Genomic DNA, 140,743 nt, shown 5'->3' on the forward strand with positions numbered 1-140,743 from the left:
TCTCCAACAGACAAGGTAGGGGATATCCTGTAGCTGAGCCTTTATCTATGCCACTAGCTATGACTTTACAAAAGGTTCTAAGAGACAGAACTTGTGTCCAGGGTATAGGAGGGCTTTGCATGGGTTTGATTTCAATTTTTGTTGTTCTTAGTAAATAGATGTAGAGTTGACACAGAAGACTGTGCATTTCTTTGGTTTTCTTTATAGATCTATTAGGCCAGGAATTGGGGGAAGAAACACTTTGGGGGGCTCGCCAAGGAGACACTGGGAGTGGATTCTCCTACCGTGGGACCCTGCAGGACCCCTGACCCTACGCGCCACCCCGCGGGACCGAGCCGCAACCCGGCGGAAGCACCGCCCCACCACTCCGTCAGTGACCCGGGACGAACCTTCCAGTCTGGCTCCACGCAGCTCTGGGAACCTGCACTCAGGCCACCAAAGCATGAGTTTCAGGGACAGGCCCGCCCTTTCCTGTTTCTCAGGCTTGTGGTTGCAACGAGCTGGCTGCTCCCCCAGCTGTGACCCTGCTCGGGCAGCCCCCCGTGGGTGGCAGCTTCCCACAGGGCTCTGGGGTGCGGGAAACGTTGAAAGAATCACACTTTACCAAGTAGTCTTCTTCATTTATCGACATTGAACAAAAACTGAAACCACATTTACGTCTAACTTCTGCAGGCTGGGGGACCTCGGGGAAAAGGGACCCTCTGACCTGACTCTCAGAAGGCAGACGGGGGCATGGAGAGATGGAGTCTGCCCCATGTGCTGAAATCTTGTGACCGAGAGAAGAGGAGCTGGTGTTCACAGAGGACCCCACTCAGCACCAACTGGGCTCCTCAACCTGGCATGTTCAGTGAGATCCCAGAGCCAGGAGCATATTTGAAGTCATACTCCAAATTCAGACACCTTGGTCACGGTTAACTAGACATTCTCCCCGGTGTATTTGAAGAATATTACAATCTGGTCAAACTGTTCTTGTTAAGAGGATTCTCTAACTAGACACCTTTAGGAATGTACTTTCAAACTGTTTTCTCAGTGGGCAGCATTAGTCACAAATAGTCTTTCTACTGAATCACAGGATCATGCCTTCATAGAGCTAAGAGACCAGAAATGCCTTTTTCTTCCAGCACTTTCCTAGAACTCCCAGCAACAGCCAGCACGGTTGAGAGCATGCTTTCCCTGACATGTGGTGCCCCAGGGCCTGTGTCTGGGTCCTCTAGTCCTGCGGCTTCGCCAGGAAGCCCTGCTCTCCTGCCGTCCAGGGTCTGCAGGCCTGGGGTTGGCCCCTTCCCCCACCTCCAGGGGTGTCATCTGATTTATTTCCCCAGCTGCAGACTCACACAGCCACGCTCCCTCTGCGTCTGCAGGGACCCTGCTGTCCTTCTAGCAAACAGCAGATCAAAGGGCAGCTTTGCGTCCTCGAGGACACGGGCTGAGAGAAACGAGGCCTTGCTCTGTGCTGCACACAGAAAGCTCGATGTTAAACACATGGCGGGCAGTCAGCTGGGAGGTGGAGTCCTGCCATCGTCAGATCCCTGTGCGGGTAACCTACTGCACTGACTTTGAACTGACTGTACCCAAACCGCGTTTGTGAACATTTAATTGTCTTTTAACTTCATGAAATCATAAAGCTAGCCAGAGTATTGGGAAGTGTGGTACGCGTGTGCCCCTTTAAGGCGGGGAGGCAGTTTAGAATCCACCGCTGTTCTCTGAGAAGCGGTGGAGGGGTCAGGGGGGCTCCAGGACCCCGCCCCATGACCGCCCTGGACTAGGTGAGGCGGAAGCTCTTGCTGGGTTGGCCGAGGGCGGGGGTGTCCCCAAGACTGCCTTTGGAGTTGATATTCATCCTGTCAGAGAAATAGGAAAGAAGTATCTTTTTAGAGTCACAAAAACTCAAGCCAACTTCTGAGTGAAACTTTAGTAAAACCTGACTGGGGATGGGATGATGGAATTATTAGTCTGTTCATTAGTCTTTGCTGTTGGCACTTTTGATTATTTTTCTTCACAAAACAAACGCTTTTAACTTCTTACTTATCTGTCACTGTGGTTAAATTGTTCATTCCATGTTGAATATAGTTTGAAGTTTATGAATAAATGCGTTCGTTTGCACACAGCCGTAGGTGTCATCGTTTCAGCTGTCCTTGTAAGCCTGCCCCCTCCCCCAAGTCCTTGGCCCGGGGACAATCGCTGATGTGCTCTGTTGCTGTCGTTCAGTCGCTAAGTCATGTACACTCTTGTGACCTCATGGACTGCAGCACACTAGGCTTCCCTCCTTTGGTATCTCCTGGAGCTTGGTCAAACTCATGTCCATTGAGTCAGTGATGCCATCCAATCATCTCATCCTCTGATGCCCCCCTTTCCTCCTGCCCTCAATCTTTCCCAGCATCAGGGTCTTTTCCCATAAGTTGGCTCTTCGAATCAGGTGGCCAAAATATTTGGGTTTCAGCTTCATCATCAGTCCGTCCAATGCATATTCAGGACTGATTTCCTTTACAATTGACTGGTTTGATTTCCTTGCAGCCCAAGGGACTCTCAAGAATCTTCTCCAACACCACAGTTCAAAAGCATCATTTCTTCGCTGCTCAGCTTTCTTTATGGTCTAATTCTCACATCCATACATGACTACTGGAAAAACCATAGCTTTGCTGGCAAAGTAATATCTCTGCTTTTTAATATACTGTCTAGGTTGGTCATAGCTTTTCTTTCAAGGAGCAAGCATCTTTTAATTTCATGGCTTCAGTCACCATCAGCAGTGATTTTGGAATCCAAGAAAATAAAGTCTGTCACTGTTTCCATTGTTTCCCCATCTATTTGCCATGAGGTGATGGGATTAGATGCCATGATCTTATTTTTTAAATGTTGAGTTTTGAGCTAGCTTTTCATTCTCCTCTTTCATCTTCATCAAGAGGCTGTTTGGTTCCTCTTCACTTTCTGCCATAAGGGTGTTATCATCTACATATCTGAGGTTATTGATATTTTTCCTGGAAATCTTGATTCCAGCTTGTGCTTCATCTAGCCCGGCATTTCACATGATATACTCTGCATAGAAGTTAAATAAGCAGGGTGACAATATACAGCCTTGACGTACTTTGTTCCCAATTTTGAATCATGTAAGTTGTTCCATGTCTGGTTCTAACTGTTGCTTCTTGACCTGCACACAGATTTCTTAGGAGACAGGTAACGTAGTCTGGTATTTTTATCCCTTTAAGAATTTTCCAGTTTGTTGATATCCACACAGTCAAAGGCTTTAGAATGGTTAATGAAGCAGAAATAGATGTTTTTCTGGAACTCTCTTGCTTTCTTCATGACCCAACGAATGTTGGCAATTTGATCTCCGGTTCCTCCGCCTTTTCTAAAACCAGCTTGAACATCTGGAAGTTCTCAGTTCATGTACTGTTGAAGCCTTGCTTGAAGGATTTTGAACATTTCCCTGCTAGCATGTTAAATGAGCACAATTGTGTGGTAGTTTGAGCATTCTTTGGCATTGCTTTTCTTTAGGATTGGAATGAAAACTGACCTTTTCCTGTGGCCACGGCTGAGTTTTCCAAATTTGCTGGCATATTGAGTGCAGCACTTGAACAGCATCACATTTTATCACAGCATCACATCACATTTGGAAATAGCTCAGTTGGAATTCTATCACCTCTTCTAGCTTCGTTTGTAGTAATGCTTCCTAAGGCCCACTTGCCTTCACATTCCAGGATGTTTAACTTTAGGTGAGTGACCACACCATCATGGCCATTGTGATTGTCCAGGTCATTATGACCTTTTACGTAAAGTTCTGTGTATTCTTGCCGTCTCATCTTAATATCTCCTGCTTCTGTTAGGTTCTTGTGGTTTCTGTCCTTTATTGTGCCGGAAACGTTCTGGCTGTACTTGCCGAAAACGTTCCCTTGAAATCTCCGATTTTCTTGAAGAAATCTCTAGTCTTTCCCATTCTGTTATTTTCCTCTATTTCATCACACTATTCACTTGAGAATGCTTTCTTATCTCTCCTTGCTGTTCTCTGGAACTCTGCACTCAGTTGGGTCTATCTTTCCCTTCCTCCTTTGCCTTTCACTTCTCTTTTTTTCTCAGCTGTTTGTAAGGCCTCCTCAGACCACCACTTTGCCTTCTTGCATTTCTTTTTCTTTGGGATGGTTTTGGTCACCTCCTCCTGTTCAGTTCAGTTCAGTCCCTCAGTCGTGTCCGACTCTTTGCGACCCCATGAATCGCAGCACGCCAGGCCTCCCTGTCCATCCGACTCTGTGCGACCCCATGAATCGCAGCACACCAGGCCTCCCTGTCCATCACCAACTCCCGGAGTTCACCCAGACTCACGTCCATCAAGTCACTGATGCCATCCAGCCATCTTGTCCTCTGTCGTCCCCTTCTCCTCCTGCCCCCAATCCCTCCCAGCATCAGAGTCTTTTCCAATGAGTCAACTCTTCACATGAGGTGGCCAAGTACTGGAGTTTCAGCTTTAGCATCATTCCTTCCAAAGAACACCCAGGGCTGATCTCCTTCAGAATGGACTGGCTGGAGCTCCTTGCAGTCCAAGGGACTCTCAAGAGTCTTCTCCAACACCACAGTTCAAAAGCATCAACTCTTAGGCAGTCAGCTCTATCCATAGTTCTTCAGGCACTCTGTCTATCAGATCTAATCCCTTGACTCTATTTGTCATCTCCAGTGTATAATCAAAAAGGATTTGATTTAGGCCATGACGTTCAAGCTAGTTTTAGAAAAGGCAGAGGAACCAGAGATCAAATTGCCAACATTCACTGGATCATGGAAAAAGCAAGAGAGTTCCAGAAAAACATCTATTTCTGTTTTATTGACTATGCCAAAGCCTTTGACTGTGTGGATCACAATAAACTGGAAAATTCTGAAAGAGATGGGAATACCAGACCACCTGACCTGCCTCTTGAGAAATCTGTATGCAGGTCAGGAAGCAACAGTTAGAACTGGACATGGAACAACAGACTGGTTCCAAATAGGAAAAGGAGTACGTCAAGGCTGTATATTGTCACCCTCCTTATTTAACTTCTGTGCAGAGTACATCATGAGAAACACTGGACTGGAAGAAGCACAAGCTGGAATCAAGATTGCTGGGAGAAATATCAATAAGCTCAGATATTCAGATGACACCACTCTTATGGCAGAAAGTGAAGAGGAACTAAAAAGCCTCTTGATGAAAGTGAAAGAGGAGAGTGAAAAGTTGGCTTAAAGCTCAACATTCAAAAAACTAAGATCATGGCATCCGGTCCCATCACTTCATGGGAAATAGATGGGGAAACAGAGGAAACAGTGTCAGACTTTATTTTTCTGGGCTCCAAAATCACTACAGATGGTGACTGTAGCCGTAAAATTAAAAGACGCTTACTCCTTGGAAGGAGAGTTATGACCAACCTAGATAGCATATTCAAAAGCAGAGACATTACTTTGCCAACAAAGGTTCGTCTAGTCAAGGCTATGGTTTTTCCTGTGGTCATGTATGGATGTGAGAGTTGGGCTGTGAAGAAAACTGAGCGCCGAAGAATTGATGCTTTTGAACTGTGGTGTTGGAGAAGATTCTTGAGAGTCCCTTGGACTGCAAGGAGCTCCAGCCAGTCCATTCTGAAGGAGATCAGCCCTGGGTGTTCTTTGGAAGGAATGATGCTAAAGCTGAAACTCCAGTACTTTGGCCATCTCATGCGAAGAGTTGACTCATTGGAAAAGACTCTGATGCTGGGAGGGATTGGAGGCAAGAGGAGAAGGGGATGACAGAGGATGAGATGGCTGGATGGCATCACTGACTGCATGGACGTGAGTCTGGGTAAACTCCGGGAGTTGGTGATGGACAGGGAGGCATGGCGTGCTGCAATTCATGGGGTCGCAAAGAGTCGGACACGACTGAGCGACTGAACTGAACTGAAGTGAGTGGCCTAGTGGCTTTCCCTACTTTCTTCAACTTAAGTCTGAATTTTGTAATAAGGGGCTCATGATCTGAGCCACAGTCAGCCCTTGGTCTTGTTTTCTCTGACTGTGTAGAGCTTCTCCATCTTCAGCTGCAAGAACATAATCAATCTGATTTGGGTTTTGACCACCTGGTAATGTCTGTGAGTAGAGTAGTCTTTGCCTTGTCGGAAGAACATATTTGCTATGACCGGTGTGTTTGCTTGACGAAACTCTGTTAGCCTTCGCCCTGCTTCATTCTGTGCTCAATGCCACACTCGCCTGTTACTCTGAGTCAGCCTTAATCCATTTTGATAAAGGCCCGGGTTTCCTTAAAACATAAAGGAAAGACCGTCTGCTGAGAGTGATTTCAGAGGATGCCCTGTGTTTGCAGGAACTTGGTTTCTTGGGTTTGGCTCTGTTTTCTGCTGCTGTGAGGTGCGGCGGTGGTGGACATGCCGGCCCCTCTAGCCCGGTTCCTCCTCGTGTCTGCACGCAGCCTGGCTGCGAGCCGCAGGAGTCTCCACGGCCGAAAGCCCACAGCCTGAAGGCAGGAAACCTGCCTACTCGTCCCCTGCCTGAGGCGCCCGGGGGCAGGGCCAGCATCCCTGCTCCAGGGTGGTGTCCCTTGTCCCCGGTGGCCCAAACGTGGCCCGCTGGGGGTGTTAGAGAAGCCACCCCTTCAGCACGGCAGGCAGAGGGTCCATTCTAGCAGTCTGGGCAGCGCCCCTCATGCTGCGGGCAGAGTGGGGTCCTCAGTTTCCCACGGAGACCCTCCTGAGCACAACCTTGGTTGCGGGGCCAGCCAGAGTCCAGTCTGCATGGCTCGATGGTCTGTGAGTTAAAGTGTCTGCGCTCCACCGCCAAGGAGCGCCTGTGTGTGGCCTCTCGGTCCTCCATGAGAGCTTGGCAGACACCACCATGGCCGGTCCATGAGTCAGCTTTGTAGGCACCACACAGGCCGAGCTGGGCTGTTGTGAGGTGGGGGTCCCATGCTGCAGTGGGAGGCAGCCTGCACCCCCTCCCTGCCCACCAACCTTCTGCTCCCTCCTCAGAATGCTGAGGGCTCACCTGGGGGCCGAGGAGCTGGCGGAGACGGAGCCTGGCTGCCCAGAAGACGGCGGGGCCGGGCCCCAGCCTGAGACAGTGGCCGGGCGCTCTCCAGAGGATGGTGGGGCTGAGGCCATGCTGGTGAGTGGGGCACAGGCCTGGGGGTGCAGGCCTGGGGGGGAAGGTCCATGGGGTGCAGGCCTGGGGATGAAGGTCCATCCAGGGGGTGCAGGGCTGGGGGTGCAGGGCTGGAGACAGCAGGCTTAGGGGCAGTGCAGCCCTGGGGGTTAAGGTCCAGTGGGTGCAGGCCTGGGTTTCTCAGCTCCTGGTGTTGACCCACTCTTGCCAGTCGTTGCCCGACTGTGTCCTGGGCACCCAGCTCTGGAATGCCCCTGCTCCCTGCCCTCCCTTCGTGACCCGCAGGTTCTGTGTGGGGAAAGTAACTGGGGTCTGGAGGACAGGGAACCATGCCCAGGCTTCTGGGGCCTCGTCAGCCCACCCCTCTGCCCAGAAGCTCTGCGGCATCAGCCTTCACGAACTTGGTGTTTTTAGAATAATTCCTACAGGTGAGGAGAAGAAGAATATGAATTTAATTCACTATGGAAATGCAATGACTTTCCCACTGTTTCTAGAAGAAAATGAGAGAATAATATAATTACTAATTTTCTCTCAAATTGTGTTATTTTTCCTTTTAATAGTTAATTTGCAAATGTGATGTTAATTACTTTTTGGAGGTAATCTCTATAAAAGGAAAATATCTTCCTCAAGTTCTAGAGTTTTTTAAACTTATTTTTCCCTACTCTAAGTCTCTCTACTAAACTGTTTCTAACGTAGACAAATTAATACCTTCTTTTCTGAAAACAGCTTTTATTCTGATATACAAACAACATTTCCTTTGTTGTACCCAACAGCTTATATTTCTTTCGTAAAAAGATGATTTCCACCCACTTTTTATTTTTATTTTATTTTTATTTTTTTTCAATTAGCAATAATCGCGCCTCAGATAAACCTCATTGGCTACGATACTGCCACTGCGCAAAGCTGGAATCCACCCACTTTTTAAAAAGTACATTTACTTCTTTCCTTGTCTGTTCTTATTTTTGGCTGTGCTGGGTCTTCCTTGCTGTGCACGGGCTTTCTCCAGCTGTGACGAGCAGGGTCTCCTCTCTGGTTGTGGTCCACGGGCTTCTCACGGTGATGGCTTCCCTTGCCGCAGAGCACAGGCCCCAGGGTGCTCAGCCTTCGGTGCCTGTGGCGCGTGGGCTCAGCAGTTGTGACTCACGGGCTCAGTAGTTGTGCTGCGCGTGCTTAGCTGCCCTCTGGCATGTAGGGTCTTCCTGGACCAGGGATTGATCCAGCAGCCGCTGCACTGCGAGGTGGATTCGTAACCACCAGCCTGCCAGGGAAGCCCCTTATATTTCTAATTTTGAAGCCTATTTTGTACTTTAACATGGAAAGCTGGACGTAACTGAGTGAAGAAGTGCAAAGCAACAGCTGACATCTACTCCCCGTTTTTCATTCTCCGCGCTGAGTGTTCTATGCACAGGTTTCCCCTCTCATAGCAATGGCCTGAGGTCGCTTTGTATCATCATCTTAGAGGAGCAGAAGCTGAGGCCCAGAGAGGTTAAGTGCCTTACCTGAGGTCACACAGAAAGGAAGGGGGGCAGCCGAGGTCACAGTCTGGGTCTGAATCCCTTCAACGCTCACGTTCTTCAGTCCAGGCTGTCCTGATCCTTTAGGATAAGCTGAGGGGGAAGAAGCCGAGCCCTCTCAGCCTCCTTCTGCCCCAGTGGTGTTTAGCAGGAAGGGTCAGCCTCCTGAGCTGCTTGTGTCACGTGGACGTGACTCGGTGGAGACGCGCGGAGGTCTCCTGGCTGCGTCCGGCCCAGCGGCCACGAGCTCCTGACAGCAGTCCTTGTTCTCTCCTGTTGCAGCGGCTGCAGCAGGAGGTCTCGGGGCTCCGAGAGGAGTTCAGGAAGCAGGAGGCCCGCTGGGCGGCCACCCACCGTGAGCTCCGGGCCCAGATGGATGCGTTGGTGAAGCAGAACCTGGAGCTGCGGGCTGGGCTAAGGGCTTCGGAGCGGCGGCGCCTGGAGGCCAAGCGGAGTGCGGCGGGCTCGGTGCACGTGAGAAGACGATCAGAGGCTCGGGTACCGGGGCCTCTGTTTGCCAGCCCAGAGCACCACCCGCAGAGCCGCGTGCTTGGCGCTGGGTGACCGTGGCACTTCCCGTGCAGGAGGCGGGAGGGCTTGCCTCCTCTGGTCAGCTCCACACACCACGAGCAACCAGTTACAGTCGGGAGTGGCCAGGGCGTTCATGGGGGCCCCGTGCATCTGTCTGCAAAGACATCTGCTAACACCAAGCAAAAGCACGTTGGGTGCTGCCCGGGTTTATGGGGGGCGATCTGTGCTTGCTTTCTGCCCCCATTGACCCCTGTCACGACCCCTGAGGTGGGTGCGTCTAACCCCAGCGTTAGTCACGTGGCTGGGAGCCAGAGTCCAGACTCGGACCAGCTCGCTGACCCCAGAAGCAGCCTACGGGCCCCAGGGCTCTGTCCAGCACTGGGACCACTCAATGGAGAGTTGGGAAAGAGCTCACCCTGCTTCCCTGCACACAGCACCCGGCTTCCAAGTGTGGGTGGCCGGGCCGAGCGCAGGCTGCGGAGTTGGTGGGGTGGCCGGGGCTCTGTCGCTGTGTTGGCATGTTCCCCCATTTGCATCTAAAGAACTGGGCCATTCGAGCTGCGTGTGCAGGAGTCAGCAGGAAACCACGCAAACACCCTCGAAATGTAACTGGGGGTTTCCTCTAGCGGATCAAGGGAAGCGCTAACACTTCTTGTCTGCACTCACTGTGTGAGCTTCTGAGTCTGTAGTTCAAGGACTTGAAACTGAAAAATGAAAGCCACTCAGTCGTGTCCGACTCTGTGTGACCCCATGGACTATACAGTCCATGGGATTCTCCAGGCCAGAACACTGGAGTGGGCAGCCTTTCCCTTCTCCAGGGGATCTTCCCAACCCAGGAATCAAACCCAGGTCTCCCACATTGCAGGTGGATTCTTTACCAGCTGAGCCCCCAGGGAAGCCCAAGGACTTAGGGTATCTCTGATATGACGGATGGGCCTCCCTCTCTCATCTCTCTCTCTGATTTTGAGCTCTTGTGCTTGGCGGGCTTCCAAACATCCCTTAGGTCTGTACACAGTCCCCATCACAGGGTCATGGGGTTACTTAGAGTGTCCGGGCCTGCCCTCCAAAGCAGGCCTGACCTGACCTGAAGGGAACAGACACACATGTGAATTGCACACCTTAGGTGCACACAGGTGTATCTGTGTGCAGACACGACTTCAGGGACAGAAGATCACAAGGTCAGTGACCACTCATGAGCACACTGGACCAGCCTCCGCCCACCCCCCTGCACCCCCGCCCCTCCCCGCCCAGCCCGCCTCTGGGCTGAGTGGTGAGTAACTCAGAACGCCTCCTCCCACCTGCGGGATCGGGCCGCTTGCTTCAGAGCTGGGAGGCTACGGGTCTCCCAATTCAGATCTTAGATAAACTGTGAGTGATGCTAGAAACGGGGGCGTGTTTTCTTCCTTCTTGAATCCTTTCTCAGCTGAAGACACACAGCGCAAGGAAACAAATTAGGTGTTGGTTTCGTTGCCTGGGGATCTCAGGGTATTTTCAAACAGTGAGCCATGACACACAGCACCACAAGGCACACAGAGGCGCCTTGTTTCGGGCGCGGCGTGTGTTCCTGGAGAGCCTGCAACACACCGAGGGGAGGACCCCACCCCGGGCCCCCAACCTGGCGTCCCTGTTTTTCCCAGGACACTGTAGTTACTGTTGAATGGATTAAATGTGCATTTCTCTCTGTTACTGTACCTCAGGAGATGTGACCACGCTTCCTGAATTTTCTGTGTGATAAATTGTCTTAGGTGTCAGAGTCTACTTTTGGGAAAATGTCCCCTCTGCCAGCTGATACAGGGATAACGCCAAAACACGCTGGCCAAAGTCACAGCACAGCGCTCCTAGGACTGCCGTCAGGAAAGGTGACTTCCACCAGCTGACTCCCGGGTTTGTCGTCTGTGAAAGGAAGCGGAGGCTGGGGACCCAGGCCCACGTGTCCCCACAGCGTCCCAGGGGGACCCTGCCTCCCTGCAGGAAATCCCTTGCTGCAGGCTGCAGGCTCCCTGGGGCCTTGAGGGCAGAGGGCCTGGCACGGAGCTGGGCACGGGCAGGAGGGCCGTACACCTGGGTCCTTGCTTTATTTCCACTAATCCAGCCTCGGGCTGGGGCCCGGGTAGCCACAGCCGCGGCGCTGTCTCCACTAATCCAGCCTCGGGCCGGGGCCCGGGTAGCCACAGCCGCGGCGCTGTCTGGCTTGTCCTCGTGTGTACCTGCAGCCATCGCGTCTCCTCGCGGCTCGTGCCCTGGACTCTCTCCATGCGCAGTCCACGCTGCTGTCTGGGGGCCTCCTGCGGGGTGTTATTTGATCCCAGAGGCATTTTCCTGGCTAAGGGCAGCCCCTCTTTAGGCAGTCTTACTAGCAGCATATTTGCTACTTCAGCTCTGAGGCATCTTCATCCTTGGAGGCCAGCGTCTGGTAATGGGTGACTTGGGCTGAAAAGCCCCCAGACTCCTGGGGATGACCACGTGTCCTGCCCTCCTGCCCCAATACCTCTACTGAGCAGAAAATATTTTATTCCTTGAAGGAGGGTCTGGGATCTCCTAATCCAGGTGTTTATTAAAAGTAGGAAAGCTATCTTTTTCGGGTTGTTGGGGTGGGGAGTGTCTGAAGCTCCAGCGCTGTGTGGAGTCGCTGGTTTGCTTTGGGACGAAGCTTTCTCTTATGTTCTGTATTGAACTGAATTAATTAGGAGCGTGCAACATAATTCCTTAATCAATGCACATGCAAGTGAAGAATTGGTGTGCTCAGAACTGAAGGTTATCAATTTTTGAATAATGCAAAGGGTAGAAAAAATGTCTGTTGTATGTTTTAAAATTCAGTTTTGAGCAATTTGTTTTGCCATGATAGCGAACCTCTTTCAGACAATCCATGCTAACTTTCCTCAATTCCATGTGAACATGGGCTGTCGCGTGGGAGATGAGATACACCAAGAATTCTGCTTTGCAGCACGTGAACACAGGGCTATAACAAAGTAGCTTCTGTGATGGAAGATGAGGTATTTGCTGATATTTTTGGATAATGTTTGTCATTGATGCAAAAGTACTCCCATGTTTGTTTTCAGCCAATAAGCAGAGAGACAGAGAAAACTGACTCAGGGAAACTGATACCATGTGAAGATGGAGATAAAGCTCTTTCCAGAAGTCTTCAAGACAGACATGCAAAGCCTCCTGGGAGGGAACAAGCCTCTGAAGAAAAGCCAGCCCTGTCTGAGGATGGAAAGGTAACACTGGGGAGCAGTGCTAATTTGTACACTGAAAGTCTAGATTTAGATGAAATTCCACTATGTCTAAAAAGGATACTCCATTTATCATTCTAAATAGTTTAAATTTTGCTGGGGACCAGCCCCAGCTGATCCAGGGTATTCGAAGGAGAGACGGCCTAGGCAACTATTTATATGCTAATTAGAGATATAGAGAACAATAGAATGAGGATAGCTCAGTAGGAAAATTCAGTGGAGAAAAGAGGCTGAGTAGCTTGGTTTACGCGGGAGACCAATAAAACTTCAAGACAAGAAGTTTGCACCACTTACGTAGGCCGCAGGTGCCCTCTCGAATAGCGGAAGGTGCCTCACCCTAGACACCTTCTCGAGTGGGTCTTAGCAGCCCAGGCATAATTAGTAAGCGTGGTGGGTTCCGCGCTCCAGATGGAGACTCAGCTGGAAGTTAAAGGGAAGAATGACATGCGGAGACCAAGCGTTGGTGAGCAAGGCCTGTAGCTTTATTTTCAACAGGGGTTTTTATACCCTAAGTTACACATAGAGGATAATAGGGGATGCAAAGTCAGCAGTCTTTGATTCTTATCAAAAACCAGGGTTTCTTTCCTGCAAATTTATCGTATACAAATGGTTTAGGTGATTTACATCATCTTCTGGACAGAAGGCCTACTAACATTTTATGACTCTTGACAAGGACTTATCAACAAAGACTTATTTTCTCTAAGAGTAATTATTTTAAGGTTTGGCACCATCTTCCAAAGATAAAATTGCATTCCTATAGGGTGGATGTGTAATGGGTTTACAACAAAGGAAAGAATTTATTACCTTAAGGGTCTAAAGTTACTAACACCAAGGCCACTACTTATTTTTTCTACATACCAACTATTAATTAATACACATTCAAGGATACAATTCAGGGGATGTGAAAACTTGGCAACAAGCATTGACTCATCAATGAAATCCTTTACTAGTCTTATTCTGACAGTTTCTAATTCTCTGAGAGCTCTAAGCTATTTGAATATCTTAAGCTTCCCGTGCCTCTCGAGGCTGGGAGACTGTAAACAATTGTATGCATAGCTGCAGGAGTCCGGGTAAACTTGTCAGGCGAGTTAGAGAGCCATCTGAGGGGTTTGGATTTAAACACTCCTAATTGCCCAGGAACTTTATTAATTGGAGCTGTAAGTTAACTCTTTGACAGAGAGAACGAGATGGTGGTAGGGGACAGCCCCCAGTAAAGTCAGAGGTGAGAGCACAAAGCAATAAGGTAGGCAGACTCTGGTTTTTTGGGAGAAGGTACTCGAGAATATCCGGGGAGACTCCCGAGGCTCCATCCCGCCTTTGCGTATGCCGAGCCTCCTTCCTCATGACCTTTGTCACGAGCGGAATGTCTCTCGCCGGCTCCCGGCAAAATTTATTAAGAATAATTATATTTTCATATATTAATGAATATTATTTGACTTTAATGCTAAAAAAGTAAATGAATGGAGTTGATTATCGTTTTCTCTGTTGTGCTCTGTATATTCCTGCACCTAAAAACAGCCCCTTGAATAACTGACTCGATGGACGTGAGTTTGAGTAAACTCTGGGCTTTGGTGATGGACAGGGAGCCCTGGCGTGCTGCAGTCCTTGGGGTCGCAGAGGCAGACACGACTGAGCGACTGAACTGAACTGAACTTCCTGTATAGCAGACCTTGAGAAACATTACCAATCAACTATTCCCCGATAGAATGCATTTTAAAAGAATAGCCCCTAGAAATAGAATCATCACGTGACTCAGCACTCCCACTCCTGGGCGCACATGCACAGAAAGTCGTAATTTGAAAGGATACACGCACCCCAGTGTTCATAGCAGCACTGTTTACAACAGCCGGGACACGGAAGCCAACTAAGTCTCTGTCAACCGAGGAAGGATAAAGATGTGGCACAGATACACAACGGAGCATTGCTCAGCCGTGGAACAAGTGAAGTAAGGCCACCTGCAGCAACATGGCTATAACCAGAGAGTATCATACTAAGTAAAATCAGATGCAAGAAGACAAATACACATGATATCACTTATACGTAGAATCTAAAATATGATATAAACACTCAAAATAGAAACAGACCCACAGACATAGAAAACAAACCTATGCTTACCAAAGAGGAAACGGGCGCAGAGGGATAAAGTAGGAGTAACATGTACACACTGCTGCGGTGAAACGGTAACGCAAGGACCTGCTGTATAGCCTAGGGGACTCTGCCCAATGTTTTCTAATAACCTATAAGTGAAAAGAGGCTGGAGAAGAATATACATGTTTAACTACATCACTTTGCTGTGCACCTGAAATTAACACAACACTGCACACCAACTCTACTTCAGTAACAACAGCAGCAACAATAAAAATATGACCAAAAAAAAAAAAGGTCCTTGCAGCGCTGGGCTCAGGGCTGCTGGCGGAGACCTCGGACGGTTTGAAAACACTGACAGCAGAGGAGGTTTTCTGTGACGTTGTTTCTGGCCCTGAGGTGCGTGGCTGAGCGGGCCTGCGGGCTCTGTGCCCGTCCTTGCCCCTAGGTGCTCCAACAATCACCTTAAAGTCTGCAGAAATGGAGCGGCAGGAGGTCCCCAGCGCCAGCTGCTCTTGCGGTCGCCCCCCAGGACCACCGAGCCAAGGATGACCCAGGTGAGCCTCCTCGAGCAGGCTTTTCCTCCTGTTTGCTGTTTGCTCCCAGACGTTGGCTTTTGTTATCCTGTGAGTGTTTTATTATCCTGAAGATCCCGGGGCGAGCGCCTGTGGTTCTCAGCAGGTCGTCCACCGTGCTCTGACCCTCTTTCTCCAGTTCCCTCGGGTCTCCTTCTGCCAGTCTGCCCCGCACATCCCCCCTCTCCCCGCACACCCAGAGCTGGTCCTGGGGGCAGGCGGTCCACCACCCAGATGGGACCGTCCCCTCCGGGGTCCCAGCAGCAGGACCAGAGAGCCCCGAGCTCTGGACATGTCGGGGAAGGAGCCCTTCCCAAGTCCCTTCAGACCCACGTGCGGACCTGCCGCCCTGAACCCTGCTTCTGCTCCAGCCGGGGCAGTGTGGCTTGGCGTCTTTGTGCCGAGCATGAGCTGCGGGTGCCTGAGGTCCCTGTGAACTCAGCAGGGCGATCAGGATCGCGTGGTTTCCAGAGACCTGGCCCTTGCCCTTAGCTGCCCGTCCCCCGCGCCAGTCCTCCTGGCAGGACGCCCGGCCTTGCCATCTCAGAGCCCTCCCTCCGCCCGGGTGGACGCGGACCTGTTTGCCTGCCTGGTGGGCCCCCGCCCCTCCCCCCCACCGGTCCTCTGGGTCCGTCCCGGGGTCTCCCCACAGCCCAGGCTGGATCTTCATCCCCTCGAGGGTCAACGCTGGCGGCCCCTCACCCCCTTGGGGAACCCTGCTCCCCCAAACTCAGTTTACTACTGGAGCTTCCTGCTCCTGATGTACTGAGTGGGACGGCCCCCACCCCATCCCAGCCTCAGCCTCCAGCCCTGTCTCCCCTGATGGGCGGTGCCTCCTTAGAGACACGCTCCCCGACTCCGGGGACTGAGGTGGTGCTCACCCCCAGGACCCGTCTGCCCAGCAGACCTGCCACCGTGGGGTCGGGCTTTTCTCTCCTCCCACCCGTCTGCCTGCTGGCTCATCCGCAGCTCGAAGGCAGAGAACAGGCCTTTGGATCCATCACTCGACCCGCCTTAATACGTGACAAGGGGTGGATATGTTCTTTAAATGGGCTTCTCCAGCGGTGCTAGTGGTAAAGAACCCGCCTGCCAGTGCAGGAGACGTAAGAGACCCGGGTTCGATCCCTGGGTCAAGAAGATCCCCTGGAGGAGGAAATGATAACCCACTCCAGTATTCTTGCCTGGAGGACCCCACGGCCAGAGGAGTCTGGTGGGCAGCAGTCCATAGGGTCACAGAGTCGGACATGACTGAAGCGACTTGGCAAGAATATTCTTTAAACGGTTCATGTTTCCTGCGTGATCAGTTGACCCTGTGTCTGTGTAACTGGCCCTCTGTTTTCATACTGATCTCATGAAGGAAAGAGAACATGTTCACATCAGTTTACGTGGGACTTGGAAACTAGAGAATGTGGTTTCGAGACGTGTGTGCACTGTTCTCTCAGCCTCGCATGCTTGCTCTGCAGACACACGCTCCTCGCCCTCCAGGAGCGATGCAAGCAGGCTCCCCGCCCGGGTCCCGATGGATGAGCCCACGTGTTCCTCCCCAAGCGTCTCCGAGGAGCCACAGGTGGGTGCGTTGAGGGGGTGCAGCCCCCAGCACTGAGAGGGACGCCCCCTGTGTCTTCATGGGGAGAACAGAAAACCACGGTGATTCCAAATACCTCCCCCCCTTACCTGCTGAGGGGCTGCAGCCGTGCCTCTATGTTGAAACATTTTTCCTAGCTTTCGCTTGGGTGCATTTAGCACGTTGTCAAAATAAGAGAGATAATTTTCCATCACTTGGGTTCTCAAATTGGTTTTATATTATAATAGTTTTACTTATAATTTTTAACCAAAACTATTAATAGTAAAAATCAAAGGCAAATATAGCATAATTACCTCCAACTGCTAGCTAGCAATCTGTTTATTATATACTGTATTTAAAACAAGAATCAGTAGTATTATTCAGTTCAGTAGTTCAGTCGTGTCCAACTCTTTGTGACCCCATGGACTGCAGCATGCCAAACCTCCCTGTCCATCACCAACTCCTGGAGTTTACTCACACTCATGTCCATTTAGTCAGTGATGCCATCCAACCATCTCATCCTCTGTCCCCTTCTCCTCCCACCTTCAATCTTTCCCAGATCAGGGTCTTTTCCAGTGAGTCAGTTCTTCACATCAGGTGGCCAAAGTATTGGAGTTTTAGCTTCAGCATCAGTCCTTCCAATTAATATTCAGGATTGATTTTCTTTAGGATGGACTGGTTGGATCTCCTTGCAGTCCAAGGGACTCTCAAGAGTCCTCTCCAGCACCACAGTTCAAAAGCATCAATTATTTGGCACTCAGCTTTCTTTATAGTCCAACTCTCACATCCATACATGACTACTGGAAAAGCCATAGCTTTGACTAGATGTACTTTTGTTGGTAAAGTAATATCTCTGCTTTTTAACATGCTGTCTAGGTTGGTCATAACTTTTCTTCCAAGGATTAGGCGCCTTTTAATTTCATGGCTGCAGTCACCATCTGCAGTGATTTTGGAGTCCCCAAAAATAAAGTCAGCCACTCTTTCCCCCCTATTTGCCATGAAGTGATGAGACTGGATGCCACGATCTTAGTTTTCTGAATGTTGAGTTTTAAGCCAGCTTTTTAACTCTCCTCTTCCACTTTCATCAAGAGGCTCTTTAGTTCCTCTTCACTTTCTGCCATAAGGGTGGTGTCATCTGCATATCTGAGGTTATTGAGATTTCTCCTGGCAATCTTGATTCCAGCTTGTGCTTCATCCAGCCAGGCATTTCGCATGATGTACTCTGCATATGAGTTAAATAAGCAGGGTGACAATATACAGCTTTGACGTACTCCTTTCCCGATTTGGAACCAGTCTGTTGTTCCATATCCAGTTCTAACTGTTGCTTCTTGACTTGCATACAGATTTCTCAGAAGGCAGGTCAGGTGGTCTGGTAATCACATCTCTTTAAGAATTTATAGTTTTCTTCATGGAAGGAAATTTGGGCTTGAACGTATTTATGGTGTAAAAGTTGTTTAGTCTCTATGTCATGTCTGACTCTTTGTGACCCTCTGGACTATAGCCCCCCAGGCTCCTCTCCATGGAATTCTCCAGGCAAGAATACTGGAGTATGTTGCCATTTCCTCCTCCAGGGGATCTTCCCGATCCAGGGATCGAATCCACGCCTCCTGCATTGCAGGCAGATTCTTTACCGTCTGAGCCACCTGGGGAGCCCAGGTGCAGCAACATGGTGTAGAAGTAGGGAGCTGTGAGGGATAACTTCCCTTCCCTTCTCCCAAGAACAGCCCACATTCTGTTCTGCCCTTTCTGACGTCATAAGTAAGGTGCTTTTACTTGACTTTGGGCCCTCCCTCATGGGCTCACCACAACGCCTCAGAAAGATCCCCGCAGCTCTGCGTGGGGCGACGTCTCCATCGGAGGTTTGCCATTACCTGCCGTGCTGTCCCTCGGCCACCCTGGCCCAGAACAGGGGCGCTGGGGGCGTGTGCCTTCATGGAAGCCCAGAACATGGCCCTGGATGGGCCACGGAGCTGGGCCAGTGAGGTGCGGTGGCAGGCGTCCCAACCACGGTCTCCTCAGACAATGTGACGCTCTCTCCACAGGACCTTCCTGTAGAACCAGAGTTGCCCCCAAATGTGTCCCAGCATGAGGACACCAAGATGAAACAGGAGGAGGAGGGGGAGATCCAGCACCCCAAGGCCAAGGTACGTGGTGCTGCCGTCCATCTTCCAGGCCCAGCTCCTGTGCTGACCGTCTACTTCCAGTAAACAAAGCCACACACTTCCCAGAGCAAAACAGATTTAAACATGATTTGTCTCGTATTGCCTGGAGTGTCTCCTTGCTCCACATTGCAACCCTTGAGAAGAGTCTCAGTTCCTGAAGGTCACGTCCGTGTAGAGGGCAGGGGCGGGTGTTGCTGGGGGGCAGGGCTCTCAGGAAGCGGGTGGAACAGTAAGGGCCACAGCTGCAGCCCCAGACGTCCCGCGAGAACCACAATATCTCGTAAATACTCACTGACGCCCAAATGATTGACCAGATCCGAATTCAGCTGACAGTGTTTCGGCCTGTGGCAAGCTCAGAACCTTCCCCGTTCTTGCTTGTTGAATTACCTCTGGCCTAGATGAAGATGAACCTATGCTCTTTAGGATCAGGAAGATCCCTGGAGAAGGGGATGGCTACCCACTCCAGTATTCTTGCCTGGGAAACCCCATGGACAGAGGAGACTGGCCAGCTGCAGTCCATGGGGCTGCAAAGAGTTGGACACGACTGAGCGACTAACACACACACACACGCACAGACATACATTCTTATAAACAGGTAAAACCTTTGCAAGAGTGAACAGGAGGGAATGATACTTGCCATAACAGCTTGAGTTCATTTAAACGTTATTATTTTTTTCTTTTTTTGTTTAATGTAGGAAAAATTTTAAAGAGTAATTGCTCTATTTACATGGCCTAGGATTTCCAAATTTACCAAACTCAATGACTACGAATTAGCTAGTGAGTGTGTGTGTGTGTGTGTGTGCGTGCACATGTGCGCGCACTCAGTTGATCAGTCGTGTCTGATTCTTTGCAACCCTACGGACTTTAGCCTTCCAAGCTCCTCTGTCCATGGAATTCTCCAGGCAAGAATACTGGAGTGGATTGCCATGCCTTCCCCCTGGGGATTTTATCTAGACTGATACTTAATAATTTGATAATCGAGGCACGTTTACATAACATGGCCTAAAGGAAAACAGATATTTGTAAGGAAAATCATATCATTTTTTATTCATAACCAAATTCAGGCTGATTTGGCGCTGATCAGTTTAGTGAGACTTATTCACAGAAATGTCACAGTTGGTGTCTATGATGGCAGTAGGCTTATAACAATTCTGAACAGAAGGAAAGATCATAAAACCACAGTAGTGAGACTTTAAGTAATTTTCCATCTCAGAACCCTTGTGTTTCCATCAAGGGGGAACAGGCACTCAGCAACAGTTGTAAAATGGATGCTTTCTCAAAAGGCACCGAGAAGGATGTATGTGCTGACAAGACCATCACCCCACGACGTTCTAACTGGGATGTGAAGGAGAGCCCACCAGACACCAGACTGGTGTGCACAGCTACACGCTGGTCTTAAAAATTCAACCCCCACCTGGTTATTAGGAAAGTTTCTGTTCATCGTCACCCTCTTCCTCGGGGGCTCAAGGATGAAGCTAGAAAGTGGGCAGGTGCCAGGCTTTCATTGGGGGTGCTCTTCTGCCTACTGGGTGCTCTTGATATGCTCAAGTCAATGGCAAACTCGGGATTCCACACTAGAGAGGGAGTAGCCGCCAGCCCCATCCCGGCCATGAGTTCTCACTCAGTCATTCAGGGACTGGTCAGCCCTCTAAGCCTCTGTAACTGAGCTTCACTGGATGGATGGTGATGAACAGCGAGAGACACAGGGCGTAGCCTGTGCTGCTGCTCAGTAGCAAACACTTGAGAGGTGCCTTAGTTATAGAATCAGCATTGGTGCTGCAGCAGACTCAGGCAGAGAGCCAGGAACTCAGGCCTAGTATAAGCTGGAGGTCAAAGGGAAGGAGATGGTTTCTCTTTTCTTCTGTTGAATGGCTTTTGCACAGTCTGGTAGGAGAAGGAGCCAGTCTCCCCAAAGCTGGGTGCTAGGTGCTGGGCACTGGGTGCTGGTCTCTAGGTGCTAGGCACTGGGTGTTGAGTGCTAGGTGCTTGGTGCTGGTCTTTGGGTGCTAGGCACTGGGTGCTGGGTCCTAAGTGCTCAGTGCTGGTCTTTGGGTGCTGGGTGCTAGGTGAAGTAGGAAGTCTGGGCCTTAGAGCCACAGGGGCCTGGGACAGGATCACACTCAGTGACCATGATCGTGAACATGGGAAATGAACTGATCTCCTGAGCCCTCAGTTTCCGCATCTGAAAATCAGGGCACACCTGTTTAACAGATCAGCAGTTCTCAATTGGCCCCCGGGAACGTTTGCAATGCTAGGGGATACTCTTGGCTGTCACGACTGGAGTGGTGGCGGGGGCTGTTGGCATCCAGAGGGTGGAGGCCATGGGCACAGTCAACTTCCTACAGCATATACAGGACGCCCCCTTCCATTCCTACACACACACACCAAAGGACGACCTGGCCCAGACTGTCGGCTGTGCCCAGTCTGGGAAAATCCACTACAGGTCATTAAACAGACTAAATTCACACCAGGCCGTATTGCTTGGTGCAGATCGAGCACTCAGTCACTGACAGCTGTGAACTCTGGTTATAACCAGTAGAGGCACGTGACATGTTTGGAGGGAGCACAGATCAGCGTTGACCGGGGCTCATGGGATGAACTGATGTCTGGGTTGTGTTAAGTTATCGTATTTGGGGGAAGAGATTCAGCAGAATCTGGAGGTTTTATAGGCACTTCTCCAGAAAGGCAATTGTCCAGATAATTTGGGATTTAACTTGGTTCTTAGAGTAGTAGACTAATAACTGTCTTTTAGCACTAAAACATCACCAAACTGTGTTCGACACATTTTTTAAGGCTTCTTTAAATACTCGACTTGGCTTTTTTTTTTTTTTTTAACCAGGCTTAGGGGTTAAGAGGTAGGGCTCAGGGCCCTGGGAGTCCTGAAGGGCTGCAGAGCTCATCTCTGCCGTTTCCCTCTTGTTTTGTTGGTTTTAATTAGAGAGGTCCGCTGATGGCTCTGTTTTCCCTCCAGCTAAAGCCTCTGACCCTTTCTGAACTATTTCACTGCCATATGAACTCTCATGGACCTGAGCTAACCCACATGTCCTTTTTTTTTTTTTTTTTTTTTGCAAACTAATGCAAACAGGAGAGTCTGGAAGAACCTGTTTGGAAGCTGGCCTCTCATTATGTCACAGCGACATGATATTGATCTTGTAACCTACCCAACCCTTCACACTTTGAACCCTGAGTTTCCCTGATGTTGGGGGAACAAATAGTCGTTTCTTAGCCAGACTCAGGATGATGTACAGATGCAGAGACCAAGGATGGGTGCAGGCGCCCCATGTGGATGGGAGGTGTGGACAGCGAAGACAGGCTGCTGGGAGGACAGGTCCCAGGTGTCCTGGGAGGGATATGCTCCCGTCCTAATCGGCTTGCTGTGTGGTCACAGGCAAGTCATGGGGGGCCCCTGCTGGGCGGACACTGTTCTCTTCCTCCCTCCCTCCGGTCTCCAGGGAGACCTGGCCTCTGAAAGTTGGTTGGACTTCATAAGTACTGCGATGCTGGACAAATAAGCCTTCTCTCTGCTTCCGCTCACTTTGGGACAGACAATCCACGTGAGAAGACTCGCTTTAAAACAAGAAAGCACTGCAGTCCCTTGAACCTCGGGAGCACAGTTTTCCAAATAATTCAACTTTACTTAAACAGTTCTCTCCACTTGTTCATTCTCTCAGCCTCTATTCCTGACGAGCAGGGACGCTCAGGATGGCCGGCACCAACTGACTGACCCTCAGAGCTTGGAGTAGACTGAGATTTCTTCCTCCCAAGTTCTCACTTTGAAAACAAATCCATCCATTTGGAATGAAAACAAAACACTTTGAAAACAAATCCTCCTCTCTTGCACTTTCCCACCTGGTCCTTCTCCACTTGATCGGAAACCAAAGGGGTCATCATAACTCAGAATCTCACAATCATGGGACCTGTTAAAAAGGCAGAGATGTGTGGACGGATGACCATAGAGGAGCTCGTGTGTTATCCGGAGCTGGGCAGTGAGGTTCTCAGTGGCAGGGATCACAGCTCACACTCACTGCAGTGAGTGTGATAGGGGGTCTAGATAGCTACAGATCCCCCAAGGCTGCCTAGCTTGGCAGGTTCCAGGTTCCAGAACCTATCCGGGTGAAGGGCTGAAGGCTACCTCTCGGGCCAGTGATCACCCGGACTAACCAGGCATCCCAGCTGCCTCCATTTTGGGGGCTTTGATGTCCAGCTCCTCTTCCAAAGCCCTACTTCCCTTCCCACGCACAGCTCAGGCCTCCCTGTGCAGGAAGCACTCCACTAGATTCACAGATTAAGCCGAGGCTCAGAGTGACCCCTGGACAGCATCCCAACACAGGTGTGTTTCTGGTGCTTGCAGACACACTCTGCTGGGGCTGGGAGAGCACGCACGGCACATCGCCACCCTCTGGAAGTCGGGCGCGTTCCCAGCAAACAGACAGGTGAGTGATGCCACGAGCACCTCTGGGGAGAGGTGCTGGCCGTGGGCAGGAGATGCGCAGGGCGCTGTCTGGGGAAAGGTTAACTCTACCAGCTGTGGGTGCTTTTAGAGCAAATTCTCCATGGCAGACGTTGGCCAAATGACTCAGCAATTAACTCACTTAATAAAAGCCCTTTTCATACTGTTCCTGGGGTTCAAGGCAAGAATGCTGAAGTGGTTTGCCATTGCCTTCTCCAGTGGGCCACGCTTTGTCAGAACTCTCCTCTATGACCTGTCCATCTGGGGTGGCCCTACACGGCATGGCTCATAGTTTCACTGAGTTAGACAAGGCTGTGGTCCATGTGATCACAATTTCTGTGACTGTGGTTTTCATTCTGTCTCCCCTCTGATGGATAAGCATCAGACCTTGTGGAAGCTTCCTGATGGAAGGGACTGGCTGTGGGGTGAACTGGGTCTTGCTCTGGTGGGTAAGGCCATGCTCAGTAAATCTTTAATCCAATTTTCTGCTGATGGGTGGGGCTGTGTTCCTTCCCTGTAGTTTGGCCTGAGGTCAAACTATGCTGGGGTAGTGGCATCAGGGACTCAATGGACATGAGTTTGAGAGCTTTAAGTCAGTGGGCTTGCAGTCACCTTTTCTGCCTGGGCCTGTCAAGCATCAGGAGCAAAGTCACCAGCCACAGGGCCTGACGCTTAGCTTTGTACCTTCACCCTCTTAAAAGGTCAAATTCTTTTCCCAAGTTTACGTAGACTCTGGAATGCAAAGCTCGAATTAAAACCTGAGCTACCTGGCCTTGTGAATTTGCTTCTCTTATGATGTTCTAATTTTATCGTTCATTATTTCAGTTCAGTTCAGTTCAGTTCAGTCGCTCAGTCGTGTCCAACTCTTTGTGACCCCATGAATCACAGCACGCCAGGCCTCCCTGTCCATTACCAACTCGCGGAGTTCACTCAGACTCACGTCCATCGAGTCAGTGATGCCATCCAGGCATCTCATCCTCTGTCGTCCCCTTCTCCTCCTGCCCCCAATCCCTCCCAGCATCAGACTCTTTTCCAATGAGTCAACTCTTTGCATGAGGTGGCCAAAGTACTGGAGTTTCAGCTTTAGCATCATTCCTTCCAAAGAAATCCCAGGGCTGATCTCCTTCAGAATGGACTGGTTGGATCTCCTTGCAGTCCAAGTGACTCTCAAGAGTCTTCTCCAACACCACAGTTCAAAAGCATCAATTCTTTGGCGCTCAGGCTTCTTCACAGTCCAACTCTCACATCCATACATGACCACAGGAAAAAAACCATAGCCTTGACTAGACGAACCTGTTGGCAAAGTAATGTCTTTGCTTTTGAATATGCTATCTAGGTTGGTCATAACTCTCCTTCCAAGGAGTAAGCATCTTTTAATTTCATGGCTGCAGTCACCATCTGCAGTGATTTTGGAGCCCAAAAAATAAAGTCTGACACTGTTTCCACTGTTTCCCCATCTATTTGCCATGAAGTGATGGGACCGGATGCCATGATCTTTGTTTTCTGAATGTTGAGCTTTAAGGCAACTTTTTCACTCTCCACTTCCACTTTCATCAAGAGGCTTTTTAGTTCCTCTTCACTTTCTGCCATAAGGGTGGTGTCATCTGCATATCTGAGGTTATTGATATTTCTCCCATCAATCTTGATTCCAGCTTGTGCTTCTTCCAGCCCAGCGTTTCTCATGATGTACTCTGCATAGAAGTTAAATAAGCAGGGTGACAATATACAGCCTTGACGTACTCCTTATCCTATTTGGAACCAGTCTGTTGTTCCATGTCCAGTTCTAACTGTTGCTTCCTGACCTGCATACAAATTTCTCAAGAGGCAGATCAGGTGGTCTGGTATTTCCATCTCTTGCAGAATTTTCCACAGTTTATTGTGATCCTCATTATTTAGAATCCCTGTATTTTGCATTTTAGTGGTTTGAATATCTTCAGAGGACCTGGCTCTCTAAATGGTGCTAGCTAGTGGACAGACCTCCCATTCAGCATCGTGTCCACCATCTGCAAGCTCCGGGAGATGGTGAAGGACAGGGAAGCCTGGCATGCTGCAGTCCATGGGATTGCAAAGAGTGGGATACAACTGAGCAATTGAAAAACCAACATCAGCATTACAGCCAGAACTTTGAGAATTTTGCCTCTGGAGTGGATTTTTAAGAGAGTGTACAGATTGCACCCCCAAGGTCTTTCTTGCCGTCTGTAGCTACTGAGGCTCTGTGTGAAATGGACATCTCTGCCTTCTTGAGTTCCTGCTCTTGCTGCTGAAACTAACAAAGTCCTGATCTTGCGTTGAGCTTTGTAGATTTCCAAAAGATTTTCCCTGGGATGGCTTTACTGCAGCCGGTTAGCCTCCACCCCATTATGGGGCTGACTGTCTCCAGAGCTGTCATAGAAGGAGGGTCAGGCTTGTGGTCACCATCTCGACTTCTTTGCACAAAGTGTCCCTTCCTGACCTGGGACCGATTTGAAAATAGATCCCCCTCTGGGTTGGACACTTCCCATGTGCCATCATTTAATATCCTTCCTGACCACTGTTCATGGTTTCACAGCTGTCCTGAGAGAGGGTGGAATTACAACATGCTCTCTGTGGTCACCAGGACCGTAGATCCAGTTTGTGAATACCGACCAATGTCTGCATTGAAGGACCAGGGTCCCTGATGAATGAGCCAGTGACAGTTTACCTGTTTAATTCAAGAGGTTCATTGCTTTGTCTTTATACTTTCCAACCAAAAAGTTATTTCCTATTTGTCAAGCGTTTAAAATCCTGTTGTTCCCTACACATAATTGGAGGTGGGTTAGTACTGCCCTCAGCTTTTCAAAACAAAGATGTTAAAATGATACCAAACCAAGGCGTCCTTCCCTCACTAAGAACAGGAGTCCATCTCTCTGAGTTTGTAACCCACAGAACCAAAACCGCCCTCAGTATAGGCTCGCTGACTATCATGCAAACAACCCCAGTGCGTTTCCTTGTCTAGTTCTCCCACATTTAGGTGGTCACTCTTTTTCTCTCTGGGAAATGTGGCTAATCACCCCAGAAGGGTGTGTCAGGAACAGCTGGTTATGGGTACTGACTGGGGGCAGAGAACCTCATGTTCTGTTGAGGGTAGTAAGACAGAGGATCCCGGTGGGACGAAATATTTCTATCGGGTGTGTGTGATCCTGGACATGAATCTCAGTCTGAGACTTTTCCCTCTATTTTATCTTTGCTGATTTAATTTTCTTTATAGGAGGGCCTCCCTGGTAGCTCAGTCGGTAAAGAATCTGCCTGCAATCCAGGAGACCTGGGTTCGATTCCTGGGTCAGAAAGATCCCCTGGAGAAGGAAATGGCAATCCACTCCTGTATTCTTGCCTGGAGAATCCCATGGACCGAGGAGCCTGGCAGGCTACAGTCCATGGGGTCGCAAGAGTCGGACACGACTTAGCAACTAAACCACCACCACCATAGGAGTATGACTCCTATGTATGACTCCTTTCTTCTGTTCGACTCCTATTTAAATGTCCTGATTCTATGTGAGCTTGAGAGGAATGTGAACTCTGTTGGGCTCTGCCTTCTGTATTTATCCATTAGAGCAAACTCTTTAACTGTTACTCAGCCCCTTTATTTTTTGTTTGCCCTAAATTAAAAAAATATATATTTATTTTGACGTAAGTTTCCTATATGCTCTTTACTCAGATTCACCAAGTTTTACCTGTTGCCACATCTGCTGTAGCATTCTCTGTGTGCATGTATGTATACACGCAAACACACACATTCATTGTTTATACTTTCCGTCCCCCTTGGGGATAAGCTGCATATATTAAGATCAGTGCCCCTCTGACCATGAAGACTTCTGTTCCTATGACCAGTCCTGTTGGGGCAGGGCTCACCCTGCTCCAGCATGACGTCATCTTGACTAATTGCATGTCCTAATAAGGCCGTGTTCTGAGGTGCTGGGGCCAGGACATCAGTACAGGAACTCTGGGGTGGGGGACAGGTCAAGCCGTAACATGCTCCTTGGATTTCTTTTCATTTATTCTGCTTGGAATAAGCTGGACCTCTTAGATCTGTGGAGCCACATTTTTGCATCCAGTCTGGGAAATTCAGTCACTATCTTCGATCATATCTGCATTCCTCTGTGCTCTTTCCTTCTTCTTCTGGAATTCCAGTCTGATGCTTTTCCACATCTCTCTCCCCTTGAACATTCACCATCTGGCATGACCCCTCAAGTCAACAGGAAACAGTGACAGTGAACTCTACCATACCGAGGGTCCGAGGCCTTCCAAGGTCCACGTGCTGTGGGATGAGTGATGATGGTCTTGAAAGGGAGGATTTAGGGAGCCAGAGAGCATATGGAAGGAAAGAAAACTTTTAATTAGGGAGATAATTTGAGTGAAGTTGGGAGAATATAAATTATGTATTTTAATGAGACCAGGGAGATGGGCCTGCCTGGAGCAAGATATTCAAATATAAATAAAATATGAGAGAGTAGGCTACAAGAACATCTTGAATACTAGTCCTCTTGGAGTGGATCACTGTAAAATATGTTTGTACAGCTAAATAATGCAACAAATGTTCTAGTTATGAAGATTTGTTGACTTAACCTGTATTCTTCAGAAAAAGTCTGCCCTGACGGCTCAAAGGAAATCGTGTTTCCAGATGGGACGGTGCAGCGTCTGAATGATGGACGCGAGGAGACTGTGTTTCCAGATGGGACCATTGTGAGTGTGGAAAGGTTGGTACCGGGACAGGCGGTGTCAGTCTGAAGTCTCCAGGATTTGTGGTTTGTGCAGTTGTCAATTCTCTGGATTAATTTAATTTTTGTAAAAGTTGCAGTATTTGTATAATGGAAAACATCGTTGACCCTAGAGGTTTGGTCTTATAACTTTGATCTGATTGATTTCATAGTGAACATGGATCTAAACACTCATTTTTTAAAAATATTACTTTTTAATTGGAGGATAGTTGCTTTTCAGCACTGTGTAGGTTTCTGCCATGCTTCAGCGTGAATGCCTTAGGTGTACCTCCGCCCCTCCCTCCTGAAGCTCCCTCCCACCTCCCACTCCATAGATGCGCATTTTTAAGTGTTTCCTTTGCTGACGTTGGTCATGACTGAACTGCAGCCATAAAAATAATCTCCGGCGTTTGGTGTGTGCCCACTGAGGCCGCGCTGTGTAGCAGCCCGAGCCTGCAGCAGCACTCACGTGGTGCTAAGACGCGCGGGGAGGTGCCGTCCTGACGGGGATGAGCAGGGAGACCCTCCACCCCCGCCGCGGCCGACTCTCAGGCTCTCGAGCGCCCCCCTCCCCACCGCGCAGGGGCCCCGGCACTGGTGGGCTGCTGCCTCCGTGGGCTCCCTCTCCTGTCATGGAAGCCACAAGTGTCGCCATCACCGCCGGAGTCACTGTGCTCAAGTGACGCTACACCAGGTCCCTGCCGCTCCCGGCTGATTCCGCCTCAGGTCCCTGCTGCTCTCCAGGTGATTCTGCCTCAGGTCCCCGCTCCTCGGGTGATTCCGCCTCAGGTTCCTGCCACTCCCTGTGTAATTCTACCTCAGGCTCCTGCTCCCTGGGTGATTCGGCCTCAGGTCCCTGCAGCTCCCCAGGTGATTCGGCCTCAGGTCCCTGTCGCTCCCCAGGTCCCTGCTCCCCGTGTGATTCTACCTCAGGTCCCTGCTCTCCCGGTGGAGCCCTGCGGCCTCTCCTTCCTCCCTCAGAGCTACCTTCCGCGCGGAGCAGCTCTGCCCAAACAGGCCCGTGACCCCGGCCTCTCTCCTGAGCTCTCCCCAGGCCACCCTGAGCCCCGCTGCTCAGCTCCTGTCTATGCCCTGACTCTGCAGGTGCCCGCCCTCTCCCGCCCTGGCGGCATCTGTACCCCTGTCTCCCAAGATCTGGGGGTGAGGGTGTGCAGACCTGGGTGGTCACACCCCTTGGCCTCACGGGTTCCCCACGGGACATGCTGGCCACTGACAAGGTTGTTCTCTCCACCAGGAATGGTGACAAGACCATCGTGCTCAGCAACGGTCAGCGGGAGATCCACACAGCCCAGTTCAAGAGGAGGGAGTACCCCGACGGCACCACCAAGACCGTGTACCATGACGGCCACCAGGAGACCAAGGACGCCTCTGGGAGGGTCAGGGTTAGGGATGAGGCTGGAAACATCATCCTGGACAGGAAGTAGCTTCTCCTTCAAAACTAGCCTTACCTATGACCTTCCAACATCACCTTGACCTTCCAACCTTACCTGTGAACTTCCAACATTACTTGTGAACTTCCAAATTATGTGTAACCTTCCAACTACATTATTTGCTAAAACAAAGAAACAGCTAATGTTTGTGGCCCTAAATGATGAAAAATCGTGTAAAACTTGAGGACTACCCAAGTCATCCAGAAATTATAAAGGAAGAGACAGCCTGGTCCAGGGCTCCTCGTTAGGAAAGGTGGCTGCATCAACACTAGAGCAGCCAGAGAACAGGAAGCTCCCCAACAACGACTCCAGGGCCCCGGCCAGACCCCTTTCTCTCTGTGCATCACAAGAACCAGCTCTACACGTGACGGGCAGCCTTCCCTGGGCCCTGGGCGCCTCCACCTCGGCCTGCAGCTGGCCCCTGGTGCTCTCCTCCTGAATTACACCAGCTTAGCCTGACCATCCCGTCCATTTTCCTCAGGGCACCAGTTCACGCCACTACAGGAGCACCCACAGGGAGCCCGACCCAGGGTCTGAGTGACCTGGCCTCATGCCCACGGCTGTGTGGGTGGTAAGCCACCTCCTGAAACTCTGCATTTTTAAATCTCACAGTCAAGGCAATGACAGTTGCCCCTTTTATTGTTTTGTAGGCGGCCTAGAAAATAAGACACAAACTGGCATTTAACTGATTTTTATACTAAAATAGAGAGTCCCAAAATACAAGAAAGGAATAATTTCCTGAAAAATCTTATGATGAGATGTTTGTAGGCGCCCATGTCTTCATGCGACAGAAGTGAAGTATCACCTGTTAGTGCCTGTGATCATTTCAGTTCTAAAGTCTATGGTGCCCACACCACGGTAGCCTCAGTGGTTGGGTGAGGCTTTTTGAAGTAACTCAAGAACAATGTGTGGTCTTGGCTTTGACTTGAAAATCAAAGCATCCTATAGCAATCACACTGCATCGGGCCTTTTCCACCCAGGAGGCAGCCACCACGGGGTGAGGTCATTTGTCAGATGTAACAGACCAAACCAACCCACTGCTGAAAAGCCGAAAATAGAAAAAGTGAAAGGTGAAAGTGTTAGCTGTTCAGCTGTATCCTACTCTTTGTGACCCCATGGACTGGCCCACCAGGCTCCTCTGTCCATGGGATTCTCCAGGCAAGAGTACTGAAGTGAGTTGCTATTCCCAGGGGATCTTCCCAACCCAGGGATTGAACCCAGGTCTCCTGCACTGCAGGCAGGTTCTTTACCTTCTGACCACCACCAGGAAAAAGCCAGAAATGGACCCACTCATTGCTTCAACTATTTTGAGTTGGCTTATCCTGGAAATTTTCATTAAAGCAAACAAAAGAAAACCCCGCTCTACCAAGTTAAAGGACTTCTGGCTGTTGTGGAGATCAGGGAAGAAAGTAACATACAATTTTGTGGGTAAACTGTGTTCAAACACCAGATAACCTGCCGAACCAGCAGAACGCTTCCCAACAGCCACACACGTGAGAGCGTGGGTCAGAATAAGACAGGTCACCCAGAAGGCCTTTGTGTGCTGTGTGTTCTGGTATGCTGCACAACAAGCTTATAAAAACATTTCCTTCTGATTTCCAAAATCCAGAACGTACTTTTAAATCTGGGCTTCCCTAGTGGCTCAGTGTCTGCCTATCGAGGTAGGAGACTCAAGTTCCATTCTTTGGGCAGGAAGATCCCCTGGAGAAGGAAATGACTACCCACTCCAGTATTCTTGCCTGGAGAATTCCATGCACAGAGGAGTCCGGGGGGGTCATAGAGTTGCAAAGAGTCGGACATGACTGAAGCGACTTAGCATGCATGCATGCATAGGTCCATATACCTGCAGCAGTCTGCAGCACGCTGAGTTGGCTGGAAGGGCATCGACAACCTCACAGCACAGGGATGATGAGCATGTGGGGAAAACAGTAGGAGCCAGCCACAGGCTCCAGAGCGGGGCTTGAAGGAGGAGCCAGGCTTCCCCGCCCAGGCCGGTCCTCTGTGGTCCTGGAAAAGGCAGCCCACTAGTCTCCAGCTCGTCCTGCCTGAACGTGTGGCCTGCACGTCGCAGGAGTGTGGTGAGGGTGGGGACGAGGGTCAGCAGCAGACCGGTCCCCTCCATGGCTAGCCTGGGAGGGGGCTGCCTCAAGAATGCACGCTTCCCCAAGGCCCAGCTTCCATGGGGAGCCCTCAGTGGCTCCACGTGTCCCTCAAGGAAAAGGTGTGTGTTCAGAGTGAGGCTCTGGGCTTCCCGAGACCCTGGACCAGCTGCTCCTCCTGGCTGCTCCCTCCTCGCTCACTGCAGCCCACCCTGAGCATCCCCTACCCCACCCAGGGACACTCCCCTCCCTTGGGACCTGCCGCATCTTCACCCCGGTCACCACTGCTGTCCTTCGGAGCCCAGCGAGGCCGCCCTGGGTCCGGAAGGACTCTTGGGTCCAGCATCCACGCCCGAGGAGGGCGAAGCCCTGCAGGGAACACGGGAGCCCTGCCTTTCTGCGCGAGGCCCTCTCCCCGCACTAATGAGAGACCACAGGTGTCCCTGCCCTATGGCCAGGTGAGTCTGCGTCACTTACAGGATCCAATACATGGTCCTGCTGCGGTCTCTGATGGATTCCAGGGAAGGGTGGAGGGCTGATGGTGGGCACTTCAACTGCTCCCTGTTCAGGCGGGACATCAGCTTCTCCGCATCTCAGGAGCAGGGGGGCGGGGCAGGGTGGCTCAGCTAACACTTCCCGGGCTGGTCCTCCCCTCGGGGAGCTGAGAAGCCCAGCCCAGCATCCTCCCCCGCCTCCACGGCCGCTATGTCAGCAGCCAGCCGGGGAACAGCAAGAGGGCGAGGCGTGAGGAGACAGGTGGGCAGAGGACCCCGCGCGGCCATGACGGCAGCAGCGGTCCACTGTCCATGCACCGGGCCTGGGGCTCTGAGCCCTGGGCCCCCGCGGCCTCCCCACCTGCGGTCCAGTGGTGGTGGGAGTGTGCCCGCAGAGGCTCTGCTCAGGGGAGTCTGGCAGGTGGGCGTCCCACACAGCCCAGAGTGACCTCGGGGTCATGGGAACAAACCCCTTTGTTCCTCATTCCTTCTAGAAGATCCTGATCCTGATTTCCTGTTCCCTCTCTGCTGGTTCCCTCTAAGCCCAAGTCAATCCAGTTTTGAAACGAAAGAAGAACCAAGAACCTTGCCTTTCAGCGGTAAGACTCTTCCAGGCCCCGGAGGGCTCTCAGAACCAAAGATCCCAGTCTGTTTCCCGGACTCTGTGACTGACAGTTCTTGCAGTTGCTCGGTCACTGGTCCCCGGGTTGGAGAGCAGGCCTGGGCCTCCTCGGTCCGCGTCCACTTCCCTCTCTGGGTTGCCCGCTCCTTTGGTGTGTTGTTTTGGGGCTATGAGGCCAAAAAGAGCCCCCGACATCCCCCACGCAGGGTTTCCTGGGTCCTTGGTGGGCTGCCTCCTTCCCACCTTTCAGGGGCTCCCCTGCCCGACATACGCGCTCTGCTCAAGGTTTGCAGATGTCCCTCGTGAAGAAACAGGGAAATGCACGCCTCCTCCCCGCTCAGAGAGTGGAGGCCCACGTATTTCTAGAGAACTCCTCAGTCTCCTGACTTGGGGCTTGCTGTTCCACTTGAGCAAGATGCTGTGTTCTCTCCTCCCATACCCCACCCCCCACCCCACCCGACATTGGTGCTCCTGATGCCTATTCTAGGAAATGAGCAATTACATCTCCTATCTCTTTTGAAATTCTTAGTCTGTTACTATTTCAGTTTAATTGGCCTACCCTTTACTATAAGATACGTACAGCCCAGGTTTGGGATTTTTGAATGGCCCAAGGCTATTCTAGCCCGAAACACTCTGAATGCACCAGCAAGAGCTGTGCTGCTGCTGCTGCGTCGCTTCAGTCGCGTCCGACTCTGTGCGGCCCCACAGACGGCAGCCCAGCAGGCTGCCCCGTCCCTGGGATCCTCCAGGCAAGAGCACTGGAGTGGGGTGCCGTTTCCTTCTCCAATGCAGGAAAGTGAAGAGTGAAAGTGAAGTCGCTCAGTCGTGTCCGACTCTTAGTGACCCCATGGACTGCAGCCCACCAGGCTCCTCCATCCCTGGGATTCTCCAGGCAAGAGCACTGGAGTGGGGTGCCATTGCCTTCTCCGACAAACAAGAGCATCTTTTGTTAATAACACATGCTCTGCTCACCTGTGTAAGATTCATGTTCACTTCTAAAGAGTCGTTAAAACCTGGCTTGTAATAGAGAAGCCAGCATTTCAAACACTGAGGGAGACTGAGATGTCTGGTTTTTGAGTGATGGATGTTGCATGCTTTGGTCTCATCAGATGACCTGGACATTTGCGGAAAAGGCTCCTGTCTTTATTTGCCAGACGTAATATAGGAGCCCGGCTGAGGAATGCTAAGTCACTTCAGTCATGTCTCACTCTGTGACCCTATGGACTGCAGCCCGCCAGGCTCCTCTGTCCATGGGATTCTCTAAGCAAGAACACTGGAGTGGGCAGCCATTCCCTTCTCCAGGGTGTCTTCTTGACTCAGGGATTGAACCCATGTCTCTCCTATCTCCTGCATCGGCAGGCGTGGGGGGCAGTGTTCTTCACCACTAGCACCACCCGGGAAGCCTGGCTGACATGTAGCTCAAAACCACCTTGATGCACTTATCTTCTCGACTCCTTCCGATCTTTCCTGGAACAAGGCGGGGGCAATAAAGGACAGATGCCTGAAATCAGGCAGTGAATAAGAGATGCGTCGCAGCGTCGGGACTAACCCTGCTGTAATTTTTTCCCCTTCCTTCAGCCTTTTCCTCTCAACCGTCCAGGTGAAGTAATAAAATGTTATTGGTCGTTTCAGAAGCCCCTCCACGCGCACCCAAGACAGGAAGTCATCGTTACCTCGAAATGGACGCTTCTCACTTCCTTTTTAAGCCCAGCTGCGAGGCATGTGAAATCTTAGTTCCCTGACCAGATATCGAATCTGTGTCCCCTGCACCGCAAGTGTGGAGTCTTCACCGCTGGGCCGCCAGGAAAACCCCGAGTCCTTACTTCCTTGCATTTGGCTCTCGATACTTGCAGCACGCGCTATGCATCCCGACTCTCAATAATTTAATCTTGTCTCTTTTTTTTCCTGCTTTAACTTTTTTTATTGTGGTAAAACAAGCACAAGATGCAATTTACCATGAGGGACATTCAGCACATTTATAAACATTTACACATGTTGTGCAACCATCACTGCTCTACTTCTGGAAATTTTTGTCCCAAAAGGAAACTCGGTCATTTAGCTGTCATTCCCCGTCCCCAGCAACTCCTGGGAACCACCAGCCTACTTTCTATTTCTGTGGATTTGCCAGCTCTGGGCATTTCGTGTAAATGGAATCATGCAGCACGAGATCTTCGTGTCTGGCTCCTCAGCACAGCGTTTACAGTAAATACTGGAGCTTTATGTCTCTCCTATCGGGCAGGAGTGGTAACTTGCCTAATCTGCAGGTTTTGGACTTTGCAGGGCTGGAGGGGAATCCAACAGTAGTAAAACCAGCAGAGAGGGGACACTTTTCAAATACGGCTGATGGGCGTCCCTGGTGGGAAGATGTTTGGTACAGTGTCTGATTTAGGGCCTAAGATCCATAAAGAACAGTCATTTGACTGTTTGTGGGGAAGCTTTCAGTAAGTCACTCTAGATGAATGTTTGATCATTCACAAGACTAATTGTGAACAAAATATGGTCTATTAAGAAAGAAAGAGCTAACCCTTGGCCTTTCTTATACTGTTTTCACCAAAGAACCTTTTTAAAGACAATGTTTTTTCATGTTAAAAATGCACAGTATAACTGTAATGAGGCATTTCCAAGTACAGGTAAGGGTCGTGTGGTTCTTCTGAGAGATTCGAGCAGAGACCGGTGATGTGATGGAACGGAACCACACCCGCGCGTGCTCTGCTGTGAGTTTTATATTTATGTACGAATCGACAGCTCTAATCCCAGGGAAGTAACTGAGGTGGGCACAGAACCACTCGCCTTCCCCAGCAGAGGAATTCTTGCTTTTCAAGAAGTCATGCTATTTTCTTTTTGTTTTCTCTTCTGCCGCTTGAGAACACTGCTTATGCGTTAGTTTCTGGAGCTCTTGAATTATCCTCCTGACATTGAGTCCGTTCCTAGACGCTCCAAAAGTAGCTTCGTTGAAAGGAAAAATGAGAACAAAGTTGCCTGCCTGGGGACCGGGCACCCAGCTACTGTCCGGCTGCACGCACAGGGAGAGGCCCTTCTCCCGGCCGTGGGCCTGGATGAGCGACACGCGGGGGATGAGCGTCTTGAGGGCCAGGTGCCTGGCCCTGGCCTTCGGCTTGGCTTTGGGAGGCTCCCTCGTCGGCGGACGTACCTCCTGCCTGCTCAGCACTGCTTGGGGCTGGCAGGTGTGCTGGTTTTCAGGGCACGCTGTGACCCCTTTCTCCCCAGGAGTTCCGTCCTTACTGAACGCTCTTCTGCTCCCGGGTTGCGAGAAGGACTCGTGAGGAAGGTCGCGGCCCCGACCTCTGTCTTTCCGAGCGAGGGAGACGCCGGGACTTCCGTTTGCAGCACTACAGCTCTCCTTCCGCTCATTTCTGAGACTGTGTAAGTGCATCAGCTCGATGGTGTCGTGGATGAGCCTCCTCTTCACGGACACGTCTGCCGAACAGTCGAGGGACAGGCCCGGGCTGTAGTTGACCTCCAACAGCCACGGCTTCAAGTTGTCGTCGATGAGGATGTCGAATCCTAAGAGCTCGAAGCAGTTGGCCGCGAAGGGCACGGAGGGCGCGATGGCCAGCACGGTGAGAATCACCACGCGGTTGATCTTCTGCCAGAGGAGCAGGTCGTCCACGTCCCAGCTCCGCAGGTACGAGAAGAAGCGGGTGAGGGTCCACTTGCAGCCGCTGCCCACCACCTCTTTGATCTTCTCATACGAGGCCCCCGACCTGTTGATGCTGCTGTTGGTCAAGTGAGCATAGCTGTTCTGCAGATTGCCAAGGTCAAACTTTTCTGTGGCAAAGCGCACCAGGCCTTCCTGATAAATGTAGATGGTCAACGGCTTGAAGCCAGTGACGCACACGTAGACGCGGAGGTCACACTTGTATCTCCCGACAAGTAGAGGGTTGCAGATGTATTTCTGTATGATGCACGTGTCGGCAAAGATCAGGTTTTTAATGTCACTGAAAATGATGATTCCACGTCCTCGAGAGAGCTCTGCGGGCTTGCAAATCCAATAGCTGAGCTTGGCGTCCAGCACCTGCTTCTCCTTGAAGTACTCAGCCACGAACTTGCTGTAGTCGTGGGGCATGACGAACGTGGGGGGGAGGAACTCATACAGCGGGGCGCCGTACAGCCTCTCCATGTGCTGCAGGTGTTTGGCCAGGAGGTCCTTCCTGGTGAGCCTGGTGGTGCCCGGGTGGTGGTTCAGGCACTGCCAGGGCTTGACATTGACGTGCTCGGCCATCCGGAAGGAGGAGGTCCTCCAGTAGAGGTTCCAGTCCTCCATGTTCTGCTCTTGCTGGTCAAACTTGCTCCAGCCGCGCTCCAGGAGGACACTCTGCACCACCTCGGGGGTGGTCTCGTCCACCCGGAACACCAGGGGCTTCAGACTGGCCCCTGGAGGCTCATCTTCGGCCATCTGATAAGGTTTTCTTTTCTAGAAATGGATGACCAGAAAAGTGTTAGAGGAAGGGAATAATGGAAGGGATGGAGAGGGAGTTTGGGATTAACAAACATACATAAATGGCAACCCACTCCAGTATTCTTGCCTGGAGAATCCCATGGACAGAGGAGCCTGGCGGGCTACAGTCCATGCACTTGCAGAGTCTGACACGACTGAAGCGACTCACACACACACACATAACTGAGTCACTTTGCTGTGCAGCAGAAACTCAACATTGTAAAGCAATTATAAAGTGAAGTGAAAGTCGCTCAGTTGTGTCCGACTCTTTGTGACCCCATGGACTATACAGTTCATGGAATTCTCCAGGCCAGAATACTGGAGTGGGTATAGCCTTTCCCTTCTCCAGGGGATTTCCCAACCCAGGGATCAAACCCAGGTCTCCCATATTGTGGGCAGATTCTTTACCAGCTGAGCCACCAGAGAAGCCCAAGAATCCTGGAGTGGGTAGCCTATCCCTTCTCCAGTGGATCTTCCCAACCCAGAAATTGAACTGGGGTCTCCTGCATGGCAGGCAGATTCTTTACCAACTGAGCTATGAGGGAAGCCCCAACTTCAGGGAAGGAAGTAAAGCAACTATACGTCAATAATAAAAAATAAAATATACTGTTAGAAAGGAGGTTGGGTGGACTGATGGCCACCTGGTGGAGATTTCACCCAGGAGTCCGGGTCCGGAGGTCACCTGTGGTCTGTACCCTCCGGGACGTCATCCGCTCTTGCTGACACTTGCCTCTGCACAAACGCGTCCGTCTCTGCTGCCTACAGACCCAGCCCCACCTGTCCCCACGCTCTTCTCCTCGGAGCTCACTGGCGCACCTCTTTCTACGAGAACTAGTTAAATGTGCTTTCAGGGACACCGCCACACTTCCACAGAGCCACGGTGGACCCTGTTGGCTACAAAGCGAGCACTCTTCAGAGCAAAAATGGCCAAGTTTCTACAGTTAAGTGAATCTGAGCATGTGTAAAAAGCTGGGAACAGTGGTGTTATGAGATTAGCCAGGGTCTTGGCCTGAGAAGTTTCAGGAACTTGGGCCGGGCCCCTGTGACCATCTCCTAGGGCCCACCTCATACTGCCAGGGCCTGGCAGTGTTTCAGAGGCCCCCGGTTTGTTCAAATATCAGCTCATTTGCAAGAAAGAGTTGAGAAAGAAAATTGGAGTTTTTAAAAACTCATTCTGTGATAGCAATGGTTGTCTGAGGATTGCACCTCACATTTTACAAGAGAAACAGAAAGTGAAGATTCAGCATTTTTCTAAACTTTCAAAGAAAGAGAAAAGGATCATTTATGAGAAAAACCAAAACTGATGATGAAGCTTGAGGCTTTGGTATGACCTAGAAAAAAGGTGAAAATAGTCACAGCCTCTGGGAGAAAACGTCAGTATTCCAAAGTCCTATGTTCTCACCAAAAATTCCAAGTTCAGGCCACTTTGACGTTTCTTTGACCATATTTGTATCACTCATGCATAATTAATCATGTAAAGTGACAAAAATTTATTTGCTGGAAATTCTGTGGCGTTTGGGAGATTCCGATTGATGGAACAGGAGTAAATGTGACATGCACTCTATTTTCAGGGCAGCCAGTCTGGACAAGAAAGGAAGGAAGGCAAGAAGGGAAGAAGAAAGAAAGTGATAAAATAAGATTTATTATTTTAAGGCAGGACAAGAAAAACATTAAGCATAAAATTCCGTGCGTGTGTGTGTCTGGGCCGTGTGCACCGCATTACATGTTAACCAGAGCTCCTCAAAGACGGGAGGGCCTGGGCAACCAGAAAGGTCAGTTTTTCCTTCCTTCTGACGTTAGCAGTGAAACTTCATAAAAGTACTTCCTTCTGACATTAGCAGTGAAACTTCATAAAAGCAGAGTGTTCTTTCCCAGCTCTGTCGAGGGCCATGGAGACTTGCTGTGTGCCCTGTATGTTTACTTGGACTGTGGCTCCTTGGTGAACTTTATGTAAAGTAGCAGTGTGTTGTCATGATGTACAATTCTTGTCTCAAATACACACGACTGTGCCTTGGTTCTCTGAGCATTCTGAGCCTCTACTTCTTGGGTTATAGTCCTCAATTCGGCTCCAAAAAGGTTCCCTTTCTTCTTCTTCCTAACTTGATGGTTAATTGAATTTTCATCAACAAAAGAAGGAAAAAAAGAAGGATGGAAGGAGGGAGGGAAGGAAGGAAGGGGTGGGGAGACTCAACTTGCCCACCCACCTTCTTCTCCGTATTTGAAGCTGCGAGAAGTTGTCGAGGAGGAAAGGAGATGCTTGTTGCCAAGTGACCTTGTTTCGGAACTGAAGCCACCTGTAGGGCGTGGGTTGCCTCTGCTATCAAGGCTGCAACCGGCTAGGAAGGGGCTTCCAAACGAGGGTGCAAAAGACTTGTGAACAGAGCAGAGTCAACAAAACGAGTGTGCGCGCCTTCAGCACCGTTGCTGCTTTGACCTGGAACGTGTAGAATTCATGCACCGTGGTGGCTGGTACAGAATTCAGTCTTTGGAACTGATTGTGATGTTCTCAAACTGTGTTCAATGGTATTAATACGTATTTCAAGCCGTGTGTGTGTGTAACTGTGTGTACACTTGTGTGCGTGCATGGCAGGGGTGAGGCTGGCTCAAATAATGATGGAAGCTGGATTAAACAAAGTTGAAAATCTTCTTTTCTATCTCCGAGAAAGTTGCCGTTATTGAGCAGGATGCCCTCTTCAGCTGTGTGTGCCGTGCTAATGGTAGCATCTCACAAAACTGGCGTAAGAAAACCAAGTCAGACAAACCAGCTGGGCTGGTGTCCACGTTCTGGCAGCTCCGCCTTCTCCCACCTTGGGAGTAAACCTCTCAGAGGCTCGAGAGAGGAAGGTGTGTTCTGACCAGAGCCCACTTCACCTGGAATCAGGGCTCAGAGGCTGGAGCCAGCCTTCCCCAGCCTGTGCAGGGGGTGGTCAGAGAAGCTGGAGGAGAACAGAAATGAGAAACGCTGCTCCCAGGCAGCTCTGTCAGCCTGGGTCTGCTCCCACCGGGGAGCCCAGGAGGCCATGGCTCATCCTGGGGTGGGGTGATTGGGGGAACGTCGTCTAAGGAGGCCGAGTCCTGGCAGGCTGCCCGGGGGGTGCACACACAGTCTCGGACCCCGTTTCAGTTAAGCATCCACTTTTCTACTAAAATTTCACTGAGAAACTAAATGCATATTTTAGCTTTTTCTCCTGAATAAAAGTCCTTCTGGAGCTTCTTGAAATGTGTTTATCCTGCCTTGTTTTCACAGGTGCTGACAGCAGCAAATAGTTGAATTTAAAAAAAATATGTGTAGGGTATGTGTGTAGGGATTAAAAATAGGTTGGACCATTATCAAAGAATCTACAAACAGTAAATCCTGGAGAGGGTGTGTTTGGAGAAAGGTACACTGTTAGTTGGAATGCAAATTGGTGAAACCATTGTGGAGAACAGGTTCCTTAAAAAGTGAAATATAGAGTGACCATATGATCTCACAGTCCCACTCCTGGGCAGAGTTCCAGAGAAAACCCTAACTTGAAAAGGTGCGTGCACCCCCAGTGTTCACTGCAGCACTGCCTATAATAGCCAAGACATGGGAGCAGCCTGGATGCGCATCAACAGACAAAGATGTGATACATACATGGGAGCAGCCTGGATGCGCATCAACAGACAAAGATGTGATACATACATACAGTGGAGCATTACTCATCCCTGGGAGGAAACTCAATTGTGCTATTTGTAGTTAACATAGGTATACCTAGAGACTGTCACACTCAGCGAAACAAGCCAGAAAAAGAAGGACAAATACTATATAATGTCATTTACATGTGGAATCTAAATAAGACGGTGCAAAGGAACTTATTTACAAAACAGAAGTAGCCACAGATGTAGAAACAGACATGGTTACGGTGGAGGGAGCGGTAATCTGGGGGCTGAGGTTAACATACACACGCTACTACATATGAAATAGACGACCGATAGGAACGTACTGCTCCGCTCAGGGAACTCTGCTCAATGCTCTGCAGCGACCTATGTGGGAAAAGCATCTGAAAATGAGTGGATATATATATGTGTGTGTATATAACCGAATCACTTCACTGTACACCTGAAACTAACACCATACTGTAAATCAACTAGACTCTAATTTAAATAAGAAAAACAGGTTGGAGACAAACTCTGAGGCCCTTCTGTGGGAGGAGGGACGTGGGTCATAGAGAGTCCCTTGGAGACTGGTACATCCTGGAATGCTCCCAAGCCAGCAACCCCAAGGAGAGGGGTCCCGGCCCCGAGGATGGAAGCCAGGGGTGGGTCTCTGTCCCTGGAGGAGGAGGCGGGCAGCAGCCCCCTCAGCTCTGGGGAGCTGTGAGCTCCACAGACCCCGCAGCAGCCAAGGCCAGCGTCCTCTGTGTGTGCCCCACGCCACTGCTGCCCGGTCCCTGAGATGAAAAGCCCTCAACTGGACGGACGATCAAGCACACAGGGCCGGAACCAGCCGTGAACTCAGCTGTGTGAACTAGAGCGCCTCAAGGCCTAGGGAACCTTGGAACAGGCTCCCCGAGACTGACGTTTCAGACACGCCGAGTCCCACGTCTTCCGTGGGAGGTAACACGCTGACTTTGTCAGAGCACAAGCTGGCCCAGGAGCAAGATGATTCCAGACACAGAGGAGGTCGTGAGCATAATTCCAGTCTCGTGATGTCACAGCTCAGCTCATAAAGAATCTGCCTGTAGCGCAAGAGACCCCGGCCCGAGTCCTGGGTGGGAAGATCCCCTGGAGAAGGGAAAGGCTGCCCACTCCAGTATTCTTGGGCTTCCCTGGTGGCTCAGCTGGTAAAGAATCTACTGCAATGTGGGAGATCTGGGTTCCATCTGTGGGTTGGGAAGATCCCCTGGAGAAGGAAAGGCTGCCCACTCCAGTACTGTGGCCTGGAGAAGTGGACTGTATAGTCCATGGGGTCGCAAAGAGTCTGACACGACTGAGCGACTTTCACTTTTAGCCCTGGTCACACATAGTCCTGGCCATAAAGGAAGCTTCTCTTTCCCAGACCTTGATATCCCAGCACACAATGGGTTCTGGGGATGGGAATCAGCCAGACAGCACTTCTGTCATGGCCGGAATCACAGCTCCCGGGATGCCCCTGTGGGCCCACTGCTTCTCCCGAAAGACCGGTCAATGCACAAGCATTCCTAGGAAGGGCTGGCCCCCAGGGCCCGTCAGACTGCCAGCTCTCATGCTCCCTTCCTCCCAAAGTAGACCCTTAGCAAAGAACTGGGAGTTAGTTTTCCCCCACCCCACAGTTTTTTTAGCACTTTCACTGCTTAAAGGACAAATTGCCCCCGGGGCTGCTTCCATGGGAACGAGATCCCACTAAATTATTAAACCATCTAATTAACACCATGCCCTTCATTGGCCAATGAACTGAGAGAGGGAAGGTGTGGGGGCGGGGAGAGGGACCTTCTCAGGCGACCCTGATTCACCCAAGTGGAGAGTCTGGTTCCATAAGAAACGTCGGTCAGTGGACATGACCGACGAGCCTGTTTACAGAGTGTATGTGCACGAGATGCAAGTCATAAAACTGTATTTCTGCAGAAAGGCCTTGAAACTTCAACTTGAAAAGTTAAATCCAAAAATCTTTTCCCCGCCTTTTTTGGGAATTACTGGAGAGTTCCTTTACAAAGCCTTCACTTTCATGCGTCTCTTAAGACAATGGGATTTCCTTTTCTTTCTTATTATTAATAGCATTACCTTCAGTCACACAGTCAGTGTATTTTAAAATGCCACCTTGGTGTGAAGGTAGAATCTGTACCCACAGATGATATTTCACACGGCTTAGCATTAGTCACAGTCAGTATATTTTAAAATGCCACCTTGGTGTGCAGGTAGAATCTCTACCCACAGCTGACACTTCACACGGCTTAGCACAGCGATTTTCAAGTTGAGAAGTTCGTTAAACTTTAAAAAAACTTCCATTTTTATCGAACGGGAATGAGCACTAGCTGGAGGCTCCAGCGTAATTTTTCTGGATGGAGAAGCCAGTTTATGGGGGCGAGTCAACCTCAACCGTTTGTCTTAGAGACGTCACCATCCTGTTTATCCCCCTTTCCTGATGCTTAGTCTACAGACTTCAGTCATGGTTTATAATTTATAGAAACACGGAGTGCCTCTCACACTAAACAAATTCCCTATATATTACCTGCCCTACTCTTTTAAGTCTATTGAATTTGCTACAATATTCCTTCTCTTTTATGTTTTGGTTTACTGGCCCCAAGGCATGTAGGATTTTAACTCCCCAACCAGGGACTGAATCCTAACCTCTGTGTTGGAAGGTGAAGGCTTAACCACTGCACCACCAGGGAAGTCCCTGATTTGTCCTATGTTTTAAGTCAGCCAACTTAAGAGTTCCTTCTTACACTTGAAACTGATATTGTTAATCAACTATACTTCAATAATAGCTTTTTAAAAGACTTCCTATGTACTACATACGTACATGTTCTTTTTAGGAAAAGTTGGCATCGTTTAAACCCAGAACAATTTTTCATTATTCTCAAACAGCACCCATGTGCCAGTTTTGGTGTTAATTGTAAGGAAGTCTATTTTATCATTAAATCCTTCAGTTTCCTGAAAGCAAAGGCCACTTCCAAACACCTCTCGGGCCCAGCCTCCCTAGAATGTGTTCATGGTTCATAAATGCTGCTGGAAGGGGACAGACTGGAAATGGAAATTCTACCATGTCCCAGGCTTCCCTGGTGGCTCAGACAGTAAAGAATCCGCCTGCTATGCCAGCAGGACAGGATGTCTGCTCACCGATCCTAGTGACCCTGGACCCAGCACCTTGAGGAGGACAGGTCCTGGGTGCCGGCGCACTTAGGGGCCACCCTCCAGGCGTGGCTGATGTCCAGGCGTGGCTGCGATGTCCAGGTGTGGGTGCGATGGCCCCTGAACTGGCTGCATATAAACGCTGGGCACCAAGTGGGAACGGAACGCTGTGTCGTCAGGCCCTGATCCGGGGGTGGGTTTGGGGTCTTCCCTTGGCAGCTGCAGAGCCCAGCTGAGAGGTGCAGGACCGGACGCTGGTGTGTGGGTCACTGGTGATGCGGCTTGCTCTCCTCACAAACCCTGGGGGCCTGGTCAGGGTGGGGGCCCCAGGCTTCCCTCCCTCCAGACCACGCAGGCCGAGGGCTCAGGGCCTGGTCAGGGTGTGGGCCCCCAGCTTCCTTCACCCACACTCTGGAGGGCTTCCTTCCCTGCAGGAGACCATGAAGGCCGAGGCCGAGTGGTCCCATCAATGACACTCCTGAGGACTCAGAGAAGAGGCGGTGGGCGCCTCTGGTAGGCCCCTGGGGATCTCCTGGGCGTTACTCTAGTGGGACCACAACAAATATTATTTCTACATAAAACATCTGCATTTCCAAAGTAAGCCTTTTTTATCCACTGAAGCCACAGCAGACGCCAGGTGGACGCACCCTCCAGGAAGGCTGAACGCTGCCCCAGAGTCTCGCCCCGTTTTCTGGGGCCTGTGGGCCAGGCCTGTGGACTCTAGCCCTCAACCCGAGAGAGCCGTCTCGAAGCCGGGGCCTCGCACAGAAACCCTCTACTCAGCCCCTTCAGGTTCCGGCCTGTTATCACCTCACTGTTAATGTGTACCGTTTCCCCATCACCTACCTCATTACAGGCCCGGTTATAACCACTCAGGACCAATAAACTGCTTCGCGTAACTGTATAAACGCTGCACATCCCGGCAGCTGAAGACGTCGGCTGAGTGGTGTCAAGCAAAAGGGAATCACTGCAGATTTTCTAGTTGGCGAATCAAGAATAAAATCGGTCATTGTATGGAGCCTAGAAGGCATCTTTCTTTTTCGATTTGTTGTGTTCACTTGTTATTATTCATTACAGTCCTCCAGCCACCCACTTGGTAAATTTTCTAAAAACCAAGAGTAATTAAGTCCTTCGGCTGACTGTCTTGAGGCACAGCAGGCGCGGGCAGGCCTGGGAGGATGTCAGGGACGTGCATGCCGGGGGAGGCCTCTGGGCTGGAGTGAAGGCGTCTGGACCTGAATTGTCTGAGTTGGATCAACAGTTGCAGATGTTCCGTTCAGTTCGAGATGGTCACTTGAGCTTCTAGAGTTTGATGCTGAGTGCCCCGCTGAGTGTCGGGGCTGGGAAAGGAGGTGATGGTTCCGATGAGAGGTGGTTGCTAAGGACCCATGAACAGCAAGGAAAATGCAGGGGGCGCTTATCTGATGACAGTGATTGTCCTTTTCCAAATGAGAACATGCGTTTCTCCAAACTGTCTTTTCCACGTTTGGCCTCCTTTTGATCATTTCTCACTGGGCTCAGTTTTCTCCATGGCTTGAGTTCTCCAGAGGACCCTGGGCCTCCTCAGACATGGGAAGGCTTCAGGATGGCTCAGTGAGTGCCTCCTGGTCACTGCCCACATGCAAAACCGACTCAAAGGGGTGTCCGCGCTCCAGGGCAGGGCTGATCCAGGACTGCCGTCTGCCCAGCTCCACGCCAAACCCTTTGAGGCTTTCTCTCACCAGTTTCGTGGACCTCACAAGCATCCACTGTTTACAGCGTCTGCTAAACTCACCCTCAAGCTCGCAAGTCTGTTCTCTGCAACCAGACAGTCTTATTGTACATTCTGCCCTCTGAGAGGATCAGGAGGAAGCTGGATGTATTATGATGTTTAAAATCTAGAATTTTCACGGAGTCCAAGGAAACTCTGAATCCGTAATAGAATTTTCACTATTTTGTTATACCCCAGTTCCATCCCCAAGACCCTTGCCCGAGGTGGTCAATAGAAAAGCAACCCCATCTACCAAGCCTGAGGGAGGCAGGCAGGGAAAGCAGCATGATTATGGGAATGTGGAAGTCTTTCCTGGACCCCAAAGAACGTGCCAACCAGTAACCACACTGCTGACACTTTGCCAGTTAAAATGCATGGGAAATCGAAACTTGGGTCCTGCCTGGCTCATTGGAAGGATGGTAAGCATTTATTGAGAATGGACTGCTGTTAATTACCATCATCACTTAAGTACTGTTGAAGCACTTACATGAACAAGATACTCTTGTAAGAAAAACTTCAGAGGATCACACGTGAGCAAGCACATAAAATCAGCCTATGGTTTGGGAGCTGTCGCCCTTGGAGGAGGTGATGGCAACGCGTCCCCGGGGCCACGCTGGCGCTGGTTGGTCTCTTGGTCTGGGTGCGGGTTACGTCGGTGTGTTCTGTTTGTGAAAATTCACCAAACTGTACACATGTAATTGTACCTTTTCTGTCTTTACGTTGCACTTCAATAAAAAGTTCAAAAACTGAGCATCTATCTCAGTTGGAGAGCATTGGGAATTCTTTATCACTCTCTTGCCTTTTAGTAGAAAAACATCCTCAACAGTAACTTACGAAACCAGGTTATAGTACCGTTTCTTCGATTAACTAGCTGTGTGGTCCAGGACTAATCACTAACCTTGCTGTCTAGTCCTGCTTTTCTCATCAATTGCACAGGAGGAATTCGATCTAGAATCATCTAAAGTCCTGTCCTTCCCAACCCCCAAATATTTCAACGTTATGGTCCCCACCCCCAAGTAGCTTGTATCTGACTCTGCCTGCCAGGCTCCTCTGTCCATGGAATTCCCCAGGCAAGAATACTGGAGTGGGCTGTTATTTCCTTCTCTGGGGGATCTTCCCAACCCCGGGATCGAACCCACGTCTTATGCTTGGCAGGGAGATTCTTTACCACTGAGCCATTAGGGAACCCTGTACTGAAGATTAATTGTTCTTAAAACAGTCAAGATGCTGCTGCTCAGACCACCAGTGACTGCCAGAGCTGACTGCTGTTCTGCATGTAGCCTCCTCCTTCCATCTATATACCCTGAAACTCCGCCTTAGAAGCTCTTGCCCACTGACCGTCAGTAGGAGTGGGAGCTGGCCTTTGGACAGGAGTCACACTCCCCCCTGGTTTCCAGCATCCAGAATAAAGGAGACTTTCCTTTTCACCAACCTTGTCTGTTTTCTGATTTTTGACCCACGAGCAGCTGGACCTCAGTTTTGGTGACATAATGACCCTTGTGCCCAGGGCCATGCTGGAGCCGTGGCCTCTTCTCTGGAGAAAACTTCTGGGTGGGGCTGGAGACCCCACCGTCTACACTTCTCTTCTCTTTGAGCCACTGTGCTCCCATCTTCATCTCCAAGTCCGCCCAGTCTCTGCGATCATGGACACCAGCAGCCTCAAGACCGCCAAGTCAGCGGCCGCCTCACCCTCGTCCCACCAACGCCGGGTCTCCGTCTGGACCCTGCAGCCCCGCTCAGCCAGCCTCCCTGGTCACTCCCCCAGCTCCTCGTCCTCATCCTGATGTTTAAACCTTGGAAAATGCCAGTGTTGAGACCTCAGATCTTTGCTTTCCTCCAGCCACTCACTCGAGAGCCAGATAGAACCTAGGTCTCCCGCGCTGCAGGCAGATTCTTTACTGTCTGAGCCACCGGGGAAGCCCTCTTGCGGCTTTTTTGTTTTATTTTTTGTAAGGAAATGAGGAAGCAGAGGTGAAGGAGCGCTGCGTGACAGTCGGACGGATGTTCTGACAGAAATAACACGCGGTTCCTGGAGCCAGAGGGAGGTGGGCGTCACCTGCGGTGGGAGCATCTCTTGGGGAGCTCAGGTGCGGGTCGGCGCCCGCCCCGCCCGCCAGGGGGCGCCGCGCAGCCGCTCGGCCTCGTGGTCCAGGTGATGCTAGCACGCTGGTCCCCGGCCCCAGACGGACAGACGGGACAGACAGGCGCCTCCCTCTTGCCCGCCTCCCCGGGCCCGGGGCGCTGAGCCCCGGCGAGGGAGACGGGGAACAGGCGAACTGCTGACTGCTGCCACAGACCCAGGCTCCTCCTGCTGTGGGATCTGCCTCCATCCCCACTGTCCCGGCTGGAGAGGAGACAGACAGACTGGTGAAACGGGCGGTGGTTCGCGTGCCTGCGTGGGAGGAAGCGCTGGACCCTCTGCGGAAGGGTCTCTGCCTGGGGGGAGCAAGGCAGTTTTGAAAGAGTGCCCCTGAGAAAAGGCATCTGAGGTGAATTTTGAGCACAGGGGGAGGAAAGGACTTTTGATAAAGCCAGCGATCACTGTGGAGGCGCAGAGATTATATTTATATGCAATATGTTTATAAATTTATGTTGTACTTGGGGAACTTTATATTGTATTTTGGGGAGAGAAGGGGTGAGGGCAAGGATGAGTCGGGACTGCCTCACCAAGGGTCCAGCATGCCCGGCTAAGGTGTTGAAAAACAGTGGCCAGAGCTGGCCAGTAGTGAATAGAGGAAGCAGCGTGTGAGTCTGACTCTCTGAAGGATGGTTGTCAGGTCAAGAGCCACAGGAGGCCACAGAGAGCGCAGGGCTGGAAGACGTCCCGGAAGCGAGGCCAATGGGGCCAGTGCCTGTCAGAGGCTGCGGCCGGGCGCGGGTTAGGCCGGGGCAGCCGGCGGGTGTGTGGAGGCAGGGGTTGCTCCCCATGGGAGGTGATGCTGGACACAGAGCCCTGTCCAGGGGCGGGTGCCTGTTGGAAGTGGTGGCTGGGCACGGGTTAGTCTGGGGCAGCCGGCAGGTGAGTGGAGGCGGGGGCTGCTCCCCATGGGAGGTGATGCTGGAGACAGAGGCCGGTCCAGGGGCGGGTGAGTGACAGCCGAGAGCCGGGGCACAGTCCTTGGCAGCCACAGGCGCTGTCTGCAGGTGTCAGAGGGCAGAGGCCTGCAGGGGAGGCCAGGCCCCTGGGGCAGGGTGCTGGAGACTGAGGGGTGGGGGGGGGGCGGGTATGGGACAGGGGCCGAGCGGTGCAGACAGCGGCCGGCGCTTCACTCGGCTGTTTGGCCGAGTGTCAGTGGAGTTGCTACTATTTTCGTGTTGCTTCATGGCGTCCAGGGGACAGTGGGATCCCGTGATGTCACTTGTCATGAGCTGCAGTGACGACAATAAGTGAGGCTTACTCCTAGAAATTCTTTTCAAAAATGTACTTTATATGCTGTTAGCCAGCTAAGTGGGTGAGCTGCTGCAAGAGCAGCGATGTGACATGACTTTAAAACCAGTGCTCGACTCCCGCCAGCTACACATTCCAACGCTGGGGAGCTCTCCAAAATGCGGATGACCAGGCTCCACCTCAGGCTGAACCCCTGGGTCAGAGGTCAGGAAAGATAAACCCAGTGACCCAGCCATGAGGACGGGATGAGGAAGCCATGTAACTGGTCATGGACCCAGCGCGGCACTGGTGACGGCCCTGTGGAGGGCCCACCATGTCTCCGGGACTAGGGGCTACCCTGCGGCGCACAAGGCTCTCCCCCAGTAGCTGGGTCACCCCGACGCTTGGCCAGAAGTCTGGAGGCGGCGGACGCAGCACCACCCGAGAACTCGTCCTGCCTTTTCCGTCTGCAAACCTCACCTCCCTGCAGACGGACGGGCGGAGACCTGCCCGTGAGCTGAGAGGAAGCCATGGAGACAGACTTTGCAGGTAGATGAATGTGTCAGACTTTTAGTCCCAGTATTTGAAAGAGAAAACCAGGAAGCCTGGGCCCCAGGAGCTGAAGGGAGGCGATTAAAGGGGCAGGGAGACGGGAAATGAGCACAGATTATGGGGCGGGGGGAGGCCAGGAAAGGGTTGTGCAGCTGGGGATGGAGGTTCTGAGAGCCTGTTTGGCAGAGGCTGGAGGGGGAGCTCAGAGATGTGGAGAAGCGTGACCTGGGCCTGGAAAGGGTCTCAGGAGGAAAAAAAAAATCTCCGTTTCTGATTTGGACGTGAAACTAGAAAAGGCTGCCAAACCACTGAGTGCTTTTTAACACTCTCACTGCATGTGACTTACATTGTCGCCCTCTCTGACTAGACTAGTTAGCCTGCCTCACTCACCGACTGCATAAACCTGGTCGGAGCCAGGGTGAGGGCAAGGGTCTCCCAAGGCCCAACGCTTCTACTTGAGTAGAAGTTTCCGGGCTCCTGGAGGGTGTGGTGTGAAGTGACGGGCCTTTCTCACTGAAGGCTGCCCTCCTGGCTTCCCGGGGCCCCCGGCCCGTCCACAGAACGACCATCCAGTGGCATCCCTGAGCCGTCACTGTCTCCAGGACCAACCTGCAGAAAACACCCGGCCGTCGGTCAGGGCGGTGTCCGTGGGCTCGTCTGTGCTCCTCACCAGTGACCCGAGGGTGCTGGTTTACATCTCAGGACCTGGAGAGCTGTTCTCTTTTAAAGCACTGGTGAGCCCCCTTCCATCAAATAGCGGCCGTTAGGCTGTCTGTGTTCTTTCTTCTTGGCTGGGCTGCCAGTAAACTCAGGACTCGTTTCAGACAATGATGGTGACTCCTGCAGCCGTGAGCCTAGATTCCTACCATGCCACTTTCTCTTTAGTATTATGTGCTCTTAACTTCATTTTTACACTTAGCATTTTATTTTAGATACACATTTAACTTTTAGGAAAAGTTTAACAGTACACTGTGACCTGCATTGGTACTTTTTATTTTTGAAAATCCTTCCCTGGTGAGTGACTCTGAGCAAGAGGAAGACTGTGCCTTTGTTACTGAGCCCTGGGAGGGGACGAGAGACTTACGGTTGTTGGATCCAGTCTAACCGAGGCTCATAACAGCCCTGCTGGGGGTTAGAGATGGACAAAGCATTGCCTTTAACCTTAGTCTGCGGTGTTCATTCTCATTTCACTGTGCACAGTACTCTGTGTGTGCTCAGTCACTCGAATTGTGTCCACTCTGTGACCCATGGACTGTACCCGCCAGGCTGCTCTGTCCATGGGATTCTCCAGGCTAGAACACTGGAGTGGGTTGTCATTCCCTTCTCCAGGGGCTCTTCCCGACCCAGGGACTGAACCAGTGTCTCCTGCATCGGCAGGCGGGTTCTCTACCGCTGAGCCACTTGGGAAATCTGTACAGTGCTTGTCAGTGTTTTATAACCCACAGTGTTTTTTTAAAAAAATTCTAAGCATTATATATATATATATATATATATTTTATTTTTCTTTTTTCTTTTTCAGATTCTTTTCCTTATAGGTTATTATGAAATACCGAGTCTATTTCCCTGTGCTGCACAGTAGGCTCTTGCTGTCCATCCACTCCCTATGTAACCGTGTGTATGTGTTGTTCTCAGCCTCCTAATTTATCTCTCCTCTGCTTTTCCCCTTTGAATAATGTCTTGTCTCAATGATTCCTTATGGAGGAGGAACATTCCCATTTAGCAAATGGAGTACTACGCTCAAGATTAAGTCCCTCACTTTCTGCTACAATTCAGCCTTTCCAGAGCAACACTGACATGACCCAGGGACCCCCCGCTCACCCCCCGCCCCAGCCCGAGGCCCAGGAGGAAGCGAGAGCCCTGGTAGTTCTGTCTCCGTGCCCCCATCAAGGTACCCGAACACACACCCAGGTTAAAGGGCGCAGGCCAAGTTCAGAGGATGAGCAGGAAAGAAAAGGCCTGAGTGCCACGGGCCACCTTCTGGGAGCAGCCGGCTGGCAGGCAGGAGCGTGCCATCCAGTGGGAGCCTTCAGTGGCCCCAGCAGCCACTCTCCAGACGGTTGCCAGACCCAGGCCCTCATCCCCTGGACCTGGAGCCCTCCCGTCGCCCGAGGGGCTGGGGCTCCTGCACATTTTCCATTGAGCAGCAACAGCCGCAAACAGCAAGGAGCTCAGCCTTCCGCCAGAGCCTGTGGTGCCTTGGCCTCTGACCCCAAATCTCACAGAGATGCAGGGGCCTCCCGCGGCATCTCAGCCTGGAGTCAGGAGAAGGGGCGGCTGTGGGCCTGATGTTCCCGGCCGGGCCCCTCTGCCCACATTTGCACATTTCTGTGAGTCCGCTGGGTCTCTGCAAGCAGAGTGTCCCCCAGCTCCAGCACTCAGGCTCAGGAGGACCAAGCACTGCCAGCCACAGTACTGAGCAGGGGGGCGCACACAAAAGCCAGCCTCAGGAAGTGTGTGTCCCGCTCACGCAGCACAAGCACAGCCCGGACAGGCCCGAGGGGTCTGTGTTGAGGGCAGGAGGGTGCTCAAGGTTGAGGAGGCCCGTAAGCAAAGCTCTAGAGGCCACAGTGCCCTTGAGAGGGGCCGGGCAGCCCCCTGGAAGGTGGAAGGCCCTGGGCTGAGCTGCAGGACACAACTCGGAAACTTGGCCTTGGGAGGATCACAGGGTCTGGGAGACAGGTTGGCTTCAGGGCTGGAGGAGGGCAGGCAGGTGCCCTGCCACAGGACGCGTGGAAAGAAGCTTGGAGAAGAGCAGGGACTGAGGTGGGGAGGAGGAGGCGAGGTGGGGTGAAAGGAGAAAAGAGGAGACATGGGGAGCCCTGCCCAGGAGGTTCCAGGGTGGGGTGTCTGAAAAAGACAGTTGGGGTCAGAGAACGGCCGTGCCTGCATTACCGGGCGTCAGACGAGGAGGAAGGAGCAGGATGATCGTACCTGCCTGAGAGGCGGGCGGAGGGCAGGAGGCGGGTGGGCCCGCGTCCGGGTTCATGTGTCATCAGCCCCACGTGTCAAGTCCCGCTGGAAGCAACTCGTGTCTCTCGTCGTCAGTGGCCTCCGACAAGCCAATGTGATGACGTTTGTGTGTGTGATCCAGGTGAGTGAGTAAAGTATGTGGACGAGAGTTAGGTCCATAATATAACTGCATTTATTTAGAAACTCATACCCAAAAGCTTCAGGACACAGAGAGCCTAGTCTGGCTTCGTCCCTCACTGACTCTAGGAGGCAGTCACTGACTTGCCTGGACGTCAGTGTGCCCGTCTGTAAAGTGCTGGCGTTGGGCTGCGTCTTTTCAGCAACTTTCTAGTTCTTAACCACCACCCCCAAACAAGCCTAGGCTCCTGACCCGTGACTCTAGGCATGTCCCTAGTGGTACCCTGAGCTTGTTTCTTTTGTATCTGAATGAACTGATTCCTCCATGTACACTCTGCATCTCCACTGAAGAGATGGAGGACTGAAGAATCTGATAACATAGAGAAAACGTGACATAACAGTGAAACCTCGTTGAAGCGGTCGTAAAGAATCACCTGGAGGCTCCGCGGCGGCTCCGGGTAAGGCCCCCTGCTCTGGGTCCGCCCTGGGCCCACCCACCACGGGCTTTGTCGCTTCACAGTTTCGTCTGTGTCGCCCCGTCCTCGGCGGGCTTTGTCCGCCCTGCGGCCAGCGGCCCGTCCGCCTTCCTGGACTCCGTGTACTCGACGGCCCCGTAGGCGGCCATGGCGGCGCTCAGGACACCCAGGAGGACGTAGAGCTTGACGCTGACGCACAGGAACGTGCTGTATCCGAAGGCGATGACGAAGCCCAGGGCCTCCCAGAGGCGGTAGTTGGCGAAGGCGGCCTCCTTGTTCTTCTCAAACAGAACCCCGAAGAGAGCTGCGGGGAGAGGCGGAAACGTGGCTGTGAGACAGCAGACAGCCCTCCTGATTCCTGCAGAAAACGCTGCTGCTTCCCCGAGGCCCAGGTAACCACCCAGCACCTTCCTGTCTGGAAATCAGAAGGCTTTCACGTTGTGGACGATGACCAGTCCGGTGAGTGGGCCTCTTGCTGCGAAGGAAGCACCATCGCGTAGACGAGAAACAGAGCAGAGGAGAGTCACCGCCGGAGGGGCCGTGAGCCAGCCCCGTACCTCGCGGGTCAGGAAAGCAAGGCTGGGAGACGGGACCTGAGTAGATGAGGGCGAGGGGCCCCCTCTGCAGGGTCCACAGGTGGGCCGGCCGTGTGCTGTCCCCCTGGTCAACATGACAAGAAAGGCCCTGCACTCTGGGGTCTTCCTCCCCGAAACCATAGCTCCAGCCCAGTTATGAGAAGACATCAGATGAACCTGAATTAAGGGACGGTCTACACAACCCCTGACCAGTATTCTCCAAAAGGGCCACAGTCATCAAAGCAGAGAGAAAGAGAAGCTGGCACAGACCAACAAGGCAGGCGCGGTGGCTGCATGTAACGTGGCCTCCTGCCTGGGGTCTCGGAGCTCACAGAGAAAGGGGGGGAAAGCTGGAAAAACGGAATAAAATCGGAAGTTCCGTTATTTCGCAATGTTAATTCCTTGGTTTTGACAAATGTACCACAGGTCTGTAAGATGTTAGAATTGAGGAAACAGAGTGGACAGTATGTGGGAATTCTGCACTCTATTGGCTACTTTTCCGTCGATCTTAAATTATTATAAAACAAAAAGAAGAAAAGCCTGCTTGCAGTCGACCTGGCCATCACACCAGGTGAAAGGGACCGGATGCAAACCCCTGACCTCCGATGCCAGGATGAGGTCAAGTCTTTGGTTGGAAACGACAGGATGCATGAACTGGGCACATAAGAAAGGACAGATCTTCTGAATCTATTAGCCTGGAAGCAGCCCCTTTTGTGGCTGATGAGGCAAAAGGGTATTTCAAGGCCAGACATTCCAAGTTGTCTCAGATTCAGGCACTGGCGTGCAAGTGTTGCCATGGCAACAGGACTGTCAGGGCGGATAAACAGAGAGTAGCCAAGATGAATGGCTCCAGAGGCGAGAGGGCTCCCCGGAGCCCAGTGGGAACCCTGAGCAGGGAGAGGCAGGATTCTGCCCCAGGAAGGAAGGGCTGGGATGGTCCGCCCAGGTGTAGCAATCAGCTTTTCCACTGAGAAGTGGTGACTGCAAAGGAGGGTTACACTGTACTCAATTGTATTCTGTCTCATTAACTAGGAATGTACGTAACTAGGAATGTATGTGACTCACGTCTTTTCTTAACAGGGAGACACATTCAGGGAGAATAGCATTAGAAATCCATCTTGCTATTGAGACAGCAGAAGTGAGATTGCTGGTCTTGGTTGGTGGAAAAGCTACACAAAATGTACAGTTTTTGAAAACACAGAGACAGTACGGATGGATCACACTGCAGGGAGGGGAGCCCGCAGGGAGCTCTGTTGTTAAAACAGCCCTCCTGGGCAAGACGGTTGCGAAAGTCACAAACCACAGATGGGAAGAACAGTTTCCCCCCAAGAACTGAGTGTTACTCAAAAAGACTTAATTTGAACAAAAAGAGATAGTTCATTTTAAATTGATATTCTTATTCAAGAAGGACCTAACCCAAGTCATTCACTGGACTTCATGTAGCTGCTCAACTTGACGAAGGCTCAGCCTGATAGTCTCTCGTGTCCATGGAAAGGAAGGAAGAGTTAGGGCAGTTATTCCGATGTCTCAGGGACAGAAAAACCAAACAGGTTTACTGCGAGCCTTCCAAACACCTGGGAATTGTTGTATGCATACGGCTGTGCACCCCAGGCCCTGACCTGACTTCTAAGTGTTCAGTTCAGTTCAGTTCAGTCACTCAGTCCTGTCCGATTCCTTGCGACCCCATGGACCGCAGCACGCCAGGCCTCTCTGTCCATCACCAACTCCCGGAGTCCACCCAAACCTATGTCCATTGAGTCGGTGATGCCATCCAACCATCTCATCCTCTGTCGTCCCCTTCTCCTCCTGCCCTCAATCTTTCCCAGCATCAGGGTCTTTTCCAATGAGTTAGCTCTTCGCATGAGGTGGCCAAAGTACTGGAGTTTCAGCTTTAGCATCATTCCTTCCAAAGAAATCCCAGGGCTGATCTCCTTCAGAATGGACTGGTTGGATCTCCTTGCAGTCCAAGGGACTCTCAAGAGTCTTCTCCAACACCACAGTTCAAAAGCATCAATTCCTCGTGTAAACACTTCAAAAAGTTCAGCTGAGCTCAGGGAAGTCAGTTAATGAGAGAGCAAGTCGACAGAAGCACTGGGATATAAACAGTGGGGCCCCCTCGCCTGTCCACGGGGACGTGGAAGCGCTCTCTCCTGATGAGCCTAAGAGTCCTCCGGGACTTACTTACAGTCTGGACTGCCAAGAAAAGCAAGCGTGGTTTCTGTTTGTCTCCTCTACCGACTCAGGCATTTCCTCTGTTGAGCAACAGACCCACCTGTGGCTAATCTGTCACCGCTTCCACCAGCTGCCCTTTGTCCAAACACAGCAGTCTGTGCTGAGCCGAGCAGACCTCTGTCATCTGGCTCAGAACTCCAGGAGCACATCCTGCATTGTGGAGGCAGGAGAAAGGCTGTGAAAGCCAAACCCCTTGATTCCAACGGCCTTGGGTTTACTCGGGGATGTTTCCTCAGCTGTTTCACAGGCCAGCACCGACTCAGACGCTAAGGAGGGGCCGTCCTGGAATGCCGAGGCCACGTGTGTGACACCCCTGGGTGCAGGGACAGCAGCCAGGCCCCCGTCCCCGGAAATGGCTGCTGCTGGCTTGTTTGTGGCTGGGCCTGACCTACTTTCCAGTCCCAGGTGCTTCCCTGATGAGGGCTGGACAGTGGGTGGTGTTTCCAAGGGAAGACGCTCCCTCCTGAGCCGGATCTGCCCCTGGGGCCCCGGCTTACCCCTCGGTGGCTTGTTGGCTGCAGAGATGGCTCACCTCCTGGGGCCTCGGCACTCCCGCCCCCCCAGCCAGGGCCATCGGTGGGTCCTGGGAGACCCTGCCCTCCTGAGCCCCTCGCTGCTCCACCCCAGACCTCTTCAGGCGCTGCCCTTCTGCTGGGTGAGGTGCTGTGGGGGTGACGCCACCCGCCGGGCCGCATCATGAGTGAATCCTCACGGGATCAACCCACCGGCCCGCAGTCAGTGCCCTCTGTCACGCTAGGGCGTCCTGGCTGTGGCTCCTCCAGGAAGCCAGGACTCTCAGGCCTGAACTCAACTCCTTTCCCCAGAGTGATAGTCTTCCTGTCCTTCATGCTGACTGCCTTCCCACACTTTCCAAAGAAAGGGGACCCCTCCCCTCCCAGCCTGGAGGCCCTCAGGCCCCTGTCCCCACCTGCCCCCGTTGGGTGCCCTCCCCACCTCTCAGCTGCCCTCTGCCCCCTGCGCCCCTTTCTCCTCTCCTCACAGCCCTTCACTTGGCATCGAAGATTAATAATCAGATTTTCTCTTGCTCCAAAATCTCTGTGGATGGTGACTGTAGCCATGAAATTAGAAGATGCTTGCTTCTTGGGAGAAAGGCTGTGACAAACCTAGATAGCACATTAAAAAGCAGAGACATCACTTTGCCCACAAAGGTCTGTCTTATCAAGGCTATGGTTTTTCCAGTGGTCATGTATGGATTTGAGAGTTGGACCTAAAGAAAGCTGAGTGCCAAAGAATTGATGCTTTTGAACTGTGATGTTGGAGAAGACTCTTGAGAGTCCCTTGGACTGTGAGGAGATCAAACCAGTCCATCCTAAAGGAAATCAGTCCTGAATATTCATTGGAAGGACTGATGATAAAGCTGAAGCTCCAATAGTTTGGCCACCTGATGGGAAGAGCTGACTCATTGGAAAAGACCCTGATGCTGGGAAAGATTGGCAGTGGCAGGAGAAGGGAATGACAGAGGATGAGATGGTTGGATGGCATCACTGATTCAGTGGATATGAACTTGGGCAAACTTTGGGAGACGATGAGGGACAGGGAGGCCTGGTGTGCTGCAGTTCATGGGGTCGCAAAGAGTCGAACGTGATTGAGCGACTGAACAATAACAACAACAACATTACTGCCACACAAGCCCAGGGCAACCCCTCTCAGGGCTGGGTCCCCCTGATCGGGGTCCTCTGTCCTATTCAAGCCCAAGCCAAGCCTTTCAGTGGACGCCTCCAACCCTGCTGTCTAGGGGCTTGCCAGCCGCCTGCAGCCCGGGAGTCCCGATGTCCAGCCCGGCCCCAGGACCGCCAGGTCCTGGCCTGTCCTGGCTTCCTTTCCCCCCTGTGTCCAGCAGCTCCGCCACTCAGCCCCTTCTCACCAAGGCCCTCTGCGCGGCACACCCCTGCACATCCCCACATACCCCTGTGTTGCGGCAGCAGCTCGCCCTACCCCCGTCCCCAGCTGTAAACCCCTGCTGCTGCTTCCGCGGGTGCTGGGTGAACCCGGCCTCTTCACCAGGCAGGTCGGCCCCAGATCGGGCCAGCCGCCGCCCTCGCCTTCAGCACTGCGGCCAGCCTGGCCTCACAGTTCCCCCTAAATACAGAGGCTGAAACCTCAGGTGACGGTGTTGGGAGGCGGTCTCTGGAAGCGATGAGGTGGTGGGGGGAGCTCTCGGGGTTAGAGTGCCCTTGTGAAAGGGACCCCCAATTGCCCCCTCGCCCCTGTGTCCACCGAGGACTCAGTGAGATGTTTATGAGCCAGGAGGCAGGTCCTTCAGACCCCGAATCCATGGTGCCTTCATCCTGGACACCCAGCCCCAGAACCCTGAGCAGTACACGTCTTGTTTACAAGCCCCACCCCGCTCTGCGGGATGCTGTTAGAGACGGCTCCCTTCCGGCCTGCTCCAGGCTCCCCACTGCAGAGGACAATCAGACATGGGATTTGGGGGTGACCCCCAAGATGAAGTGAAACTGACCCCTCCCACCCCCAACTCAGTTCTCCCCGTCCACTGAGGGATGTTGTCATGGTAATCTGCAAGCTTTGGCTCCTCCCCACACCTCCACTGAGAGCAGACAGAAGCCCTTCTGCCCAGACAGACGGGCAGGACATCGCTCTGCCCAGAGGAGCTCGTCCAGGGGGTGCCACGACAGGACGGTCACGTTAGCAAGGACAGCTGCGCGCTCCGTTGCCTTTTCTCCCGGGCATCGTGGATCCAATTCCACAGGAGGAAGTGGGGCCGGCCCTCTGGCCCCTGGTCCTTGACGCGTGTCTCCCCATCTCCCTTAGCGGCCCTGAGCCCTGCACAGCCGGCCAAGCTGGGGTCCCCTGAGCAGGCCGGCCGTGCACCAGACACTCACCATTGTTCTGTGTCTGCCAGACCGCGTCGGCCATGCCCCAGAGGCTGGGGAACACGAAGAACACGGGCAGCTGGCTGGGGTGTGGCTTCCACAGCAGGAGGGCGATGATGCAGGCCAGCTGGGTCACGGCCCCTGGGGGTGGGGGCGGGGGACAGGGGGCTCCTCTGAGACCCTCGGAGCCGCGGGCCGAGCCTCCGAGCCCCTGCTCCCTAGACCACTGCCGCCCGCCTTCTCCGGTGCCTTTGACCTGACCCGTGCCGGCTGCCGGGGGCACCCCTGGCAGGTATGGGACTCTGCCCGCCTCTGGCCTCCACAGGGGCAATGGCGGGGGAGCCTTGGGGTGACGCACCTCTGCGTCTTAGAGCAAAGTGTCATCTTGCTAGGCAGAGGAGGGCCCAGCTTGTGGGGCCCAGGGTGGGAGACACTGGGCTTCTTCATTAGTGGGGACCCCTGCTTCTCTCACTGAGTGGGGGGCATGGGAGGGGAGGGGAGGAGGGCCCCCCAGCCTGGGAGCGGCCTTCCAAGCAGGACGGGGAGCAGGGGCTGGGGGCAGGGCCTCCTCGCTCCTCCCGGCTTTGTCCTCACGGCCCGAGGTCTCGGCTTCATGAGTCTGCAGGCCCTGTGATGCCCCCCGACCTGGGAGACAGAGCAGCCTGTGACCCTCCGGGGCGGCCGAGGAGAACGTGGAGCAGGTGCCTCCAGGGTTTCCTGGGGCTGCGTGACCCTGGGCGAGTTACTAGGCGTCTCTGTTCCTCAGTAAGAAGCGAATGACTCGGGCCTCGGCTGGCACTATGTCATGGCTTCCCCTCCCTCTCCTTGCGTCACCACAGACCCTCGGGACTGTCACCATCAGCTAGCTCTTTCCTTGAACACCCTCATTTCTCACCTTGTCTCTGCTGCTTCTTGGTCCCCCAGGGGAAGCAGAAGGGGGTGTGTGTTTAGACAACCAGCTTCATCCGGCGCCTGAACCAATATCTCCTCCTTCTGGGAGGCCCCCTGCCTCCTGCCTGACCTCCATCCCCCCAGTTGGTGTGCCTCCAGCGACCCCCCTCCTCACCCCAACCCTGGCCCTCTTCACACAGGCTGCGACCGCCCAGAGTGCAGCGGACCCTCCCCAGGCGGCGCCCAGACCCGCCTACCCAGCGCGAAGAGCACGGTTCTGCCGGTGTGCCGGGCCAGCCTCCCGAAGAGCACGGAGCACAGGGCGTCGGCGGCCCCGAAGCAGATCATCACATAGCCCACGAACTGGATCCCCAGAGCACAGGTGGTGTAGGACTGTGGGAGAGGACAGACGGTCACCCGTGCCAGCCTCGCCCCCCTTGGGGCCCAGCGCGGAAGCCGCAGCGCTCTGGGGGCTCAGCCTCGCCCCACTCGGGGCCGGAGTGGAAGCCGCAGTGCTCTGGGGGCTCATCCGAGTCAGGGAGTCCAGGCTGTGCTATAACGCCGTCTGCAGTGTGACGGCTGGCCTGCTGAGCTGGCGGGCCTTCCGTCCCCAGGGCGAGGACAGTGCTGGCGCCGCTTTTGAGCGAGAGCTAACGGGACGGTCTGGACAGACCTCCTCCCCGTGTCCCTGCCCCGCAGGCGTGGTGCACTCCCCTTCCGAGTCTGAAGTCTTCTCCTGGGGTGGGCCGTGCCCTCCTGCCTGTGGGCGGCTGGCTGAGGACAGACCTGGGGCTGAGCAGGGGGCTCGGGGGGCTTTAGGGCCTTCAGGCTGCTCTGAATGGTACCGTCATGATGCATTCATGTCGTCATGCCTGCGTCCAAACCCCGAGAACACCCACACCAAGAGCGAGCCCCCAGGCAGACGCCGGACGCGGGGTGACGAGAACGTGCCCCTGTGGGCGCGCCAGTTGTGACAATGGACAGATGGACTGTAGACAGTCGGGGGGGCCGTGGCCAGGTGGGGTCGGGGGGGCGGGTACAGGAAATCCCTGTAATTTCTGCTCAGTTTTGCCGTGAACCTGAAACTGCTCTAAAAAATAAGGTCTTAATGAAAAAGAAGATGGAAGAAGCAGGGAAGGAATCTCCGTAGAGATGAGAAGAACAGAGAGACTTCCTGCCCCAGGCCCCGGAGGTGGGGGGCGGAGGGGCCCAGGGGGACCAGGGCTCAAGGGCTGCAGCTCTCACACCGTGCCCCGTCCCTGCACAATCAGGACAGACACATCAGGAGGCCCCCGGCTCCCGGATGGTGCAGGCCGTGCCTAAGCTCATGGGCGGTGGTCTGTGACAAGTCTGAGGGGGTGGCTGCATCCAGACCCAGGGACTCTGCTACATCCCGCTTGTTCTTGGAAACGCCAGGTCTCCAACGGGACAGTCTTCAGAGCGGAGGCCACAGGCAGCCCCGGGTGCCCGAACTTGCAGGGCTATACACCAAGGGGAGTTTGCGGTTTATCTGGAACTCAAATCCGTACCCTGCCTTTTCTCCTGCCAGTTTGGCAGCCCGTCCTGGGAAAGAGCCATAGCGGGGCTGGAGTGGGAGTTCCCTGGGGGAAGAGTGTTGGTCCTGGGGGGCCTCCCGAGACAGGCCGGGGGACCCAGCCTTGGCCCTGGCTGTCTCCCTCCAACGCCCAGCTACTCTCCCACACATTCTGGGCAAAAACCTTCTCCCTACCATCCCTGTCTGTGACATCCCTTCTACAGCATCCCACCGGGGTCTCCAGGACAGCACCTGGGCAGGGGCTCCAGAGACAGGGGCTTGGGGAGAGACCCTCGATAAAGGTGGCCAGCCAGACAAGGGGCTCCGCTCCAGCCACGCCTAAAGAAGGACCCCCTCTAGGAACAAAGTGGGCAGACAGTGCAGGGGTCAGGTGGGCATCCAGGTAAAGGTCATCTGAGTAGCCAGGGCAACCATGCTGAGCCACCTCCGTTTCTAGATTGTAACTCAATATTCGAAAACTAGATAAGGACCCAAATAGACTTTTCTCCAGAGAGGACATACAGAGGAGCAAGAGGCACGTGAAAAGATGCTCAACATCGCTAATTACTCAGTTCAGTTCAGTTCAGTAGCTCAGTCGTGTCTGACTCTTTGCGACCCCCATGAATCACAGCACTTCAGGCCTCCCTGTCCATCACCATCTCCCGGAGTTCACTCAGACTCACATCCATTGAGTCAGTGATGCCATCCAGCCATCTCATCCTCTGTCGTCCCCTTCTCCTCCTGCCCTCAATCCCTCCCAGCTTCAGAGTCTTTTCCAATGAGTCAACTCTTCGCATGAGGTGGCCAAAGTACTGGAGTTTCAGCTTTAGCCTCATTCCTACCAAAGAAATCCCAGGGCTGATCTTCAGAATGGACTGGTTGGATCTCCTTGCAGTCCAAGGGACTCTCAAGAGTCTTCTCCAACACCACAGTTCAAAAGCATCAATTCTTCGGCACTCAGCTTTCTTCACAGTCCAACTCTCACACCCATACATGACCACAGGAAAAACCACAGCCTTGACTAGACAGACCTTTGTTGGCAAAGTAATGTCTCTGCTTTTGAATATGCTATCTAGGTTGGTCATAACTTTCCTTCCAAGGAGTAAGTGTCTTAATTTCATGGCTGCAATCACCATCTGCAGTGATTTTGGAGCCCCAAAAAATAAAGCCACTGTTTCCACTGTTTCCCCATCTATTTGCCATGAAGTGATGGGACCGGATGCCATGATCTTCGTTTTTTGAATGTTGAACTTTAAGCCAACTTTTTCACTCTCCTCTTTCACTTTCATCAAGAGGCTTTTTAGTTCCTCTTCACTTTCTGCCATAAGGGTGGTGTCATCTGCATATCTGAGGTTATTGATATTTCTTCCGGCAATCTTGATTCCAGCTTGTGCTTCTTCCAGTCCAGCATTTCTCATGATGCATAGAAGTTAAATAAGCAGGGTGACAATATGCAGCCTTGATGTACTCCTTCTCCTATTTGGAACCAGTCTGTTGTTCCATGTCCAGTTCTAACTGTTGCTTCCTGACCTGCATACAAATTTCTCAAGAGGCAGGTCAGGTGGTCTGGTATTCCCATCTCTTTCAGAATCTTCCACAGTGTATTGTGATCCACACAGTCAAAGGCTTTGGCATCGTCAATAAAGCAGAAATAGATGGAATATTACTCAACCATAAAAAGGATGAAATAACGTCATTGGTAGCAACATGGATGTGACTAGAGATTATAATACTATGTGAAGTTGGCCAGAGAAAGACAAGTATCACATGATAAATGATACACATGAACTCATTCACAAAACAGAAACAGACTCAGAGACAGAGAACGAACTTCTGGTAACCAGCAGGGGAAGAATGGGGAGAAGGGACAGTTAGGGAGTCTGGGGTGGACATGTGCACACTGCTATATTTAAAGTGGATAACCAACAAGGACCTCCTGCACAGCACAGGGACTTCTGCTCAAGATTCTGCAAAAACCTAAATGGGAGAAGCGTTTGAGAAAGAATGTACACATATAGATGTATAACTGAACCCCTCCACTCTACACCCGAGAGTAACACAGCACTGTAAATCAACTAGACTTTAGAATAAAAAATTTTTAAAAGCTAGGTAGTAAGGAATTTCAGTGTTTTCTCTATTTTCCACTCCAAGACAAGGACACAGGGCGAGATGCAGGTAAATAAGGGTCACTGCGACGACTGCCGAGCGGCTTTGGTCCTTTACCTGGAGACATGTCTCAAGCGAGAGGCGTCCCTGGGAAGGTCCCAGGCCAGGTGAGCTCACATCCAGCCCCACGGGCAGCTCCCCCGAGGCCGGAAGGGCAACGTGCAGCCCGGGGAGCCCCGAGCCGCCCGCCAGCCAGCCCTTCTCTTACCCGCGTGTAGTCGCCCGACAGGAAGGCTTGCTCGAACCCACTGAGCATCGGCAGCAGGATCAGGAGACGCAGGCGCTTGTCTCTGAGCAGCTTAAACGTCGACAGCAAAGTGGACCAGAAAGGGGGCGCCTGCTTCTCATCCTCACCTTCCGGCTGAGCATCTCTTACAGGTTCCAGAAACACGGCCATGAGCAGGACCGCCAGGAAACCGCACCCTGAAAGGACAGGGAAGGGACAGGCTGCTGTGCGGGGCTCCAGGGGCCCCGCACATGCACACGGGCTCCCCGCCTTGCCATCTGGCCTCCAGCCCCGCTGGCTCCCTCTGGGGCTTCTCTGCCTTCAGCGCCCACTCATCTCTCCTTCTCTGCCTGGTAAACTCCTACTCATCCTTCAGTACCCGGCTTGGATACCACCTCCCCATCAGAGCTGCCCTAGAACCCAATTTCCCAAGAAGATGTAACTACTCCTCAACTGAGAGCTTTGTTCAAAACTCTCATCCTGTTCAACTAATTTCAATTAGTTGAATGCACATCTGGCCTCTAAGGTCACCAACAGTCAGGACCTCATCTGCCTGGTTTCTGGGCCCCACCTCTAGTCCTCATTCTGGTTTGTCAATGTAAAGGGTCCCCTTGGTGCCTCTGATATGGAAGTGACTGTGAAAGAGATGGGAGTATTGGTGGCAGCTGACCTCACCGTGGAGACAAGCCGACCGTGCACGTGGCCTCTTGGCCTTTGATTCCCAGTGGCATCTGCACTCAGTCCCATCAAATCTGACTCTTATCAGACTCATGGTCATTAAGAAGGACACAATCCAAGACCTTCACAGATTCCAAAATTCAAGAATGATACAGAATATCCTTAAATTTTCTTCAAATGGACACCAAAAAAACCCCCAAAACACCCAACCTAAAGGTATGCCCAAAGTAGTGGAGGCATTTAGAAATTTTTCATTCAAATAAGTGTCTAAGGATAAGAGATCAAACCAGTCAATCCCAAAGGAAGTCAACCCTGAATATTCATTGGAAGGATTGAGCCTGAAGCTGAAACGACAATACTTTGACCACCTGATGTGAAGAGCTGACTCATTGGAAAAGACCCTGATGCTGGGAAAGATTGAAGGCAAAAGGAGAAAGGGACAACAGAGGATGAGATGGTTGGATGGCATCACGACTCAATGAACATGAGTTTGAGCAAGCTCCAGAAGATCAAGAAGGACAGGGAAGCCTGGCATGCTGCAGTCTGTGGAGTCACAAAGAGTCAGACACGACTAATTGAACAGCAAGGATAAGAGCCATCATAGGAACTCACTCCCCTTGGGCAGCCATCTCTTCACAAGTTTCCAGTGTCCAACACCTTCTGCTGCCCTGTGACCAGCAGTGGGAGCCACAAGGCTTCACAGATACCCAAGGGTGGGCAGTGGGAGATGCCCGCCCAACCCCAGCCTCTCAGAAGAAGTCATTTAAGTATATGCTTCAGAAAAAGGTGATAAGCCCAAGATTTGGGACTTCCAAATCCAACCAGATGTAGTTGAAGTGTGAAGTGTGACATTCACTCAGTCATGTCTGACTGTGACCCCATGGACTGTACCCACCAGGCTCCTCTGTCCATGGGATTCTCCAGGCAAGAACGCTGGAGTAGGTTGCCATGCCTTCCTCCAGGGGATCTTCTTGGCCCAGGGATTGAGCCTGGGTCTCCCGCATTATAGGCAGATTCATTGCCATCTGAGCCTCCAAGGAAGCCCTACAAGTAGCTGATTCACCAAGGCCGTGGGCCATCTCGGTGCCACCCGACAGGGCGGCCACAGCCCCGAGTGGCCACTGAGCACTTGGAATGTGGCTGCTGTGTGACCTCGGAAGAGTCATCTTACTTTCGTTAATTAGAATTTCAGTAAGCACGCGTGATGACCGTGGGCCTGGACGGTGCAGACGTGGGGCTGGTTCCATCATCAAGCGAGACCTCCGACAGCAGAGGCTGCTGCCCTGGGTTTCATGTGGGAAGGCCCCGGGCACCACCCAGCTGAGCGCATTCTGAGGGGCGTGTGCAGATAAGCTCAGCTCATCGGAGCCCTGGGAAGCTCTTGCTTTGCCCGGGTTCCTGGGGCCGGCACGTACCCGTGTAGATGCCCAGGAGCGTGTAGATGAGGTCCTGGGAGGGCCGATTCGTGCTGTTGGCGGACACCGTGGCCATCAGGCAGTCGCTGGCCCCGCAGGCCTGCAGCTGCTCCTCCGGGATGGTCCCTGTGGAAGCAGAGAGGCCAACTGAGGACACGGGGAACTCGCGACAGGAGACGGGACACGCGGAAGGAGGCGCTGGGGAGAGTGTGGCCACGTGGAGCGTAAGACCCACCACAGGTCAGAGCCAACCCGGGGGTTGTTCCATCCAGTGTCAGACACGTCTCTCCTCGGAAACGTCTATATGCTTGATTTTAAGACACTCCAGACCCGTGTGGAATAAATGCTAGCTACTGGTTATACTGCGTTGCTAACTTCATTAAAAGTTTCCCACTTTTCAGAATTATAAATAGGGTATGTTAGACTGGGTGTCAGGCCCACTGGGTTCTCAGACTCATCTGTAAAGAGACCCGTCACTGTGGGCAGGTTCGTTCGTGTTTTCTCTGAATGTTGTTTTCTTAGCTGTAAAAAGAATGACATGTGAGCTATCAGTGACTCAGTAGACCTACATCAAATCTCTGAAGAAAGGGGACACATGTCACAGACAAGCGTCCTCGGGGTCTCATCATTCCCATAATACTGATCTCAGCGCACGAGATGCCGCAGCATCCCTGTGGCTCGGGAGGTGTGTAGCTGGGGACAAGGTGGCAGCCTGGAGGCTGGAGGCACAGGGAGGTGGAGAAGCCTCGCAAGGCTCCCAGCGGGCCTTCCAGCCCTCAAATTCTGTGTCCAGTGACCAGTGAGAGATTAAGCTTACTTGTCTGCATATCTTTAAAAGTGAACCTGTTTACGCCCCACACCAGTCATGTCAGAGCCTGAACATGGTTCCGTTGGTCAATTGCTGCCGGTTCTGGCAATTCTGAGTAATGATTGGTGTCTCTCAACCCTGTGATTTCCCTCTGCGGATGTACTCAGCAAGGATGACATCATGTGAGCAAAAAGGGAGGAAAGATTCTTATTTCTGAAAGCTGGGACTTGAGTGGATGAGCAGTACAGAGGATCAAGGCAGAGAGACAGATTCCTGATAACAGGAGAGTTAGCACTTCTTCCCCTCTAATAAAGCTTCCTGTGAGAACTGAAGACATGCATTTCCTCTGCCCTTGGTTGAAGTCTTCAGACAGCAAAGTGTGCAGGTGTAAAACAGACACACAGTCTGTAACTCTGTCTGGGTGAGGCCGGGCAGAGAGAAAAGTTAAGACCCTGGTCACCAAGTGTTCAAATCTGCTGGGGATAGTGGTCTTTTGTGTAATACTGAAAACGCTGGTGAATGAATCGATTCAGCGAGAAAATAAATTCACGGAAACCATTCTTAGTCTAGAGGATAGCAAGGACTCCATGGATGTGTATGGATGTGAGAGTTGGACCATAAAGAAAGCTGAGCACCAAGGAATTGATGCTTTTAAACTGTGGTGTTGGAAAAGACTCTTGAGAGTCCCTTGGACTGCAAAGAGATCCAACCAGTCCATCCTAAAGGAAATCAGTCTTGAATATTCGTTGGAAGGACTGATGCTGAAGCTGAAACTCCAATACTTTGGCCACCTGATGTGAAGAACTGATTCACTTGAAAAGATCCTGATGCTGGGAAAGATTGAAGGCGGGAGGAGAAGGGGACGACAGAGGATGAGATGGTTGGATGGCATCACCAACTGAATGGACATGAGTTTGAGTAAACTCTGGGAGTTGGTGATGGACAGCGAGGCCTGGCATGCTGCAGTCCATGGGGTTGCGAAGAGTCGGACACGACTGAGCCACTGAACTGAACCGAACTGGACTGAAGGACTCCATGAATTTGCATTCCACAGGCAGTGACCCTCAGTTTCCCCAGGGCACCCCTCCCCAAGGAATGGCGGCCAAGGCACCCGGGGACCAGATGGGCCCTCAGACCCACCCAGACTGTCCAGGGAGGATCCAGGGTCCAGACAGTCTGAGAACCAGGTCTTGGGGCCCCACGTGACAACTGCTCATGTCCTGAATGAGGACATCAGGGGAGGGACCAGGGGCCCTGGGTGGTCCCCACTTCCTATTACCTTGAGTGGGCATCTGGCCGAACACGAGAGACGAGATCAGGTTGCCCCACACGCCAGATGACTGGAATATGAGAAAGAAGATGCCGAAGTACTGGCTGACCACGTCTTTGCCGACTTGTCCCGTCTTCCGCGCCTGCATGTTCCCCACGATGGTGAGGTAGGTGCCCTGTGCCGACCACAGGGCGGCGGCTCCGAGCCCCACCAGGACGGAGGCGGGGATCAAAGTGTACCTGAGAGACGAAAGTGGACCTGGGCTGCCTTGGCCCTTTCCTCCCTCCCTCTGTCCGAGGAGGAGGAAGCTCCTCGCCCGGCCCAGGTAAGTGTCACTGTGTTGTTGGGTTGATCAGCTTGACTGAGTCGTCCTCAGACTCAGATGAATGAGAAAATCAGACAGTTTTCTGGTTCAGGATCATTTGCAAGAGTGAAATTTGGTGTCAGTGTTTTTGTGCTTGGATGCAGCTACAGCGAGCTGGCACCACAGATAATACTGGGCGGGTTCTAGATATTCTAATGGCAGAAGATTAAACCTGGTTTATTATCCATCTATCCACCCATCTCCCTGTCTGTCACTCTCTGCAGTAAGGATCCCGTCTGAGAACTCTGGTAACAAGAGAAGGAATAATGTGAAGGCATCATATCCATGTGCTGCTCTGACGGCTCAGCGGTAAAGACTCTACCTGCAGTGCAGGAGAAGTGGGTCTGATCCCTGGGTTGGGAAGACCCCCTGGAGTAGGCAGTGACAACCCACTTCAGTATTCTTGCCTGGAGAATCCCACGGACAGACGAGCCTGGTGGGGTGCAGTCCACAGGGTCTCAAAGAGTGGGACATGACGTCACAGCACGTGAGTACATCCTGGATGACAAGGGGTGTCCCTCTAGGAGACGCTTGAGCAGCGTGCCCCTGGGAACAAGGGTCCCTTGAGGGTCCCTGTCCATCCTGGAGCAGGCAGAGCTCAGGTGCAGCCCGGGACACCGGCTCCAGCCCTGCCACATGCGCTCTCTGTGATGGGGTGAGCGTGTGAGGTCTGGCCCAGGTCACACTCTGCTCGGTCTCCCTGAAATTCACCCTCCACAGCTTAGGCAGCTTCTCCCTCTCATTGCTGGGGCCATGAAAGTGCCCTCCCTGGCCCAGGAGGGAAGCTGGGGGCCCGAGGAGAGATCAGGCGGGGAGGGGGGTGGCGGTCAGGGGAGCACGGCCTAGCAGAGGGGAAAGCGGGGGACGCGGCCACGGCCTGCCCCAGGCGCGGGGCAGGGTGCGGGCAGTGGGTGGGAGCGGGCGTACCAGCTGGCGTAGAAGTTGCCCAGCGAGAAGGCCACGTAGCAGCACATGGCGAGCACGAGGGTCCACTTGCAGCCGAGCTTCCCGATGAGGACGGGCGGCAGGAACATGGAGGACAGCAGCATGCCGCCGTAGAGCGTGCTGAGCGCTGCCACGCCCAGGCCCTCCTCGCTGTACAGGCTGCTCTGCGGGACACGACCGGCCGTTAGCGTCCGAGGCCGGGGCCAGGCACTCGGGGCCGCCCCCCACCCCTGAGGCCCAGCGGCTGGCTTCCTCTCCTCCAGCCGAGGGGCGGGGGCAGAGCAGATGGCAGTGGGTTAGGGACTGGCAGCCCAGAGACCGCGGGGCGGCCGGGGTAGGGGGCCTTAGGCTTCCGCAGCACCTCCCACCCCCGACCCCCCACTCCCCCACCCCCGACCCCCCACCCAGCCGGGGTGGGGCCTAGGCTTCCACAGCACTTCCCCCACACCCCGACCCCCAACCCCGCCCCCTGGTGAGAGGGGAGAGGGCGTCCAGGCGCCGGCAGCCCTGGTGGCCCCAGGCTACTCGGGAGATGAGCATCGCGTCTGAGCTAGGAGCTCTGGTCGGAAGTTGTGTGGACACAGATGCAGGCTTCTCAGTGCTGTCGTTTTTCACTTGAGTGCCTAGCGAGCTGAGTGTGAAGGGGCCGAAAGGTCAGATAGGTACCAGACCCACTTGGCAAGGGCCATGGCAGGGGTGACGTTTGGTTTTTGCTGTGAAAGAAGAACCAGCCCGATTGCTTCTTCTATTTATTTCACTTATAAAAGGAAAGGAGGGGAGAAGGGGAGGGGGAGGGGAAGAGGGAGAAAAAAGGAGGAGGAGGGGAGAGGGAGGATGGGGAATGGGAGGAGGGGGAGGCTGTGGGGAAGAGGGGGAGGAGGTGGGGAGGAGGAGGGGGAGGAGAGGGAGGGATGGGGAATGGGAGGAGGGGGAGGGGCTGGGGAGGAGGGAAGGAGGAGGGAGGAAAAGGAGGGGGAGGGGAGAGAGGAGGGGAGGAGGGGGGAAGAAGACAAGGGCTCCCCCGGCAGCCAGACCATCCCTCTCGAGGGTCCTCCCAGCCCTGTTTCCTCCTCCTCCATGTCCTACTCAGCCCGACCCTGCGGTCATTCATGGAGGGACGCCTGCTGGGCTCCAGGCCACTGACCAGACAGCAGAGGAGAAACGTGACCTCGACAGGGTCCCAGCCCCGCAGAAGCCAGAGCCCCAGACTCAGGAAACTGCCTCGGCCTGAGTGTCAGCAGCGGGCAGACACTGAGCTGAGAGCCCCCGGGTTCCTTCTCCTCCGGCCCCCGCCGGAGTGTCAGTGGCCCTGCCTCCTCGGGAAACACGCGCACCGTGTGAGTCGCACACCTGGCTAACGAGTCCAGACAACCCTAAACCGGGACGTGAACAGCAGCCCTGCTCACCTTCCTTCCCACCAGGTCCCCCGAGAGACAGACGGCAGAGGCCCCACCCACCCACAGGCCTCTGAAGCCCCCCGCAGACTGCAGGCCCGCAGGCTGAGCTCTCACTCCAGGACGGGCTCTTTTCCTCAGGGTAGCCGCCCCGCCCTCTGACCATCTGCCTCTGTCCAGGTGGTGCCCTTTGTCCAAGCGCAGGTCAAGGGTCTTCGAGGGTCTTGAGTTCAAGGCGGGGTGAGCTTTTTCTGAATCTCCCCAAGTGCCTTGCTCCCAGTAGGTACTTAATCGTGTTGGTCAAGTAACTGACACTGAAAATAAGAACCCATTAAAATTCTAAATCTGGTTGGAAGTCAGAAGTCGCATAGTCTGCTGTGAAGTGAGGGTTACCTGGAAATTTCTGCTCATAACTAGTCTCCTGGAGCATGGAGAGAGAGAACAGGCTCGGCGAGGGCCCCTTACTTGCTTAACACTTGAGCCTGACGCCTCCTGACTGGTGAGCTTTCCCCTTCGTGTGCAAATGAGAAGCTGGCAGCAGGGCTCTGCATTAGAATGTCCTCCCCCCCACAGCCCCACGGCCAATCAGCAAATATGTCTGTTGTTGACCACAGCACTCCATTGCCCACCTCTGGGGAGGAAGCTGGATCTCAACATTCAACACGGGAAATGATGTTCAAAAGCAAATCCCTCTCTCTTAATGAGTGACCATATTCAAAGGCCTTCTTTGCAAATGTGAGGAGAACCAACTTGCAACATACATGCCCAAGAAAAAGCCCGTGGGAGTGACCCGTACTCAACAGCAAGAATGGTCGCTCAGCTCGATCTGCAAGTCGATCGGGTGATTGATCAGTCACAAGCGTGGACCGTGGAGGGCTGCTCAAGGAAACGACAACAGCTGCATGGGTGTCAGATGTCAGTGACGTCCCGAAAGGCCACAGCAGGGGACAGTGAGCCCTGCCGGGGAGACTCGGGGGCCAAGCTCCTAGGAGGACACGAAGGCCAGGCCTTCTCGTGCCAGAAGACTTTCTGGAAGGCGTGAGACCTGCAGGACGTGGGGGTGACCAGGGAAATGTCAGGAGGTGTAGGGGGGGTGGATGTTTAGGGGGTGGGTTACAGAGGCCCCATCCTGAGAGGAGAGACCCCAGAAGAGTCAGATGCTTCAGCCAGAGCCACTAAGCTCTCTTCCAGGGAGATGTGGCTGGACGACTAGACCCGCGGGAGACCCAGACCCCGTCCTGGGGACCTGGAGTGGATCTGTAAGCCCGTGGAGCACCCCAGAGGGGGCTTAAGCAGATGAGCACATATCAACGACTTCACTCCTCAAATGGCCATCAGGCGTGCTGAGTGCTCTCTGAGGCAGGGACCCAGTGGCACAGTGGTGGGGGGGCCCGGCCTCATGGAATTCACACACAGTGCAGGGTGGACCGCAGGACCCCGGGTGCACACACAGGGCTGCCTCTCCCAGACATGGGACCCCAGGCACGGGGAAGGAGGAGGAGAAAGGTGACATTCACACTGCAACCTGAACGATAAACAGGAGACTGACTGCTCATGTGGGAGGCAGTGCAGACCTGTGTCAGGAAACCCGGCAAGCACACGACCACATCCAGACCAGGGCTGGGACGCCAGCATGCTCACAGCCGCCTCTGGTACCTCTCTGGGGCCCGAGAATGATGCCAAGCAGATGAAAGCAGAAGGAGGTGATGGAGGCAGGCAGACCCCTCCAACGTGGGAGTCAGCCACCCCGAAGGCCACATCCGTGCTGTCCTTACATGCTGTTCTTAAGCCAGGCCCAGCTGCAAGCGTTCAGACACGACATGCTCTGGATCAGTGGGTGAGGAGATACGGCCCGATTAGCAGGGACAGGCGGGGTTGGGGGTAGGTGGGCTCCTCCCATGACACGTCGGAGGTCTGGTTCTCCAACATCTCTGGTCTTCTGAGGAGGAGGAGGCCACACCAGTGACAGCGGGCCCCCAGCAGGCACCCTGGGGAAGATGGGGAGGCCAGCGTGGCCTCCCCTCAACTGCACGCTCTCCCCACACAGAGGCCTTTCCAACAGGCTCCTGGGGAGGCCCTCAGATCGCGTGTATTCTCTAGTCTCGCGGTCCCAGCCCGAGAGCTAGGAGTCCTGGCACACCCTGAGGCATGTCCCCCTCTCTGCCTGGCTGCTAAGTCCAGGGGCCAATCGGCTGTCACTGGGACCACAGCTGCTCCCTGAGAATTCTGACCCCATCAGCCCATGCCAGCACCCAAGGAGAGTGGCCTGGGCGACTTCCTCCTATGCAGATGGTTGCACCGATGGGTCTACACTCTCGCTAAGCTCTCCTTCCAGACGCCACTCACCACAACCGACACGGGCTCAGTGCAGCACAAAAACGCAGGCAGTTCATACATACTAGCACTTTACAACATCCCAGAGCTCTGAGCAATGTCTGCAAAGTCACGGATGATCCTGGCAAGAAAGGGACTGTGCCTCCCCTTCAACTTGACTCTGGGCATCACCCGGGCTGAAATTTCACTCTCTGCGAGCTTAAGCAGAATAGAGACCAGATGAGGAAACAGGAACTTGGGGTTCAGGGCTGAATTTGAGCTTCCTCATCAACCACAAGTCCAGAGTTTGCGCCTTAACAATGAGAACAGGTTTGAATCTCTACTCCTGTCTTGACCCTCCGATTCGGAGCCCCTTCGGTGTGCTATTCTGGTTCAATACCGCACGCTCAGAGCTGCCTACTCCTTGTCCATGACCGACAGACCTTGCGAGACCACGCTACGTGTCATCAGAAACCTTACAAACGCTTCACTGGGGGCAGCACCCAAGGCACAGAGCTGCTGGAGGCGGCGCCAGGGGCATGATGACCGGCCCCTTCCTGCCCAGCCCTGGCGGTTCCTTGAGGCTTCATTCACGGTGAAAAGTCAGACTTAAATTGGAACTACCCGGGGCAGATCAAGCAGGAATCCGTGTGGACCTCCGATGAGTTCGCATTACTGCCCTGACCACAGACTCACAGTGATTAGTCTTGTCTCCTCTCACCCACAAAAGGTAAGGCAGACCTTATCAAAGCCCTCACCCGAGTCCAGCTCTCCTCGTCCAAGGGTCAGACACCAGCAGTTGTGCAATCCCGCTGAACTGGGAGCGGAGGCTGCATGTAGAGCCACCGTCTGTGTAGAGGACTGGGGAGGGTGACCTGGACAGACACCCCACGTTCCTCGCTGTCCCGAAGGGGAGGTCAGGCGGCCGTCGCACACCTACCTGCAGGCTCTGCAGCCCTCCGTAGGCAGTGAAGAGCAGCAGAAACCCAAAGGACAGCACGAGCACGTTCTTCAGGTTCCCTTCCATGGCGCCGGCCGAAAGCGTCACGCCCGAGCAGCTCTGCAGTTCCCTGAAAGACACCAGCCCGGCTCAGGGAGAGCAGCCGGTACGCAGAAGTCACGTTCTGTCCTGGAGTGCGAGTGAGGCGTGCGATAGTCACCCAGGCTGCTGAGAGCTGATGAGCTTGATAACCGCCGACTCCACGAGGCACCCAGCACTGGTATTGTTAACCAGGCAACACTTAGGACTCTCATCAGCTTGTGTGCACCAGAACTTTTTTCTGTTAATTTCCAGTAGATATGTCCATGTGGGAAAGTGATGATTTTCATATCACATGGTATAATTGCCTACATTACATAATTAGATATATGTGAATATCTTAAAGAACAAAGTATACATGTCAGCTTCAAGATCCATAATTCAACTTCTGAAAAAGAGCTGACATGATTGTAAGACCCAAGGGCCAAAGTATTAGTATGTCAAAGACTAAATGACTTTATAGCACTGCAATAAGGTAACAGAATTTATATAACACTTTATAGCTTGCAAAGCCTTTTATACGCTGTCTTACTTACGGTACAGTGATAATTATCATCAGATCTTAGACCCATTACCAGACAGGGAACAGCATCAGAAGACTTTGAGGGGTTTGAATTTCAGATTTAGACCAGTGCTGTCTTAGAGAACTTTCTGCACCATCCAATGTAGCAGCCATTTAAATTTCTATTTTAATCAATTAAGATTAAATGCAGCTGTGAGTACACTTCCTTAGTGACTGCTACGTCGCTTCAGTCGTGTCCGACTCTGTGAGACCCATAGTCGGCAGCCCACCAGACTCCCCCTCCCTGGGATTCTCCAGGCAAGAACACTGGAGTGGGTTGCCATTTCCTTCTCCAATGCATGAAAGTGAAAAGTCGCTTCAGTCGTGTCCGACTCTTAGCAACCTCATGGACTGCAGCCCGCCAGGCTCCTCCATCCATGGGATTTTTCCAGGCAAGAGTACTGGAGTGGGGTGCCATTGCCTTCTCCCCTCAGTGGCACTAGCCATGTTTTATGTGCTTGAAAGTCACATGGTTATTGCAACTGAGGAAGTGAATCCATAGTTGCATTTCATTTTAATTGATTAAAATAGAAATTTAAATGGCCACATGTGGCCAGTGTGATCGTATAGAACAGGGTCAGTCTAGAGTTTAAAGAGCTTATCTCATATCTCACAGCCAATAAGCAAGCAAAATCGCTTGCTTTCTGATTGTGCGTCATTCTACTCAATTATTAGTAAAACTTGGAGTTTGAAGACTGTTTTGAAAGCTCTGTGCAGACAGTTATTTTAATCTAGTTTGGATTAATAAGGCAAACCTTACAGTGAAGGTAAGTGTTACCCGGGGTGGTGACCCAGTTCAGGGAAGCAAGTCATACCATATGAACAGCATGATGAAGTTCTTCTCCTTGCAGCTTAACTTATTCTTATGGAAGTAACATTTTGCAGAAAATGACAGTTCTGGGGACTGACTGAGCATGAACTATCACACCCACAAAGACGTGAGAGCAGCAAGGTCTACGAAAAGCGATGGTGGCGACAGAGACGAGAGAGGTCTGAGGGTCTGACCCTGATCCTGTAACTTCTCAGCCGGACCATCTCAGACGGATCACTGACTCCTCAAATCTCCGTTTCCTCTTGAAAAAGGAGGGTTGCAGAAGTTCAAGAAGCTAATCACTGGGAAAGCCCTTGGAGCAGCCTTGACACAGATCACCAGTGAATGTTAACTGGCTAAGATGACATGTCAACTTTCACTGAAGATATCAGTGGGGACAATATTCCAAGAAATGTCTCACGTATAAGCTAGTGACATTACGTATGAAATAGATAACTGATGAGAACATACCCTATGGCTCAGGGAACATACACAGTGCCCTGCTGCTAAGTCGCTTCAGTCGTGTCCGACTCTGTGTGACCCCATAGACGGCAGCCCACCAGGCTCCCCCGTCCCTGGGATTCTCCAGGCAAGAACACTGGAGTGGGTTGCCATTTCCTTCTCCAATGTATGAAAGTGAAAAGTGAAAGTGAAGTCGCTCAGTTGTGTCTGACTCCTAGTGACCCCATGGACTGCAGCCCACAAGGCTCCTCCATCCATGGGATTTTCCAGGCAAGAGTACTGGAGTGGGGTGCCATGGCCTTCTCCTACACAGTGCTCTGTGGTAACCTAAATCAGAAGGAAATTCCCAAAAGAGGGGCTATATGTAATAGTCAATTTTCCAGTAGTCATGCACGGATGTGAGATTTGAACCATAAAAAAAGCCTGAACACCAAAGAATCGATGCTTTTGAATTGTGGTACTGGCAAGGACTCTTGAGAGTCCCTTGGTCTGCAAGGAGATCAAACCAGTCAGTCCTAAAGGAGATCAGTCCCGAATATTGATTGGAAAGACTGACGCCAGAGCTGAAGCTCCAATGCATTGGCCACCTGAGGAGAAGAACTGACTCATTTGAAAAGACCCTGGGATGCTGGGAAAGATGGAAGACAGGAGGAGAAGCAGGCGGCAGAGGATGAGATGGTTGGATGGCATCACCGACTCAGTTAACGTGAGTTTACCCAAACTTTGGAACAAAGTGAAGGACAGGGAAGCCTGGTGCACTGCAGTCCATGAGGTTGCCAAGGGTCAGACACGACTGGGCAACTGAACACAGCATAGCTGCTTCACTTCACTGGGTGGTAGAAACTGATGTAAGCAACTACACTCCAATAAGTCTTTTAAAATGTCATACCTAGCAAAACATGGACTTTTCACACCAATCTTATTATCAATTATCTGACATCCTTTTTATTCGTCAGCAACTCTAGCTTACTTCTATTCCGATCTGTCTTTAGCCATGAAAGACTTATCTTTTGATATCAGAAGACCTTCCTAGGGTTTTCTTCTGCTACTCGCTGTTCAAAGTTACCAGAATGACCTTCTGGACTTTCTAACTGGCTCCATGCGCACCTCCAAGTAGCTGCCGATCCAGCCGTTTCACCCTCAACCAGGGTCTCCCGAGGAGCTGTGAGTCTGTGCAGAGGCACGTCGGGGGTCTGCTTCTGCTCTCTTCCACCCCGTCCCCTAACTGTCCTCTTCTAATCAGGAATCAATCACTGAAATCATTGCTTTATCAGGTTTTTTTTTCAGTCTCCCTCTTGGTGTTTCCCCTTTGTCTTAAGAGGGATTTTTAAAATGAAACAGATGGTTTGCAATCAACCTTGCTCTCTAGCAAGACAAAAATGTTTCTTTTTTCCCCTCCAGTTTTATTGATAAATAATTGACACACATCACTGTCTAAGCTGATGGTGTGCAGTCTGATTTACATCTATTGTGAAATTATGGTCACAATAGGTTCATCTAACACCCGTCTTCTCATATGGATACAATAAGAAGAAAAGAGAAACGAAAAAAATTAAAGGTTTCCTCATAATGAGATCCCAAAGATTCATTCTCTTAATAACACTCCTTTCTATCAAGTAGCAGTGAAAACTAGAGTCATCACGTACGTTACATCACAGTACTCACTTATCTTGTAGATGGAAGCTTGAACTTTTAGACCACCTTTCTCCCGTCCTTCCCCCCTCCACCTTCTGCCTCTGGTAATCATAAGTCTGACCTCTTTTTCATGAGTTTGGTTTTAAATTTTTCTAAAAAGATTCCCAATGTAAGTGAGTTCATACAGTATTTCCTCTCTCCGTGACTTCACTTAGCATAATTGAGGGCAAGGTCCGTCCACGCTGTCACAAACCGTAGGGTCTGCTTGCTTTTCACGTTGCGTATGACATTATATTAATCGTGTATATATGTTATATAAATGTGTAGTGTGTTTGTGCTAGTCACTCAGTCGTGTCCGACTCTGTGACCGCATGGACTGTAGCCCACCAGGCTCCTCTGTCCATGGAATTCTCCAGGCAAGAATACTGGAGTGGGTTGCCATTGCCTTCTCCAGGTATATATATGTACATGCATATTATATATACCACAACTTCACTCATCTGTCTGTTGGTAAAAACGTACCTTGACTTCCTGGCTATGGTAAATCACGCTGCTGGGCACCTGAGGGTGCAGGCATCTTTCTAAGTCAGTGTTTTCGTTTTCTTCGTGTAAATACCCAGGAGTGGAATCTCTGGACCAAAGGGCAGCTCTGCTCATGATTTTCTGAGAACCTGCTCTGTGTTCCATGGTGGCTGCCCCAGTTCAAAACCCTCAGTGCACGAAGCTTCCCTCCTCCTCATGTTCTTGCCGGTGTTTGCCACCTCCTGTCTTGATGGTGATGGTGGTTCTAACAGGTGTGAGCTGATATTGCTTCATGGGGAGAGAGTCAATTCCTAGGCAGGTGAATAAGAAGTCCAGGGGTCCCCAAGGAGAGAGGGGTCTGGAATTCTCAAGGAGGAAGAAAGGAAAACCTTTTTTTTCCCCCTCTACATTCCTTAGTATTATATAACAATAATGTATCCTGCTTGAGGACAGTTTCTGGAAAAAACCTTCTGGCTAAACCTGTTATCTTAAAATGTAAATTATGGGAGTAGGTCTAGTAAGATCTTTACAACCTCCAGACATTCTTTTGATTCATTGTAATAACTAATTAAAAGGTATATAACTCCGTTGCTAACACTAACTAGGGGGCACTCTCCATCCCCCTTCTGATGTCTGTGTCAGAAGCTTTCTCCATCTCTTTTATACTTTAATAAAACTCTATTACACAAAAGCTCTGAGTGATCAAGCCTCGTCTCTGGCCCCGGATTGAATTCTCCTCCAGAGGGCAAGAATCCCGGCGTCTTTTATGGTTCAGCAACAACCTTTCAGTGGTTTTGAATTTCCGTAACACTAGTGATGATGAACACTTTTCGTGCATCTTCTCTGGAGGAGTGCTCAGTTCCTTTGCCCATTTTTTAATTGAGTTATTTTATTTTCTACTGTTGAATTTATATGGGTTCTTTATATATTTTGAATATTAGCCTTTTATCAGATATACGGTTTGTAAATGTACTTTCCCATCACGTAGGCCGGCATTTCACTTCGTTGATGGTTTCTTTTGCTGTGCAGAAGCTTGTTAGATTAGCGTCCTCCCAGTTGGTCGGCATTTCACTTCGTTGATGGTTTCTTTTGCTGTGCAGAAGCTTGTTAGATTAGCGTCCTCCCAGTTGGTCGGCATTTCACTTCGTTGATGGTTTCTTTTGCTGTGCAGAAGCTTGTTAGATTAACGTCCTCCCACTTGGTCGGCATTTCACTTCGTTGATGGTTTCTTTTGCTGTGCAGAAGCTTGTTAGATTAGCGTCCTCCCAGTTGGTCGGCATTTCACTTCGTTGATGGTTTCTTTTGCTGTGCAGAAGCTTGTTAGATTAACGTCCTCCCACTTGCTTAATTTTTATTTTGCTGCTTGTGCCTCCCTTGGCATGTCCAAAAAATCATTGCCCAGATCCACATCTGGGAGAATTTTCCCATGTTTTCTTCTAGGAGTTCTGTAGTTTCAGAACTTCCATTAGTTTTTAATCTCCCTTGAGTTAATTTTGGGAAATGGTGTAAAACATAGATCCTATGTCATTCTTTTACCTGGGAATATCTAATGATTCCAGCACCATCTATTGAGTATTCTTGGTTTCCTTGTCAAATATTGACCGTATATGATTTGGTTTATTTCTGGGCTGTCTGTTCTATTGGTCTAATTGTCTGTTATTATGTTGGCTCCACACTATTTTGATGACTATAGCTTTGTAGTATAGCTTGAAATCAGGACGTGTGAGTCCCCTTGCTTTGTTCTTCTTTCTCAGGATTTCTTAGGCTCTTCAAGGCCTTTTGTGGTTTCACATAAATTTTAGAGGTGTTTTTTCTACTTCTGTAAAAAAAAAATGTCATTGGAATCTTGATAGGGATTGCGTTGAATCTATAGGTAGATTTTGATAATATTGCTATTTTAACAAAATTAATTCTTCTAATCCATGAACACAGAATACCTTTCCATTTATTAGTGTCTTTAATTTCTCTCGTTGATGTCTTGTAGATTTCAGAGTAGAGATCCTTTGCTTTCTTAGTAAAATTTGTTTCCAATGATTTTGTTTTTGATGCTATTTTGAGATCAATTTCTTTATTTCTCTTTCAGAAAATTTGTTGTCAGTGTATAGAAACAATGCTGATTTTTATATGTTATTTGTTTGTATCCTGCAATTTTACTGAAATCTTAAATTTTTTTGGTTGAGTCATTAGAATTTTCTTTACATAAAATCAAATATAAATAAGGACAGTTTTTCTTTCCCCTTTACAATTCTGATGCACTTTGCTTCTTTTTCTTGCCTGATTGATCTGCTAGGACTCCTAACACTATGTTGAATAGGAGTGGGAAGAGTAGGCTTGCCTTATTCCTAATCTTAGAGAAGTTCTCAACCTTTCACCGTTGAGTATGATGCTTGCTGTGAGCCTGGGGACCCAAGTCAGGTCTGAGCATGCACTGAGCTCTCTGGTCTGCCGACAGGTGAAGCTACAGGCTGTGCTCTATGTCCAAGACCCCTGCACATGGGGCTGTTGAATGGGCCTTGTGGCTCCCGGGTGCTCTGGGTGGGTCTCTGGTCGCTCAGGCTGAAGCCTGTATTCAGTGATGAGCAGGCCTCTGGGTCCCTGCCCTGGCTCAGCTGGAAAAGCAGCTCTAAGGCCAGGAAAGGGCTGGGCTTTCTTAACTGAAGCCGACGTGCACCCCGAGCTTCCTGATCAGTCACTGGCAAACCATCAGCCCCACCCACCTCTCATTCAAGGCCTGCTGGGCCACACAACTTCTAGGAGCCCTTGCTGGTCCTCCAGTCAGATGGGGCTGGGAGGCACCCTGCACGTGGGTGGGGGTATGCCCAGCTCCCTTGCCTGGGCGGGAGGGGAGGGGCTGCTCCTGGCTACCCTCAGTTTCCTAGTCGGCTCTCCAGCCTGGAGATGCAAGGAGCTGCCGTCAACCTTGGCCCTGAGTTTGTCCCCTGCCTGTGGGCAGCAGGGGGCAGGCCACACTGGTCCCCAGCTTTGCTCTGGGGGCCACCTGCTCTGCCTGCCTGCCTCCCAGCTTGAGCGCAGCTGGGCGCACAGCTTGCAGGAGTCTTGCCAGCCTCCTGGTCAGACAGGGCTGGCCGGCTGCCTGTTAGCGGGCGGGGCCGTGACTCAGCTCCTGCCTGGACCTGGGCAAACAGCTCTTAGGTCAGCAAAACTCCAGTCTGAGGATCTAAATCAGGCGAAACCACACCCAGCAAAGTGGCGCACAGTGCTGGGGGCGGGTGGGGGGAGGCTGCCCCCACCCCAGGTCTTGTCCCACTCGGGGGTCTGGAGGCTCGAAGGGGCCCCTCCACGTGGTGCCAGTGGGGGGAGGGGCAGCGCGCGAGCCTGTGGCCACTTTCTTACCCGGCGCACGGTCTCCCAGTCCCTGGGGTCAGGGCGCTGTAGCCTCTGCGCAGACTTCCAGGGCTTGCTCAGTGCTGTCCCGCTCTCCAAGGTGGTCAGTTGCCCTTCTTGTGAAGGGAGCGAAGTCAGGAAGGACCTGTGTCACCATCGTGGTGACATCATTCTCCCAAAATACTTCTTAGAAGAGACGTCCGCCAGGAGGGCTTCCAAACTGTTACTGTGAGGAAGGCAGTCATGTGACACTTTCCCCACGATCAGAGGGGCCCGGGCTCAGAGGTGTGTCCCTACCAACTCATGCCTACTTGCAGACGTGTGGTGGCAACGGGCAGGGCAGGGGAATTTCCGGAACCGAAAGGAAAGCTGTCTCGACCTTTCAGCAGCAACAGTGATGTGTTGGCAGAATCGTGAACCTGAACCCCAGGACGGGGCAAACGTCAAGTGGCTAAAGAGATGCGGTATAAGTGACTCAGAAGATATCAGCCATTGTTTCACTCCCAGTGTTAACATCAATACCAGACCCTTTGATTAGCTTCCCCAGTGGCTCAGGTGTGAAGCATCTGCCAGCAATGCAGGAGATGCAGGTTCGATCCCTGGGTTGGGACGATCTCCTGGAGGAGGGCATGGCAACCGACTCCAGAATTCTGGCTTGGAGAATCCCATGGGCAGAGAAGCCTGGCGGGCTACAGTCCATGGGGTCACACAGAGTCAGACATGACTGAGCATTGCCACTGTGCAGAAAAAGGATGATTTTGCAGACCTGCTTAAACGTTCGTGATCACTTGCTAGATATAAAAGTGATGGAATGTTCTAGAGAACTGGGTGATGGCCGACGCTGGTGTGATTCCACCAGTCACTAGGTGTCACTGTTTGGCTGCCAGTGTGGGCGCGCTCTGTCCCGTCCAACTCTGTGCGACCCCAGGGACTGCAGCTCCCCAGGGCCCTCTGCCCATGGGATTCTCCAGGCAAGAATACTGGAGTGGGTTGCCATTGTCTACTCCAGGGGATCGAACCCCAGTCTCCGCGTCTCCTGCTTGGCAGGCAGGTTCTTTACCACTGAGCCACCTGGGAAACCTTCTGCTGCCCAAGTTCACCAAAAGCAACTAGGGCTTGAGAGCTAAAGAGCCACATTTTAAATTTTATGTATTTACTTTTGGCTGTGCTTGGTCTTTGTTGCTGCGTTCTCTAGTTGTGGAGAGCGGCGGCTATCATTTAGCCGCGTCTGAGCGTCTCGCTCAGTGGCTTCTCTTGACGGGAACACGGGCTCTAGAGCGCTCGGGCCTCACAGCTGCAGCACCATCCTCAGGAGTTGTGGCTCTCGGGCCTAGTTGCTCCGAGGCGTGAGGGATACTCCCGGATCAGGGATGGAACCTGTGTTCCCTGCGTTGGCAGATGGATTCTTATCCATTGCGTCACCCAGGAAGTCCAAGAATCACATTTTAAATGAGCAGACTTTCTGCTAAGAAGCTAAACATTGCTCTGAATTCAAGGGAAGTCGAATCAATGATTTGCTCTTTTAAAGGATTTGTTTATGTAAGGAAATTTATATCAACTTTTTTGACATTTAAATCTGACATCTTTGTTAATAAAAACAGAACCAAATAAATTTGCATTTGTCCTATTCATTAATTAGACTTTAATCTACATAAAGAATTAAAAATGTATATGTAGGGCCTGAAACAAATTATTGCCTAAGTTAAATTCTTACACTTTGGAAATAAATGTACTTAGTGCTTTTTTTTTAAGAAAAAAGAAAAGCAATTTATGTTAGCACAACTCTAACTTGAGAAAGTGTTTTTGAAACAGGAGGGAAGGGGGTGGGGTACAACCTTTGAAATAATGACAGGGCCCGGGGACTCAACAGGAACTGATTAGACTCAAATGGGTCCAAGGTGGCAGAGTCAGCAATATTACGCTCACTGTGCTCCAAGGCCACTCTCGCCTGTCACTCCAGGAATCTCTTGACGTCCTTCTTTTGCATTCCAGTCCCCTACAATGAAAAGGACTTTTTTTTTTTTTTTTTTTTGGTGTTAGTTCTAGAAGGTCTTGTAGGTCACAATAGAACCATTCAACTTCAGCTTCTTTGGCATTACTAGTCGGGGCATGGACTTGGATTGCTGTGATACCGAGCGGTTTGCCTTGGAAAGGAACGGAGATTGTTCTGGCATTTTGAGGTTGCGCCCAAGGACTGCATTTCGGGCTCTTCTGTTGACTATGAGGGCTATTCCATTTCCTCTAAGGGATTCTTGCCCACAGTGGTAGATACAATGGTCGTCTGAGTTAAATTCACCCATTCCCGTCCATTTCAGCTCACTGATTCCCAAGATGTCAATGTCCAGTCTCGCCATCTCCTGCTTGAGCCACGTCTGGTTCCTAGTGTTCCCGGGTCCCATGCAACATTGTTCTTTACACCATCGGGCTTTACTTTCACCACCAGACACATCCACAGCGCAGTGTTTTCCCCGTTGGCCCAGCCGCTTCCTTCTTTCTGGGGTTATCAGTAATTGGCCTCAGCTCTTCCCCAGCAGCATACTGGATGCCTGCTGACCTGGGGGGCTCATCTTCCAGTGTCATATCTTTTTGACTTTTCTTACTGTTCATGGGGTTCTCTCAGCACCTCAGCAAGCAAGATGACTCAGAAGTGCCATGACGGTTGCAAGGTGGGCCATCAAAACCAAAACGTGAGCAGTGGCCCAATGCCTAGAAATTTCCACCCCTTCCCCCAAATAATTGGAATAATCCTCCCACCCATCAGCCTACGAAGTTACGCAGCCCATACAAGCTACCACACCTCGTGTCGAGGCTGCGTTTGCCCTCTGTGGCAGCCCACTTTCTGGGCTGTGCGGTGTGCTTCTCTCTGAATAAACCCACTTCTTGCCTCTCACTGTCTCCCACGGAATTCTTTCTGAGATGAGACATCAGGAACCTGAGTTTCATCAAGTCTGAAACCAGGCGTGTGCTCTCGGTTGGAAGACTGTGGGGTTTGGCCGGGTTCAAGCCCCAGTCTGAGGGAAACGGTTTCATCTTCTCAGAGCACGTCTTCCAAAGCAGCTAAACCTTTAGAGCAGCAGGCCCTCCTGCTGGCCCCACGTTGAGATGGTCTGGGCCACGGGGACGATGACACGGGGCTGGCAGGGGCCTCTCCTGGGTCCAGCCCCGCCTCTGCCAAGCCGGGGCCTCTGCTGACACGGGGCAGAAGAAGACGAGAAACAGCCCAAATGCTTTCGCCCTCACAGCACTCGAGATGGGAGCAGCGCCCCGCCCTCGCGAGATTCCGGCTCTCCTCTGCCCTCTGGATTCTTAGCATCCATTTCCACCGGGTCCATCTGGGCCGCCTGACTGCACAGCCAGAACCTTCCAGGGGAACTGCAGAGGCCCTGGCCTGCAGCACTGGAGAGGCCACCCCCACGCTGGACGGAGGCAGCAGGGAGAGGGGACCTCAGAGGACCGACACGGCCATCGAGGACACCGCGTGAGCGGGTGGGACCGACTGGGCCCGCGATGGCGGAAGACTCAGCTTCCCGCGGTCCTTGAGCCTGACTATACATTCTCTCTGACACATCAGCTAAATGACACACCCACGGGCAGCATCCCAGTTCCCGGGCTGATCATGAAAGATCAGAAAGTGGGCAGTGGGGCCCCTTCCCCAAAACAGAGGGGAGAGCCCCCAGTAATTAGCCTATGAAATTGCCCAGCTTGTAGAATCGAACCACCCCACACCTCGGGCGCTCCCGCCTTGTCAGAGGGAACACATTCTGTCTATGGCCTGAGCACCTCCCTCGGTGACCTGCTTTCCCTTTACTGCGGCCCGCTCTTGAATTCTTCCCGGCTGGGAGCCAAGGACCCTCATGGCAGCCCGTCCCGGGGCTCAGCCAAGGCCTGCGATGAGAGCATCCTCTCAGGCCCCATCGTCCTGCACCATCTTCACAAAGGAAGAGGGAGAAGACGGCCTTTCCCTTCTCTCTCGTTCTCCCTGTCATTATAAAAGCGTAGCCCACTTATTTCTCCGGACAGAGCCCCCTTACCTGCCTGCTTGTACCCCTCCCAGTGTCCTATATTAACACACCTACTTCTCACATATCACTTTGCCTCTCACTGTATTCCTTCTGGGCTGAGACATAAAGAACCTGAGCGTCAAGTCCTGAAACAAAATGTATGACTTCAGTTAGAAGATTGTGGGTTCGAGTCCCAGCTGAGGAGTTGAGTTCAAGTCCCCCTGGAAGCCAGACACTGTGGGTTGGAGGTCATCCAGAGGAGGGCGGTTTCGGAACCAGAGTGGAGGAGGCCGGCAGGGCAGGGCAAGCACTTCTGACACGCCTCACATCTGCCGTGACAGGCGTGCAACAGAATGGGTCAGCGGGGGCACTGTGATGGGGGCTGCTGGAGCAGGACACACTAATGCACACACAGACATGTACACACGCGCGCACACACACACACGCCATGTACACACGCATGCACACCTTTCCTTTCCCAAAGGCATAACCTTTCTCCCCGCCCAAGGCGCCCTCTGCTGCCTTAGACAGAGAACTGCTTTCACAATCTCCCACATGCCTGCTGGGTGCCCATCCCACGCCAGGTGCCCCCCAGGAGCCGGGTCCCCGCACTGCTGGCATGGTGAGAGCCCCTGTCCTAGAGGAGGAACGGGAAATAGACAACTAGGCAAAGAGAGAAATCAGAAAAAGGCAGGGGAGACGTGCGTGTCATCCCCCAAACAGAGCAGGGAGCCTGGCCGAAAGCCTGGGCACGTGTCCCACCAGGATCCCACCCCCACGTCTCCATGAAGCTGGCCAAGTAACTGCAAGCCCCTGATACAGCCGCTCAGCTCCCCGGATACAAACCCAGGCAGATTTCTCTGGGTGGAAACCCACAGCCCCAGGTCTGCCGTTCACAGACCGGCTCGGCGAGCCCCGCGGAGGAGAGCAGGCGGCCCTGGCAAGGCAGGCAGAGTGCCGAGGAGCCGAGGAGCCGGACGCCACAGCTGGACAGCAAGGGCCCAGCGCCCATGGGCTCCCGAAGCCCAGATGCAGGCAAGGGTGGCGATGCTGATGGCGCGTTTTCTCTGCAGGCCAGGCCGCGGCGGGCAACGGCGCGTGGGGAGATCTCCAAAGATGACTGCACGCCTCTGCTCCACAGCGCACAAACATCCGTACAATTTGAATCTTGCCCCCAAACTAAATAACGCCACCCTCCATTGATTTTACCTAGTTCCGTGGCCTCCTCAGTTCCATCGCAGCACACGGCTTCTTACCCTTGGAGAGTGTCTGAACCCTGAGATGCTTCCCTGGTTGGCTTCTGGTTGCAAAGGGAATGGCTCTTTTCAATGGTACCGTGGGCAGGTGTGTTGTAATGCTTGTTTTCGCTCCAGTAAGAGGCAGGACCTGTTTGTAAATTGCAGAGCCCCTGGCAGCTGCTGACCTGGAAACTTCTGAACTCTTTGGGAAAAAAACTTGCTGGCAAGATGTAGAGAGACTACAGAGAGACTGGGGGTGATTAAATGAGAACATTGTGTAAAGATTGCTACTGAAAATGATTGTGTGGGTTCTAAATAAAAATGGCAGGAAATCATTGGCCGCTCATACCCTCCTGAGCTCCTCGACGAGCCCCGCCTTCCCTGAGCCCCACCAACGCACGGGCCGGCCTTCGGGGGTGAAGTGGTCCCACCGCCCCACCCTGGGCATCTATCCTCCTGCTGCCTGCCCACTGGACCGACAACTCCCTGAGGCCTCGCCTGTCTAAAGGCGGCTGGAAAGAAGCAAGAGATGTGGTGGGGCCCTGGAGAGGCTGGCAGACAGAGGTGCAGACGGCCTCCCCACGTCCAGCAAACTTTCCTGGGGCTGCACTCTGCATGGGCTGCAGGGGCCTGGACGCAGAGGAGAAGCAGGGCTGCCTCCCAGCCGGGAATCATGGCGCTGAGGGCCCGGCCAGCAGGACTGACAGCCCTCTCTCTGCCTCAGAGAGAGCTGGACCAGATGGCCCTCCCTCTGCCCCAGAGAGAGCTGGACTGGGTATCCCTCCCTCAGCCCCCAGACAGAGCTGCCTGTCTCTAGGGCATCGCCACGTACCTGCTCATCTCAAGCAGTCTAGTCACTTCCCGTCCTCCCGGGGGTGGCAGCAGGCCGGGGAGGGGCACTCCTGCTCGGGCCAGGCGAGGGCAGGTTGATGACGAGCTCTGAGAACTGGACGGGATTGTGAGTCACAAGGGGGGAGAGTTCTGTGCAGACAGTGAGCTGCTCGCAGCCCTGGCCTCTGCGGTCTGGGTGACCCGAGTGTCCAGCGCCCCCGAAGAGGGACAGCCAGCTGGGGGTTCACAGAGCCTCCGTGGCTGGCATCTCTCCTGAACAGTCTTTCATGGCCAAGAGGCAGCAACATGCCCACTGCATCAATGGCCGTCCAAGCCGGGATGGGACTCTGCACCAGGACCCGAGCTCCTCCTGGGGAAGGGTCTGGACGTGGGCACCACAGGCAGAGGCAGGATTCTCCAGGGAATCCCAAACATCCTGCTTCTTAAACTCTGGGTGCAGCTGAATAACGGTGTGACGTTTCACTGTGTCTGACCCACGGCTTGGGAAGTGCTGCTCACCTGGACGGCTAGAGTAGGGATGGGGTGGTGCGACGAGCACCTCTCGTCTCCACCTCTCCTCTGCCCCTCCCCAGCATAGATGCGTCAGGCCTGTTCTCAACAGCTTTCCTTCATGGTGCTCACACTGAAGTTCCTTTATTTCCTAGGAGCTGAGAACCCTGTGTCTTAAGAGCTGGTTATGAACTCTGCCGAGCATCTCACTGTGCCTGGGAGGCTGGGGGCGTGGGGGCGTGGTCCAGGGGCCTCAGCAGAAAACTACACGGACAGGGGCTCCTTGGGCTGCAGGAGAAGGGGTACATGGGTTCGCAGAGGTCAAGGGACACCCCCCAAGTCTCACCCCCACCTCGGGGTTAGGGGAGCTTGAGATGTGTTGCTGGGGGGCCTCCGAGGCCGGGGACCACAGCTGTCCATCCATCCATCTGTAGCCGCATCCCTAGGACTGACGGGCATTGCTCTCCACGCTTTGCACTCAGCCTTTGCTACCTATTTTTGGATTTAGTAAAACAGACAGACTCTACCAAACAAGACGATGCCTGACTTGTGGGTATCACACCCCCAGGACACTCTGGGAGATTCTGACTCTACAGAATCATTTCCTGAAGTGCCCTGGGGTCCAGAAGAGACCGAGATGGTTGAAAGGTTTGCAAACAACTGTTATCTTTGGCCTCCTAAGTGACGCTGACATTGCTCGTTGGAAGTTCCTTCCTGCGACCACGGTTGTAACGTCTCTCTCCCTGTGAGGGGTCTCTGGTCCTGCAGACCCACTACCGAGGAACGAGGACTTGAGCCTCGTGCTGCTGAGACCGGAGGTCGTTTGTGTCCCCTCTGTCACGGGAGCCCCAGGAAGGCCTGCTGAAGGGCGCTCGTGGGACCAGCCTTGCCTGGGCAGCTCGCCCGGTTCAACCACTGCTCCGCCTCCTTCACAACAAAGACTCACTTTTACATGTCTTCCTTCAGTCCCACTCCTGGAAAAGATGGCCCCGACTCCGAGAGCGCCAAAGCAAAGTTCTTGGGCAGGAAGGCAGAAGGTTGGGGCCCACTCCAGAGGGACACCCACCACACTTGCTGGTCCGGTTCACCCATGCACAGGGGTGGGGCAGGACTCCAGAGGACACTGGTGGGCGAGAGGCCATCCCTGGGATAGGGCAGGGAGGAGCAGGGCACGTGTGGTCCCCGGGCCTGGTGGCCCTGAGAGTCCCGGCCTGCAGCCACGCCCCTGCTGTGTGAGGCTGGCAGGGACCCTCCCCTGCCCTCTGGCACCACTGCCTGGATTCACCCGAGATCTTGAGAGTTGGACTATAAAGAAAGCTGAGCGCCGAAGAATTGATGCTTTTGAACTGTGGTGTTGGAGAAGACTCTTGAGAGTCCCTTGGACTGCAAGGAGATCCAACCAGTTCATCCTGAAGGAACTCAGTCCTGAATATTCATTAGAAGGACTGATGTTGAAGCTGAAACTCCAATACTTTGGCCACCTGATGCGAAGAGCTGACTCATTGGAAAAGACCCTGATGCTGAGAAAGATTGAGGGCAGGAGGAAAAGGGGATGACAGAGGATGAGATGGTTGGATGGCATCACTGACTCGATGCACATGATTCTGAGTAAACTCCGGGAGTTGGTGATGGACAGGGAGGCCTGGCGTGCTGTGGTTCATGGGGTTGCAAAGAGTCAGACACGACTGAGCGACTGAACTGAGCTGAACTGAATACCTGTTTTCACAGTCCATTTTCTATTTTAGATGTTACGTATTCTTTTTCTACTCCTTTAATGGTGATCCTTGACTTTTAACTTACCTTAAGTTAATGAATGTCTTAAACTTTCCATTTGAATAATAAGAATTTAAGAACATCCTTCCCAATTTATATGTTACTGTTTTGTATTAACTGTTTTCAATTTAATCTCCCAAATTAAACTTTTTTTCCATGGACGATATTAGTTTGCATTTCCCTGTATGCTCAACAGTGTCTTTGCTCATCATTCCTTCTTAAGTGTCAGCCCTTCCTACAGGATAACTTCCCTTTTCTGGAAGTTTGTTCTATAGAATTTGCTTTAGTGAGTTGTAGGGTGGTAAAACCTCCCAGTTTTTGTTTGTTTGTTTGTTTTAATCTTAAACTGTACTTATGGCACTGGGCATACAATTCTAGAGAACATTTATTTTCCGCCAGAGCTTAGATTCTAAATGAAAGTTTGCCAGGCAGAGAGAGGTGGGCAGCAGCAGGTCCCATTCCTCCTCTCAAAGCGTCTCCAGCTCTTGCAGCCCGAGCAGGCCTTGTGTGTTCTTTCTCCCAGCGTTGTTGTAACGGTGAGTCTGTTGTGTCCATCACTGAGCAGCACGGGGGTTTGTCAGTGAGCGTGGCACTCTCTCCTCACTGCTTATCCAGTACATGCCAGTCTCCGTGGTAAAAGCTCTGCATCCGTGAATTCAGTTCACTCTCATGATCTGCTCTTCACTCTTGTTTCTGTGGCACTTCGTGTTTTGTGAAACACTTTATAGTGTCCACTTTGCAAGAATGAGACCCAAGGACACAGGTGGGGTGTGCCCTTGAACTTAAGGTAGGGGGACAGACTCTGCCCCTGACCCCAGAGCCCTGCCCTTCCCAGCACATCATATCCTTGGCCAGTCTCTGAGCTGCTCTCATCGTCCTTCAGATGCCCTTGGCGTTCCAACTTTCAAGTCACAGAGCAGCTTCTGATAACTGTATGAGTGCAATCTGGTGCAAAATCAGAATTTAGTTTTCTCTTTGTTAGAAACAACAAGATTTTCTTCGACTATTGTTCTGCTCTTGATAAGAGATTGTGAAGAGTTCTTCTTTACATTTCGGGTTATCTGCCTGGAAAGCAAAGGTTTTGCATCCCATAAAAATCTCCTATGCTTTGTGTCTTTCTCGGGTCTTTGATTACTTGGGAGAATTGAGTCTTCTCCATATTAAAAGAGCTAAGTTTTATTCATAATTATATACACTTCTGTGCGTGCTAAGTTATTTCAGTCCTGTCCGACTCTTTGTGACCCTATCTGTAGCCCACCAGGCTCCTCTGTCCATGGAATTCTTGAGGCAAGAATATTGGAGTGGGTTGCCATTTCCTTCTCCAGGGGATCTTCCTGACCCAGGGGTCGAACTCTTGTCTCTTGCATTGCAGGCAGATTCTTTTCCTTCTGAGTAACCAGGGAAACCCCCCAAACTTCTGTATTTGCCTTTAAAATCTCATATTGTCACCTTGTTCCAACAGATAATTAAACCTTATTTACCAATGATCTGTGATCCTATTTCATCAAATGTTCAAAACTGTTGACATTTTGGACAACTTCCCCAAATCAGATTCTAAATGGAATCTTTAGACCTCAAATTGACTTTGAAATTTCCCAGAGAGAAATACCTCAATTTGATGAATTCTTTTTTTTAAATTTTATTGAAATATAGTTGATGCATAATGCCATGTTAATTTCTGCTGTACAGCAAAGTGATTCAGATACATACATACATATATACATTATTCTTTTAAAAATACTCTTTCCCATTATGGTTTATGACAGAATGTTGACTATGTTCCCTGTGCTGAGCAGTTGTTGTTTAGTCGCTAAATCGTGTACGACTCTATGCAACGGCCAACTGCAAATTGGCTCTTATCCTTGACTGCATCATCAAAGATTGAATAACAAAGGCATTTGCCATCTGCCTCTATGGAGACTGAACCCCGTGTTTCGATAGCCGTTGACCTTCAACAGCCCCTGAGGGAGTTCAGGGCGGAGGGAGGCACTCAGTGCTCCAGGAAATCAGGTGGGACAGGTCTTTAGATAGTTGGATGTTTTTAGGAATAGATCTTATGGTCTCAATCCTTAAATCTCCTCATATCTAGAGAAGATCCTCATGACTAAGGGTCAAAAATCCTTTTGTAAAATGAATGCTTCATGGCAGCGAACTCCCCCTTCACCAAAACCTTATACACTGGCCGTCCCCCACTCCGCTTCGGAGCAGACTCTCGGACACGACCCCGTGGACTGAAGCCCGCTCAGTTCCTCTGTCCACAAGACATCCTGACAAGAACACTGGAGTGGGTCGCTATTTCCTTCTCCTTCCCTTTTCTTTTAATATTTATATTTATTTATTCGTTTGGTTGTGCTGGGTCTTCGTTGCAGCATGCAGGCTCTTTGGTTGAGGCATGCAAGGTTTGTTTTTTTTTGGTTGTGGCATACAGGATCTAGGTTCTAAGAGAAGCTGAGCACAGCCAGCCAGCAAGGCTCTCAGCTGCAGCCCAGCACAGTAGTCCTTCCCCTGCCCCTGCCTTTCCTCCGTCCCATCCCTCCCAGGTCTGGTCAGGGAGAACTCTCCCCACCTCTGTGCTCCCTTAAGCTCTCAAGACTCAGAACAAGACAGGGGGAAGACCAACCAGACCAAAGTTCTTTTTCCTTGTGAAAAATGGATAACAGACCAACAACTGCCACCTATGGGAGGAGAGAATCTGCAAACTGAGAGTAATTTACCAAATGTCCCCTGAGTCATTGAGCCAAGAAATTAGCACCATGTTTTCTCCTGCTAATATGACTTTAGAAAAGAGATAAAGGACTCTTACCACTCAGTTTCCACCAGATCCTGCAGGCAGAGCTCCAAGATGCTCAGGGCTGTTCAGTCGCTCAGTCGTGTCCGACTCTTTGCGACCCCGTGAATCGAAGCACGCCAGGCCTCCCTGTCCATCACCATCTCCCGGAGTTCACTCAAACTCACGTCCATCGAGTCGGTGATGCCATCCAGCCATCTCATCCTCTGTCGTCCCCTTTTCCTCCTGCCCCCAATCCCTCCCAGCATCACAGTCTTTTCCAATGAGTCAACTCTTCACATGAGGTGGCCAAAATACTAGAGTTTCATTTCAGCTTTAGCATCATTCCTTCCAAAGAACACCCAGGACTGATCTCCTTTAGGATGGACTGGTTGGATCTTCCTGCAGTCCAAGGGACTCTCAAGAGTCTTCTCCAGCACCACAGTTCGAAAGCATCAATTCTTCAGCCCTCAGCTTTCTTCACAGTCCAACTCTCACATCCATACATGACCACAGGAAAAACCATAGCCTTGACTAGATGGACCTATGTTGGCAAAGTAAGGTCTCTGCTTTTCAATATGCTATCTAGGTTGGTCATAACTTTTCTTCCAAGGAGTAAGTGCCTTTTAATTTCTGGCTGCAATCACCATGTGCAGTGATTTTGGAGCCCCCCAAAATAAAGTCTGACACTGTTTCCACTGTTTCCCCATCTATTTCCCATGAAGTGCTGGGACCAGATGGCATGATCTTCGTTTTCTGAATGTTGAGCTTTAAGCCAACTTTTTCACTCTTCTCTTTCATTTTCATCAAAAGGCCCTTTAATTCCTCTTCACTTTCTGCCATAAGGGTGGTGTCATCTGCATATCTGAGGTTATTGATATTTCTCCCGGCAATCTTGATTCCAGCTTGTGTTTCTTCCAGTCCAGCGTTTCTCATGATGTACTCTGCATATAAGTTAAATAAGCAGAGTGACAATATATAGCCTCGACGTACTCCTTTTCCTATTTGGAACCAGTCTGTTGTTCCATGTCCAGTTCTAACTGTTGCTTCCTGACCTGCATACAAATTTCTCAAGAGGCAGGTCAGGTAGTCTGGTATTCCCATCTCTTTCAGAATTTTCCACAGTGTATTGTGATCCACACAGTCAAAGGCTTTGGCATAATCAATAAAGCAGAAATACATGTTTTTCTGGAACTGTCTTGCTTTTTTGATGATCCAGCAGATGTTGGCAATTTGATCTCTGGTTCCTCTGCCTTTTCTAAAACCAGCTTGAACATCTGGAAGTTCACGGTTCACATATTGCTGAAGCCTGGCTTGGAGAATTTTGAGCATTACTTTACTAGCGTGTGAGATGAGTGCAATTGTGCGGTAGTTTGAGCATTCTTTGGCATTGTCTTTCTTGGGATTGGAATGAAAACTGACCTTTTCCAGTCCTGTGGCCACTGCTGAGTTTTCCAAATTTGCTGGCATATTGAGTGCAGCACTTTCACAGCATCATCTTTCAGGATTTGAAATAGCTCAACTGGAATTCCATCACCTCCACTAGCTTTGCTTGTAGTGATGCTTCCTAAGGCCGACTTGACTTCACATTCCAGGATGTCTGGCTCTAGGTTAGTGATCATACCATCGTGATTATCTTCGTTGTGAAGACGCTGACTGACCATAAAAATGCTTACATCATGCCTTCTTTTATCAGGAGTTTCAGGCTCTCTGAGCCCCATCAGCCATGGGGCAAGGAATGTTCCATCAGTAAGTTGAATTCAGCCACCCACACGGCCAACTGCTGCGGAGGAAGAAGTTGTCCTCTGCCCTTTTAGGTTCATTTGGCTAATCTAAGAATTAACATGAGACAGATCAATCGGAGAAAATCACACATTTACATAATGTGTATACATCAGTCAGTTCAGTTCAGTCACTCAGTTGTGTCCGACTCTTTGTAACCCCATGGACTGCAGCATGCTAGGCTTCCCTGTCAATCTCCAACTCCCAGAGCTTGCTCAAACTCATGTCCATTGTGTCGGTGATGCCATCCAACCATCTCATCCTCTGTCGTCCCCTTCTCCTCCCGCCTTCAATCTTTCCCAGCATCAGGGGCTTTTCCAATGAATCAGTTCTTTGCATCAGGTGGCCAAAGTATTGGAGATTCAGCTTTAGCATCAGTCCTTCCAATGAACACCCAGGACTGATCTCCTTTAGGGTGGACTGGTTGGATCTCCTTGCAGTCCAAGGGACTCTCAGGAGTCTTCTCCAACACCACAGTTCAAAAGCATCAATCCTTCGGTGCTCAGCTTTCTTTATGGTCCAACTCTCACATCCATACATGACTCATGGAAAACCGTAGCTTTGACTCACTGAGCTTTGTTGGCAAAGTAATGCCTCTGCTTTTTAAAATGCTGTCTAGGTTGGTCATAGATTTTCTTCCAAGGAGCAGTGTCTTAATTTCCAGGCTGCAGTCACATCTGCAGTGATTCTGGAGCCAAGAAAAGAAGTCCACCGCTCTTTCCATTGTTTCCCATCTATTTGCCGTGAAGTGATGGGACCATGGATGCCATGATCTTAATCTTTTGAATGTTTAGTTTTAAGTCGGCTTTTTCACTCTCTTTCACTTTCATGTCTAATTAGTTACTCAGTCATGGCAGACTCTTTGTGACCCCACAGACTTCTGCGGGGTCCTCTGCCCATGGAATTATCCAGGCAAGAATACTGGAGTCGGTTGCCATTTCCTTCTCCAGGGGGTCTTCCCAGCCCAGGGATCAAACCGACGTCTCCTGTGGCTCCTGCATTGACTGGCAAATTCTTTACCATTGAGCCAGCTGGGAGAAACACAAGAAAACTGAGTAATTCACCAAAATTGCCAGAGTCCTCACCTCAAATACCATTTTCAGCTAAATGCAAAAGATGATGTTGGGTGTTTGAGACTTATGAAGGGAGCAAGGCAATTCACATGGAGATAGTGTCAACTAGAAACTGGCACTTGCCAAGAGCATCTGCCAGTAACTGAACAACAACCGGGGCATTTGCCATCTGGCCCCGCAGAGATCGAACCTTGTGTCACTACGGCTGCCAGCCTACAGCAACCCCCAAAGGGAATTCAGGGTGGAGAAGGAGGCACTCCTTGCTCTGAGGAAACTGCGGAACTTCTAAAGAAAGAGATTTTCAGGAACTGATTTCATGATCCCAGTCCTTGCATTGCATCATGTCTACAAGAGCACCGAATCCCCCAGCTCCTGGTGACTAGCAGCACGCCTCTTGTAAAGTAAGCGCTTGACCGCACTGAACTCCCCCTTCAATAAAATCTTACGTATTGACCTCCCCGCACTGCCTCTTTAGAGCAGACTCAGAGCTGTGTGAGGTGCTGTCTCCCGGGCTGCAGTCCTCATTTGCCGCAAATAAAACTTGATTCGAAACTCTCACATTGTGCATTTTTTAGTTGACAATAGAAAAACAAATGTTGGGTAAATTAGTGTTCGTTTGGCCAGCAGAAACAATGGGGCATAGAGGGGAATTTTAGCAAAGTCATCCTGAGGATAACCATGGATATAACCGAGTATAGCTCCGTGTGAACGACTGCGGGGAGGAGAAAGGATACCTCCCCTCTGGAGGCTGCCCACAGCGAGGGAATGTCTGACTTTATTTCCTCCTGTTTTAGTATAAAAGAAGCCTGAACTCTAACTCAGGCAAGATGCTTCTTTGGGACATGAGTGCATTGTTCTCTGGGTTTGCTGGCTTTCTGAATACAGTTGCTATTCTTTGCCCAAATAATAATAGCAACAACACAAAATGCTGTAGACAGATTTCCCCTGTTTACACACCTGTCATCTTAAAGACACACACACACATGTGAGAGTTTCAAGTTCAGTTTTATTTGGGCCAAATGAGGACAGCAGCCAGAGCTCTGAGAAACTTCTCCAGAGAGGCAGGGGCAAGGCCAGCAGAGGCGACTCTGTTGAACGGGAAGGTCATACCGTCAGGCGCTTCTCTTTGCAAAAGGTTTTCTGCTAGTCACAAGAAGCTGATGTCACCACGATTCAGTGCTTGCCTGGATATGAGGAGATGCCAGGATTGGACTCATAAAATCAGTTCCTGAAAATCTGTAATTATCTAAAGGCCTGTTCCACCAGTTTTCTGAAGCACAAGATAGCTCATTCCTATTTTCCACCTAGAACTCCCTTCAGGGCAGGTTGAAGATCAACATCTGCAGCAGCTCAGGACTCGGTCCCCACAGAGGCAGGTGGCAAATGCCCTGGTTGTTGTTCAGTTACTGGCAGATGCTCTTGTTCAGTCGCTAAGTCATGTCCTTCTCTTCGTGACCCCACGGACAGTGGCACCCCAGGCTCCTCTGTCCTTCATCATCTCTCAGAGTTTGTTCAAATTCATACCCATCAAGTCAATGATGCCACCTAATCATCTCATCCTCTGCCACCCCCTTCTTCACTGTCTTCAATCTTTCTCAGCATCATGGTTTTTTCCAATGAATGGCTTTCACATCAGGTGGTCAAAGTATTGGAGCTTCAGCTTCAGCAACAGTCCTTCCAATGATTTTTCAAGATTAATTTCCTTTAGGATTGACATGCTTGATATCTGTCAGTCCAAGGGACTCTCAAGAGTCTTCTCCAGCACCACAATTCAAAAGCATCAACTTTTAACACTCAGCCTTCTTTATGGTCCAACTCTCACATCTGTGCATGACTACTATAAAAACCATAGCTTTGACTAAACAGACCTTTGTCAGGAAAGTGATGACTCTGCTTTTTAACATGCTGTCTGGGTTTGTCATAGCTTTTCTTCCAAGAAGCAAGCATCTTTTAATTTCATGGCTGCAGTCACCATCCCCAGTGATATTGGAGCCCAAGAAAATCTGTCACCGTTTCCGCATCTATTTGCTGCTGTAGTGGCTGATGGATTGAGGGCCTCAGCATCCTTTGTTTATGACATGGCAACATTTTTCTTTTCTGTCTTTCTTTTCCTTTGGCCATGCTCTGCTTGTGGGATCTTTGTTCCCTGACCGGAGACTGAACCTGGGCCCTCGGCAGTGAGAGTTTAGAGTCCTAACCATTCTTTATCCCCAGCACATTCCGCGCAGGCATCTGTGTGTTCTATCTGAGAGGCTGTTTGCAGAGAAAGGGAAACCATAATGTGTCACGGAGAAAGAAAGTTTTCACCATCCTTTCAGAGAAAGCTAAAGGAGAGGCCCTCAGGAGCTCACTTTCTTCAGAAGTCCCCACCAGAGCCAGAGCAAGTAGGAACTGCTAAGGAGTTGAATTTTTAAAAGTCAAACCAGTATATTAAAAAAAAAAAAAAAATTACATTGCTTCCCAGTGTTGGCTGTATTGATAAACCCAACTTTTTTTCAGAGCTCAGTATCCCCTTGAGAGGGGAATAAATGTTGGGTCACAAAACCCCAAGCATCTCACCTCAAGGCTAATTGGTAGAGAACAGCTGGCGAAAGTCCTAAAGGTTTTATCTTCCCTACAACCGATACTGTTACGTTCTAACCCCAACACCAGAGCCCATACTCGTTGCTTTCGCTAACTCTGGAGAATCCAGCTCAGATCCGAATCCAAGGAACGACTCACTCTTGGGACCCCAGAGCACATCCTCCAGGAGGGGCAAAGTGTCGCCAAGAGGGATTGACCCGGGTGGGATGTCCCAGCTGCGCCCAGGCTCTGCTGGGGAAGGAGCCGGGGAGGAAACCACCGGCCTGGCGGGCTTGCCGCTCCGGGGAGCCTGAGGCCGACCACACATGCACAGACGCACCCGAAAGCCACCTCTCCAGACGGCGAACAGCCAGGCCCCGAAAGCCCTGGGCTGCAGCCCCTAGGTCTGGCTTCTCGAGGGGCTGGAAGATGCCACCCCAAGCACACCACTCTGCACAGGGAGGCTTCTGAGCTGAAACAGTGAGACAAAGGAAATACAAGATAAACTCTGCCCCACCCCCTGTCAGTAAGGGCTGGACGATTCTTAATTATTTGGCAGTTCTAGACTGTTCTCAGCCCACAGTCGGCACCTAGGACTCTGATCGCAAACCCTGCTGAAACACTTTTGCCTCCACCAGCCTGTGCCAGCCCGTCTTCCCTATCTCTGGGGGCTCGAGTCCCAGGCCTCTGTCGTGTCCCTTCTCTCCCAGCCCCTTGTTCTTCTGCTGGGACGCTGTGGAAGCTGTGGTGCCCAGCACCCCGGTGCCGCGCCACTGAGGTCTCGTGTAGATGCGCCATGCATGCCTTAGAAGCTCCTGTTGTTTTTCTCCCATCCATCTGTCTCAAGTGAGCCTCCTCTGCGGCCCCCATCTGTGCCCCTGAGACAGGAGAGAACTGAGGCGCCCTGGAGACAACGAGTGGCCGCCAGGTGTCAGGAGAGTCCACGTCTGCAGCTTGTCCTTGAGACGCCTGCGTTCTCTGGGCGACCGTGAGAATCACCTGGAAAATGGAGGGGTGTGAGGAGGCCACACTCCATCAGACAGACACACGGACAGACAGAAAGCCAGCTGGCTGAAATGAGCCAGACACAGAAAGACAGACACTGTGTGACCTTAAAACCAGCCAGACTCCCAGAACCAGAGCAGAGTGGTGGTCTCCGGGGGCGGGGGGGAGCGGTGAAATGGAGTGGGGATGGGGAGGTGTTCCTCAGAGGATGCAGACCTCCAGGTAGAAGGCGAAGATGCTCTGGATCGATGCCAGCCTGGCGCCTGCAGTTGGTAACACTCTTGCGTCTGCTTGGAACGTGCTCAGAGAGGAGATGTAAGTGTTCTCATCGTGAGGAATAAAAGGTGTCTGTGGGCACGCTGGACGCGCCAATGGACCTGGTGTGGGAAACATGCACCACACACCTTCAGAAGCAATTTCCATTTGTCACGTTTACCTCAAACAAGCTGGGCAGAATAAATCAGCTTCTTAAAAGGAGGACCAGGACATGGGGAGAGGCTGGCGTCTGGCCCCAGACCCAGGCTGAGGGCTGAGCTGAGGACCAGAACCCCTGGCGGGCCCCCGCTTCCTTCCCGGGCCGCGCCGGTGCGTGCAGCCGGCTGATGTGTAATTACGAGCTATCAGAGAGCCGTTCCACTTGGTTCCAACCAGGAGGGCCTCCACCGTCCCAGCTGAGGGACCCGAGCCCTCCTGGGATCAGGTGGCTGTTTGATGGACAGACCCTCAAGTCCTGGTCTCTGATTTTGTCCCATTCACTGCAGCCAAGGAAACGGGGCGGGGTGGGGGTTGTTACTCGGCAGGAATGCCGACCCCGATGGCTGAAGACTGCTGAGTGAGGGCGCCCCCCTCACCGACTGTCACGGGCAATTTGAGGACCCCTATGTCACAGATGGATGAAGGGATGGAGCTTCAGAGACGGGCAGCAGGGAGACTCAGGGCAGAGAGAGCCGGTCTGAAAAGCAGGAACACAGGTATTGATCGAGGACCTGCTGAGAGTAGACCCTGGTCGAGTAGCCCCCGGATTTCCTGTCCTGCGATCCTGGCTTGAACACAGCGAGGCAAGGAGTATCATTCCTCACTGGGTGGATGAGACATCCAGGGCTGGGCGTGAGTGGGGGCCACTGGCCCGTGTTTCTCAGGGCATACTGACTCACCGGACACCCCAGTTCTATAGCTGAATTTCAGAAAGCTAATTTTTGCTTAGAAAACATTCATCGCCAAGTTCCTGGAGGGTGAGTGACCTTCTCTGTGGTCATGCGGGCCCCTGGTTCCGGCACCATTTTGCCTCTGGAGGCCATGAGGTCTCCCCATTCAGCCAGAGAAAGAAGAGGGAGGAGGCTTCCAGAGCCAGGCTGCCAGGGTCCCCGGGCTCATCCATGCCCTCCCCGGGCAGAATCGGCCACATGGCCGGCCCACCGGGGGTGGTTGGGAGTGGGGTCGTGGGCGGCAGAGTCCTGGGCTCAGCAAACCTGGCCAGGCCGTCAAGGTCCCCACCAACCTCTGTCAGCCAGACTCCAAGCCGTGCTTTCTCTTGGACTTAAGGTTTCTGAAAACCAGGGGCCTCCCCCACAGAGTGGGGACCATTCCAGAATGAAAAAGAAGACCACTGTGGAAGGGGCATGACGAGAAAGGGCTGTGGCTGCTCCATCCTTCGCCCTGGGGACCAGGATCCTCACCAGACAAGAGCCGCTCCTCCTGTTGCCGCCACCCCGCCCCCAGCAGGAGCAGGCATCCAACCTCATGCCAGCCAGGCCGTTTGGTGAGGTGTCCTTTGAAATCCAGGGCAGAACCGGAGGTGGCAGCAAATGAAAAGGGAGTTTTACTAACTGAGCAGGAAAACCTGGAACAGAGAAAAGAATATAAAGTTCCCGTCTGCAAGTGAGCAGTAAGCAACCGTAACACAGCTTCAAGGCTGCAGCTTTCAGAAACCAAACTCCTCAGTGGCTGTGGCCAGGAATGCCTTCCTCTGATGTTGGAGTCCCCAGAAATGCCCGGGGTTCCCTTCACACCCACGTGCAAGGGCTCCGGATCGTCCAGCTCTCCAAGAGGATCCTGGAAGCAGCCGTTGTAGGTTTGAATATTTCTGTTTCTCTCCCTTTCTTCAATTTACCCCAAAAAGAAAAGCAAAGAGTGGGAGCAGTGGCTTGACTGGCGGAAGCAGGGTAAGTGGCTGCTCTAGGTTATTATTCCTATCCCAGTGAACTTGGAGAGAACAGGTCATTTCCTGGAGCCCCAGGGATGGTCTTAGTTCCCCGACTTCATGGGCTGCAGGGGAAGCCATGCTCCCCTCCCTCCTGGCTGGGCCCCGGGATGCTGTGGAGGAAGGAGGGGGCAGTGAACAGCTTCAAGACCCCCAGGTCAGACTTCAGTGTCTCCACGAGGCTCAAATCTAGCACGAGGCTCTTGAATGCAGAGTCAGTGTTGAGATGTCGGCGGTGGGAAGTAAAGGAAGGGCCTGCAGGCCATGGGCCATGCTCTGGCCTCTGAGTTCGCCCACTCAGCAGTGAGGACCCAGAGAAAAGAGACTCTGAAGGCAGAGCCTGTATGGCTGGAGGCCAGCCAGGGACAGCCAGGAAGCCTCTGGCCTGTGGTCAGGGACACACCATTCCCTGCCCGGCGAAGGGCCTGAGCCTGGGGCAGTTCCCTCAGGCCCAGTGATCATGGCTTTAATCCCGTGCTTGGCTCAAAAATCATCATTATTTCAGACTCAGTAAGCCTGGACTCAGCTTATTAACACGGCATTTTGGTTGCAAAAGGCAGAATCCAGAAGCCATCTGTGAGCTATGATTTCAGGGCCACCAGAAAATCCCCCACCTGTCCCTGACTCTTTCTCTGTTATAGTTTATGAAATCTCCCCACCAGACACAGCTTATCTTAAGGCCTTTAGCTGACTTTCTAGATGGCATAGTTGGTAGAGAATCTGCCTGCCAGCGCAGGAGACTCAACAGACTTGGGTTCGATCCCTGGGTCAAGAAGATCTGCCGGAGAAGGAACTGGCAGCCCATTCCTGTATTCTTGCTGGAGAATCCCATGGACAGAGGAGCCTGGCAGGCTACAGTCCCCAGGATTGCTAAGAGTTGGACATGACTGAACAATTTAGCACACACGTTCCCAGATTAGACAGGACTCTGAGTGTGTGTGAGAGTGTTTCCAGATGAGATTAGCATTTGAATAGGTGGACTCAGTAAATCCCTGGGCCCCGCCCGTTGTGAGTGGGCAGCGTCCAGTCAGCTGGGACCCCAATAGGAAAAAGGTGCAGGGAGGAGGATCCCCCATTTCTCCTGCTCATTGACACGCTTGGCTGGCTCGTTCAGCCTCTCCTGCCCCTGGCTGGGGTTTACACCTTCCGCTCTGCTGGTTCTCAGGCTTTCAGACCAAACTGTCCTGCACCATCCTCTGGTCTCAGCTTGCAGACAGCATGTGGTGGGGCTTCTCAGCCTCTGTAACCATGTGAACCATTTCCTTTCATTGTGTATGTATATGCAAACATGTGTATGTGTGTATGTTTATGTATATATGCATATATATACATGTGTATATACGTGTATATGTATGTATGTATATGCATATGTATATACACACACACACACATAAATATATCTCAGTGTGTGTCTCTGAGTCGGCGGGTGAGGACTCTGGAGGCCATCTGAAGGCTGGCCTTCCTCAGTGGCACCTCCCGTGGCCTCCACACCTCGCGCACGGCCTCCTAAAGGGATGCTGGCTGCCTTCAATACACAGTGCTGGCCTGTCCCCAGCGAGGGCTCCCAGGGAGCGTGAGGAGGAGCCACCTGCCTTGGTGATCTGCAGGGGAGTGATATGAGTCACGTCCACCGTACTCCACCCGTGGAAAGCGAATCACAGTGTCCAGCTCGCATCAAGAGGCGCGAACGTGCTTTAAAATAGCACCTTTCTTGAAAACCCTGCTATAGAATTTTTTTCATTCTTAGTGTAATTACCTTTCAGGAAAAAGTTGAGCGAGACCTGGCTATAGCGTGTGAATTCAAGCGTTAGGCTTCTTGCTATTTCATGAATAAACCAGGTTAGGGGATTAGGAACTAGACCTTGAGACGACACATCCTTGGTTTAAACTACAAAGTAAGATTTTCCTAGCCCTTGAAATATTCAGGAAACGGATATCCCCAGAGTCCTTATTGATCAATTTTGGGTATTTGGAAGTCTTTGTTTCATTGCATTCTAAATCCTTAAATAAAGATTTGTTTGGTTATTTCAGAATAGAGGCCGGTTCATTTTCCAAGTGTCTACAATTCCTAATTGTATCTGAGTATCAAAGCTTCTACAGCCCACACCTATAAATTGTGGTTTATTTTAGGAAATGGGCCTGAGAAATAATATAGCTTGGTTTCTAATGTTAAAACAATTCTCATAACTATCAAAATGACATGGTTGATTCTAGAAAGAGAATAAACTAAGCCTCTGCCATTTTGGGGGGGTAGGGTGTCATTCTTGGAGTCAAAACTGATCTGGGTTTTTAATCATGCCCTATAACTTAATCAAGCATTTGATAAGGCATGTAATTGTGCAAATGTTCTGAGTGGCTTTGGCAAAGAATGTGCTCTCATAAATGCCCTATCTACTCTATTTACATTTCCCACAGTCCTATTCATACAGATAAATGCATGTCTTTCAGCAAAAAATTAAATCATAACTCAGCTCACTTGCTAACCTGCCAAAGACAACACTTGTTTAGTCCCTCAATCGTGTCCCACGTATTGTGACCCCACGGACTGCAGCCCCCCAGGCTCCTCTGTCCATGGGATTCTCCAGGCAAGGACACTGGAGTGGGTTGCCATTTCCTTCTCCAGGGGAGCTTCCCAACCCAGGGGTCACTGCATCTCCTGCAAGTGTCCTGCGTTGCAGGATGACTCTGCTGCTGAGCCTTCCGGGAAGCCCAAAGACAACATGCCAGTCCTTAAAATGATCGGACCAAGGCAAGGCCACATTTGAAAGGCAAATGTGAAAGTCAATCGAGTTGAAATTTGAATAATTAAAGCTTTCTGGTTTATGTAGACAGCATAAAATTATAAGAAGCTAATTATGTCAAGTAATTAGCACATCTTCGGAAATCAAGTGCAAGGGCAGTCTGCTTGGAGACCAGAAGAAACTATACAATCAGAGAATTGAGAAAATGCCGTCGTGTTCTGTGTGGGGCCATGAACTCCACACAGGAAGGGGCAGCGCATCGGCTTGCTGCCTTTAAAGGAGCCTGCTCCCCACGTGCTTGCAGGGCTGGTTTCAGTGTTTAAAGCTGCATTCTTGTCTTCCTGGCTGAAGTTGAAAATTGGTCTGCAGAATGGATGGATCAGATCTTACTCATGAATGGATTTATATTTAATGGCATTTTAAAGGTTGTTTATAATTGGCAGTACAACAGAAAACATCCTTGACACCTATGAGGAAGGCAGCCTGTGAGGCCTGGGACAGAAAGGAGGGGGAAGGGGAGACAGACCTGCAGGGCAGCTGGGTGATCACGCAGGCGGGGAGTGGGCGCACCGAGTCCAGGGACCCTGTTCTCCGACCAGAGACATGCGACCCGGCCTCTCTGTCAAGAGCAAAAAGAGAGGTGGAGTTCAGGGCCGAAGCAGAGCACCAGCATCAGCAGAACCACCTCCTCCCCGCGGGCCTGCGCAGCCAGGGTACCAACAAGCCTACTGAGAGAGAAGCATTTTAATGACTTCCTCGAGGCTGCTGTGTTTTAAGGTTAATGTCTCTTGAGAGATGCCCTGGTCTTTTCTAAAAGATTACAGCATAAAGGAGAGTATTTTGGGTTTTTAGCACCTCTGCCAACAAAGGTATGTCTAGTCAAAGCTATGGTTTTTCCATTGGTCATGTATGGATGTGAGAGTTGGACCATAAAGAAAGTTGAGTGCAGAAGAATTAATGCTTTTGAACTGTGGTGTTGGAGAAGACTCTTGAGAGTCCCTTGGACTGCAAGGAGATCCAACCAGTCCATTCTGAAGGAGATCAGTCCTGGGTGTTCATTGGAAGGACTGATGTTGAAGCTGAAACTCCAATATTTTGGTCACCTGATACGAAGAACTGACTCATTGGAAAAGCCCCTGATGCTGGGAAAGATTGGGGGCAGGAGAAGGCGACCACAGAGGATGAGATGGTTGAATGGCATCACTGACTCGATGGACATGAATTTGAGTGAACTCCGGGAGCTGGTGATGGACAGGGAGGCCTGGCGTGCTGCAGTCCATGGAGTCGCAGAGTCAGACATGCCTGAGTGACTGAACTGATAAGACCAGGGAGAAACAAAGAGTCAAGAGCAGCCTTGGGGAAACCTTCTGTTTCCCCACCACTGACCTCACACAACAGGATCTCTCAGCTATTTTGCAGATACTGAAACCCCCTCCAGGGGGGAGAAGCTATTGAGTCACAGGTATGCTGCCCATAGGCATGTGGACACCAGACCAGTTGACCTGAAGGTTGGTGATGCTGACCCCGCCTCACGGCACCACCACCAGCCCATCAGAAGAGTGCCCACCAAGTGATCACGCCCCCTTTGAACAATTGCCATAGACTTTCTCACTGTCCTCCCCAGGTGTGCCCACTTGGATTTGAGGGCATTTGCCTGCTGTGGCTCCCTTTGCCTGGCTAAGCAATAAAGCACCCTTTTCTACTTCTCCCAAAGCTCTGTGTCTGAGATTTTATTTAGCACCAGTACGCAGAGAAGCTGAGCTTTCGGCATCGCAGGTAAGCTAGCCTAATCGGTGTGTAAGAAAGATGCAGAGGTTATGCAGCTGAAACAGTGCAATAACCACAGGGCATGGACGCGGGGGCCAAGAGGCCTGGCTGTCCCATGAGTGGTGACGTGAGCTTGAACAAGCCCCTCACCCCTGGGAGGCCCAGCCCCCTCCTCTGTGGAATGGAGACCTCACTACTTCCACAGGTGTGGCAGGTTGGATAATTGGTCCCCACTCTTCCATTAGCTATGAAAGAGTGTTCACCTGCCCTTTACCCTGTGACTTTGCAAGGCCTCCCGGAAGGATCTGACCATGTGACTTGGCCCATTGGCATCAGGCGTGCCCACCGAGCTTGCCTGGCAGGGATGTGGGTAGAGACATCAGTGTGGAGGCTCTGGAAGGAGGATCTAGAGGTCCTTACTAATTCTCACACTCCACCATGAAAGGAACAGCTGGTCAGCTGCTGTCCTTCAGCTATGGCCCCGGAATAGCATTCGGGTCAGACAGAAATTCAACCCATAGCTTGGAGCCAAGCCACCCACACAGCCAGCCCAGCCCTGTGTGGACCAACTGAACCACCAGTGACCTAGACACTCACGAGGATGAAACACAACGTGTGTTCCTGGGAGCCCCTGAGCTTGGGGGTGGCTTATTACTCAGCATTACTGTGATGGCTGTGGACAAATACACTCAGAAGTTCCTGTGAGCTTCTCCTAAGCCAATGAGCATGAGAGTGCTTCGTAATCTGCTTTAAAAAAGACACTCATCTGGAACGAATCCTCTAAAGGCAGAAACTTTCGTTACTTTACCTAGAAGAGCTCCTGGTACAAATGGATGGGTGGATTTTTGATAGAAAATATCCGTGTATGGGTTCAATCCCTGGGTTGGGAAGATCCCCTGGAGGAGGGCATGGCGACCCACTCCAGTATCCTTGCTTAGAAAATTCCGTGGACAGAGGAGCCTGGTGGGCTACAGTCCAAGGGATCTCAAAGAGTCAGCCACGACTGAAACGAGTTAGCACACACACATATATGTGTATGAACCCTGGAATTTCTACTCTAGGCACTGTTTTTCTTGGATTTAAGTAATTCATTTCAGTTAATATAAATATCCCTGAGAAAGGTGGTGTTTTTTTTTTTGTAACACTATGATTTGAGGACGTTTGAAGCCAGATACTTGGAATGATTATAGGATCTGTAGAAAATCAGAGGTAAGAGCAGGGGTCTAAGAAATGAATTTCCCACTTTGACCCATGGATAATTTACACCCTTCAACAAAACTTTAGGCGTTTTACTGAAACTAGCATTCTGTCCCCCCAAAAAATATCTTTCATAAAATAAAGGCACACAGATACACACCCAAACATGTGCACTAATACAGCCCTGAGCACATTTGCAGAGGCTGCACTTGTGTGGGTGTGTCTGTCTACCCACCCATCTATCTTCTGTTTATGCAGAGACAGATCTTTTGCAACCACAAGGGGACTCACATGCTCTGGGAGACAAGAAAGAGAGCTTTGAGAGAATGATTCCATTTGTGTTGAATCTGTACACAAAACGTGTGCTTCATGGACCTGGGGCTCAAGAATATGGGCTGGAAGCCTTGCTCCTTGATGGGACTTTGGACAAAGCATAAAGTAAGGGAGTTTGGGTTAGATAAGTTCCAGCTTCTTTGAAATGTATTCTCTGTACCTTATGAAGGGTGAGATTCTGAGTTTACCTGAACCATTTTGTGACCGCGCTGGCTTAGGGCACTGCTCCTTGAAAGCGGTGTCTATGACTCTAGGGGTCAAAGTGGGAAGCCCATTCCTGAAACCCCTGCTCTGAAACCTTAATTCCCGGTCTGCTGGCATGCTGGCTGTGATGTGCCCGTCACTCCCTCGTCCCACAGCCTTGGTGCCCTGGGCAGTGTTAACACGGTGTGTTCGAGCGTCTTTGCTGGGACACCTGCGAGTCTTGAAGGCCGGAGTGCGCACAGCACGCTACCTGATGAAGGGAGACTTTGCATCTTGGCCCGAGGAGTTGAGCAACCCACACGCGGCCCAGCACACAGCTGCTGGGTGCTTGCTTGTTTCTCCTGCTATTTTTTATGACCTTTGAAAGCTTTCCTAAACCTGGACTGGACGTTCCTGGGGCCACATGCTGCCCTCTGCTTGCTTTTTGCCGCATGACCAGTGGTGTCTGTGCCGGTCCAGTCTCGAGCCAAAGGGGAAGGCCTGGAGGCCCTCGGGGTCCAGGGGCTGTGTGTTCCCTCGTTGGGCCGACAACGACCAGTTTGGAGACCACGCCGCGTCCAGTGTGGGTTTCCGCGCTGCCTCAGCCCCGCCCCCCGCAGACCCGTGTTGTGTGCAGCGTGGAGACCTGGGCCCTGAGCTCTGACGGTCCTCCACGGAGCACCCCCAGTCCTTGTCGCTGGGCGAAGAGGACGGCACGGCCCCAGCGCAGGCCCTGGGCACCCGAGGCAGGCGGGCTGCGGGGCGCCCTCTCTGCACCCGAGCTTGTCGCCGCAGCATGCAGAGCCCGCCGTGGCCCGGCTGCCCCTGCTCCGCCCACCTGCCGCCCTTTCTGAACTCCAGGGGCGCCTGTTGTCGGCGTCACTGGGTGGGGACAGGGTTTCACACCCAGACCCTGTGTTTCGGGGGCACAGGGGCTCAGAGCTTGGGTTCAAACGCTCCGCTGACTCAGGGCCACGGGAGCGATGGCTGTTGTCCGGGTCTCGTTCTGGGGTCTTCACACAGTCACAGTCCCCAGGGCGTTGCCTCTCGCTGCAGGTGGGGAAATAGAGGCTGCAAGCTCGGGGGCCGCCAGGAGGCGCAGGGGACGCCAGCACCGACCCAGGAGGGACCACGCACCCCCCGGGCCCGGTGCTGCATGCTGAATTCTCTCTGAAGAGCGCCCCTCTCCAGGTGCTGCCCGGAAGGGCCTCCCTGGAGCTCCTCTTGGCCAGGGTAGTCTTCCGGGTTTGGTGGAAGGACTGCAGTGAGCGTATGCGCTGGGTGGGAGATGGCATTTTCTTCCAGGAAAGACGGTCAGCGCTCCACTCCATCCCAGTATCTACCCAACAGCAGCAGCTGCGAGGGAGGGAACCTGCTGCCTTGCGGAGAACACGAGAGGCGGCCCGTAGCCATGTTGCAGCCTGAGTACTGTTCCCAGGGACGTCGTCAGCCTTAGGGGACGGCTCTGGCCTGAGCATGCGCTCCGTGATACTTAGCACAGCGTGCGTGGCCCTTCTCCCAGAGAGACGCCCCGCGGGGAGACCGGTCCCAGCTGCCCGGCTCAAGGGCGTGGGGGTACCATGGGGACAGGCGGCCTGGCGCCCACAGTCCAGGGCAGGAGCGTCCTCCATCCAGCAAGGTCGCTCAACACACACAGCTTCAGCGGCGGCCAAGCCCGCCTTCCTTGATTTTCTGGGCAGCTTGCTGGGATGGCTGCAGGAGTGGAGGGGGCCCTGATCCCTCCTCTAGCCTGGAACCCCCCTCCCCGAGCTGCTGGGGCTCAGGGAGCCGGGAGCTAGGGAATGGAGACTGCATCGGTCCGGGAAGGAGGCCCTCATGAAGACGGAGCGGGCGGAGCACACGTGGGGTGGGGGCCGCCTCTGACTCCCCATCCCTGCTCCCCTGAGTCCATACACGGCAGGCCCCGCAGTGACCCCCCCTGACACATGGCGCCCTTTTGCATTTTTTCTCGTGTAAAATGTCAGGCTGGTCATTATCCAGCGGGATCCCACGCCCTCCCCAACTGACTGCTTGTTGTTGAGCGAAGTGAGTTATTCTGATTCGAGCATGTGTCACAGAACCAGCAAGTCACCTCGTTGCCTCCCAGGGGGGATGCATGTGGTAACACGGCCACCTGGGGACGGGCCTTAAAATGAGGGGCCCCAGCCCAGGGCTTCACACCAGGGTGGGATCTGATGAATGTTTACAGAATCATTGGGATGGGGGTAGGGCTTCCCTGGTAGCTCAGACAGTAAAGAAATAGCCCTCAATGCGGGAGACCCAGGTTCGATCCCTGGGTGGGGAAGGTCCCCTGGAGAAGGGAATGGCAACCCACTCCAGTGTTCTGACCCAGGGCATTCCATGGACAGAGGAGCCTGGACGGCTACAGTCTGTGGGGCCACAAAGAGTCGGACACGACTGAAGCAACTTAGCACACAAGGCCCTGCCCAGGGCATTCTTTCTGGTTCAGCGGAGCTGAGGCCAGGCCCCTGCCTCCCGGCCCCGACGGCCGTCCCAGCTCTGGGGTCTCTCCTGCGGCTGCAGCGGGGTGCTGGGGGCGCCAGCCGGACACAGGCCTGGGGCTCGGGCCCAGCTCAGCCAGCCGCTCGGCAGGAAGCTCCCGGCACTGGGAGCGGGTGATGGCTGTGACGTCTGCTCGGTGTTTGGGGGATGAAGCGAGTTAAACCACGTGAGGCTGTCAGAGCCACGCCTGGGCCGTGGGACAGGTTCTGAGATCCAGGCGTCCACCTCTGCGGCCCTGCACGGTCCTCTGAGACGCGGACCTCGTCGCTCTCTGGCCCCGCTGGCCCCTCTGGTCCTAGAAGAGGCCTCGTGAATGCCACGCCTGCCCCGGCCCGGCAGCTGGCCCCTTGCACCTGAGCCCCGCGAGTGGCCCTGGATCACAGGGCAGCGTGGCCCAGCCGGGCGGCAGTCCCATGGACACAGACACCGTCCTCCGCCTGGCATGTGGGTCCCCACGCGGGCAAGGCTGTGTGCCTCCCAGGGTCACCGTGGTGCCGCCTCTCCATGTACAGGAGGAACTCAGCACCCAGAGGGCCACACGGCAGAGGGACGTGACACTCCAGAGCCCATGTGGGCCCTGGGCACCGGGACCAGGGCCCCAGCAGGGGCGGGGTCCCCAGGGCTCCTGGGGGGGAGACCCCATCCGCCAGGCTGATGCTCCTTGTGATTCTAAACCCTTCCCTTCCCTGCAGGTCCCTGCTGGCCTCCCTGGCCTCAGGGTCTCAGGAGTGAAAGGGGGCACGGCCCGCGCAGGGGCTGGCCTGGCCGGCAGAGGCCGCTGGGGGAACCAAGGCGTGCAGAGAAGTAAACGTCTCCCTGTTTTTCTTCCCACGGGCCTATCAGAGCTTTTACACTCAGATTTTCTCCTCACAAGCTTCCCAGTAGCTCAAACAGTAAAGAATCTGCCTGCAATGCAGGAGACCCAGGTTCGATCCCTGGGTTGGGAAGATCCCCTGGAGGAGGGCCTGGCAACCCACTCCAGTATTCTTGCCTGGAGAATCCCATGGACAGAGGAGCCTGCAGGGCTACCGCCCACGGGGCCGCAAAAAGGGGGACACAACTGAGCGACACTTTCTCCTCTGTGGAAGAAACCCCCAAATCTGCACTGAGGGCTCTCACAGACGATGACGGCCTCCCAGCCCGGCCCCCGTGCCTGCAGGGGGACGTCCCGTGGGACAGAGCTGTGTGAGGAGGAAACTGGGTTTAGGTGGACGGCACTCGGCTCGTGGCAGAGGGCGATGTGAGCCCACAGCTGACAGGCACGACAAGCTGGGGCCGCAAAGGCCCCCTGTGTTTAGTGCTGACCCCCCTCCCCGCCCTGCAGAGATGCCAGCGCACTCTGCACCCGCCCCGCCCTCCTGCGGCCTTGGTGAGCCTGCAGCTGCCCCCGGCCGCTCTCTCAGACTCGGGGGGAGGACGGCGGAGCTGCCCAGGAGGCTTTTGAGGCGCCCGCAAGCAGTGGCTCCCCCACAGTGCGGCAGGAGGCTTGCTTTGGACCCTGAGGTTGTTCACGTTCAGACCTGCTGGCTGAGGGGGGCTCGCGGCAATGGCAGTGACGGAGCTGTGTCCTCGTGGCAACCCCACTGGATGCTCCCCTTCTGCCTTCGCCCCATGAGACGGAGCCCCGTGTGCAGACGGGACCTGGAGGTCAGCAGTGACCCCTGGCCCAGCTGCCTGGCCCTCGGCCGGACTGGACTCCCTGGCAGGACTCGCTCAGCAGTGCGTTTGGAGCCTCTGACCGCAGAGTCCCCACCTTCGCTGGGGATGTGATCACTGTCCTGCTCGCAGCTTGGACAGCCACACTGGCCACCAGCACGTCCAGATGAACCTCTGCAGCTGTGTCTTCCAGACCCGGAGGGACCCTCTCTGCGGCCGCAGACTAGCCTCTTCCCTGGGCGGCGTCTCAGCCCCACGCCGGGCACCTTCCAGGAAGGGGAGCCCAGGGCCCAGGCGGTCCTCAGGTGGTCTTCTGGTCAGTATGATCTGAGATCACTCGGACCGCGCTCCTCTTTTAAAAACCCGCCCTGATAATCCCGTCCCCCTCTGTTCAAATGTGAGTGTTAACTCTCCAGGGTTTGAGCTGTCGGCAGGGACCTCTCCCACCACACGTTTACCAGATCACTGAGCGTCACACAGGAGGACCCGGGGCAGATGGATGTGGGCCTGGTGGCTAGGGGTCTGGGACTCCCAGTGGCGTGTCTTTAAAGGGGAAGCCCAAGAATACTGGAGTAGGTAGCCTATCCCTTCTCCAGCAGATCTTCCCGACGCAGGAATCCAACTGGAGTCTCCTGCATTGCAGGTGGATTCTTTACCAACTAGAGAAGCCCCAAAGGGGAAGTCAGGGAGAAAATAAAATTTGCCTGCTTAATATTTTTCCCATAGTGTGCAAAAGTCTAGATGGACTGTTTCACGCCCTCGGCTCACAGGACATTGTAGGCTGTAGCTCTGCTCCTCTGCAAAAGGAGGAGACAGATTTCACCAAAGTCGTGGACGTGTGGTGCGTGTGTGACGTGTGCTCTGCGTGTGTGAGTGGGGTGTGTGTGCGTGTGCGTGCCTGTGTGTGCTGTGTGTGGTGCATGTGAAGAACATGGGGAAGCGGGGAGAGGACCGTGGTGGGGGCTCGGGGCCCAGGGCAACGCTGTGTACACACCTGGAGGGTGAGTGGAGCCAGCTGGAGACCAGCTGGGGAGACGCTTTGTATCGGGGTCGGGGGAGCCTTCCGGGCAGTGAGCGGGGCTGTGCGCCTACCCGCCCACGGAGCAGACAGCCGAGGGGCAGAGAAGAGCTGCCAGCCCGTCAGCACCATTTGGGATCCGTGCCAACCCCCTTCCACTCATTGTGACAACTTTCCGACGTGTGATCGGAAACGACCTGCAACCTGAGGCTCAAATCTGTCTTCAGAAACGGGTGGCATTTGGATTTTCTGCTCGTGAAGATGACTGATCACAAACCCAAACCATTTCTGGCCCGGTTCCTTGCAGCCTTAAAATCCGCTAGACTGGAAATGCCGCAGGGACGGTCTTCCTGCGGAGCTTGCAGGTCGACGGCTGGCCGGCCTGAGCGTGCTGTGGTCCTTTGTCAGCAAAGACAGACCCGCTTCTCAGGGAAAAAGCATTCCAGACCTTTCCCTCGTTGGACATCGACAGAACCCTTTGCCTTAAAGATGCTGTGTTTTGTCACAGACATTACTTTTTTCCTGCATCTCCATGCCTACCAGCCCCTCTCCACACACCCCATATGAAAATAATAGTAACAGCAAAGTGGTCATGGTGGTTAAAATTTCAGGATTTGGGCAAGCCTATTGTTTAACCCCACCGTTATTAAAAATGAAATTATATAAACTTTCAACTATGCAAATTGCATTTTAAAAGGCAACTATTACCCAGAGATCATCACTTCCTACAGGTTTTTCTACACTTCACGATTTCTCTGCTTTCGAGTTGCTCACTGTCTTGAGCCAGCTCGGATGGGAGGATGTGGAGATTCACAGGGGCCCCTCCCTCGATGGGCAGCAGGGGCGACCCCCCACCGGGCACACGCTGCAGGGCTTAGGTGTTCTGGGCTCCATCTGCCGAGACCCGTGAGCAGGCCTGCCAGCCTTTCTGGGCTTCCCTGGTGACTTGGGGGCAGAGAGTCCGCCTGCAATGCAGCGGATGCAGGTTCGATCCTTGGGTTGGGAAGATCCCCCGGAGGAGGAAACGGCAGCCCGCGCCAGTCTCCTTGCCTGGAGAGTCCCAATCTGTGGGGTCACACAGAGTCGGACACGACTGGGTGACTCAACAACAGCAACAACCGCCACCTCTTACCGATGCTGTTTTCCTGGAAGAGTGATGAGGCTTCTCATTTCATAAGTGCCCACGACCGGACTAAATACACACCTGTTCTGAACGGCACCTGTCAGCCGACCTGGCCGTAGGCGACGGTCCCAAGTGACGCCCCTCGGACGTCCCAGCCCACACCCAGCACCCCCACCAACTTTCAGAGCACCTTCCGCGGGCTGAGACTACCTCTGCCCGATCCGCTGAAACCCTAACCACCCCCTCCCCGCACCGTGACGGTGTCAGGAGGCGGGTCTTTGGGAGGTGATGAGGTCAGGAGGGTGGAGCCCTCCTGATGGGATTAGTGCCCTAAGGAGAGACCCACGCGAGGACACAGTGAGAAGACCTGGCTACGAACCAGCAAGTGGGCCCACCAGACAGTCAAAGGCAGCCAAATTGCAGATGGATTCTTTACCAACTAGAGAAGCCTCTAGTTCAGGGCCCCTCACTCGGGACCTGAACCTGTGCGTTTTCATTGCCGCTGCCCAAGCGGACTGAAACAGCTCCTTCACCGGAGAGCGAAAGGCCGTGCTCAGGCCCGGGGCGTCCGACTCGTCACTGCTCCTATGTCGTGTCTGACTCTTTGCGACTCCAGGGACTGCAGCCCGCCAGGCTCCTCTGTTGATGGGATTTCCCAGGCAAATGAGTGCGTTTCCTCCTTCAGGGGATCTTCCTGGAGAATGAAAAGCTCTTTCCAAAACCCCTACGTAGTTTTGACAGATGTGTCTGCCCCTTACTTTTCCCATATTATTAATGTCAACACCTTGAAACAAATGCCAGTGCACGTAACTGATTTAACATACTAGCAATTGTTTTATTTTACAAAGGAATTATTATTACATCATTCTATGATTAATTACATCATTTAAATAGTAGTTCTTGTTTGGCTGATCTCAGAATAAAACAAGCATACTTGTTCTGAGCTTCTTAAAACTAATTGTAAACATGGAGGCTTATGTATTAATTATTGAAAGTTACATTTAAAACAATTGGCCAGATTATTTAAAGTCATACAGACTCACCGCATTCTTTGTTTTATCTTCACAAAGAATGAACCAATTACTTGAAATGTTTTAACATATATAAACTGTCAGCATTTCCTTTAGGCTCTAATTCCTGACATATGATTTTAAAGTAGAAAACATTTCCTTACAACGATTCATATTTATACAGAATCCATAACTTGGCTTCAGCTCTGAATTGTTATTAATTTTAAGCCTTCATTAAAATGCCCCATTTGCAAAAAGCAAGGAAGTTTACCGCTAAAGCACACATTTATTATATTACTAGTCAACTAGTTGGACACGACTGAGTGACTTCCCTTTCACTTTTCACTTTCATGCATTGGAGAAGGAAATGGCAACCCACTCCAGTGTTCTTGCCTGGAGAATCCCAGGGATGGGGGAGCCTGGTGGGCTGCCGTCTATGGGGTCGCACAGAGTTGGACACGACTGAAGCGACTTAGCAGCAGCAGCAGCAGCAGCCAGCTAGCACCTTGGTCAAAGGAAAGACGATGAAAGCCACAAACGCTTTTCCCAAAAGCCTGAAGCTGTGACGTGTTGTTCAGAGGTGTTTGTTCTCGTCTTCCCTGCTGGTCACCAGCACTCAGGCTCTAGGATGTTTCCGTGGGCTGGAGATGTTGCTCTGTTCTCCTGCATGTCTTCATTTCCGGCTGTTTTCGGGCGGCTCCTCCGGCTGCTGTAAAGAGTTGGATTAAGACAGGCAGATCTTCCCTCCCACACTCCGCCGCTGGCGCCTCTGCTCCCACTTTTCCTAAAGAAGAGCCAGAAGTCTCTCGTTTTAAAGGCCATCATATTCCTTCTCCTTTCAAGCCCTTTGACGGCTTCTCTCCCGGTGCGTTTTGGGATGAAACACACCCTGGACTAAAGAGGGAGCTCTTGGGATGGGGAGCGCCTGGGGATGGGGCGGGGGCTGGGGGACCCTGGGGAGCCGCGGGCCGCTGGAGGCGGGCCTGGGGGCGCGGTGGGCGGGGACCCCGCTCTCCTGCCGGTGAGAGCAGCCTGGGTGCCGAGCTCGGAGAGGGAGGGGCTGGTGCTTCCGCACAGGACGGTGAGCCCCCGCTGCGCTCTCCAGCCCGGTGGGGTGGGGGCTCCGGGCCCGGAGGGGCCCGCAGGGGCCACGACAGAGCGGCTGGCGAGGGTGCAAGGTCCCCCAGGCGGCCTGTAAGGGGCGAGGCCTCTCGCTGCAGTGCTGCAGAGCCACGGCCCCTCCACGGGCGTCAGAGCCCGGGGTCCCTCTATCACGGCAGCCTCACGGTGGCCCCCGTCTCCAGGCCCCGGGCTCTCACCAAGCCCCAGGACCGGAGCGTGGCGTCGAGGGGTCGGGGGGCGGCGGAGGCAGTCGGGTCTCCTGCTTTCCAGGGCAGAGCGGACGCGGAGGGGACCCCCGGCCTTGGTGTCCTCACGGGGCCCCTGCAGACGCCCCCCTGGCGAGCCAGCCTGCCCCCGCCCCCGCCCGGGAGCTGGCTCCAACACCCCCAGCCCCTCGGAGGGGCTCTTCCCAGGGCCTGAGTCCCTCCAGCCAAGGCAGACGTGGTTCTCCACGAGGAACGAGTTTCAGTGGAGAATGTTGTTCCCTCCCTCCTTAATTTTTACTTAGGAGTGGACATTTTCTCAAAGCAAATATGTCAGGCTCCTAGCAGGGCTTCCAGGACATCAGCGGCTGCTTCCATTCACGTCTTTATTTTCCCAGTATAGTCCCAGCTTCTTACTGTTGTGCTAACTTAACAGTAAAAAAACAAAGCAAAGTGAAAGGCACTCAGTCGCCTCCGACTCTTTGCGACCCCGTGGACTGTATAGTCCATGGAATTCTCCAGGCCAGAATACTGGAGTGGGTAGCCTTTCCCTTCTGCAGGGGATCTTCCTGATCTAGGGATCAAACCAGGTTCTCCTGCACTGCAGGCAGATTCTTTACCAGCTGAGCCACCAGGGGAGCCCAAGAAGACTGAAGTGGGTAGCCTATCCCTTCTCCAGAGGATCTTCCCAACCCAGGAATCGAACCGGGGTCTCCTGCATTGCAGGCGGATTCTTTACCAGCTGAGCTAGGAGGGAAGTCCAAACAAAGCAAAACAAAAGCAAAAATTAAAAAACAGGTGAGAGGAGGCTTTCCTCCAGCCGACTAAGGGACCCACGTGACCACTCGGCCCGCCCCTAAGACCTTGAACTGCCTCCATCTCCGTGTTCCCAATCCACTGGCTCCCCGTGGCTCCCAGGTCCCCACAGCCCAGGTGGCTGCACTCCCACGAGACTTCCAGTCAAAGGAGAACGTCCGAAAACGTCTTCAAACCCACCGTGACCTACTTTTTAATCAAGCACACCAAGCATGAGGGGTTTTTTATGTCCTCTGAGAAGGTTTTGAATGTCCTCCTCTGACGAACCTAAGATTTTTATTTAAATAAGTTCTTCAAACAATTTCCTACAGGAAAACACATTTTCTCACTGAACTCTGTATCTGTTCCCATTTCCATAATTCCTGCCAAGTAAAAGCTATAGGAATTCAACATAATACCCACAAAACACTCAGGATCATCCTGACATGCTGTGAGCAGTGCTGTTTCATTATTTTCCTCCACACTCTGCCCTTGCTCTCATCCCCTTCCCTGTCGTGGGCCCCAGCTACTCTGCTTGATACCTTCAGACGCGTGTGGGCCCCTGAAAGTGTAATACACTCTATCTTGTCTTCAGGTCTTTTAATTTACATAAATTATATTGTACTTTAAGTATCAATCAGCGTCTTGCTTTTTCCCACTCATGCTGTGCTTTGAAATCTCTCGAGGGAAGGATTGGGAGTCTGGGGTTGGCAGATACGCGCTATTATATACAGGATGGGTAGACAGCAGGGTCCTATGGCAGCTCAGGGAACTACATTCAGTGTCCTGGGATACGCTGTGATGGAAAAGACTTTAAAGAAGAACGTATATATGTAAAACTGAATCACTGTGTTGTACAGCAGAAACTAACATGTCATAAGTCAACTTCAATAAAATGCATTGGAAAAGCTCTCTCCATGCTGCTGCCTGTTACTGTAACCCATTCCTGGAACCCTGTAACGTGCCCGTCATTCACAGAGGCCGTGACTTCCCCTCTGCCCCCCGAGCTCCCTGCTAATGAGGGCGTCCTTGTGGAGATGGACAAGGCTCCCTCGGAGTCTGTGCCAGGAGGCGTTGCCGGTCTCGGGGACAGTGTCTTGACCCACCGCTGTGACTCCATCAACGAGCTGCATTTGTGCCAATCCTGGTGCTCATGGGTCATCCCGTGTGCTTTTCTCTGAATGTGGGAGGGACTGAACATCTCACCTGCTGGTGGCTGCTGAGGTTGCTTCCTCTTTGTTAAAACTGTGCAGAACGTGCCAATTTTTCTCTCAAGCTGATGGTCATATTGCTGATTGGCAAGTGTTCCCCTGGACGTGTTAGTTCTCAGCTGTTTTCCTTCTGCTGCCATCCACGTGCTAACTCTGCCCCTGCCTCCTGTGTAACTATGATGCCATCAAGCCTTCAGTGTTACCGCCTGTGGTTTGGATCTTGGGGATCTTATGTAAAATCTCTTTTCTCTCCAAGATCCCTGGGTTGGGAAGATCCTCTGGAGAAGGGAATGGCAACCCACTCCGGTACTGTTGCCTGGAAAATCCCATGGACGGAGGAGCGGGGTAGGTTACAGTCCATGGGGTTGCAAAGAGTCAGACACGACTGAGCGACTTCACTTTGACTTTTCTTTCCAGCAAGAACACTTGCTGCTCTTCCCTCTGCAGGACTCAGAGCATTTCCCTGCACGTTGGTGTCTGGGGTTGTCTGACGTTTCCTTCTGTGTATGGGCCGAGGAAGGGCGAGGCTGGTTCCTTCTCCACCTCCACGCCTCTTTCCCTGACCCCACCTACAATGACCGCATCGTCCCCGCTGACCTGTGCCGGTCCCCTCGTGTGCTCACGCCTGACTGCACGCGTCTCCTCAGGACGCTGCTGTCCTTCCCGTCCCCTAGCGGTGGGCAGGCCACTGTCCTGGGGCCAGTGCCCCGCCCCTCTTTTCTCCTAAGACCGCCTCCGCACGCGGTTTCCTTCCTGTCTAGGACTGGGGAATGTGCGCTCGTGGATCAAAAGGAAACGCATGGACTTTGCATCCTTAGCGCACATCTAACAGGGGCCCCAGTTGCGTCCTGTTCCATTGTGGTTGTTCCACTGGCTTTGTGTGTTCAGGGCTGTGGAGACTGGGTTGTGAATGAGTGGAAACCTCGCCAGTTCCTGGGCCCCACGTCCCCCGCCCCAGAGCCCCCGGCCTTTTCTCAAGCTCCTGCTGACAAAAGCGCCATCCCGCCCAACGTACAGGCCACGGCAGAGCGCAGACCCTCCCCCAAAGGAGACGGCAGACCGCAGACCCTCCCCCAGAGGCGACGGCAGAGCGCAGACCCTCCCCCAAAGGTGCTTTTGCAGCCAAGTGGAGGCTGGGATGATGCAGGGGCTTAGACTTGCCCAAGGAGGGATTCATGGTCCCAAAGGATGTGCCTCTGGATATTTCTGGGCTCAGAGACAGGGAAGCTGAAGTCCCCTGTGCTCCCAGTGACCCTGTACCCTCCAGAGCACCTGGCTTGTGCCGGATCCACGTGGCCCACCCAGGCTGCCGAGAAGGAGCTCAGGGGAGCAGGGCCCTTCCTGCCCTGCATGGCACCCCTCCTGTCCTAGGGCCGGAGGCCAGGTGGGGGCCCAGCCCACACAGGGAGGTCGGCCAGGGGTCTGAGAACGGAGTCACTGCCCGCCACCCACGGTGGTCAGTGAGCCAGGAGGGGGCCTCTGGGGGTGGCAAGGTGGGAGGATGCGAGCCACGTCGGTGGGCCTGGAGAAGCAGGCTCCCTGCTCTGACCTGGCACAGCCTCGGCCACCCCCCGGGGGTCCCTGGGGGTCCCAGCCATCGAGGGCAGTGGTGCAGCCCCAGGAACTCCTGCATGGAGGCACAGCTGAGCAGTCAGGACACAGTCCAAGTTTCCTAGGAGTCCCCATTAGGGCCTGCAAAGTCCTCCTGTGAGACGGGCAGGCAGAGGGCTTGCTGGGGTGCTAAAACCCTGAGGCTGAACATGGGGGTCTTCCTCACGGGAGGAGACACAGCCCCTCTGTGCTGGAAAGTCCTTGGTGGAAACGGGAGGAATTTTTAAAAAGTACTAGCGACCCTTTTTGAACACCAACAGTCTCTCTCTGAGGTGTAATTTCCTCTTTTCCATTTAAAATAAACCAGAGATAAAAATAAATACATCATTGTAAAAAAGACTAAGAATTATAAGATAAAATACAACAGAAGGTCAAGTAAAGGAAAATAAAAGGCCAAATAGATATGCATAATACAATTATTTTTGTTTTTTAAGAACAATAAAACTTAGGGCGAAGCCTTTGTCTAAACCTAAATGACTTTAAGGCAGTAACGTCCAGTAGAGTATTGATATGGTGTCCGGTAGCCTCCAGTGTCGCATATAATACAGACAGCTGTAGAAATATAAGGTCTGGTAGAAATTTAATGCAAACTACATATATAATAGTATACTTCCTAGGAGTCACATTAAAAAAAATAATAAATAGCTGCAATTAATTTTAATGGCAAATTTTATGTAACTCAAATATCCAAAGCTCATCATTTCGACATGGAACCACTATGACTCTAATGACAAGACATTTTTTGTTGTTGTATCTCTAACCTGGTGTGTATTTCGCTCTCGCGATTTGTCACAGCTTGCATGAGCCGCTTTCACCTGACAAGTGGCCGGCCCACTGGACAGCTGAGTCTCAGCATAAAAGGGGAAAGCTCGGTGCCACCGCGCATTGGAAGTTCAGCAGCACCGACCCGGTGGCTTGGACGGGGTCGGGGTGGGGCCTCCAGCATCTGGAGCTGTCAGGGACGCGGGTCCCTTCTTCCTGATTCAGCTTCAGCCTGAGGGCCCGACACCTCCACCGGCAGTGTGGGAGGCAGCTCAGGCCCCCCAGCACCTCGGATCCAGTGGACAGTCCCATTCTGTGGGTTGTTATTTGCATTTCTTTGATCATCAGTGACATTGAATGATTCTCCCTGGTTTATAGGTTATTTTTACTCCTGCTTTTATGCTTAAAACCAGACTACTGAATTAGAAGACTCTCATACATAACTTGCCTAGCATTAAGGCTAGAGAGGCGGGAGAGAGAGATTAGGAACAGAGGGATTTTTCGAAACCCAGAGCGAGGGGCACAGTGACTTTAACCAGGAAAGTGTTCCAGTCACCGCTGGTGCCTGCCCTGCCTGCCCCACAGCCCCAGCGCGGACTCTGGACCTGCCCGGATAGAGGGAGAGCGTGTCCCCATCCTGTTAGTCACTTTTGCTCGGAAGACTCACTCTGCTCCGAACGTCTTCCATAGCCAGGAGGAGAGGCACACGGCCCCGCAACGGGTCACAGGAGAGCACGTGAGCCGAGGCCCCTCTGACCTCAGCCCTGCAGCTGGAGTCCGCGCTGACCAGTGCGTGGGGAACACGTGGGCCTGGCTGCAGCCGTGGAGGTCGGGGCAGCTTGTTACAAAGCGTTAGCGTGAAAATAACTGACTCACAAAGGTGTGCCAGGCCTGGGGAGCCGTAGCCAAAAGTGTAACAGGAACGTTCCTGAACCCCTCCACTAGGGGTGCGCAGAATACACATATAAATGCAAACTGGTCAATTCTCTTGACTGTGTAGAAGGAAATGCTACAATTCCTGTGTGGCGGAAAGTGATTTATGAAGAAGAATCATACTGAGGAAGAATCTGGCCTCTCCAGACCAAGGCCCTTATTGTGACACTAAATTTAAAAAGTGGTTAGTATAGGAAATTTGTCTCTTGAGAGTCCCTTGAACAACAAGGAAATCAAACCAGTCAATCATAAAAAGAAATCAACCCTGAATATTCACTGGAAGGACTGATGCTGATGCTGAAGCTCCAATACTTTGGCCACCTGATGCGAAGAACTGACTCATTGGAAAAGACCCTGATGCTGGGAAAGATTGAAGGCAAGAGAAGGGGATGACAGAGGATGAGATGGTTGGATGGCATCACTGACTCAAAGGACATGAGTTTGAGTAAACTCCAGGAGTTGGTGATGGACAGGGAGGCCTGGCATGCTGTGGTCCATGGGGCCACAAAGAGTCGGACACATCTTAGCAACTGAACAAATAAGTTTAAAAAGCAGTTAGGATAGGGAATTTGAGAGAAACAGTATTGGCATCCCCTCCTCCAGGGGATCTTTCCGACCTAGGGATCGAACACATGTCTCTTACATCTCCTGCATTGACAGGCAGATTCTTTACCACTATGGCTCCACCTGGGAAGCCCGAGGGAAAGAGTATGAGAACCTAACAGTCAGCCAAATTGTTGTTTAACTTTGAGAGTAAAAGAAAGATATTTTACCTCCCATGCACTCTGTTTGAAAACAAATAAATTACTCAGTGAAATACACCACCCACACCAAGAATGAAAGAAAATTCCCCATAGATTTAAAGTCTAAGTCCAAAATCCATTGTTTTTCCACTGCACAGATTTTTCAAAAATACGTTCCAAGAAACATTAGTTTCAGAAGACATTCATAAAAATAGGCTGTATTGGTCTGATGAGTTTGGGAAACACGCGTGCTTCCTTTGCAGGAACAGCTAACGTGTGTGTGCACACTCCTAGGCGTGTCCCCACAGGAAGTCGCTCAGTCCTCAGACTGCTGGGGTGCTGTCCTGGCCGGGCCACAGGCGAGGAAAGGGATCCCTCAAGGTGCCTGGTGAGTCGGCCGACTGCATGCAGGTGAGGGAGTCTGGACCCCCAGAGCCTCCCATGCGGACCTCCCCCAAACAGCCACAATGCCCAGGCATCCCACAGCCCTGCTCAGCCACCTCACCGTGGCTTTGTCTCCAGGATGGAAGCTCATGTAGACGCAACTGAGATAGAGCGTGCCTGTCGTCTCCAGCTCCACCTGTGTGGGGGGTCCCCCCAGCTGCGAGCGCGGTGTGGTGTTTGCAGCCCCAGGCCCTGCACACCAGCCCAGACGAGGGTGTGGAGTTGCGCCGGGCCTGGAGGGGGCAGTGTCACAGGGCGGGTGACCAGTGGCCTTCCCTGAGGGTCACCATGAAGACCCTTTTCTCCCTAAGACTGTGAACCAGGCAGGAATATGTGTCCCTCCCAGTTCTGTTCAAGGCTGCACGAGCCAGTGAGCTAAGCCAAGAATGGAAATACAACTTACACACACTGGTAAGGCAGCCTAAAATCTGCCTTTATTTGCAAATGACATGACTAAGTACATAGAAAATTGTAAGGAATTGCCGCAGAAACCTTCCAGAGGTATGGAGTAATTGAACAAAATTGTAGGACACCAACAATACCAACAGAAGTCCATTATATTTACATACATTAGCAATGTAAAAATTGGAAAATAATTTTTTAAAAAAATCTTGCATAAAAGCACAAAAAACATGCTTACGGAGAACTTTAACAAAATAAGTGCAAGACCTAAAAAAATGAAAATACAGTACATAGCTGAAAGAGACAATAGATGATTTCAACAAACGAAGAGATAGAAACAGACAGTGTTCACGGGTTGAATGAGTTAATAATTCCTCCCAACTGATCCATAGGTTTGATGAAATCCACACCCCACACCCCACACAAAAAGCACGCGTGTATGTATGTGTGTGTGCATGTTTCTGTGTGTGTTTGTGTGTATGTGTTTTTTGTGTATATTTGTGTTTGTATGTGTATATTTGTGTGTGTGTACTTGTGTGTGTGTGTATTTTTTGTGTATATTTGTGTTTGCATGTATATATTTGTATGTATATATTTGTGTGTGTGTACTTGTGTGTGTGTGTATATTTGTGTGTGTGTACTTGTGTGTGTGTGTATTTTTTGTGTATATTTGTGTTTGCATGTATATATTTGTGTGTATGTACTTGTGTGTGTGTGCTTATGTGTGTGTGTACTTGTGTGTGTGTGCTTGTGTGCGTGTGTGCATGCGTGTGCAGGTGTACCTGACCTCCAGCACCCCCTCAGGCCCCATCGCAGGGCGAGACCCCACCGCGCAGTCAGGAGTCACAGGTGACTCTGAGGGTCGAGGGTTTTAAGAACGACTAGAAGAATCAGAAATGGGGACACCCTGTTCCAGGAGCAAAGTCACCTTCTGCTGCATCCTTTTTCTCTGGATGGAATGTGGCTTATACAACTTCATGTGTCTATCTGGCGGCCTGGGTCTTGGTTGCGGCCCTCGGGCCCTCCCTTGCCGCACGCCAGATCTTTTGCTGCTGAGGGCGGGCTCTTCGCTGTGGCAGGCAGGCTTCTTTCTCCAGCTGCGGCTCCGGGGCTCAGCTTTTGCTGTGGACTGGCTCCAGAGAGCACAGGCTCAGGAGCTGGGGCATTTGGGCTTAGTTGCACCTGGCCATGTGGGGTCCTAGTTCCCCGACCAGGAATCGAACTCGAATCCCCTGCGTTGCCAGGTGGATTCCTACCCACAGGACCAGCAGAGAAGCCCCACCTTCCACTGAATTCTTGAGATGGAAAACACACACATCCTTGCCGTTGCATGACACTAGAATTACTACAGAATTTTGGACCAGAATTCTTTTTCTTATTTCCCTTTTCCTGCACGGTTCTTTGAATTACGGAGGTTGAAGGTGATGAGCAGGAAACTGGTGACAAGGCCGGCCGGGCCTCTGGCTTGCTCTGGTGGGCGTCCCCAGGGCCAGCCGACGGGCGAGCGGCTTGAAGCAGGACTGAGGGGCACGCCTGCCTGGGTCCCTGGCAGGGTCTGCAGGATCGGGAGGCCGTGACCACAGCTCCATCAGCCTGGTCTGCTCGCAGGAAAACAGGGACGAAACGGTCCTGTGAATCCCATGAGATAATGCGACCTGACCAGGTCCCGGGAAAAAGCGCTGATGATTTCAGAAATCTTTCTAAAAGAGGCAGCCTTAGCCCACGTGTGCATCAAAGCCTGTGTTCTGACCATACCCGCCAAAGACTGTTTCAGAGGCGAAATGCCGTGAAAACTAAAAAGCGCTTCCCTTCCACTTATCTTGCTGCTCTGAGAGGTTAAATTCTTACTTTCTCCCTTTCTCAACAACCTGAGAAATTTTTAGCTCTGCCTTACGTAAATATTAAGCCCAACTGGGTCTTCCTAATTAGACCAGCCTCTGTCCCTCGACCCCTCCTCCCCAGGGCCACCCTTTCTTTAAGGGGAGCACCATGCACTGAACCAGCTGCTCTGAATTATGCATGCTTCAGCCAGGAGGTCCGCCGGGCCTGGACAAAGGGTACAGCGGGTTAGCATCTCACTTCTGTCTGCGCCTGCCGTCCTCTGTGAGGTGGCATGGGAAAGCCCTAATGAGGCTGCCGGCGGCTGCAGAAATTCTTGTCAGATAAAGAGGCGGCCCCCCTCTTCCACCTGGCGAGCCCCGGAGAACACGCAGCCCCCCGCCCTCACTCAGCCCCTGCCACGGCCCTATTTGGTATCCTAGGCAACGGAAAGCCAGAGGAAAACAAGGTAGCAAGGGAGGTGAATCTGATGTAAGAAAAGGCAGATTAGACAGGCATCGGGAGGCACTCCTGTCTGGGAGGGGGTGGGGGGAAGCGGCTCCATCCTCCCCGGAGGGCGGGGCGGCAGCTGATGGACCGCCTTCAAGGTCAAGGATGCTGCTCCCTTCCCCGTTACTGAACGCTCCCTGGATGATGAGCTTAGTTTTAACCCCTGAGTCATTGAAGATTCACCAGCTACGGTGGACTGAAGCAATAACATCGTTAAAATTGACAGGGAAGCAGAGTCCTTCAAAAACATGAAATCTGCCTATGAGATAAATGGAAAAAAAACATGGTATGCAGTCATGGGGTCCCACCAGCAGCTAAGCATATGCGCTGTACAAACACAAATGGGAAATACGTGTTGAGCAAGGTAAGAAGCTGGGCATCCACCGGGTGCCTCGCAGAGGGTTTAAGAGCTGACGCTCAGACAGAAACCACTGTGCCGCTGTGTCTGCCAGCCCTGCCCCCCACCCCACCCCCGGGGGACAGAAGGCCCCTCACCCGTTTCCTGCGTCGTCATCCTGACGCAGGATCCTGCCTGCATCGGCCGCCTTCCCTCCCGACAGCCTCTGCGCCCAAACGCACAGCGACTCCTGACAGGCGCGGAGTCGGTATTGAAAAGCAAGTCATGTTTTGGATTATTGTGGCTTTGAGGCACCAGACAATGAATTATTTCCTGCCTGGCCTGGAACCCTCGGCGCCTGGGGTGGGAGTGTTTTCAGGACAGGGAAACAATAGCTGACTGAGCCCCGGGGAGGAGAGGACCAGGCTGTCTGCTCCACGAAGTGAGTCAGAGAAAAGGGCTGGGGGAGTCATTCTGCACCCCTCTAATGCAGGTGCCTGGCGGAGGAAGTGGCAACCCACTGCAGGATCCCTGCCTGGGAGCTCCCATGGACAGAGGAGCCTGGCGGGCTGCAGTCCGTGGGTCGCAAGGAGTTGGACACGAAGGAGCGACTAAAAACAAAAGCAACAGCTCAGGAAACACACACATTACGTGTTTTGAGGCACGTGGACGTTTTTGTTACCAGGTAGAAAATCGTTATAATCTGAAAGATGGATTTTCACTGGGGGGAAAGGGCTTGCGTTCTGTCAACAATCCCTGCACCTCATGTCGACAGAAGGACAAAGAAATCATGTCCCGCACGCACCCCAGCTCAAGCCTGCGGGAGGCTCCACACCCTCCTCGGGCTAAGTCCCTTCAGTCGTGTCCGACTCTGCGGTACTATGGACTGCAGCCTTCCAGGCTCCTCTGGCCACGGGATTTCCCAGGCAAGAGTACTGGAGTGGGTTGTCATTTCCTTCTCCAGGGGATCGTCCTGACCCAGGGACTGAACCAGCGTCTCCTGCATCTCCTGCACTGAAGTCAGAGTCTTTGCCACTGAGCCATCAGGGAACACTCAACAGATGCTGTCTATAAGCTTAACTTTTACATAATGGCCCATCTCTGGGAACCTTGCTTCCAATACCTGGGCGTTGAAGTAAAATACCTTTATTTAGCTCACAGGAAATTTCCCGACCAGCCCACCTGTGGATAGCTGAAGGAAGAAGAAATTATTAATAACACATTCCCTCCAGGGGCTGCCCAGAACCAGGACTTAACTCCCTCTTCTTTTAGTATAAAAGAGGCAGGGTGGATCTTCAGGACACAGGTCCACCATCTTCTCCGTCTGCTCTGCTGGCTTTCCGAATGAAGTTGCTATTTCTCGCCTCGACCGCCTGTGTCTTTGTTGACTGGCCTGTTGTGTGCTCAGCAGGAGGATGGTCTTGGGCCTGGAAACAGTTACACACCCAGCCTAGCACGGAGTAAACTCCGTTAGTATCTGTCCTGCAAAAGTATTGCTGGGATTCTTCTTCCAGACTCTGCTCTTTCCAGCTATCGCCTCACCTCCGGGCACTCAAAGGACACCAGATCCTGAAACCAGCCCCACGCTCTTGCCTGAGGCAGCATGATGCCTGTGGAGTGGTTGGGAGTTCTTGACTAGATGGTGAGGCAGAGGGCAGTGCTGGATCTCGCCAGGCGGGAGGGCAGCCATGTCCCGTCCTACAGGGCCACAGGCAGACCAGCTCCGCAGAGAGTCAAGTCCCCCTTCGAGGCCAAGAGCCCTGCTCTTAAGGCCCCACAGGTGAGGACAAGCTTGGGGCCCGTGACCCTGACCTCAGGAGCTGGGGCACCTGCCGGGCTCTCTCCAGCACCATCGGTAGGTCGTCAGTAGGTCGTCATAAATCTATTGCTAACGAGTTCTTCTTAGTCCTTCCTGACCCTGTTCAAGGATTCAGCTCTTCAGTCCGCGGGGTGTCTCCCGAGGGCCAGGAGCCCTGTGGCTGTCTTACGCTGTCTATTTCAGTCAGGCTCTGATAGCACACCTCTCCCGTCGTGAACATAAATCCTCGCATTCTGTCTGTATCCAGAAAACCAGCTTCTCTTCACTTTGGGCTCACTCCAGAGCTCAGGAATCTGCTTACTCTTGCCCTCCCCTCCACCATCCCCGCCATCTGCAACGACCCTCTTCTCCACGTCTCAGCAGCGTGTCACCTCCTCCATGGTGTGGATTCCTCTCCACGTGTGTTTCTGGTGAATCTTCTCTGTAGGATCCAGGACTCACAGGTGCAGAGACCATGGCTGGCTCGGAGGATGGACTTAATGCCAGCAGCCAGCACAGAGCCTGGAACGTGAGAAGTGCTGGCACATGTTTGAAGAAAAAAGCACTGTGAATTTTCCTCCTGTACAACCTGAGGGTAGATTTTGTTCGGTTTCCTTCTCTGTGGCACACACCTATAAAAAAATTAGCTGGACCTTCACGTGGTACTTAGATGTATTGTGTTGCTTCCACTGGGTTTTGACAAAGTGTCTTAGATGACCACAGGCTCCCCGGGGACTTTTGGTTTTAAATTTTACCACGATTTCCCCAACTACCAGCTGTGATTCACTGCTCCGCACACGCTGTCTTAGATATTCTCCTTCAGCTTCCATTCAACATCTTTGAAGATTACAGCTCGGACCATAATTATTGGTGGTTCTCTTTTTCCTCGTGCAGCTTTCATCATTCTGTGGAATTACTAATTGCATCTCATGGGCAAATCCCGCATTTTCCTAGAATCTCAACAATCCAGGAGTGCACTCCAACCCTGCTCTGTTGATGATGATCCCTGAGCCGGTGCAGGAGAAGCCGGCCCGGTGATCGTCAGGCCCGAAAAAACCAGATTGGCCTTAAGAAAAGAGTTTCCAAGTCAACACCCTCCTGCGGCATCCAGATCTCAACAGAAGGGCCTGGTGGTTCCAGGCCAAGCACACCTGCCCTGAGACCCCCACGGGAATGGCACGTGGGTCCTCGTGCAGAGCAGCACTTTGCCGAGAAGGAGGTGGGCCGGGGGTTGGGGGGAGCAGGATGTGGAAAGAGGTAGGAGGTCTCCGGGGAAAGCTGGATCTGTGGGTCAGTGTGATACCCAGGCGAGGTCACAGCACACGCCTTGGAACGCAGGGCTGTGTAGAACTGAAGCCAGCCCTGCAAGGGCCAAGGAAAGGAGTCTCTGGCTGATCATTCGACTGCCTGAGCTTTATCATCTTGGGAAACTTTGCGATGTTCTCGGGCAGCCTGCAGCCCTAGTTGTGATCAGTGGAATCACGCGTAAAAGAAATGACTGGTTCTGACGGCGTGCAGGTTAAGCACACAGCACGTAGAACAGATCTCATAGTGAAAGGACTCGTTATCAGTAAGCGGTTCCAACTTTTATAAGAAAAGAGCGGTAAGTGGTAAAGCTGAGGAAAGCAAATGTGTGTGTTCACGTAGATACACATGCACACACATACACACGTATCTGTGAACATATATTCGCAGGAGAAAAGAGCATAGTGTAACACACGGCTGCAAGAGCTGCTAACTTCACAGCACAGATGGGAACCCAAATTGCCTCTCTCCCTGAGTTCTATTAGAGGCGCAGCTAATAGAACCGGGGCTGATAACACCACAGCCTGCGTGGCTCACGGCCTGCGTGGCTCACGGCACTGCCGCAGGGGCAGGAAACGCTCCCCACACCAGCCTGCGCACGGGAGGAGCCACTTCCTCTGAGGTTACGTCACGTGACCACGCGACATCGTGCCTTCCTCCCCTCCTACGACTGCCGGTAAGGAAACGAAACGTACAAAGGTCTCATGTTACAGGAATTCACCGGTTTTTCAGAAATAAATCCACCCAGCTTCTGGGACCAACAGAATGACTTCTGTGGAAATCTAGGGAAATTTAAGCAAGTTTCTAATATCTGTGCAAAGTTGCTTCAATCGCGTCTCACTCTTTATGACCCCATGGACCGTACCCTGCCAGGCTCCTCCATCCATGGGCTCCTCCAGGCAAGAACACTGGAGTGGGTTGCCATTTCCCACTCCGGGGCATCTTCCCAGGGATGGAACTCTAACATCTACATACTGAAATAAACACACTAGGAGCTCTAACGCACTCACAGGGCAGTCGAGGGTTATTTGGGGAACTCTGTGGGAAAGCACTTTGGGAAAAGCACAGACCCAGCCCCACAGATGGGTCACTGCCACCCCCAGACGACAGCAGTGGGGACAGAGAGCCCTGGCGTGTCTGCAGGAAAAGGAGACCGCACTCTGTGAGACCTGAAGCCAGTGAGACCTGGCAGACCCACGACTCTCTTGTGACCAAGCCTGCCGGAAGGGCGGCCCACTGAGGACTGGTGTCTCGCCATCCGACCTGGAGAAGGGGGGTCAGAGCAGAAGCAGGCACTTGGCCCAGAGCCCATCTGGCGCTGCGAGTGCCTTCTACCCTGGGCGTGAGTGCTCACCCTCCACACCCCCAGAGCCCTGGCAGCCGACAGAGACGCGGCGTGTTGAATCCAGTCGTGTCCTGCTCTGAGGACGACCGAAGGAGAAGACGCGGATGAGCACACGGCCAAGGGCAGCGTTCCAGACCCTCCCCTCGAGAACAGCCCTCCACGCCCTGCACGGTGGCAGCAGAAGGCACACGGTCCCAGGGCAGGGCCCCTGATGGCATCTCCGCAGCACGTGCTCCTGCAGGACCAGAGTGTCCCGAGTGAGGTCCGGCTGCTGCTGAGGTTTAGAATACAAAGTGTATCTTCCCCTGAAAACCAGGTGACTTCCTCAGACTGGAATCCCCAGCGGAGTCCCTGCCAGGAGCAGGGAGCCGGCGCTAGGAGGAAGGGGTGGAGATGCAGACAGTCAGGAAGAACGGGGGGCCCCGCCACGGGAGGCACAACACGGCGCCCGGGACTCCAGCTGCGGCCCTGCGTCCACGGGAGTGGCCGCGTCCCAAGGGTCCCGTGTTTGGTCCTCCCCCACCTGCTGCCGTAGGCCCCTCCTCACCCCCAGGTCCTGGGGCCCACTGTGAGCCCACTAACGGGATTCGCTGTCAGAGCGCTGAGCACTGCGACACACGGACTCTGGCAGTTCCCCACCCTGAGTCACCGGGACCTCGTCCGCCCCTCTCGCTCAGCCCCAGGCATTCGAGGCAGGTCGGCTCGTGCTCCCCCAAAGATGTGCCCAGGTCTTAACTCCCAGTACCTGTGACTCTGACCTCAGTTGGAGATGGCGCCCTCACTGAGGTCACTAAGTTAGGGATGTCGAGAGGAAGTCCTGGATTTGGGTGGGCTCTTAATCCAGCAGCTGGTGGCTGTTAAAAAAAAAAAAAGGAGAGGAGAGTTCAAGCCACAGGGGCACAGGGAAGATAGTGCGTGGAGATGCAGACAGGGATGGGCGGGGTGCGTCCTGGGTCGGGGACTGCGGCCGCCGCCAGGGCCTGCGAGAGGCAGAGGGCTCCTCCACAGGGCCTCTGGAGGGAGCTCGGCCCTGCTCACCCCCTGGCTTCAGACTTCTGGCCTCCAGAGACGTGGGGGGTGTGACTGTGTGGCAAGATGCCACGGTGGTCACTTCCGTGGCTGCCCCGGGGCCCCTGCAGCAGTCATGCTGGATGGGAGCTGGGAAGGCCCACAGTCACGCGGCCGTGTCCTGTCCACGAGCCTATCTCCCACCCCTGTGCCCTCCTCACTGACACATGTGAGCGTGCACTCGCACGCAGGCGTGCACGACACACGAGCACACACCCAGCGTCCCGGAGTCTGCACCTCAAAAGCTCAGCTGGCCCCAGGAAGGCTGCTGTCCCGAGAACCGTGACTTCACCCCCATTCAGGTTTGCTGCCCTGCCTGGCCTCGTCCTAAGTTCCCAGATGGGATCAGACACGAGGCCCAGTGACCTGTCAAGGAATACGTGGTCCTCCCTAAGGCTGTCCTTGGACGAAGCTGGAGGGGATGCACCCTCCCCCCAAGGAGGAGGGCGCCCCACTCCTGACCCCTGGCTGCCTTTCTTGTTCATCCTTCTCTGTACCCAGTCATCTCACTTTGGAACGCACCATCTGTTCAATGTTAGCAAAGGTCAAAAATTCCTATTTTCATGTCGTGTGTCCAGCTGTTTGTGACCCCATGGATCATAGCCCTCCAAGCTCCTCTGTCCATGGGATTCTCCAGGCGAGAATACTGGAGTGGGTGGCCATTCCCTTCTACAGGGGATCTTCATGACCCAGGGATCGAGCCCAGGTCTCTCGCACTGCAGGCAGATTCTTTAACACCTGACCCACCCGGGAAGCATCTCGTTGCTCGTTAAATAGGGGAAGGCTGGTTCCTCACAGCAAAATGCTTGCCGTTCTAAGTAACAGGGATTCGAGACCCAGCAAAGTACAAAGACGTGGCTCAGGCTCGGAGCCGAGGCTTTCCTAGCTCTTTGTGCTTGTAACCAGAATTGCAGTAAATACCCAAAGGGTGCGGCTCTGCACTTCCCTGACCGGAAGCCCAGGCTCAGCCGGGGAGGCCAAGCCGCAGAAGGACGTCTGGAGTTCAAAGGCAGAGGGTGAGGCCAGGGAGGAGGCGGCCCAGCAGGCAGAAAGGAATGGAGCCTGCTCTGCTGGAGTGTGAAGCCAAGTCCAGGCTCCTCCTGCTGCGAAAATAGCAGTTCTTACAGGTATCAGGGAAAATCTGTTCAGAGCTATGATGCGTGTTTTAAAGCCCCAAAAGGAGGAAAAATGCAGTTTTGAGAGGAGGGCCAGGGTTTGGGGAATTTAGTTAAGAGAAGAATTCCATGAACAAACACGGCTAAGTTACAAAGTCCACAGAAAGGTGGTTGGAGCCAATTCAAAGATATTCCAGAACACGATATGCAAGTCACTGAAAAACGTAGATCTTTCAAGTCTAAAGTTTTATTTAGCGTCTGGGCTATATAAACAAAGCTAGTACAAATGAAAACCTTTTTTCAGATATACTTTCAGCACAGGCTTGGGTGACAATGAGCACATCATTGTCAGCAACACAGAGTCTTCAAAACAGTGAAGGAAGCAATGGATTTTTAGCACAATTCACAGGACAGTGGTTAAGCTCCTGACTAATTGCTGGCTTTTGCTGCATTTGATCCGCCCAATGACTTCTGAGGCAGTGACCTAGTTGAAAAAGTTAGCCAACCAAAAAAGGAAGGTAAAAAGAGAGCGTCAGGCTAAATTAACTCACCCTCCTGGAGACGGGGATTGTAGTCTGGAGACTCGAGCTTGAGAGAGAAGGTCTGGAGAGCTATAAACTTCCACTGCGGAAAGCAAGGCGGGCTTCCCGGTGTGGGAGGAAGCTCCTACGGTCACAGGTCACAGGTCACAGGCTGTGCTCACCCGCCCGAGGGAACAGTCGGAGGTCTGGCTGGCCCTGACCGTCCCTGGAAGTTTGGGTCCATCTGAACAGGGTTCCCAGGATGAGCCGTGGGGGAGAGGGGCAGAGACCACCAGCAGTGGACTCTGAATTGGGATCCAGAGGGTCCAGAAGCCGTGGCTGGGCTGAGAGAGACCACCAGGGCCTGGAGGAGAACCTCAGCCTTGCCTCTGCGTCCCTCCCCCACTGCCCTCCCCCTGCCCCCACAGGCACCAGCTCTTCCCCGCTGGTCTCAGGAAACAACCCCAGACTGTCGGAGCGAAGCCAGCTGGGACCTGGAGGTGCAGACCCGGCTCAGATCCCCATGTGACACTTAGCCCCTGAGTGGCCTGGGGCCCAGCCTGCAAACCGCAGGGCTGACATCCCTGAAAAGAGGTAACTTCCACCTTCAGTCACCAGGGGGCGGTGGCAGGGAGCTCACACTACCAGCTGTAAGGCCCCGCCCCTGTGGTGACGTCACGAGGTGTGACCGTGTAAGTCAGCTCAGGATGCTGCTGCTGCCTGACAAAATGCTACGGATGGGAGGAGCTCAAACACTGAAATGTCTCTTCTCCCAGCCTGCAGGCCTGGAGTCCAAGAGCCCAGGGTCTTCTCACCGTCCTCCCCCTGCGTCCAGACATCCACTTTCATAGGGGCATCAGCCTTACTGGATCAGGGTGGTGACTTGCCTTGGATGGACGGCAGGCCGGGCTCATACAAAACGCCTTTGCCTCTGCTTCTCCCAGCATCTCCCAGCAGGGTTCCTGGATGCCTCCAGCTTGGAACTGGCTCCCCAAGACCCTGCCGAGAGCCAGCAGACGTCTTCACGTGCTGTCAATTCTGGCATCAATGTGTTTTTGTTTCTTTGGTGTGTTTTTAAGTAGAATTCAAGTTCATACAATGGAACTAACCGTTCCCCCTGAGTCATGACATTTTCCTGCCTTCCGTTCACGCTTGTCTCTCCAGCCGTCTTGTATTTTATTTATTCATTTGGTGTTAGTTATTTGATTAACACCCAAGACATATACGACTGGAGCAGAGGACTGCCACACTGCAGCTCACATCTGTGTTCCCCCGTCCCCACCCCTCTGCTCTCCACCCCCAGCTGCCCAGCTACAGGCAAGGCTGTCCTGAGTCTTGTCTGTGGTTCTCCTGATGTGTTCATCCAACAGCGTTAGCAGGGTGTGTGTGTGTGTGTGTGTGTGTGTGTGTGTGTGTGTCTGAGGAGGAATGTTTGGTTCCGATTTTGTTGCCTGTGTTCTTTATGTTTCAAGAGCTGTTTTTAAGTCACTCCTTACTAGAGTTTAGTCTCTAAACCGCAGCAGCTGGGAACCTGGAACTCATGCAACTCACAAAAATTCTCGAGCAGTCCCTCCCCTGCCCCTCCACCCACCCATGAATCAGACACTGTGGTGTGGGGTTCTCTGACCACTAATGAGGGCGGCGACCTCTCAGTGTCCTCGCTGAATGTTGTGTTGTCTCTGCTCTGAAATGCTTGGCAGAGCTTTGCCACTACTTTTTTCCTACTGGGTTATCATTTTACTATTGCTTTTAGTTTTTTATATATTCTTGACACTGATTCTCAGTTCAAGTGCACGGAGAATATTTTCTTCCTTTGTAGTCTGTGTGTTCTTTCTCGATGTGGCTTTAAGATGAACAGACCTTCCAATTTTCATATAATCAAATATATTTTGTTGTTGTTGTTGAGTCTTATATAAGAATTTCTTCCTTACCCCCAGGATAGGAAGAAAGAAATACACCTGTGTGTTGCACGAAAGCCTTAAAGGATTTGCTCTAGACGTGTCCTAAACCACCTGGAATTGCTTTATAGACCCTGTAAACTAGGGATCCAAGGTCATTAGTTTTTCCACAGGAATAATCTCTGCTCGGGACTCTCTTCTTTCTCTGAACCACGAGGACCCTAAGCTCCTATAGCTGTGGATTTCCAGTTTCCACACTGTCTTCCCCACAATGTCGGTCAGTCTCTGAGTCGTGTCCTTTCAACAGCTTCATAATAAATACTGGTGCCTGGTAGTCGGGGCCCCTCTCCCTGCATGTGTTGACTATTCCTGGACCTTTAATATTTCATAATTCTTTTTTCTTAGAAACAGCTTGTAAAGACCCACAAAATACCCCGGTGGGAGTTTGCTTGGGTTTTCATTAACATGATAGATGGATTTTCGGAGAATTGCCATTTCCAGTGTTACACTGCAAACTTCCGCCAGAAACCGGACTTTTCAGGTCAGTGGGCCCCCTCGTTCTCAGCCTCTGCCCACGTTACGTCTCTCCTGTATTTCTCAGCTCTCTGCCTCCCTCGTCTCTCCCCTCGCAGCCCGGCTCAGCCTCCCCGAACCTTCTCTCTCCGGCCCACGGGATGACTCTGTCTACTTAGATGGAGCTGCGCTGCTGGAGGAAGTTCTCTTGGGTGTTAGCTGCTATGATGGTTTGTAAATTGGTTCCTGATTCGCTGTAAGATTCTTTTTTTAGAAGGGCAATTTATTTCCCTTTACCTTAAACATTTCCCCCAAATTACTGTAATTCTCAAAATAGGCTCTTATTTTCTGTAACCATAGCAAAGAGGAGGCTTAGCAGTGACTTCTGAGCTTTCTCAGTGTCCACGCCCCACGGGGGTCCAGCTGCCTCCTACTGAATCCTCGTCCCACCTCCAGCCCGGGAAATGTGTCCAGATCATCACTGTCAGAGATTCTGAACCTGAGATGAGGCCCTCGTTCATAAACAGTCTCCTTTCATTCCGTCCCCTGCACTGCGTGCTGTGCTGCGCTCAGTCGCATCCAGCTCTTTGTGACCCCATGGACTGCAGACCACCAGGCTCCTGTGTCCGTGGGATTCTCCAGGCAATAATACTGGAGTGATTTGCTGTGCCCTCCTCCAGAGAATGTTGTCAACCCAGGGATCGAACCCGTGTCTTTTTACGTCTCCGGCATTGGCAGGTGAGTTCTTTACCACGAGTACCACCTGGGAAGCCCCTTCTACAGCACACATAAAGTAATTTGAACGAACAATTTCATGGGTCAGTTTCGCTGCAATAAAAATACCCTAAAGGTGACCCATAATTTTTGTTTCTGTTTGAGACAGTCAAAATTAGTAAATGTTCTATCTGGAGTCACTGATTTTGTTTCCAAAATAAATGCACCTACTTTCTGGGTATCATTATAACTGATCTATCCAGGATCATCCCAAGTCATAAACGTGAAAGAACGCAGCCACACTTAAGGCGCCAGCGGGCTCAGCGGGCATCCGTGTTCATGAGGTGCAGTTAGTGGACCATGATTGAAGTGCAAAAATGTCACTGAGCTTCCTTCAATTCAGAAATAAATTATTTTTGTGGGGGAGAGTTGTGGATTAAAGACAGCTCCTGAGAGTCTTAAGACTTGAATGTTCATGTAATTCCTGTAGTGAAAAAAAATCTCATTTGAATCCTTGTTAAATTTTGCATCAACAAGTTTGGTGTTGAGTAAAAAGTCATCCTAAATGCTGCAAGGGTCCCCAACTATGAAGCTGTAAAGTGGAAGTGAAAGTGACGTCGCTCAGTCGTGACCGACTCTTTGCGACCCCATGGACTGTAGCCTACCAGGCTCCTCTGTCCGTGGGATTTTCCAGGCAATGGTACTGGAGTGGATTGCCATTTCCTTCTCCAGGGGACCTTCCCGACCCAGGGATCGAACCCGGGTCTCCTGCATTGTAATTAAGCTGTAAGGATTTGTTAAATACTCTAATAAGACACTAAAAATTGTTTAATCTCATAGAATTCGATGATTCAGAAACATCATCACAATCTCAAAAATGTACCTCAGTGCAGTGTATATGCCCGGGGCATCTGTCCGGCCAGCTCTGTGAAGACCCACAGGTGGGCGTGGCCAAGCCCTCCCTGCCAGCTTCACGGCGAGATGGCTCTGGGGCCTCCTCACCGACACCATCATCTTTGTACCGCAGTTAGCCACGCCCCCTCTCTTTCTGATGGTCTGGATTCTGCATCAACAAGAGTATTGATCAGCAACGAGCCTTGATTTATGGAGCAGGTTGCTTACCTGTCGTGCCTCGGTTATTTATCTTCTCGAACACAAGGAGAATCGGTCTGACCTTGGCAGATCGAGTAAGAATACCAGGCGCTTTCTCAACATCTGAAAGTCCATGAGGCCCCCGGGCTTGTGTAGGGAGGGACTGTCCGTCCTGCAGCTTCGTGGAGCAGTCAGCAATCACACCCTCGCTTCCCCAGAGATGATGGCTGGAGCAGGACAAGGAACCCAGATGGAAATCAAGGAGATGCAGTGGGAAAGTTGCTGCTGGACCAGAGAACAAAAAAGATGGGCTGCAGAAACGTCTGTCCAGAAACCACGTTCACCTACTGTGTGACAGTAAGAACCTCTAGTCTGTTTCAGTGGAGAAGGCGATGGCACCCCACTCCAGTACTCTTGCCTGGAGAGTCCCATGGATGGAGGAGCCTGGAAGCCTGCAGTCCATGGGGTCGCTGAGGGTCGGACAGGACTGAGCGACTTCACTTTCACTTTTCACTTTCATGCATTGGAGAAGGAAATGGCAACCCACTCCAGTGTTCTTGCCTGGAGAATCCCAGGGACGGGGGAGCCTGGTGGGCTGCCGTCTATGGGGTCGCACAGAGTCGGACACGACTGAAGTGACTTCGCATAGCATAGTCTGTTTCAGAAATCACGGAATACGGGCAGAAGTTTGGTGGGACACTCAGGGGACGCAGTCTCAGGGTAGAATTCCCACTGCATTGAAACCGAGACCACTTCACCTTGCGCTTGATGCTTCACCCCGAGGTAGCAACACCTGTGGCTGTATTTGTGGAGATTCACATCCCAGCTCCTCTGGATTTTAAATATTTGGTTTATTTTCAGACCAATCCTCGAACACAAGTCTGGAGTTTGGGGTTTGGACACTATACTCTTGGAAGAGCATCTGTAAAAGATACCGTTGCCCGGTGGAAGCGTCTGATGATGGAAACGGAGGAGGACAAGCCCAGCATGGGTGCCTCCTTTCCCAGAGAGCACGAGAAACGTCACAGAAGGGCACGCACAGGCGAATGAAGAGGCGGCTTTACTGGGTCACAAAGAAAGCTCAGCACCTGAAATGCTTCTGAACTGTGGTGCTGGAGAAGACTCTTGAGAGTCGCTTGGACTGCATGGAGATCCAACCAGTCCATCCTAAAGGAGATCAACCCTGAATATTCATTGGAAGAATGAATATTCTTCCAATCAGTGATGCTAAAGCCGAAGCTCCAAAACCTAGGCCACCTGATTCGAAGAATTGACTTATTGGAAAAGACCCCGATGTTGGGAAAGACTGAGGGTGGGAGGAGAAGAAGGCGACAGAGGATGAGATGGTTGGGTGGCATCACTGACTCAAAGGACATGAATCTGAGCAAACTCTGGGAGATAGTGAAGGACAGGGGAGCCTGGCGTGCTGCAGACCAAGGGGTCACAAAGAGCTGGACACGACTGAGTGACTGAATAACAACAGCAACAACATTAAATCCACATTAAAAAAAAAAAAAAAAAACGAGTATTTGCTCTTCCAAAGAATCCTCTACAGGTTTTTACAACAAGGAGTCGGACACGACTGAGCGACTGAACAGAACTGAACCTCTTTATATGCAAAATATCATTTGATTTACAAAGAAAAGAGGGAAATTTGGGAGCTTGTAAGTATAGAACCAGACCCTCCTGCAACGAGGTCGACCTGCATGCATGGAAGGGCTTCTCTTCTCTGCTGATTTCCTGGAATTCTGGGTTTATTTTTCAGAATGGCAAAAACACAGCAACGACTGTTGGAACATGTGAAATAAAGGTCGCTACTAACAATGGAGGTGTTTAAACAAGAAATTTGTTTCTATGGAAGGAAGTGAAGAAATACAAGTAATATAACCAAAGGATATACACTACTAAAAAAATTTGGAGGAGGGGCAAGTGAGTCTATTTGAATTTGTTTTATAAAAAAGGACAAGTAATTCTAAAAAGTGTTTTAGTAACGATGATTATTACTTTTTAGTTGACTTATTAAATACCAATCCCAGCAGAAACTGGGATTTAATTATGTAGCCTCTATCTGTGATCATCGCTAAGGTTTTTTACAATTTTGCCACTCAAAGTCTACATGTGATCTGATCTCCCGTGTGAGAAGTTAGATCACCTGTTTCATCACTGTCTTATAAATGTCTTCAAGAAATAGCAGATAGGGGACATGGTGATGTAACTACTGTTTTGAATAAAGGACCATAAAAATTCCAGTTGCTTTTTAAAAAATTGTAACCGCAATGCCTTCTTTAAAAAGTGGGCCGTGTGACCCATAGCGTATTAGGTTCTTGTTTGTTTAAGATTCCACTGCTGAGCTTGGCTGGTGATCATAAAGCCACCCCTTGTTTTGGTAAGACTGATCTACCTCCAAAGGAAATGAAATACATTTCCTGAGCTTTGAGAACCAGAAACCACTGTTGCTCACCACCTTTGATTAAATTCAGGTCCTGTGGATAGACAGAACTGAGAAGAAAGATGCCAGAGCAAGGGGCTTCAGACAACCAAAGCCCACGGGCCCCTTCCCTCGAGGGAATCAGTCGTAACAAGGGGCTTCAGACAACCAAAGCCCACGGGCCCCTTCCCTCGAGGGAATCAGTCGTAACAAGGGGCTTCAGACAACCAAAGCCCACGGGCCCCTTCCCTCGAGGGAATCAGTCGTAGCAAGGGAGCTGAACACTTGTCCACCAAACTAGCCGTTTTTATTAAATTCTCTCCGAGTCGAAACATAAAAACACGGACGTGTAATAGGTGGTTGGATACAAGGAACTGAACATTTCTGAGTGCACGCGGATGAGCAACATCAGAGTGACATTAAATCTTCTGACGTGGCGTCTCTCCCCAGCTTGTTCAAGGATTTCCTTCAATGTATGAAAGTGTTAAATACACACTGGTGAGGAGAGGGAGAAAGCCGGGGGCCGAGGGGGAAGGCAGACAGAAGCAGAGCCTGAGCTCCGGTCCCTGGGGTGGGAGGTTAGGGCATAACCGCTCTCCCAGGGCTGCGTGGTTGCAGTGGCGGCTGAAAATGCCAGCCAACACTCCAGGGACGCGGCGTCTGCAGGCATTCCTGGCACAAACACCTCTGATTACAAGATGCGATTTCCCTGAGTGCTCAGAGAACCGCCACCCACCTTGTTTCTATTCATCCTTGTGATGGATTTAGGAGCTTCTTAGAGGCACGTGTTTTTGTGCCTCCATTTTCCATTTATTGAAAAATCAAAGCTCACAGAAATTAAATACAACCCCACACAATATGGTGAATCACCTCCAGGAAAAACCCCCGCCTGGTTCCTATTCTCCTAGTGCCGCATTTCTCACTCGTCGAATAAATGTGAAACCAAGGGTGGGGCTGCCAGATTTAGCAAATGAAAAATACGGGACGTGCAGTTAAATGTGAGTTTCAGATAAGCAACAAATGCACGTCTGGTGTGAACATGTCCTTGGGGCTGTTTGGTGCACACTTACGTCTTGTCCGTCTGAAATCCACACTTGGCTGGGTGTCTTATATTTTCTCTGGAAACCCTGACCAGAGGAAGAATCTCCGAACATGAGAGAAAGCACGGATGTTCTCTGTCCTTGACACAAAGAACTGATCCTTCAAGCCCTGTTCCTTCCTCAAACTCCTTCCACCCCAGCCCTGCCTCGGAGCTCCCAGCACGTTCCGGGACCGTGGCTTTTCTCCTCGGATGTCACCTGGGTGGTGGGTGCTGGCTCTCAGCGGCCCCCCGTCTCCCGAGCAGAGGTAGACGTCGGCACGGCGCAGGCAGTGACCCCTTCCCACCCTCCCCAGGAGACCTGTCCGTCCCCCTGTCCCCTGAGCCACGCACAGGGCGGCCGAGGTTCCAGAAGGACTCCAGTTGCCTAGGGTTGCTGTAATAAGCCAGCCAACCAGGTCCACCAAACACTGACTAGCTCGGCACACAGGGCCTCTCTCTTCTGCTCAGGAGCTGCTATCGGCTATTTTTAAACTAACATATTGCTATTAACTTTGGCATTTTCAGCAAATAAAATCACAGTGTTGTGGACTTAGTAAACATTTGTGGAA

General features: G+C 52.2%; 3 protein-coding genes, 2 long non-coding RNA genes and 1 pseudogene across 14 annotated transcripts; 2 read left to right on the forward strand and 4 right to left on the reverse strand.

Annotated features, from left to right (window-relative positions):
- The first annotated feature begins 200 nt into the window (after positions 1–200).
- Positions 201–29,531, forward strand: LOC101904883 (T-complex protein 10A homolog 2). 3 transcript variants are annotated; one of them, XM_059889987.1, is made up of 7 exons: positions 10,399–10,999; positions 12,200–12,358; positions 14,907–15,015; positions 18,640–18,741; positions 23,111–23,192; positions 27,804–27,921; positions 29,177–29,531. In XM_059889987.1, exons 2-7 carry the CDS (start codon positions 12,255–12,257, stop codon positions 29,364–29,366), a joined length of 705 nt encoding a protein of 234 aa, XP_059745970.1. In that variant the 5' UTR covers positions 10,399–10,999; positions 12,200–12,254; the 3' UTR covers positions 29,367–29,531. The 3 variants fall into 3 exon arrangements, with proteins under 3 accessions (XP_059745971.1, XP_059745970.1, XP_059745972.1); XM_059889988.1 differs by lacking the exons at positions 18,640–18,741; positions 23,111–23,192; positions 27,804–27,921; positions 29,177–29,531 and adding exons at positions 201–1,766; positions 6,963–7,098; positions 8,892–9,107 and having other exon boundaries at positions 10,886–10,999; positions 14,907–15,009; XM_059889989.1 differs by lacking the exons at positions 10,399–10,999; positions 12,200–12,358; positions 14,907–15,015 and adding an exon at positions 18,381–18,456.
- On the reverse strand, positions 7,918–8,000 carry LOC112448176 (uncharacterized; annotated as a pseudogene).
- A 5,766-nt stretch (positions 29,532–35,297) lies between the features above and the next one.
- Positions 35,298–45,693, reverse strand: TTLL2 (tubulin tyrosine ligase like 2). 2 transcript variants are annotated; one of them, XM_024996610.2, is made up of 2 exons: positions 44,685–45,693; positions 35,298–37,022 (listed from the first exon to the last, which is right to left on the reverse strand). In XM_024996610.2, exons 1-2 carry the CDS (start codon positions 44,754–44,756, stop codon positions 35,418–35,420), a joined length of 1,677 nt encoding a protein of 558 aa, XP_024852378.1. In that variant the 5' UTR covers positions 44,757–45,693; the 3' UTR covers positions 35,298–35,417. The 2 variants fall into 2 exon arrangements, with proteins under 2 accessions (XP_024852378.1, NP_001069261.1); NM_001075793.2 differs by lacking the exon at positions 44,685–45,693 and adding an exon at positions 43,827–44,109.
- Positions 45,694–45,830: 137 nt separating this feature from the next.
- On the forward strand, positions 45,831–47,015 carry LOC132346151 (uncharacterized). Its single transcript, XR_009495895.1, has 2 exons — positions 45,831–46,007; positions 46,808–47,015. It is a non-coding gene; the product is annotated as an uncharacterized lncRNA (long non-coding RNA).
- Positions 47,016–52,626: 5,611 nt separating this feature from the next.
- On the reverse strand, positions 52,627–87,291 carry UNC93A (unc-93 homolog A). 7 transcript variants are annotated; one of them, XM_059889831.1, is made up of 11 exons: positions 87,184–87,288; positions 86,323–86,499; positions 73,677–73,806; positions 69,012–69,188; positions 68,407–68,582; positions 67,730–67,959; positions 65,643–65,768; positions 63,532–63,746; positions 59,881–60,016; positions 58,742–58,873; positions 52,627–53,374 (listed from the first exon to the last, which is right to left on the reverse strand). In XM_059889831.1, the coding sequence occupies exons 3-11, from the start codon at positions 73,761–73,763 to the stop codon at positions 53,109–53,111; spliced, it is 1,545 nt and encodes a 514-aa protein (XP_059745814.1). In that variant the 5' UTR covers positions 73,764–73,806; positions 86,323–86,499; positions 87,184–87,288; the 3' UTR covers positions 52,627–53,108.
- Positions 87,292–122,635: 35,344 nt separating this feature from the next.
- LOC101905262 (uncharacterized) lies at positions 122,636–133,024 on the reverse strand. Its single transcript, XR_003036493.2, has 3 exons — positions 132,479–133,024; positions 125,455–130,598; positions 122,636–124,229 (listed from the first exon to the last, which is right to left on the reverse strand). It is a non-coding gene; the product is annotated as an uncharacterized lncRNA (long non-coding RNA).
- Positions 133,025–140,743: the final 7,719 nt, after the last annotated feature.

The sequence above is a fragment of the Bos taurus genome, chromosome 9 (assembly GCF_002263795.3).
Source record: "Bos taurus isolate L1 Dominette 01449 registration number 42190680 breed Hereford chromosome 9, ARS-UCD2.0, whole genome shotgun sequence".
Lineage (NCBI taxonomy): Eukaryota > Metazoa > Chordata > Mammalia > Artiodactyla > Bovidae > Bos > Bos taurus.

Coding starts and splice junctions, on each gene's coding strand:
- LOC101904883 (XM_059889987.1), top strand. CDS start 12,255: ATGGAGATAAAGCTCTTTCCAGAAGTCTTCAAGACAGACATGCAAAGC. Junction 12,359..14,906: donor CCCTGTCTGAGGATGGAAAG/GTAACACTGGGG, acceptor CCTTGCCCCTAG/GTGCTCCAACAATCACCTTA. Junction 23,193..27,803: donor CGTTCCCAGCAAACAGACAG/GTGAGTGATGCC, acceptor TGTATTCTTCAG/AAAAAGTCTGCCCTGACGGC.
- TTLL2 (XM_024996610.2), bottom strand. CDS start 44,756: ATGTGCAGCGTTTATACAGTTACGCGAAGCAGTTTATTGGTCCTGAGT. Junction 37,023..44,684: donor ATAACCGGGCCTGTAATGAG/GTAGGTGATGGG, acceptor ATCCATTTCTAG/AAAAGAAAACCTTATCAGAT.
- UNC93A (XM_059889831.1), bottom strand. CDS start 73,763: ATGGAAGGGAACCTGAAGAACGTGCTCGTGCTGTCCTTTGGGTTTCTG. Junction 68,583..69,011: donor GGCAACTTCTACGCCAGCTG/GTACGCCCGCTC, acceptor CTTGTCATCCAG/GATGTACTCACGTGCTGTGA. Junction 63,747..65,642: donor GCTCCTGGGCATCTACACGG/GTACGTGCCGGC, acceptor CTGTCCTTTCAG/GGTGCGGTTTCCTGGCGGTC.